This window comes from Ammospiza nelsoni, chromosome Z (genome assembly GCF_027579445.1).
Source record: "Ammospiza nelsoni isolate bAmmNel1 chromosome Z, bAmmNel1.pri, whole genome shotgun sequence".
Taxonomy (NCBI): domain Eukaryota; kingdom Metazoa; phylum Chordata; class Aves; order Passeriformes; family Passerellidae; genus Ammospiza; species Ammospiza nelsoni.
The window spans coordinates 24,653,829-24,796,404 of NC_080669.1; the positions used below are offsets into that span (position 1 = coordinate 24,653,829).

The following is a 142,576-nucleotide window of genomic DNA, read 5'->3' on the forward strand; positions in this document are numbered from 1 at the left end:
AAGCAAATAACAGATTTCTGGGACTGTCAATCTTCCCTACTATTGTTTCAGTAAATCATAATGAAGAGCTGATGATTTTAGCTCTTGCATTTGATGTTCCTGTGGTAATTCCACCAAAAACACCTATTGCTATTGCATTTCTGGCATCTGAAAATGTGTCTCCTAGTACCTCAGGTCCAGAGGTTTTCTGGGTGCAATGTCTGAACCATGACCGTCCACAATTAACTTGTAGCTTGACTCACTGTGGTAAAACAATTTATGTTACAGGAATGCCTGATACTGGTGCAGATGTTACTGTGATTTCTCACATGTTTTGGCCCAATGACTGGGTTTTAGTAGCTCCTTCAGGTTCTCTTTCAGGGATTGGAGGTGCTACTGTGTGTATGCAAAGTGCATCCATGATTGACATTACAGGTCCTGAAGGAAAAACTGCAACAGTGCGTCCTTTTGTTGTTCAGAAGCCTCTCACCGTCTGGGGGAGAGACGTCCTGTCCCAATGGGGAGCAAGATTGGAAGTGGGCCTGTAATGAAAGCTTCGTCGAAACCTGCAACTTTGAAGCTCACCTGGAAAACTGATCATCCTGTGTGGGTCGATCAATGGCCTTTGACAGAGACAAAGCTGAACATTCTTAACAAACTGGTAAAAGAACAATTACAGCAAGGTCATATCGCTCCCACGAACAGTCCCTGGAACTCTCCAGTTTTCGTCATCCACAAAAAGACATCTAATTCCTGGAGGTTGCTGCATGACCTGAGGAAAATCAATGAAGTGATTGAAGACATGGGTCCTCTTCAACCTGGACTTCCTTCTTTGCCCATGATCCCAAAGCATTGGCCTCTCATTGTAATTGATTTAAAGGACTGTTTTTTCCATATTCCACTTCACCCTGATGACGCTCCAAGATTTGCTTTTTCAGTTCCCGTCATCAACCGAAGTGAACCTGTTCAAAGATACCCCTGGAAATCACTCCTGCAAGGAATGAAAAACTCACCTGTAATTTGTCAACATTTCGTTGCCCAAGCTTTGCATCCTGCTCGTCAGAAATTTCCAAGATCCATGATTCTACACTACATGGATGACCTTCTCATCACAGCCTCTACACAGGAAGAGATGGAAGAAACTCGCGACTGTGTTGTTGCTGAAATTCAAAAAGCTGGACTTGAAATCTCTGCAACGAAAATTCAAGAAGTTTCACCTTGGAAGTACCTGGGATGGAAGATGACTGAGACAACAATAACACCACAGAAAATTCAGATCCGAACCAGAGTCAACAACCTACAAGAGTTACAACAACTTCTAGGAGAAATCAACTGGGTCAGACCGATGTTGGGAATCACCAATGATGAACTGAGTCCGCTCTTCGATTTGCTGAGAGGAAGTTGCGACATTACTTCGCCAAGAACTTTAACCCCTGAAGCTCGTGCTGCTCTCAACAAAGTCACAGAAGCTCTTCAAAAAAGACAAGCTCATCGCTGTGTTCCTGAAAATCCTTTTTTTCTTGCAATTTTAGGAGAGAAGATGCAGCTTTGTGGTCTCATTTTCCAGTGGGATGCCACAGAACAAGATCCTTTGTTAATAATGGAATGGGTTTTTCCTCCCTACAGGTTTTCAAAGACCATTTGCTCAGTTTTAGAAATGATTGCATGCATTATAATTAAGGCTAGAACCAGATTGTTAACTTTGGCAGGTCAAGAATTTTCAGTTATCTATTTGCCATTGAAAAATGATTATTTCAATTGGGCAATGCGAAATTCTGATGATTTACAATATGCGTTCTTAGGTTTTCCAGGTGTTTGTTCCATACACTATCCAGCTCACAAACTACTGCAAGCAAAATTGAGTTTCAGAGAAAAACCTAAATTAAGTGAAGAACCTTTAAATGCTGTGACTCTCTTCACTGATGGCTCTGGTAAAAGCCACAAGTCCGTTGTGACTTGGTTTAATCAAAAGACTAATGTTTGGGAATCTGATATTCAAGCAGTAGAGGGATCCCCTCAAATTGTTGAGCTTGCTGCAGTAGTTCGAGCTTTTCAGCTGTTTCCTCAGCCTTTTAATTTAGTCACAGATTCTGCTTATGTTGCTAATGTAGTCAGGAGAATAGAAGGTTCCGTTTTAAAGGATGTTAATAATGAGACTTTACATCGTTGGCTTTCATGTCTTTTTATAACTTTGCAATATAGAACTAATCCATATTTTGTTTCTCACATTAGGGCACATTCTTCACTTCCTGGATTTTTAGTGGAAGGAAATGCAAGAGCAGACAAGTTGACAATGGTCATTTCTAACACATTACCAAATATTTTTGAACAAGCAAAATTGAGTCATGCCTTTTTCCACCAAAATGCACAAGCACTCATGCGAATGTTCCAAATCACTAAAAGTCAAGCTAAAGCTATCATTCATACTTGCCCTGACTGTCAATTGGTACAACCTCCTGTTTCTACAGGAGCAATCAACCCCCGAGGCTTACAAAGCCTACAGTTGTGGCAAACAGATGTTACTAAATATCCTTCTTTTGATAAATTTAAAAATATTCATGTTTCCATAGACACGTTCTCTGGTGCAGTTTTTGCTTCCCTTCACACAGGTGAAACTGGCAGTCATGCCTGTCATCATTTCCTGCAAGCTTTTGCTTCATTGGGTGTACCCCAAGAAGTAAAAACTGACAATGGTCCCGCATACATATCTCAAAAATTGGCCACATTTTTAAATGAATGGGGTGTTCGACACATTTTTGGCATTCCCCACTCTCCCACAAGCCAAGCAATCATTGAAAGAACATATCAAACTCTAAAACGCATATTAGATCAACAGAGAGGGGGAACGGAGATCACCCCACAGATGAGACTGAATAAGGCTCTGTATGTTTTTAATTTTCTAAACCGTTCAAGTGAAGGTCCATTTTGATTAATAATTTGGGGAAAGGGTATGCTTTTGTCTCCACAGGTGTTGGAATTAAATGGGTTCCTGCCAAAAACGTCAAACCGTATCGCACTTCAGAACCTGTTGTCGAGCCCAGAACCGAGGGAGCAAGTACGCAGACGTGAACCGAATCGAAGGATCCCAGGTCTCGCCTGACGCCTCTTGTGCCTGACGTTCTTTGTGCATCGGTGGAACCCATGAACTCTGATTTTGTGCCAATGTTATTTATGAGTATGCTAATTGAATGCTGAATGGTTGTTTAACAAAGCTAATTTTTGGCTGAAAATTTAGGTTATTGTTTTGAAACCCATGAAGGGTTTCAGCAGGTATATTTTTACTCCAATTGGCTTCAGCTGTGGCATTGAGACAATTAGATCGAGTTGGATGTTGGCTGAGCAAACAAGCTAATGCCACATCCTCCGCAATCAGTGATATGTTGACCGATGTTGATAGTATTAGACATGCGACTCTTCAAAACAGAGCAGCCATTGATTTTCTTTTACTGGCAAAAGGACATGGTTGTGAGGAATTTGAAGGATTGTGTTGTATGAATTTGTCTGATCATTCTGAATCCATTCACAAAAGCATTCAAAAACTGAAGGATCTGACAGCCCAAATTAAAGAAGATGGAGGTTCCTGGTTGGATGATTTGTTTCAAAATTGGAGTTTTGCACCTTGGCTAAGACAACTTTGCGAGATAGATCTTTACGTATTAGGTGTTCTAATACTGATATTGATAGTGGTATCTTGTATACTCTGTTGTGTTCAGCGAATGATGAACAAAACAGTCTGAGAAGTTTTTGTCATTCAAGCAGGAGAATTAGGAAATAGAAGCACAGAGAGTGTACGAAATCTCACGAAAGCAGTAGATGAGGGTATTGACATGAACGAAGGTTTTGAATTAAGGCCTTGGAATCGACCAGAGTTTTTTGAACGATGACTTGTGACTGTTGCCAAACGTGATTCATATCTCTTTCAGGGATTGGGTCTTCACAGCATTAAGTTGCTGTGCCATAATATAGCAATGCTTCAGTTTAGTGAAAATAGGTTTTCAACAGATGATAAGCAGAAATTTTGCAATAGAGCTATGAAACGCAAGTAGCAAGCGACAAGAAAATGAAAGCCTCTGGGTCAAATAGAGAGGGGGAAATGTTGGAATCCTTAAGGTTAGAGGGTTTTTAGGAAATGGTTAAAAAAGTATAGGCCTCAGACTGAAGTTTTGTTAGCATTGCAAATACAGCAGAAAAGTTTCCCATGCAAGCAGAAAAGTTTCCCAAGCAGTAGACGTGACAAACCACAATAGGTCTTTGTGGAATTGGCTTTAGGATGGCAACAAGGTTATTTAATGTATATCTTTAGAAGGTTAGCATGAATAGAACTCTGTTCTTTGTCTCTTATGAACTAGTCTTTGTTTTAGCTACGATTACGTATGTTTTATAAGATTGGATAGAATGCTTGTCAATATGTGTTTTCTGTGTCTGATTGGCTGAATTATAGTCTGAGATGATTTTATGTATTGTTGTACCAGCGCTGTTGGGGGAGACATTTTTTTGGTGTGGATCAGTGAGCTGTCATGTCTCCATTTTGTATTTTGAGACTGATGTGCTGGAAATAAAAGCAAAAATCTCTTCACTGGTCTGGTTACAATGTTATCCATATTTGGATATATTGCTGCGGCCTAGTGGGTTCCTTTTTTAAGGCGTGGGTTCCTGACACCATTGGACTTATACCTGTCCCATCCCCCGCAGTAAGGCACTGGAACAGGTTGCCCAGAAGCTGTGGATGCCCCATGCCTGAAGTGTTCAAGGCCAGGTTGGATGTGGCTTTCAGCAATTGGTCTAGTGAAAGGTGCCCCTGCCCACTGCAGTGGGGTTGGAGCAGTCTATCTTTAATGTCCTTTCCAACCCAATCCATTGGGTGCAAATGCTTTGCACAAGACCATGCAGATGATGTCAGCTGTCCCCTCAATGATCACCTCTATAACCCCATTGCAGAGGGCCACAACACTTGGCAGGCATAATTTGCCCTTAATGAAGCCACACTGGCTGTCACTAACCATTTTCCATTTTCCTTATTTTCCATATGCCTTACTATAGTTTCCATGGGGATTTCACCAGGCACAGAGGTGAGACTGACTGGCCTGTAGTTCCACAGGTCCTTATTTCACAAGATCACAGAATCACAAAATGGCTAAGGTTGGAAGGAATCTCAGCAGGTCATTTTGATCCAACATCCCAGCTTAAGCAGGATTATTCTAGACCCTATGGCACAAGATAGCATCCAGATGGTTCTTGAGTATTTTCACAGAAGGAGACCCAATAATCTCACTGTTCCTCTTTGTGATCAGCCACACGGTAAAGAAGCCCTTCCCATACTGAGGTGCAGCTTTTCTGCTTGCTGTATTGCTTGGCACCACGTAGAAGAGCCTATGTCCATCGTCTCGGCACCAACTCATTAGATATTTATAGACATTCCTGAGGCTCCCTTCTCAGTTGCCTCTTCTCAAGGCTACAGGCCCACCTCCTTCAGCTCTTCCTGGTGAGAGAGATGTTCCAGTCCCCTCATCATCTTTGTTGCCCTCCACTGTACGTGCTCCGGAAGCTCCATGTCTCTCTTGTACCGAGAGGCTCAGACTGGGACACAGCACTCCAGATGTGCCTCACCAGGCCTGAGGAAAGGGACAGGATTACCTCCCTCAATTGCTGAAATTCCCATTTTAAAAAGGGAATTTGTTTGAGGAATATAAATTGCTTCTCTAAGAGCGGTGCTTTCCTTTGCCTCTTCTGTTGATGTTTCCTGACCAGTCCTATGTAGAACACACTGTCTGTGTCACTGGATTCAGGATGTTGTTATGGAAAACGGAGAGGTGAGCTGGAACGCCTTTTAAAGGCGGGGTTGCTGCTTCAGCCGCTGTGCGCCCGGCGGCGGCTCGGCCACTCAGGGACATGCACCGCATCGCTTCCGAGAGCAGCCTTCCTCCGCCCCGCAGGGGCAGCGGGCGGCTCCCGCCCCTCTGAGGGCGAGGGAAGCGCCGCCCCCGCCGCCGCCGCCGAGCTCACGGGGCCATGTCGGCTCCGCGGGCTGCGGCGCGGGAGCGCGGCCCGGGCCCGGGGCCGGAGCCGGGCGGCAGCACGCAGACATCGCACCGGCTGCTGGCCTACAGCGATGCGCTGCTGTCCATCATCGCCACCGTGATGGTGAGCGCCCGGTGGCGGGAGGCGGGGAGGGAGGCAGGGAGGGAGAAGCCTGGGGCAGCCGCGGCCGGTCCCGGCTTTCTGGGGGGCGCCCGTGCCTGCCCGGCCCGCCCGGCTCCGCGCCCGCCCCGCTGTCGCCATGTGTCGGGGCCGTCCCGGAGAGGTGTCGGCTGTGCCGCCGCGGCGGGCCGGGCCATGGCCAGGGAACGGCTGTGACTTCCAGAGCTGCTCCTGGTTACGCGATCCGCTGGCCCCTGAGGGTTGCGTGGTTTTAGGGAAGTGCTCAACAAGGAAAAGAACGTCATGTGCTAATAAACATTTTGTTATTTCAGATTTTGCCGGTGGCTCACACAAAAATACATCCTGACCAGGTATCACGTGCCGTTTGTTGTTTCTTGTGTCCTCCCAAGTAGATGTAACACCCTCGTTTAGCACGTAACATCCTCGCCATAGATTATAATTACTTTTCTATGAGACATGAATTGCCCATTTAGCCAAAACATCTTTCAAAAAGGATCTGGTCTTCTTGGTAATAAACCATCACTGAGAGAAGCTTACATAGCACAATCTGAATGCTAGTTTTAAAGTCAGGTTCATAATAAATGTAATTTGAATAAACAAAGGTGGAGAAAGAAGACTACAGGAAAGAAATTAATTCTGAGGATACCCAGGAATTTTAGGAAACAATAATTTGAGAAATTTACAGGTTTTTTCTTTTGTTGCTATTTATTTTTCTACTCTTAAATAGACATAAATCTTAGTTTAAGAAGTTCAGATAAGATTTGTATTGCAGCAAATATACTATATGAGTCTGTTTAAGCCACTGTAGTCGTATTTGGAAAATTTGCTGAGATTAAGCCCTCTCCTTACTGCTTTTTAACAATGGTCACATGAAACCTCTTCAATGCTTCTACTACAGAATTCAGTGCTGTGAAAGTAAAAGAGGCATATTGTGTCCAGTCCTCTGAAATGCATTATTATAGTAACAGTGATGAGAGAATGCATAAATGAGTAACAAGGTGAATAGAGCATTGGGAAGCCCTTTTTTTTACAGATTGATGAGATGTGTTGATACATCAAATGCCATATTTCAGCCTATTTACAAGTTCCTAATAAACTCTGTTCTCTGCAATGTACTAATGAGTTTGTTGAATGGGAACTGCATTTTTGGGAGGCATTTTTCAATAATACATTATATTGTTGTACATCTCTTTTTCAGATGTTGGTAATAATTTTGTAACATAACATTTATATTTTGTTTCCTTGGGTGTCACTTTCTGTTTCAGAAATTAGGTGAAAGTGTTCAGCAACTTCTTCTAGCAAAAATTGCCGTTTACTTGATGACCTTTTTAATAGTCACAGTGGCATGGGCAGCTCATGTAAGGTAGGAACATGATGTTTAAATCTAAAGTTAAAAGCTAGAAAGTGCAGGAGATAACCATGTCTCTGATGTATTTCTGTCTTGCTGCCAGACTTCTGAGTTGTCTTTTGTTGAATAATATTAGAAAACCATTGTAAAGAAATGCTACTCTTAGCAGTGAAAAGCTACTTTACACCACTGCCATAGTCATACAGAGTAAAACAAGCATTATGTATCTTTTAGAGTTACTTTTCTTCTTACCTTGAAGGCTAGATGGAATTAGACTTCTAATTCTGCTGAAAAGAACGTGAATTTGTAACTTGCATGCTCCACAACAAAGGAACTGTTATAGTACAGCTGGCCTAAAACTCATCTCATCTGTGCTCAGCAGTAGTTGTCGCAAAGTCAGTTGTAATGTTGCAGATTCTGTACTTCACAGAGCTGTGGACACTCCCACCTGCCATGTCTTGGTGGTTAAAAAGAAATTGGCACGCAGGCATCATGCTGGAACCAGAGCAGTTTTTGTTTGGATTTTGAAATTTACAAATGTCGCTATGCAAGTAGATTGGCTGCATTCCAATAAAGGTGTGAAACCTGTAATTGAGTATTTGAAGCTGAATCCCCACATCCATTCCTTTACTCCAGTGCTTTTCTTTGCTTGTATAAGTAAATGCTGAGGTACAGTCTCAGGGTTTTGTGGAGGGTGATGGGTCCTGTTTATTCTAAGTGATAGTTTTGTGAATGAGGAGTTTCAGTAACAAAATCCGGGGACATTTGCAAGGAAAGCTTTTTCTTTGTGCGCTGTCTCTTCAGGAGAAATTATTCTAAGCCTTAAAATTTTGAAAATACTCTGCCATTCAAATAGAAACCAGGTTCTTAATAATTGCTCCATGATTGAATTTCATTGTATCTCACTTTTAAGACTTTTCTAACAAATTACTCTCACATTTGAGCCTCATGAGTTTTGGTGGCACCTGGAATACTTGTATTAATTCTGTAGAGAAGGAAATTGGGTTTCCCCATACTACCATAAATGTACAATTTATATGTAGTGTTGTAGAATATATTTTGTGAGTTGGCATGTTCATGATACTTTGCCTTGCCTTAACAGGTTGTTTCAGGTGATAGAACATATAGATGATGTCCTGGCTCTTCTAAATCTGGTGAGTGTTGTCATAGAAGCTGGGTGGTTAACAAGCAGATACAGGTCACTTAAGTGTGTCTGTGAATATCCAAAAGTTTCTACATTAAATAGCATAACTTTGACATATTTCCAGGAAAATACAAAGATCTTTAGTTTCACTGTGACTGATTGATAAATAACTTGCTTTTAACTTGCAAATGTTTTACTGCAAACCAAAAGAAGCTCTGCAGCAGGTTAGTCTGAAGTTCATCTGGGGGAACTGAGTATTTTGCAATGTTGTTTCAAACTCTGTTCTCTGAAAGTATGCAACCACACAGTTATTCTAATTTTGTTAATAAAAGCACTGTTGGAGCTCCATGAGATAAAACTAGAGGAAATTATTTTAGAAGAATAGCCTAAGGCATCTAATTCTTACCTAATGTAGCTTTCAAAGCAATGTGTTTCTTTATACTTTTGTTTGCTGGGTTGGGTTTTTTGATTTTGCATTTTAGATGCGAAATAGTTACGATCAGCTATTAACGTTCTCGACAAATCAGAAACAACTGGTTAGAGAGTGTGGTAAATTTAGCATTTAGAAAGATGTCTCATAAAAACCATAGCAAAGTTTTACCTGGGGTATTGGTAACACAGGAAACTGTAGTGTTTTCTACAACAAGCTTGTACACTTTGCCTAGAGAACATGTAAGATGTGTACAAAAGCAGCCATTTGCTGTCAAAACTTTGCAACTTCAGAAATATGGGTATTTTTCATTATGCAGCACAAACATCTGATCTCCTTGTAAAATACAAAGCAAGCAATGCCCTCATTAAAGATGTGTTCAGAAAATACATACTGTTTCAAAATGCTTTTTTTCTGTTTTAGGCTTGTATGATGATCATAACCTTCTTGCCATATACAGTAAGTAATTTTCTAAAATCTGAAATTTGTTTAATTACATTGTTTGTTTCTTCATTTATTTGGAAAGACTCTACCAAAGTATTCAGAAACGCAGGAAAGTGTTGTTATAGTACAAATCCTCAATCCATTGTCATCATTAACTGTTGCTTCTTTAAAATTCATGAAGCTATTTTATAACCTTCAAATACTTCATGTTCTAGACCTGGCAGAAAATGGGTATTCCAGCAACAAAACTTACAGTTATGGGAAGTCATAGTATCATAGAATAGTTCAGGCTGGGAGGGGCCATTGAAGGTCCTATAGTCCAACCCCTGCAAAGATCAGGAACATCTTCAACTAGATGAAGTTTCTCAAAGCCCCATCCAACCTCACCTTGTACATCTCCAGGGATTGGGCAACTGTGCCAATGTTTTACCACCCTCCTGGTAAAAAATTTTCCATGATTTCTTTTAAAAAAGCAGCTGTATTGAAGAAGGTCCACGTTATCTGATAAGAATTTTGGTAAGATAAATAAAACTGTGTTTCAAACTCCTCCTTATATGGCAGGACATTTTCCTTTTGTAATTTAGACCAAGTTTGTGGTATCACTTCTGATTTGCTCTGCAAGGTTGATTCTAGCAGCTGAGGGTTTATGTTTAAAATCTGCACAATTTTTGGTCATATGACCTTAAAAGAATATTTGCAAATGAATACTATATTAACAGAACAAAACAGTTGATTAAAATGCATCTTGACAGTTGTAAGTGTAAGTAGGACAGGCACCTGTTTCTATGTGGGTATGTATGTCTTATATGTAGTCTGCAAAAAATGAGGCTGTGGTCACTAAGACGATGTTTATCAGCAAGAGAACATACTTTTCATTTTGCCTTGAAGCTGGAATTTTTTTTAGAAAGCTGTCCATGTTACTTTAACACTACACCCTGCTTTTCTTCTTTTCCTTTTTTTAAATTTTTTTTCCTTTTTCATCCTCCTCTAAAGAAGCTGCAAAAATTAATACAACAGGGAGCCATGGAGGTAGACAAAATAAAGGATTCAAAAAGGTATCCTAATATCAAGAATTTTCACAGCTATGATGTCATGTCAACCAAAACCAGTTAAGCTTTATGCTCAGGTACAAGCCACTCTGGAGGCTCTTTATTATGGAGGCACAGTGCCAGAATGGCTAAGGTTTAGCACTGTCAATGTCAGAGCAGAACCATCTCTCCAGATGCCTTTGGTTGGGATGCCTGCATGTATTTGTGGCTAGAAATAGCATTTAATGGAATTATGATGAAATGCAAATTATTATGTAGATTTATGAATATTTGCAATATTGAATGAAGAGTGCTTCTGTTTCTCTACTGTTATTCCTGCATTGCTTCTTAATTAAATATATGATCTTGTTGATTTTTTTCTAGTTTTCCTTAATGGCCTCCTTTCCAGGGGTACCTTTTGGCATCTTCCTGTTCAGTGTTTGTGCTGTTGTCATTGGCCTTATACAGGTATTGGAGCTCTCCATTAGCATTTTCACTTTTACATAGACTTTCTTGTGTAGAACTGAAATTAAGCTTCTTAGTGAGTCGCATAAATTGCTAAATATGTTATTTGTATAGCATTCTTTTTCAAAGTTATGCCCATTATGATAATACAGTACCTGTATGTAAAACAGAAGTTCCCTGTCCCATTAAGCTGTTTTATGCAACTAAATCAGCTGATCTCAGTGTTCACAGAATTCCTTTCCCACTCTTTGCAAAAATGCATTGAGGAAAGAACAGTTGAGTTTTCCATGCAGCAGTGGGTGACGGAACACAGGTTTTCAGTCTGAAGTCCAGCAGCATTCTTCCTCCTGTGCAGTGCTTTGTTGCTTTCAGTTCCTTGTTACAGAGGTCTTCATTCCCCTTCATCAAGGATCAAAGGAGGAGACTAAAATCTTCACATAAATCTTTGAGTGTGTTGTCAAATCTCAGAGTTTCTAGGACCAACTTTCCATATGGGAGTGAAGAATAAGCTTGCAAGTGTTTCAGAATGTGTTGATTTATAGTTCTATGTCTTATGTTTGAAATCCTTCATATATTTATATGTAATAAGTTCAGTAATGCTCTTTTCCTTGCAGGCTGTGATAGTAGCATATGGATTCTATCACCCACACTTACTGAATCAACAGATACAGGAATCTGAAAATCAGAATTTCTATAAACGTCATATCTTAAAGATTATCCTGAGAGGACCAATTTTATGCTTTTTAGCAGCCATATTTTCTTTTTTCTTTATTCCTTTGGTAAGTTCTCTCGGTTGACAGAAAACTTTGATGCAGCAGTTTGTATTAGCTGTCTTTAGGACTGCGTATGAAAATAGTGATGTCTGTGTTAACTATGCACACTTTCTTCATTGCTAGTTCTGGTATAATAAAGCCTCAATCTTGGCCTTATTATGGAGCGATGCAAGGACCTGGGAGCCCCGTCCGTCTGGGAGGCCGAGAGCCCAAATGCCCAGGCAGCTCGCAGCCATGGCTACCCTTAGCAAGCCCAGTGATTGTCAGCTCTTTAGCGATTATCAGCTCTCTTAGGATCTCAGCTCTTTGCTTGCTTGCTGGGGTGCCCTTGGCTGAGGCTTGAAGCAGACGCGAGAGAGAAGAAGTCCTGGTGTTCCACAGCAATTGTTTATTGGGGAGTCTGTGAAGGGTCCAGTGATGGCTCTTCTTCTGTCTAATGGGCTAAAACAGCCCCTTTTTATAGCATAAAGGGGGATCCAAATATGTCCAATAGTGGGGGTTAGGGAAAAGTGACCCATGGGGTTACAGAGATAAGCTTTGGGGCGCAGGGTCAGAGACAGGAACTTATTTTGCTGTCTCATCATGACTCAGGAGTTCCTACTGTTAAGCCTCAATCCTCCATGGAGCTTTCCCAACCTCTATGGAGTGTGCTACATTCTAGGGTGTTGTTTTTTGCATTGAATGTATTTAATCACATATATCAACCTGTAACTTGATCCATGAATTTGTATAGTGTAGAAAGAATGTTCTGCTAAATTATTACTTGCTGTGCCTGCTTTTTTGTTTGTTTTTAGCAGATCTTCCAAACTCTATGTTAGTATCTTGTGCATCAGAAATAGTTGAGGAAATTTATGTGAAATGAACACCACATTGCACAAACTGAAGAATGCAATTGCTGCACTAACTTAGAGTGTAAGAGCAAACAGAGAAGGGAGACCAGTTAGGCCACCTGCCTGTCAAGGACTGCTTTTACATAGCCTTTTTCTCTTCCATCTTTAGTTGATGTCAGTGAGTTGCTCCTACTTATTAATACAGCTTTAACTCTTTTCTGGAACCCCTACTCAGAACTGAAATCTAGTTTTTGAATGTACGCTGAGCTTCCATTCCTCTTGTTCTTTAGGAAAAGATGGATTTTGAGAAAGATTCCACAGGAATTGGCAGTATTTAAATAATCCCTAAGTTTGTGAGAAATCAGGTTGCTCTTGATGAAAGGGTCAGTTATAAGTCTAAACATGAAAAGGCCTAGTTTTGTCTGAAAATATGTTTTCCTCTTCTTCCTCACTCCGTTCACTGTAGTTTGGTTTTTGTTTTTAATATTAGCAATGGTGAAATTACTCTCCAAGTTGCTCCTATGCTTAGACCTGTGCAAAACCTGTGAACCAATGTGTTTTTGTGACACAAATAGTAGAATCTTAAAGTATCATGAATTGGAAGAACCCATAAAGGATTATGTGGGATAATTCTTCAACTTCCAAAGTAGTTATTCCTGCACTTTTTGTCAGCAGAATTATTTCCCTCCCTGTTTTAGTTTGCTTCATTACTGGTACTAAATTAGCTAGGAAAAAACAGTATTTGGTTCCACATACATTATTCAGGAAGTAAATGAGCATTTCAGCTGAGCCTTTTTCTTTTTGAAAGTCAAGATTTCTTTTTCTCAGTGTTATTAGTTCTAAGATTGAGAGTTATAGTTTCATACAAAATCTGGAAGGTAATTTATATTTTTGATAACTATATTTAAACTGTTCATTTTCTTCTCCAACAGTCTTATGTACTTCTTGGACTTGTAATCATTTTTCCGCATCTCAGTCGATTAATTACATGGTGTAAAAACAAAATTCTTGGTAAGTAACAAAATTCCTAGGCATATGTTCAGATTAGGTTGTCAACCTGTTATGCAGACAGCCTAGAATGAAGTAATTTCAGTTCTGCTTTCATTTTCAGTCTCGGAACATAGTGATTTTAGGGTTTATTGATGTGCTTCTAAACAGTGTCTCCCTTGCTCCCTAATTTCCCCTCATTCCCATGCGATGAGATTTGTGTAAGGCACAACACATTGTAAGATCATTTTTCCAGTGCAAAACCTTTCTTTTTTGTCCTGATAGTGCTAGTGCATACGGACACACTATATATGAATGACAGTGGCAGGCCATCTATCCCTTTTCCCTCCTCAAGAGGGAGCATGGAGATGGAAGAACATAAGGAAGAAAGCTCTGTGCCTTTACCACTTCCTTCCCCGCAATGCTGAATAGTCACACATTTTCAAACAGGCAAGAACTGCACCTGTAAATCAAACTTTCTCACAATAGTTACTGTTCAGGGTATTACTAATTACTCATTAATCTAACTGCTATAATCTAAAGATTTGCCTTCACACATGTCTCAAGTTAACCTAAACTCATGATTCCTTCCCTCATGTGCTTTCTGCCCTCCTTGTGTCAGGAGTAACAACTGCACAACCATAGCAACCTGAGCTGCCCTTAAATCCTGCTGAGAAAGAGGTTGGCATTGCTAAAATAAAAGGAGCAGGGGATATCGTGCAACCTACTTAGCTGAAAGGTGCAGTGTCCCTCTGAGAGAGAGCATAGAGCCACTGAAGAGATAATGTCTTTGTTACTGACACTCCCAAGCTGGGGCAGAAGAATAACACTTTTGTACTTCTACTGTTGCTGTTCAGACTAGTACAAGTCTGTCTGTTTCCAGTGCAAGTGTGAGCATACTCTTCAGTCCCCATGTGGCAGCAATAACAGGCAGAAATGGTCTAAAAGGATGAAGCCAGACTCAGAGCCTAGAATAAACACATACAAATATTGTCCATGCTTATTGTGATGGGGCCAGTGTGGTTTGCAGTCAGGTCACATATCCACCTCACCCTATCAGATGGCTGAAATACTGCTTTACTGAATTTCTTGTGAATACACCTGCTTTGCATTCCTGTGGAGCCTTAACCTTTTATATATATACACTGAAGCAGTGTATTTTTGCTAGGTAGGCACTTCTGAGTTCACTCTTTAGAGATGTGTTCAACATTTCCTATAAAAACTACACCTTTTGACAAAAGGCTTGAATTATTTTAAGTGTGTCCAATATCCTTGTTCAGCCCCCGTGGTTTTTTTCAAGACAGGTTTTTACTACCATGTAGTCTAAGTTCTCCAAGCTGTCGTAGCAGCCCTAAAGCTATTAGGCCTTCCTGAAGTACAGCATCTGATTTGTTCAATTACAGCTTTGAGTCATTACTAATGGCTTGCCATACAGTTTAAAGGAAAGAGCTTTTTTTTTTTTTTTTGTCCATGAAGCACTTGTCTTGAAAGAAACATAAATTTCAGGGAGAGGCACATATGCCAAAAAAAGTAGAGTGACTGACATCCTTTTGTCAGTAGAGTGACTGGCATTCTTTTGTCTAAAGAAAAGTTTAGGCAGATAGGGAAAAAAGGTGGTCACAGTAGGTTGTTGAACTACCTTATTTTATACTTGTTTTCATGATTAAGCCTCTGGATTGTTTCCAGGTCAGAGAGGTGAAGAGGAGGAACCTCATAGCTTAGAAACCTTCACTTTTTACCTCAGTGAGCCTCTGAGTAAGGAACGAGTAGAAGCATTCAGTGATGGAGTCTATGCCATTGTAGCAACCTTGCTCATTTTGGATATATGGTAAGGCTTTGTGCTGGTTCTTACACTTTGTCTTGTAAAATATATAAACTTCTGTTTGTGTGTAACATTTGAGGAAATAAAATTAATCAAACATTGTGTTTAACTTCCAAAATCTGCAGTGGTTACTTTAAAGTATGATTTTCTGGAAGGACTCAGAGCACAAACCAAAGATACTTTTTAACATCCACATTCCAGTAATGATGATCAGTGTGCATAATACATGTTGGGATGTAGAGTCTTGAAGAACAAAGCTTCCTTTTTTTGCTTAGTTATGTTTTCAGATGAAAGCTTTTTTGTGAATAAAAGCTGTTTAGTCTCTGTATAAACTTTATTAACCCAAAGGAATGCCAACCTGCATTCAGATTTCCTTATATATATATTATTTGAAACACTGTATCTAAATTACTAGAGAAGTTCAGGGTGGATTCCTGTTGTTCACTACTTTCTCAAAGTAAAGCAGCATAATTCAGTCTTGCTCCAGGTGTGTTTTTATAACAGGAATATGTGAAGTAAATTAATTTTTCTCTCCACAGTGAAGACAATGTTCCTGACCCCAGAGAAGTTGAGGAGAAGTTCCATGGCAGTCTTCTTGAAGCTTTAAGTGAATATGGGCCAAACTACCTTGCTTACTTTGGCTCATTTGTTACAATTGGTCTCCTGTGGTTTGTCCATCACTCTCTTTTCCTTTATGTAACAAAAGCTACCCGGTTAATGGGACTGCTCAACATACTTTCATTGGCTTTCATTGGTGGGCTTCCACTAGCTTACCAGCTGACCAGTGAATTTGCAGAAAAGTCTCATAATGAAATAGAAGCCATTCAGGTCAGCTGTGTGATCACTTTCTTTGCCAGCATATTTCAGTTTGCAATATGGACTACAGCCCTTCTCAATGAAGAGGAAACTTTGCATGCCTTTGCTAGATATGGTGGCAAAGAGCATGCCTTCATGTTTGCCAAGCTGGCTCTTTACCCTTGCGTAAGCCTGGGGGCCTTCTTTCTAACTTGCTTGTTAAGTGAATTTAGCACTGCAATTTTCCATCTTATGCAGATTGTAATCCCATTTGCTTTTCTTGCCTTGCGCATTTTTGTTAGAATTTCTTTAACTGCCATAAAGTTTGTGATGTCTCTCTCCAGACGGAAGGTTGTATTGTTAGAAGAGGAGGAGGCATGTTTGTCTCCAAACGAAACACTGTCCTAAATTTCTGCGCGGTGCATGTGAAGTTAAGAGATCAGCTTCAGCTCCTCTGACTTGCATTATATTTGTGTGTGGATTATATTGATGTAAACCAAAGCCTGTATTGACCATAACTGGGGCATATTTATGTTTAAGCTGACCATGCTCAAGACCCTTTCTCCAAAATCTGCTATTGAAAATATTGGATAAAGAGGGGATGCAAAGAAAAGCATGTTCCCCTTCTTTTAGTATTGCCTTATAGAAAAAAATGCTGCTTGACATGTAACTGCAGCAATGATCAATTAAGAAGTGCGCAGATACCCAGGAAAATGGCAGCCAAACACAGAGGTCGGTTGAGTTTCTATGTAAGAGAATGTGAGGCATGGAAAACACAGAGACATCTGGATTTCTGGATGGTACATCATAGGAGAACATGTGTGCATACAAGTTACTGATTTTTTTTTTTTTTCAATGTTAAATTTTTTAATGTTTTTTTTCAATGGTCTGTCCTGCGTAGTCACAAACAGGGGATAGCAGTTGGAAATCTAACTGTTTGAGTGGCTCTGTGTGAGTTTAGATGGGAGTTGCAATTGTGATAGCAGTCTTCCAAGCCATCTGAACACAAGTTCTTTGGCCATATCTATTCTTTTTTTAAAAGTGTGTAACAAATGAGGAATCATCTGGCTTTGCATCCAAGTTTCAACTAGCTTTGATATTTTCTGAGGGAAAAGAGCTCTGTGATTAGATGTAAGTTTTTTTCTGTTCTGCAGAAGCTTCTTGTCTGAAGTGTTTTAATTTCTCAGGCTTTTTGTGTCTGTTTTTTGTCTGGCAATGGAACATTCTTCTGTTACTCAGAAGGCATGGTGTCATATTCAAGGAGAGTATGAGACTGCAATATGTGAGAGTTCCACATCAGATAAAGGAGTTAAGCTTTCTCTTGAGTTGTGGACAAGTAAGGGGTCCCACAGATTTCTGAGTCTCAGGAAGACAGCAGAAGAAACTAACCCCTAGAACTTCCTGTCCATGATAATGTTGAATTTTTTTATTTTTTTTTTACACTTACATAGAGCTGGATAAGTATTGTGCTTTTCAAATCATCTAAACTCTGGCTGCCTTAGAAGCCATTACATTTCCTTCTGGCAGAGTGATTAATTTGTATCTTGAATTATCTTAGTGCCTGACAACTTTAATGCCATAATTAAAGGCATTTGGGGAATTTTGTTATTCATCATGGAAAAAAAAAAAGTGGCAAAATATGCCTGAAGAAATTACAGATGAAAAACAAATATCTCGTTTCAGTTGAGATCAGTCTTGAAAGCACTTGTGCTTTTGTTTTGAAGCACCTTGATACCGAATATGTCATTGTGAATATTACATACTTCTCATGAAGAGTATGTTCAGCTATTCAAGGGGATTTATACCTAGTTGTGGTTAAATTACTTCCATTGTGTTGTGTATAGCAGTTTTTCTGATACTTAATAAAAGCACTTTTGGTTCTGTATGGTTTTGTTTCTAATGTGCAGCAGACACATAGTAGTGAATATGTGTATTTGTAATAAATTGCAATCAGTGAAGAAACAAAACTTCAAGCCATTTATTTCTTCTCTGTAAGTGAACTTTAAGGCCAATGTCTGTAATTAAAATTACGTTAGGTGGGTTTTTCCTATAAGGTCACCAAGGTCCCTTCCAACCTCAGCAGTTTTGTGATTTTTTTTTACAAAATACCAAAATGTTTTTAATGTGATGTAAAGAAATGTTGATTCTACTTCTCCTGGTACCTGAAGAGAATGAAACCCAAAAACTAGCCAAGGAGTTTCATTTCAGTGTCTATAAGGATGCTTTGTATAAAGCCATGTATAAATATTACAAGGCACTGTACTCGCTCAATAATGGGGTTTTGGGGGGGGGGGGGGGCGTGTATGCATCATTTTGGTTGGTTTGGTTTTTCTGGGTTGGTTTGTTTCTGATTTTTTTTGTTTACCCCACTTAGAAATAAGTCATTTGTTCTGCACTTCTGCAGAAAGAACAGTTTTATTCAGTTTTATTTTTGCTTGCAGTCAAAATAGCATTATTCAACCCAAATTTGGTAATATGTCAGAACCTAAATCTAAGGACAAACATGATATGAGACTTTATATAAAGTGAGGTCATTTAGCATCATTTCAGGTTCTTTAGAAACAAACATCAATTTGAATTCTGTCACTTTCAAGTAGGAGATCATTCCCAAATATAACTGTAACTAGTTGTTCTTGATAGAATTGCTAATGACCACAGGGTATTGTATCTATGAAAATTAAACTGAAATGCAGTAATTACAATCCCAGAACCATAGAATGGATGTCATTGGAAGGGGCCTCTGAAGACCATCTAGTCCAACCCTCCAGTTTGAAGCAGGGTGGGCCAGATGGGTTGGTTGCAGAGGTCTTTGTTCAGTCGGACTGAGCATCTGCACAGAGACACCACAACCATTTAATGACAGAATCATTAAGGTTGTAAGAGACCTTAAGATCATCCAGTCCAGCTGTTCACCCAGCAGTGCCTCTGTAACCCCTAGACCACTAAACCACATCACCTGCACCCGATCCTCATGCCTCTTGCACACCTCCAGGGATGGTGACTGCACCACCTCCCTGGCCAACCTACACCAATACCTGACTACCCTGACAATGAAAAAATATTTCTAGTATATGTTTTCAAAGTGCTCAACAGGTTTTAATGTACAATTACCCCAATGAGTTTAAAAAAAAATTAAAAATTAAAAAATAAAAGAGTGGTTATCTTTTGTTCCATTTAAAAGGAATTTCCTGCCGTTCAGTCTGTAAGCATTTGTCATTGAAAAACATGGATGAGATCCCCTCGATTCTTCTCACAGGCTGCATCACCGGAGCTCCCTCAGCCCCTGCTTGTGGCGGAGACGCTGCGGTCCCTCCGCCGCCGGAGCTCTTTGAGGGAGGGACCCGCCGACGCTCGGGAAGCAGAGGGCGGTGCCGCATTTGGCTTCCCGGTCACGGCTGTTCCCACCCCTTCCTGCAGCCACGCTCAGTTCCGGCCGCCGCCGCCGCCAGGATGGTCCCGCCGGTGCAGGTGTCCCCGCTCATCAAGGTGAGAGCGCTGGGAAGATCGCCCGGGCTGTGCCGGGGGCGCGGGGAAGGCCGCCCGGGCCGGCGGGCCGGGGCGCGGGGCTGCGGGGGCCGGCCGTGCTTGTGGGCTGAGCGAAGGGCGCGTCCTTGTCTCTGTTCCCGCAGTTCACCCGGTACTCGGCGCTGCTCGTGGGGATGATCTACGGCAAGAAGCGATACGGTGAGTGCGACGTCCCGGGCGGCCGCTGCCCGCTTCCCCGCTCCCGCCCCGCAAGGGCACCTTCAAATGTCACGGCCGCCATTTGCCTCCCTCGGCCCTGCCGCGGCCCTGCCGGGCGGCCTTGCTGGTGTGAAGGCACAGATCCCTATGAAATGTGCTTTTCTGCCAGCAAAACTGGCTTCTGCTCCTTTTTGACCGAGCCCGCAAAAGCGGAGCTTTCCGCCGGGGGTTCGGGAAGTTGTGTTTTAAAGGGCTTTTTGTTGGCAGACTACCTGAAGCCGATTGCTGAAGAAGAGAGGAGAGTAGAGGCGGAGGAGAAAAAGAAACGTGAAGAACTGGAGCGAATTGCAAAAGAGCTTGCAGAAGGTAGTTCCTCGGTTTAGTGTATTCATCCCACACTGTGTTGCAGGCGCTAGGCTGCAGGACTGGTGTTCCACCGCAGTGTTCTTAAGAGAAACTGGGGCCTGCAGCTAATCCCTGGAGGCGAGGATTAGGGCCGTGTGAGGAGTAAATAGTACTGCTGTCTCATTATGCCTGCATTTTGAAAAGCTTGTCAGAGCAAAACGTAACACTTTTGCTAAATGGCTGAGTTTCCACCAAGAAAACAAACTACTAAAAGATGCTCGTTGTTCTGTGAGGAAAACTGAATCTATATATCAACTATGCTGGCTTGTCTCTTCATCTGGATGTGCAAGCCCTTTGCTCCATGAAGTGTAGGAAGCTCACAAATATGACTAAATATAGGGCATAGGCAATGGTACGTAATTGCAACTTGAGACTTTTAAGTGGCATCACACGTGTATTGCTAGAGGTCAGCTTGGTCTTTTTGTATTTTGCAGTGTTAGAGCTGCTTTTGTTGTATCTCACATGCAGAGGGTGTGCTGGAGGGCATCATTTGCAGCTAATACTGCTGCTTTTGTTCTCATTCCCTTCCACTGTAGTATTCCAGCCGCAGTATTCCTGCTGCAGCATTGTTTCCCTTGTCCTTAGGATTATTTCTTCTGTTCCTTGTATGGGTCTAACAGAGGATTCCTTCCCCTCTCCCATACAGAGGAATGTACTTTCTAGCTTTGTTTCACCTAGGGTTTTTCGGTAGACTTAAAACTAAGAATTTTAAGAAAATTGATTAACAACTCGGGCTGTTCTTGGTGCAGATACACGCTCTGTAACTCTTTCCATGCAAAAGAACATTTGCATTGTTCTAAACAAAATTATTGTTGAAAAAAACACTATAATTAAGTACACATACAGAAATTAAAATATGTTTTGTCTATGACTTACTGGAGAGAAAGCTTTTTGCCTTCTTAAATACATCATCTCTATTGGTCATGGACTAAAAAAAAAAAACGGATCTTTAAGATGTTCTCTAGGTAGATGAAACTTTCTGTATTTTTGGAGGTGGAGGCTGTGCTGTAATGTTGCCAGGCCACTTAGTAAGGAAATTTTCATGATTATTGCTTTAGAATGTTTAATCTGTTTAAAAATGGCACGTAGGTGACAGGTCTGTTGTTCTCAACAATAGGTTTGATCTGGTTTTTTTCAGAAAAGCAGTTGTTAAACTCTATGTGCAGTGCAGTTGCTCAAGATTATTCCTTAAAATGGACATACCTGCAGTGGTAGCTTTTTCTGAGTTCATTTCACTTGTTAGTTCAGAAAACTGTCTTTCACCACTGAGTAAACTTAAAAGTTTGCCATCACCCCAGAGCTGTTAATTACAATTCTGTTGAATAAACAGAAGTGGGAATCATAAATACTGGCCAAAAGGAAATTACATAAGGATAGGCTCTATGTTTGTTTTTTTTTTAATGCTTTGTATGTTTTTGTTCTGCGTGGCTAATAGCTTTAATCATCTTTGTGTTTTCTTCCCTTTTAGCAAGTGAAGATTCCATACTGAAGTAAACAACAGATTTCATCTGAATTTCGCACATGGAAGTACATGGCTAGGCTCTGAGCTGTCCAATGGTTTTTGAATTCTGTGTGATACTCTATCAATAAAGTACTTACTACACTTCAGTTGGTATTTTTTGAGTGAATTGCCCAGAACAGCAGCAAATATAGGGACAGAATGTGACAGGAAGCAACTGTCACAATGTAGGTATTGTTGCAACTGAAATACACCATTGTTTTCTCCCAGCAGTAGCCAGTTGCTCCCCCCGTTATCCACAGGTAATGATCGTGATCAGAAAATACGTAAAATTTTATGTATATGGGCAGGTGGAGGAGACTGGCAAGGCACTGACTGCCTGAATCTGTTACTTAAATGGTTTGACTGGGGAGTTTCATAGAGTCATAGAATGTCAAGGGTTGGAAGGAACCCTCAGCATCATCTAGTCCCAGCCTCACTGCCATGGGCAGAGACACCTCTCACTACATAGTTGCTCAAGGCCTTATCCAACCTGGCTTTGAACAGTGCCTGCCATGAGCACTCACAGCCCAGAAAGGCAATGGGAAAGAAAGGCAGTCCAGAAAGGCAAGCACCCACAGCTCCCTGGGCAACCTGTTCCAGTATCTTGCCACCCTCCCAGAAAAGAATTTCTTCCCAATATTTGATATAAATTTCCCTTCTTTTGGTTTGTACCTGTTACACCTTGTCCTTTCACTACAGTTGCTGATGCAGAGTCCCTCTCCAGCTTCCCTGTGGAGCCTTTCAGATACTGCAGGATTGCCAGTAGGTTTCCACACAGCCTTCTCTTTTCCAGGCTGAATAGCCCCAGCTCTCTCAGCTTGTCTGGAGGAGGTGCTCCAGCCCTCTTATCAATGTTGTGGCCTCCTCTGCACTTGATCCAACAGTTCCATGTTTATTGCTAGAGGCACCAGAGCTGTTCTCAGTACTCCAGGTGGGTCTCACCAGAGCAGAAGGGCAGAATCCCCTCCCTGGCCCTGCTGCCCACGCTGCTCTGGATACAGCCCAGGGTCCTATTGCCTTCCTGGGCTATGAGTGCTCGTGGTGCTCCACACTGCTTGGTGTTGGTGCCAAACATTCAGAGGGTGCCCTTGATCCCACTGTACATGCTGCTGACAAAAGTGTTGAAGAGTATTTTGGCCCCTGGACTGACCCCAGAGGGATATCACCTGCCACCGATCTGCATGGACAATGAGCAGTGAATCACAATTCTGCATTTATGTCATCTTTTTTTTCAGTTTTGTTATCACAGTGCTCAATTATTGCTCAATTCTTTCATGTGGCAGTCAGGTTTGATTCTGGCTTGTCAAGCTATGTTGGGACCTGAGGAATTGGTGCTGACTCATTAGTCAGATATTCTAAACAGTACAGATGGACAGATGTTCCTCAAAACTAAGTTACAGACAAATTGTAGTGTATCTCATTCATAAGGAGTGACCTGCTACACATCTTAATTATGCAAGAGAGGTCTGCCACGCTTTCCACACGCTTTCCATGAACTGGCTTTGGGCAAGAAAGCTGTCCTTGTAATTCCTCTTAGATTGGGAAGAATTCTGAAGTGGGTTGGGAAAGGTACTGTGTATCTCTTTACAGCCATTCCAGAGGGACCAAATTAGTTCTCTGCCCCCCCATTCTGGCTAGACAATAGATGACTGTCTAGGTTCGAGCAAAAAAAAAAAAAAAAAAAAAGGCCAAGAAAGGGAAAGAAGCAATGAAAATAAGTCTTTCCTCTCAAAGGGTTTGAGGGGGAAGACCTTTCATGTTTATTCTGTATTCTGGAAAACACTACATCCACATGTTCTGCTGGAACTACATTTGTGTGACTCCTGAGTACTCTGCTGCTTTGTGAAAGGGAGTGGAATGCTTTCCTACTGAATCTAATAAATGTTTTTTCTACTCCTATAGTTTTGTGGAAGGAGTAGAGGAAGAGGTACAGAGAAAAAAGATCTTCCTCTTGCAAGTTTTATGATAGAGGATGGAAACAACTCAGCCTAGACTGAGTGAATCTAAAATCTTGGATCTAGTACTCTCTGAGCTTTCCTTGTACAGGATCTGGATATGCTGGTGGGACAAAGCCCCTTTACAGAGCACCAAGACATGCAATCCATCTGCCTGAAAGATGGAGCTGGGATCCATACCCTCCCTGTGGTGTTCAATCCCATCTCTTTATTTGAAGAACTGATTGAATGTTGAGTTGTTCCTGTTCCTCCTGCCTGGGGGAAGAGGAGCACTTCCCAAGCTTAGTTCAAGTCAGGCTGTGGCCAGCTCAGAAAAGACAACGGTAAGCATTTCTTTCAGATATACAGGAGGTGGCTGAAGGCATTTTCCAATCTCCCTGTCAGTTTTTCCCTCCCTTTCCGCCAGAGCTGCGACCTTCACAGCTCTGACAGCCGCAGAGGCCTTGTATGTGCCCCCACTTCTCTTTGATGGCTTATGTTGCCTTCTAATGGCACAACTGCTGTTTGGCCCTGCTCTGGCAGCTGCATAGTTCTGCCAGTTGTGCCTTATCAGAAAGAAGGTATACCCTCAGGCGTATGTGTCAACACTCCCATGTTGTCTTAGGGGTGACTTTATAATGCTTGTATCCCCATTCATGTGTTTAGCCCAGAAATAAGTTTTGCACCTTTAAGATTGGTTCTGAGAGTGAAGGGAGAGAGAAGAAGTGCGCAGTTTGTTACCAGAAACTGCACTTGCTCCCCCACGTCCTTCTCCTAGACTGTGCTGTCTGCAGCACAGACAGCGGGACAGAGCTCTCCTTTGCTTTTAGTTAGTTTTAGCTAGCTGAGGCAGAGAAGTTCCCTGGCCTGTGGTTTTTTGCCTTTTTCTTGGACCTGTTCAAACCTGCTCTGGACTGAACACCCAGGGGAGCACCGGCAGCTGCACCTGTGGCCCACCGGGCCGGGCCTGGGCCGCGGCACTTCCAGCACCTGAGGGACTGATCAGAAACTGAGTGAGCTGAGCTACAGCCCACCAAGGGACTTTCTGAGTTTGTCATCTCTTCAGAGTGGCAAGAGATTTTATTGTTTAATACGGGATTTTTTTTAATAATTTCTTGTTTGTTTGTTTGTTTGTTTTTGTGCTGGTGAATACTTTGCCTGTTAAATAAACGGTTTTTTCCACTTTTCCCCAAGTAAATATTTTCCTGAACCAGCTGGGGGAGGGGCCACTTGAATCTGCTTTCTAGAGGAACCCCTTTAGAGGTTTGCTCCCAGATTTGCCCTGGAGGGAGAGTTTTGCATTGTTAGATACAGTTGTGCCTCACCAGAAGGAAGGAGATTGGCATGATAAAAAGTATTACCCTACCTCTGCAGGATCTGCTTCTGATGTGCCTTTTTTCCCTATCTGATGTGAAAACACTTTGTTTAAGACATCAATCCCAGGTTATCGTGGAAACTGGCTCAACCAGCCCACCCAAGCAAAGTTCAGTCCACCACACCTGAGAAAACAGTGGACAAATCTGTTTCTTGGCCCTCACTCACTGCTCCCATGGCAAAGGTCCACCCCTAAGAAACAGCCTCCTCCACTGGCACCCCACACTTGAGTGTCCATGGACATCCCCTGCATGCATGCATGCATATTCCCATTTGGAAATACCTGGCAGCATGCCCACCCTGAGGCTGTGAGGACCAGCTGTGCTCCCAAGTGTATGTGGGCAGCCAGGGCACAGTCCCCCACAGCTCACAGGGTGTGATGGGCAGGCACACCGTGCTCCTTGTGTGAGCAGCCCTGCTGGAGCACCCTGCAGTGCTCTGAGTGCCTCACACTGGTTACGGGGAGCAGGAAGGTCAGCCTCCAGGTTTTATTTCCCAGAAAACATTTGAGAACATAAGGAGCTTTTCTCAGTATTTAAGTGTATGGTGTCTTGTGGTGATCATCAAAATCCCACTACTTACCACTGTGCATTACAATAACCTGTGGCATTTTTCCCGCTTAAAAAAGAAAAGAAAGAACAGAATTTATTTGACAACTTCTGCTGTATGATAAAACCTCCCACATGGTCCTCTGCTCTTGTGAGACCCCACCTGGAGTCTGAGACTATTTCCAGTGCCCCAAACATAAGCAATAAATATGGAACGGTTGGATCAAGTGCAGAGGAGACCACAACACTGATAAGAGGGCTGGAGCACCTCCTCCAGTCAAGCTGAGAGAGCTGGGGCTATTCAGCCTGGAAAAGAAAAGGCTGTGTGGGAACCTACTGGCAATCCTTCAGTATCTGAAGGGTCCTGAAGGGAAGCTGGAGAGGGACTCTTCATCATCAACTGTAGTGAAAGGACAAGGTGTAACAGGTACAAACTGAAAGAAGGGAAGTTTACATCAAATGTCTTTCCTGTGGGGTTAGTGAGACACTGGAACAGGTTGCCCAGGGAGCAGTGGGTGCCCCGACCCTGGCACCGTTCAAAGCCAAGCTGGATAAGGCCTTGAGAAATCTGGTCTAGTGAGAGTTGTCCCTGCCCATGGAGTGAGGCTGGGGCTAGATGATGCTGAAGGTCCCTCCCAGCCTTTGACATTCTATGATAAAATGATACAGACAACATGGAGTCACTACCTGTTGTGTTTTAACTTTCATGCAAGTGGACAAGTTTGTGTATTTTCCTGAAAGACACATAGCTTCTCACAGAATTGCTGCATAATGATTGAGGATTACATCTTGCTAACTACATTGAGACAGGTAAATGATCACAGGTACCAACACAGCTCTAGTTTTCCTTTTACTTGCAGTATTTTTGTAATGCAAAACAATATACTGAAGGGTAAGAATCCTGAAGGTAACAGGAGTAATAGAAGAAGAAAATCCCCAGCAAAACAGATCTGCAAACAATTTTAAAAAAGAAAGAAGGGGGGTGGGAGGAGGGAGCAGGACATGGGGTTGTGTCTATTACTACAAGAGTGTAATCGAATGTTCTATTTTTGCATGAATAAACGTGAAAAGTTACTTTCATCTGAAATAAGAGTTACAAGTCTGGCATGTTATCTAAAAACAAAACAGAGCAGGAGGCGGAAAGGAAGGACTGTTAGTTCTGATCCATTGTGTTAAGTAACAGCATTATGAGGCAAAACAGAACAAATTTATGAGATCTCACAACTCAGGTTGCTTAGTTAATTGTAAGAGGAACTGTGATGGGCAATGATAACACTGTCTTCTTAAAATTATTAATGAAGGAATAAAGCTTCAATTAGTATACAATGTGGGTCCTGCTCCTAGAGAAGGCAGCTACTGTGTGTTGCATGAATAGCTCCATGCTTTGGGATAGCAACCTATCCAGATTCTTGAAGTGAATGCAGATGCATTATCTATCAGAGCGTTTCTTGGATTTAAGTGGAATCATAATCTTTTAGAGCAGTTCAAATGTTTACTGTGGTCAGTTTTCATGCTTTATCCTTACCCTCAGGCGTCCTTCTGATGTCCAGACAGATACAGACTTAGATATGATAACTTTATCTTTTTTTCGTTTTTCCCACTGTGAAGGCTATGGTTGCATTCACTGTCAGTCTCAGGAGGTTGTACGGAGCAGGATTATCCCCATCAGTTTTGGGATAAGAAGTTTTTCAGTTCAGGAAAAATGCTGTTCCATAATCTTACAACCTGATTTATTGGGCCAAATGTTGTCTTGACTTGTCACATGCCATCTGACATCAGATACATTAAATGGAGGACAGGAGACAGGACAGAACTGGCTCCCTACCATCAGGAAGAGTTGCAATTAAGGCAAACAAGATCTAGCCCTTCCCTGGTTGGTCACAAGCCTAATAAATTATCAGAATAGTCCAATCAGGAATGTATTTGTACTTTTTTTTTAGGTTTTTTGTTGTTGGTGGTTTTTTGGGTTTTTTTTTTTTTTTTTTCTTTTGGGGGGTTTGGGGGGTTTTGGGTTTTTATTTTTGTTGTTGTTGCTGTTTAGTTTTGGTTTGTTGTTGTTGTTTTTATAGGGTGTTCTCCTTTTGTGTGGCATATATTTCAGTGAGAATAGGTCTAAAGTATGCTACAGGTTTTGGAAGCTGGAGCTGTTCCTCCATTACAGGTTATTTCACCTGTCATATAAAAAGAAACAGAATTAGACACACAGTCATAATTTCCTTCTCAGTCATTTGCAGAAGTTTTTTAGAACTTTTCTCCAATGATCAGCTTAGGTCATATACCTATAGCACCCTATATAGAGCTGTCTGCTGCACAAAGTGATTGTACATGTAAGGCTGCTTGGAAAGAGCATTGCAGAGCTAGTGGAAATTTTCCTTGCTTGAATATCAATTACTTATTCAGTAAATAATTCTTCAGAGATTTTCTAGATCATAGTTAAAACACTTCCTTTTGCTATTTTAAGTTTACTACTGTGAATCAAACTGAGATAAAACATCTAGACAGCTCTAATAATTTCTAAATTGCGTCATTTGAGCAATGTCCACACCACAGGCTGCTAGAATTTTGGTCCAGTTTAGAACAAAAGAAGAGTTCAGACACAGTCTCTGTGGAGTGAAGGCACCCAGTTGTGGCAGGTATTTGATCAGACATTTGGAATAGGCCAGGAGAACCTTCTGCTTCTGCCCCTTTGAGAGTCAAACAAATCCTCAGGCTTTCAGAAAAACTTTCAACCAGTACCCACCACTGCTGGTGGTCTTAAGTACTGCCCAGGCTGGGCCCACAGAAGAAGAAAACCATGTTCAACCAAAATAAAATGCTACTGGGCACTGCCACTACTCTTTGCAACTAGGAAGTACCTAATCTGGGCTAGAAATGCGATGTGATGAACAATTATTTCTCAAATGTTCTTCAAGGAATATTTAGGACCTTTTTAACTTTTTTTAACTTTTCATAAAGCTTTTCTTAGCTTCTGCTTTATAACCTGTGGGACAGCAGGTCAGCCAAAGGGCTGTTTACCTGCTATTTTCCAGGGACAGTACGTGACATTTTGCTTTCCCCAGCTGCATGGGAATTCATGCTGAATGTGTTCTCAGTAGTTTCTCAGATAATAGTGTTTGGGATTTTAAACTGGTGGCCTTCTTGACAACCTGTCATCATGTCAGGTTTGAAGGCAAGTTGCCTTCAGCCTTGCCAGTGGAGCCAATCTTACTCTGCTGTGTCAGCAAAACTTGCTGTAATCTGTGAGTGTTTCATAAGCATGTTTTTGAGTTAGAAATGAAAAGCTAATTACTTTTTCTGACCTCTCTTTGCAGCCATTCTCTCTTCCTCTTTTTTCTTCTCTTCCTCCAGTGCTTTAACTTTTGCATCATACTCATCAGCACGGGTCTTCCACTCATTTCTGTTGTTCAGCAGCCCATCAAGCATAGGCTGAATTTCCTCATGGAAACGGGAAAACTCCTAATCAAAACACATCTTTCAGTGCAATGCAGTGCAGAGGGAATGCATGTCCATCATACCCCAAGATAGACCCTGACACCTCGCATCCAAAGCTGATGCTTTGCAGAAAGCATCAATGGCAGAAACAGGCAGCCCGTTGCAATGCCTCAGAAAAGGGCAGATTTTCACTTGTGTGCCTGTCCCTCTCCCCGTGGTGCTGCTGCCCCAGGACTCAGCTGGGATTTGAACCCCTGTTGATAAGGGTGGGGTGTGTGAGGCTGCACTTTGCTTACCTTATAGACAAATGTACACACAAAGTCAATGAAACCCACTTGAAGCTTCGGAAGCTCAGCAGCTTTCCTTCGGTCCATCATCGGCTGTGGGAAGACACAAATTCATCGTGGTTTATGAGAACACTTAATTGAAAAACACAACTCTATTTTCTCCCCAAAACTGCCCTCTTGTGTCAGCCTGGCAGTTCTGTCATGCTGTCCTAAAGACCACCCATCACAGCCCTCCTCCTCAACTGCAGAGGAAGAAAGAGGGCTCATTTCCATAGCCATTTTAGCAGAAATTTTAGACTGCAATTCAAGTGTCCATGGATGGGGAGGAGAACAAGTTTTTCCCTTGTGGAAATTATATTTTTACAAGATCTTGTTGATTACTATATAATTTGTGATGCCACTGTGGGTAGAGGGGGTGCATGAAAGTCTACTTTAAAAATCCCCAAACCACACAGGTGGAGAACACTTACAGGAATGACTCCTGGCTCTTTCAATGTTGAATTTATTCATTTAAAAAATGTTAGAAATGCCCTTCCATTTATCAATAATTCTATGACTCTGTGAAGTCTGTGTTTGCAGTTTTCCTCCTTATTAGAAACTCTTCTTTCTTCTGTGACTTGTCTATTTAGTTATTAATTTTTTCTGTAGGGGACCTACACAAAAATCTCCAGGGTGAATCACCCCTTGATGCTTCACAGCCACTGAACCCACCTAACTATTTGGACAGCTGGACAAGAGGCACTTGTCACTGTCAGGGATGCTCTTCACTATCTCAAAACATACTTTTCTAAAGGATTTTGGCAAGCACTGTGATTTCAGGCAGACACAGAGCACTCAGGGCAGCACTGCTTGTGCTGAGACTTGCTGTCTGAACTGAACTGCCTGGTTCTTACATGTTACTTACAATGGGCTGTTGCTGAAGGACGCTTATTTCCAAATCTCCTTGCTCCCAGAACTCAGCTGCTACCAGGAGAGCTACCTACATTGACACAGAGGGAAAAGGAAAAGTTAGTACCAACTTCAGCCCCATAACTTGATGCACTTCATTTCTCCATTCTGAATCAAATCTCACTTCTTATCCTTTTGTTTCTTCTTGTGCAACCATAGCCTCATTCCTCTTCCTGAGAAGGGCAGCTGTGGCAGCAGGATTTCACCTGTCTAGGGACAGCTCAACAGTCATATTGCACTGCATCTCATTAGGCCACTGCTCATCTATTGAGAAATATTTCGAATGTATTCCCCATGAGGATTTGCCTACTGGTCACCTTGTGGGTGTCTATTTTTCTTTTTTTCCTGTTGTCCTTTCTTCATGCTGAACAGGACGTAGGTTTTATTTCTTTTACCCTCCTTCAAAATCTAGTGTTTATTATTTAGCAATGGCTCAAGTACAGTTCAGGAATGAACTCTTAAAGGAAATCAAACAACTGAGCAAACTGCAGGTAGGTATTGCTATAATAAAGCTGATGCATATGTTACATGTAAAAAGTCTTACTGTGACCTAAAAATCTATGTAACTGAGGGATTTGTTTTGTTTTTTGTTTTGTTGGGATTTTTTTTGTAAACATGAATTTTGTACAGAATTCACAACTACAGTCTGAAAGATTGGTTAATACGTCAAAACCACAGCTATTCCTTTTTTGGTAGGAGATTTTGATTTATCTTCTAGGCAGCTTAGAAATTGCATTACTTTGAAGTGTAAGCTACAGAATTCCATCAGGATATCAAGCACCTTACCTTACTCTGGACTTCCCAAGGCTTTGTGATAGCTGACAAGTCACAGGCAGTCATCATCATGGCCCTAAAAACAGGAAAGAAATTAATTTATTCCCTATTTTTTCAGGTTCAGGACCCTCATACCCCAGTATGTGGGAACTCAGCACATCACTCCTGATGTCCAGAGTTGCCGAGGTAACCCTTGGGGGGGGCTCAGAAATCCTGGAATGTTGCCAGAAGTGCTTGGTGGTTGGATTTTGACCCTGCACGGGTTGTGCCACCTAAATGAGGACGAGAGGATCACTTGGGAATAAGTGGTGGAGGAATGGATTATTTACAGGGTGAAAACACAGGTTTTGGGATCTTGGTACAGGGGGGTTGTTTGGAGACAAGATGGAGGAATTAGGGCATGCCCTGTCCTTCTCCTCTTCTTCTTGTCATCCATCTTTGGTGGTGATGCTGGCACTTTGGGATTGGTTCACATTAAATCTGCACTTGTTAATAAGAGTAAAAGGTATTGGAAGGTAAAGGTAAATATCTTATGCGTAATTTTTAGTATAAAAATAGACGACTGCCCAGTGGGAGGTCAGTGTGCCCATGGCTGCCTTGCTGGGCAGACCTCTGTCAGGCTGGCAGACAACTTTGTAGATAAGAATTAATAAACAATGTTGAAGACCGAAAAATCTGAGGAGTGCTTTCGTCCTTTGGAGTGCAGGCTGCCTCAAGGCCATCCTAAGCCTAACCAGGCAGAAACAACAGGCCGAGCACAGAGACCAGTACTGTATCAGGTATCCCATGGCCCCTTCCAAACTGATAGATGTGTTGCTGTGACAGCCTTGGTTCTGATTGGGACACTCATCAAAGGCTGCTCTCTTGATTAAAATGGAATTATGATGGAGAACTACTTGCTTCTGGAGCTAAAATGTTTGCTGCTTTAGTGATTGCTGGGCTGAACTCCTTGACTTTGGAGTAACACCTTTGGCTCCCCCACGGGTGTGTAGCAGCGCAGTCTGCAGTGAGGTGGTGAGAGCACTTCACCACCAGTGCAGGGCATCCTGCAAAGTTTCTGTCTGGTTACAGCAGCAGCATCATGAAACTCAGGCTAGTTGCCACTGGGAAGAACAGCTAATGGATTGGATGCCCCTGTTTGTGGCCTACAGGGTGATGTGGTAGGAGTGTATAGCCAGAAGGGATCCTGCATCTCCATGGGAGTATATGACCAACAGGACACTTACTTGGATGAAGAACCACTCTAAGCTTTTTTTCCCCTGTATTTTTCCCTGCTTCTCCAGAAGATCAAATCTGAGTAGCCAGTAATGTATCATTTGCTGACTTTGCAGCACAAAGCATATCCTGGAGCTCTCACCTGGTGTCCACATCACTAACCTTTCCCCAGAGCTAGTTACTCACATGACAACCTCTTTCTTTGTTGTCTCTAGAGACAGATACTCAGTCCAGGCAGTCACGCTGTCATACGTCTTAGACTCATCAACGATCTTTTGAAACATCGTTCGCTTTCTTCGGGGGGTAGGGAGGAAGGGTTAAAAAAAAAAGAGGAGAAGAAAAATCTATGAAAATCTATGAAACAAGGAAACAAATATGTCAAAAACAGGTGGCTGATTCTGGTATTGCTAACTCCACCAGAAGGGTTCCCATTAGTTGCTGTCCTGACTCTTATGTCCTAACAAAACCAAGCACCATCATCTGCTCCCTTAACTGTTGTAAATGCCTTTAGGATGAGTATAGTGGTGAGGTATGAGCAGATCTTCGAAAGTACGAGCTACTGCAAGTTATGCTGAGAAATGCTTACACCTTTGTTTGCAGTAAAAGAAATCTTTTTCCTTACATGTGAAGCTAACTGCAGAAGCCTCGAGCTAGCTGGAGTATTTTTAAAGCAACCTGGCTTTATGTACTTAGTGAGGCATTGTTAACTTTATTTATATAATCTAAATGTATATAGGGAATTCTGAGTAATGGTTTATACACAATACACCCTTGTCTGGAGTGGCATGAGATCTGGAGAAATCAGAGGTTTCAATATTAGCAGAGAAAAGAGTTAGGCTATACCACAAAGAGACTTGTGTGTGTGTCCTATCATCAGTAATCCTGTGTCTTAGCTCAGCCAAGCCTCTGCTTGCAGTTCATGGACCAAGGAGGGCAAGGACCAGTTTGTTCCCAAGTGGTGAGGAAGAGGTGATGTATAGACAGATGATGGTACCATACAGATATTGGATCTCCACACTAAGTGTTCTGGGTATTCTAGCTTCCCTCAAATTCTTCTTTTTTGGACTGTTTAAATTTTGTGTAATTATACTGCAGTGCAAAACACAGAAGCAGTCTCTGGTCTTGACACTGTATTTTGAAAGCACATTTTGAAAGCTCCTTGCTAATTAGGAAGTTATATGTCATTGACTTTCAGCCTCATGTCCCAGAAAGCAAGCACTGCTCCAAGATTTTGGCTTTTTAGGCCCTTGTGTGTGGAATAGACTATGAGCTGGACATTCACCTACAATGAACTACTTGTTACTTGTGTCATTCTGCTGTCACAGAGAAGTTAGTACAGTCCTGGCCAGTCCATTTGTCATTTATGAGTATTTTCAGATCTGAAATGCTAGGTAAGTAAACCAAACCAAATCCTGACATTTCTTCCTATAGGGGATCAAATAGCCCTGCCTTGTTGGCAATAGAGGGTTAAAAAGTAATGTATGTGATTTAATTGAGTAGAAGTTCAAAATTCTTTTGAATTATTTGAGTTCTCCCCTCAGGTCTGAGGTGAGTATTAAAGGCAGCCTCCCAGAGCCAGTGCTTGTGAAGAGAACAGCTGCACTGGTGGGGGCTTTCAGAGTAAAGGATCACATCTGGCCTTTGTAAAGTGCCAGCTGCTTTCTGCCTTTCACACAAGGTGTGTGTGACTGACTTACTTGAAGTAGAGTGCCAGGTCTGTGGCTATAATGGCAATTTCCATCAGGTGAATCACATGCTCATGCTGCCTGCGGTTGAGGTTCTGACATATATTCAGTGACTGAAAAGCAAAGGACAGGGCATTGAAAAATCCAAGCTCTATGTTATGAGTTCCTGGCCACCTCCCTTTCCCAAATATGGTCACTTTTTTTTATTTCAGTAGTTCAGTTTGCTCCTCTGGTGTCCAAGGGGTGTGAGCCCATACACCACATTTAGTGCTGTTTCCCTTTAATTCACTGAGCAGGGGAAGGTTGTTACACAGTGCCTACCCAAACCCCATCTCCTGACTCAAATGCAAATTTGCCTGAAATGAAAAGTTAGCTGTGGGAATATTTCAGCCTTGGCCCTATCAGAGGGGATACAGGAGAGCAACGCTGTATTTAACCTGTTCCTATAGGGATAAAAATGTGGCCGCTGAAGAAACCAAGACATGCATTTAGGAAGCCTATGTGCTTTAGTCCTGGGTGGGCTTAGAGCCCTTTGGAAATGAGGCATCCAAGGATGGAAAGGATGCAGTTTCTCGGCATCCAATCCAGAGAAAGGTCTTGTACTGACAACTCTGTTGTTAACGAAAAACTTCAGTCAAAGGAAATTATTCGTGCCCTTATACTGCAGTTCATTACCAACCTCCTCAGAGAGCAAGAATTTTCCGAATTCCAAGTGATGTCTCTCTAAAATAGAGGATCCATGAAGTTTAGCTAAAGGATTTTGAGATCTGTTTGCATAAAGGAAAAATTGAAGACATTAGTGCAGCACTTAAAAATGAAAAGAAATGTCTAATTTTGTATTTAATTTCTGTCACACATATAAGTTCCATTTTTTAAAAAAGGCTTATGAGTTGAACTTTTTAATAAGTAATGACTTCAGTCTAATAAAAGACAGTTGTGACATTGCTTATAACTCTTTAGACACTGTGAAAAAATAGTATTCCAACTACAAATTTCACTCCAAATATTGTTTATGACTGCAGTGTAATTACTCAGCTTAGTAAGTTTGTTTAAGTCCTGAATAACTACATATTGATATCTGGTAATAGGAACAGAAAAAACTGCAATCCTTGGACACCTTCTAAAAAGCAAGGACATCTGCAATCCTTGGACACCTTGCTGAAAAGCAAGGCCCTCTTCTATCGAAAACTTTATTTAATGTTTTTCCAAAGCTTCAGGATATATAAGAAGATTTAGGCAGCAAGCATTGCAGAAGAGCTGTGATCTGTCTCCTTTAAGTGAGCAACAGAGCCTTGACAAGGAAACAAAATTATGCAATTGTTTATCTGTAGCTAATGACTACCTACTGAGAGCAATATTCTCATAGGTGCTTTGTTTCTGTAGGTTGTGAGGGCAATGCCAAACATGGTGCTTTCTCCATAGATACAGTAAAAATTCATCATCTTATGTCCAGGATGGTTCTGTTGGCATCCTAAGTCTCCTGTAATGCTCAGGATACTGAGTGCCTGCTCTGCACCTGCTCCCACTGTAATGGTAATGTAGAGTTCTGCTTTAACTCAGGGAAGTTTGCTAGGAGGTAAAGAAAGCCCCAGGGAGCATGGCAAATTGTCCCCACTGGCCAAAGCATAATCCCAAACACTGCAGCAAGCTGAAAAGCAAGGCTTTTTTCTTGTACAAGAAGGTTGTCACCCTTGTGTGTCAAACAGAGCTGCACTGGAGTTGGGTGTGATCACAGCCTGATTCCACTCCAAGCAGGAGCAAAAAAAAAATGGTTTGAAGTGGTAAGAAAATGCTTACTTCATTTGGTAGAGGTTGTTGGTTCCCCTGTGATCAATATCATGGCACAGAGCCGCAGTTACCATTGCAAGGGCTTCGAGGTCAGTGTAGTAACGCTTCAGTTTGCCAGTCTGAGGGAGAGAATTTATATTCCATATGTTAACATCTCTGACAGGAAAAGGTACTGAGCGATGACTGCTCTGTGCTGGGGATGTCCTGGGACAGTCCAGGAGAACTGAAAATATTTGTGAACTCAAACGCAGTACACAGCTGACTTAGACTAAAATGGGGAATCAGCTGGAAACAAAATATTTCAGACCAGGCAGGTGCATCTGTGCTGTTTATGTGTTTGATGCATATGTGCGGGGTTGGCTACCCATATAGTGGGTTGGCTACCCACTGCTATAGAAGCCTTGGCCCCAGGATTCACCCAGGCTTTCAGAAGCGCCCCTCCCAGTCACTGGACACAAAGTACTCTGTGAAAGGGCTCTGCATCTTTCTGGGCAATGGGGTTGTCAAGCTGAACCATCCAAAAGATTGTCCACACCTGTGTTTGTTCTGGATGGAAATGGAAAGCATGAGTTTGTGTCCATCCCAACCAGCTGACTTCAGTCTGGCTCTTACTGTCAGAATCTACTGGAAGAGTGGAAATCCTGTAGTCTCTCCTCTACTCTGCAGAAGGATTTAATCTGGAATCTATTCAACACCATGCATATCTGTATCTATGAGAATTAAAGCTCTCTGTTCATTGCCCAGTATTGACCAAAGCTTCCTTCATGTGCCATGCAGTGACTGACCCTTCAGGCTAATGGAGACCTCATTTAGCAGGACCTGTGCCAGGAGCGACAAAACATTTTCCTGCACCAGGGTTCGAAGGGAGCCCTGCATATTTCTCAGGTGTGACAGAAGACCTGCTGTAAATGAAGCTGTGCTGCAGAACTAACCAGGGTGGTGCTACCTTACCATCAGGAGCGTGAACATGGTCTGTGCCACATTGAAGCCATGACGCCAGTTGTGGTAAGTTATCTTCCGGTAGCCTTTGCTGACAGAGTACACAAACCTTACCAGAACCTGCCGGTGGGGAAGAGGATGTTAGTGTGGGTAATGAAGCTGCTGCCCGCCCATCTTGGATTACGGGTCATGTACAGAAATCATGGATGAAGTTCAAACCCGCTCTGCAGAGGTAGGCCCAGAAAGGGATCAGAAGGTTCATATATCATCAGGCTACCCTGGCAATGCTGACAGAGTAAAGCCTAGTAGAGAGCAAAAGTGGACACTAAAATGTAGCTGGTTTCTAATATTTCCCCCTCTCTCTCTCTCTCTCTTTTTTTTTTTTTTTTTTTTTTTTTTTTTTTTTTTTTTTTTAATTTAATCTCACAGACATGCCTCTGGGGTAAACAAGAATCAGCACCACCCGGAGGAAAAGAGATTTCATCTTACTGTTTGTGAATGTATTGATTTTATTCTGTTTATCTAGGTTATCACTTATAAGATTTGTCCCTTTTTCTTGTGATTTATTAATATTCATGTCTCTCTTCAACAGATATGGATCCATAGATGTAGAGGAGAATTACATTTATATCACCTAAAGAACTACAATATAGGGCATTAAATATAAAACTGTTCTTTCCGCTGCAGTCTACTTCTCCGTGTGTACTCTCTCTTGTAGCTATGTAGTTTTCTCATTAAAGAGCCAATTATGTATTAATGAGTATTCATTTCTTAAAATCTCAAATATAAGAATCACTAAGAGGTGCTATTCACACCTCTTCCAGAGGTTAGTTGTTCCAGAGTAGGTATATTTAATATTTTTGACGCTGACATTCTGCGTGTAAGAAGAACAGAGGTAATTCGCATTTACTTCCCTCCCGACCGTCATCCTGCCTTTCCAGGGCGAAAACTCTTCCTGCAGTTACCCCCAGATCCCAGTAGAGGGAAATCGACTTCTCACCATGAGCAGGGAAATCCCTTCGGGAGCAGCAGGGCTGCTGAAATGCCCGTTTCGCAATTCCTAGAGGGTTTTGAACTGCAAAAGTCGTGAGCTGGCAAGTCAGGGTTTGTGGGGTCCTTATTTCCAGGGGGTCACACCATTCCTGTCGACAGGTTGGTGCCAGCTGCGCCAAATGAAGGCACATCCGTGTTTGCATGGGGATGAGAAACAAAGGGGCTTGCCAGAGTGTGTTTCAGCGTGTCTTGGCCGAAAGCTGCAGATTGCATGCTCTGTCAAAGGAAAGGGGCGGACAGGAAGGCACTCCCGTGTCGTGCCCGGGAGCTGTGTTTCCACACTGCGGCTGAGCGGCATTGGATACACAACGTGCAAGAAGAGTTTTGCAGAGTCCGCCACTCATGGCAAACCACATCTGTGGCAGGCAGTGAGGAGCAGGAGAGGGCAGAAGATACGCTCCAATGCCATGTGAGAGGCTGTTCCCTGCCCTCGGCGGGGTGAGGGGCTCAGGAGGCCGATCCCTCCCTGCGAGGCCCGTGAGCCCGGGCCTGTGCTGCTCCGTGCCGGGCACTACGGGGCCCGCAGTGCCAGCCGCGGCATGGGCGAGCACATCCGAGATGGGAGATGTGCTGGCTTCTGCCATCTCATACCTCCTGCGGGATCTGGAACTTTTTCACCACGCCAAGCTCGTAGTACATCTGAATGCCACACTTCACCAGCTCCAGCTCGGTGCAGTCAAAATCAGAGAACCTGAACTCATAGATTTCGAACTTAGTGGGCCCCGGGAGTTCTTCTTTCTGTAAGAGAGATGGGCTGGTTTGTTGCTGTGCTGCTTATGTCATTCCTAAGCTTTGCTGAATAAAAATGTATCAGTCTGACACTGCTTTTCTTTTGGAATACAGCACATAAATAGAACCAAAATGAAGCTTTTCATGATAACCCCTTAGTGGAGGAAGAGGGAGGGCAGTTTTGTGCAGGAAACATCGCTTGTTTCCTGTTAAGCATTTGATTTTATATAGTTTGAAGACTTAAAATGGAGGAAGAATTACAGCCCTCCTTAATTACTCTGAAAAACAAGCCAGATGGACTTTGAAGTCCTTGAGATAAAGAGGCAGAGAGCAGGGACGCCCCAGGAGCTGTGGGAGGCACGTGCTGACACATACTGATGATAATCTCAAACTCAGTCAGCAAAGGAGGGCAGGGTATGCTGTGCCTTCACCCTTTGCCAGGTAACAGCATGCCAACACTGGGAATTCTTCCCTACATCTAGGCAGGCAGAATTTGCTTGCCAGGGCTGTTGTTTCCAGCAGTGCATTGTTCTTACCAGAATGCTTGCCAGCTCCTCTTCGTCACACTCACATGGCTCCTTCCCCAGCTTTTCTCGTGTTGGCTGCAAAAAGCATGGGTGTGTTAAGGAGGCAACCGAACCCCCCTGGATTTCTCACTGGGCAGCTTTGGGGCAATCTAGGGCAACTCTCATATCCAAATTGTGCTTCTTTCCTGGACCTTACTTCAATTTCTTGTCTTTCAACACATTTTTCCTGGTAGTGTTCTCCCCCTCCTAGATTTTGTTTTGTGTTTCCCTCACTTGCAAATGTCCCCCTAGACCCAACGTCACAGCTGGGTCCTCTGACTTCACATCCTCAGCACAGAGGAGGTTTTGAGGAATAAATCAGTTTCTGTTCCACTCCTACAGCCCTGCCCTGAGTAGCACCTCCAGGGCTGGCTTTGTTGAGGAAGTTAGAAAGAGCACAGTGGCACAGTGTGCCAAGGAGGAGGGCAGACCACAGAACAAAAAGAAAGACTCATTCTGTCCCTGTGCAGTTACTAGGGCCCAGGTGCTGCCCCCACATCGTGGTGGCTAAGTGTCTCTGTGAAACGGGAGACCTGTGTCTGTGCCACGGGTCATGGGCCAGGCCAGTACACTTGGGTGTGAGCTCCACATCATGAGGCATTACCAGAATTTCCTGGATTTCATCCTTGTCACATTTCACGTGGTAGAGCACCATGTCCTGAGCAATGTCCTTACGGTTCTCCAACTTGTTCATCTTATCATACGTGTCTGTGTTGAGTACAGACCAGCCCAGGAACTGTGTCAAGGACTTGGTAAGGGGAAGAGAAGGAAACAGAGATATAGCCATAACATCTGCTCCTCAAAGAAACACAGAAGTATGACATTGTGTGATACCTTTTTAAAGAAACACAAGCTGGACTTTGTCCAAAATTCTAGCAATGAGCAATCACATCTTTGCTTCCAATTGTGACATGCTCCTCAGCAAAGCAGTTCCCCTCATGTTAAATCTGCCCAGGCCTTGACAGCATCGATTCTGTGCAGGTTGAAGGACCCTCTGTCCAGTTCAGAGTACAGAAAATTATTTCTGTGTTTCTGCAGGTGTTTGTGGAAATGTTTCTGTCACAGTGGTGATAGCAGATCAGGAGCTCTCACATCAAAGGAGAGCAAAGGGCCCTCATCACCCTTCACATGTATTTCCTCACATCCTGTGCTCGCTTTCAACTTGTTTGCTGTCCAGTGGCCAATTCAAACTGATTTTTTCCCCCATGGTCTTTTTGTTTGATAAGAAAAGTCGATTTCAGGAAATGTCCTGATTGATAACAGGTGCCAAGAGCTAAATATTTATATTTCATTGAAACTAGCCTAGGAACATTTCTAAGGAGCAAGGTCTTTAATCACAGCCACTGTTGGTAGATTTAATAGCTGGCCTCTCTTTTTGTCCTAGCTGTATAGACAATTTCTGTGTCATTTTTCGTGGGACTTGCCCAGCCAGTGAGAGCCAGCTGGTAATTATGTGAATACAGGTGAGAATGGTTGTTTTGGCACACAGTAGATGCTTATGGCTAGGAGTACAATCCAAGAATGCTGAAAAAAATCACAAGAATATAGTCAGGTTTCTCATACCAAACTCCCCCAGTATGTCAAACCGTTGCCTTCACAATGTTCAAGCTGATGTATAACACCCCTCTAAGCAACAAAGATACACATTTAGCTGCATAACACTCCGGATGCTTTGCAGATGTACATGGAAAAATAGTGACCTCTTCAATTATATTAATTTCTTTCAGCAAGAAACTATACCTCCATGAGGGTTTCATCCTGCTCATCAAATGGTTTCCCATCTTTTCTGTTATAAAATGTGACAACACCAACAATTTCTTCCCTTTTATTCACAATTGGCATGGAGAGAACGTTTTTGATAGTCCATCCTGATTCATCTAGAGGACCTTCCTTGAAGCAACAGCAAGCAGAGAGACATCATGAACTTAATATGTTTTACGTATTATGCTCATGTAAATACACGAGCACTCCAATTTTACATTCAGACTACAAGCAAAAGAAGTATTTATATGCCCAAAATTGACTCTACATTACACTTTTTGCAAAAAAATAAAGTTGAATCCTTGATAGAATTGGAAGTTTTCACAATACCTGAAAGTTAAACATCTCATCTGCAGCAGCATTCATAATGTTGCAAATCTAGGGGATCACAAAGAAAAGGTATTACAGTATGGGCAATGAGAAGTTAAACTGCCAAAACAAAGCACTGAATTGCTGAGAAAGCTGCATGAGTATTATTCGTGTCAGAAAGACTTGAGGAATCCCAGATTAAGTACTTACAAATCCACTTTCAGCCACATAGGTTGGCAGTCCAGTAACTAGTGCCCAGTGATCCGGGGTAGGATTTCTAATGAAAGAAAAATGTATAAGGGAAATTAAAGGTATATATTTACTGAAAACAGATCATGGAGCTGAAGTGCGTTCCATTGATTGTATAATCAAGGTTTAGACCTGGAACGCCCAGTTCATAACTTGTTCTATTACTTTCAAAGGATCCACACGCACAAGCAAAAATTTTCCACATAAGTAAATACTTTCGCTTCAAGGATTCAAAACGAAACAACTGATAAAATATCGGTTTGCAGATATTTTATAAAAATTCATTCCTAGAAGTGAAGGCCATGCCTCAGACCTTCAACACAAAGAAGGATAAAAGGAGATTCCTGGCTAAGGATGCCTGCCAGCCTGAACTTTGAACACTGCTGTACCCAAGAAATGGGGACCTTTTCTGCAGCACAAACCCCAGAGTAAAGTGGTGTTAACAGAACTCGGAAAACCTCTCTTATGTCAGATTTGCCTAAGCTGCCCAAGGCTCCACTGAAAAATTCAGTGGCAAGAAGAGAGAGCAATTTTTAGAAAGAGGGAGTCCCAATGTGTCAGGATGGGAGAAAAGGCCAGAGGTAGCCTTAAGTTGGGGTCAGTGATATAAGGAGTGGAGAAAAGCAAGGAAACCTCAGCACAAGAGCATCCTGGATAAATCCCAGATACAGGGAAGGCATGGAGGAGAGTGATGCCTCTACCTGGCAAGGACAGCAGAAAACTGCAGGCAATCAAGGCAGCTCATTTCTCCACCTGAAAAGAATCACTGGTTGTAGTGAATTTTGGAGCCTAACTTCCGAGTCAGGATCCCAATGTCCTTGAGGAAATCTTTATCCTGCAGAAATGTGAGTTGAGGCACCAACTTACATTCTGACTCTCGATCCTCTATCAGTCCTTTACATTTCTCCTCATGGATGTCTTTAAAACATGGGAAACCTTGTTTTCAGCTACACCCCGTGTCAGTACCTAGCATTCAGGGACTGGGCACTTACGGGATGACTTTAATGTCTTCTTTTCCATGTAATATGTAATCGATGACCTTGTAAAAGACTATTTCCTACAAGTGAGAAAAGAGTGGTGTTAAAATGAGCGGTGAGGCAATCCATCTGGAGAAGGGAGAGTAAAAGAAATCTTGTCTTCACATACCCTGCCATCCGGGGTTCGAGGTCCTGAGTAGGGAGGTACTTCTCCCAACAGGACTGGCCACAGGTCAAAAAACTCCTGGTTTTAAAATTAAAAACGTATGTTTAGAGTAGAAAAGTGCATTTTGTCTTAAGCTTCAATGCAAGCATCGCTCTACCATGCTGGTTTTGGTGTTGTGTAAACAAGGCATGAAATAATAAAACTAATTCAATACTAGGCAGCAGAATGATAGCCAGATATCCAAATCTGGACGTGTCAGGTGCATTTCTATGGCTGCATATTACCATATACTGCCTATACACAGAGTGCTGATTCATTCAGTGAACAGTGAGCACTGTACTCAGAGCAAACAGCTTCAACCATGTTTTTGTGTTCTTAATTTTCCAAAGTGTGACTATTGCCTGACCTACTACTTGCCAGTTTGAAGAAGATAAATACTTATTTTGGGTTTTTTTTCTTATGCTACATTATAATATTGATCAAAGAGCCTTTAGCTTACACGGGATCTTTTAACATACCTCTTCACAAGACAATGTGCTGCAAGAGCTCTGTCAACAAGACAGCCTGGCCATGGGACAAAGAGGGTTCCACTGGCAAGGATGCTGTGTAACCCCCACATAAAGTTTGCCAAAGGTGCAAACCATCAGACCAAATCAGAGGTAACTTCAATTCCGTCAGCTTGTTTTCATGAAGCCAAATTTCATCTGAAAACTTGGATATCATGAGCATGAATGAGTCCTTGAGGAAGGTGGCTGTTTGGTCACAAGTCACCTTGTCATATGGCCTAGCTCTTTTCTCTGCTAATATTGGAACTTCAGATTTCTGCAGATCTCATGCCACTCCAGGCAAGGGTGTACTGTGTATAAATAGGCCCTTGTTTGCTTATGGTTCCACGGGTGTCTCACTATACTTCTGATACCCACGGACTTCGTGAGGTTTTGTTTGTGCTGCAGACTTTGACCAGGATTGCCAAAGTCAGACACCTCTTCCCCTCCTCTGTCTTCTCAGCCTCCAACTCTCCCATTTCAGTGATAAGCTCTTCCCCTTTCCTCTGATTTCGTTAACCCATTATCTTAATCTTTGCACAGTAAAAAAGTGCCGAGCAAAGTAGGAACAGTGGCTGAAGGTTAGCTAGCACTTTTACTGCCTCAGTAAATCTTATCTGCCTGCATCACCCCTCGGTGGATAGCAGCAAGCAGAAGGATGCGCAGCACACATGTGAACACTCACCTTCTGCTTGGTCATGTCCAGGAGACCGACTGAGTATCGGTCACAGTTCAAGTATGCCCTCACTGTGTAAAAAGCCTTGTGGAACTGCCTCTCAATGTCCGTCAGCTCCTCAAAAACCTTGTTGGCTGACCACAACAGCACCTGCAGGATATAATGAAAATGTAAGCACAGCCTTTTTTGGAGAGATGGGCTTGTTGGGTTATGGTTTCTGAAAGGTGCAGGAAACCTACCCGCTTGTTCCCACTGGGAATTACTAGGGAGAAAGAGTCAGGTCACCACAGTGTTGTGTAGGAGTCAAATGTCACCAATATAGCATAAAAAAAGTAGCAGTGTCAGGCAAAGAGCTGTCCCCACTTAAATTTTATATCTATTAATAAAATGTTGCATCCAAAACCCATTGCAAATTCCAGAGGCTGGTGTTTGAAATATCTGAGTTAACACTTCCCTGGAAGTGTTTGAGCAGCTGTTTCATGTGTGCAACAGCCTATGATGCTTTTCCCCATCTTCTGGTACATTCTACAGAATGTAACATCCTCAAGAAAGCTGTTGCTATTAGGCTTTTTCATTTGTAAAAGCAGAGGTTACACAAATACTGCTCTGAAATGGTAAGGAAGTAATTTACACTCTTGCTTAGCTTAGTTAATGCATGTGTGCCTGTATCCCAGATGTGTGTCTGGCTCTCTGATCCCAGGACATATGAGGAGCCATGCTTCTGAAGCACTGAAGCTGCAACTTGAAGCAGACTGGGCTTTGAACAAGAAATACTGTTACATGGCCACAACTGGAAAAAGTGCATCTCACCTCTTCACTGGGCACTAGTAGATTTTTTTTAACAATTCTGAGCTGCACTGGTCCATAAACTGGGACAACTCTGCCACTTGTAAGAAGTCGGAGTTCAGTGTCAGTATCCCTCAAACAGGAGAGTCATGTTGTCATGCCAACCATTGGATAAACATGAGCAGCAGTTTAGCGTTTTGGCACTTTACAGCATGCAATAAGTACTGAAAGCCACAAGCCCCATAAGAAGATCTGAGAGAAACAGCTGAAATATATCTGACTGATATAAAGAAGTTGGTAAAAAATTATTATATGGTGTTCTAATAGGACTTTTGCACAGTATCTGAGCACAAGCAGACTGACCTGTCTTTGCACAAGCCATTTTACCCACAGTATCACCCAGTCTTTGCTGTTGGGATTTGCAATATTAAAATCCTAGACCACTTTTGAGAATGTAATTTGCTCACTCTGTACTTCAGTACTTTAAAATCTAGCACAATGAACTATAATAATTTCACACAGCCCTGAAGGCCTGTATTAGTCAGAGGCTGGACAATTGAGCTATTGGCAGAACTAAAGCAGTGTGTCCTGCATCTCCTTCTTGCTTTCCTCCCTTTGTCCCTCAGACAGCAGTAATATATGAACACAGGACTCCTGGGTCCAGTCCCATACCAGAAGCACTAGGCTTTCACCTTATGGGCCTCCACTTTCTCTTCTAGCCCATTTCTTACCCTGACTAGTCCTACTGCTAAGCTGTCCAGAGAAAAAGCCTTTGCTAGGTCTACCTTAGTTAAGGGTTCTTCATTGCTGATATTACTGGGCCATCATTCTTGTTTTTGATAAATGAAAAAATTAGGCAAAGCATAATAAATTAATTAGAAAGTATAAGTGCCACCCAGAGCTCCAAAATCAACTTTCATTCTGCATCCATTTTGCTGAGACAGGCATTTATTCTCTCTCCATGGCAATCTCATTGGAGAATAGAGCGTGGCTGCCATGAAGCACAGATGCAATTCCACGTCCTCCTGAGTGACATCTACAGCCTGCTGCAGAAAGTTATTGCAAGGATTCACATCCATGCCAATAAATCCGACAGTCCTACTGTAACCCAACTAATAGGAAAGTATGGTGCCAGAATTTCAATCCAGAATGTCCTAAACCCCTAATATATGTTCTTTTCTACTGATGAAGGCCAATACAACATGGATATGACAATAATTTTACTGGTTCTAAGAGGAAATTCAGTGGCACTTTTAATGAGCAGATGGGGGAAAAATACCACATTCTTAAGTGTTTCAGAAAGTCCCTTGTTGCTGCTCTCTGCAATGATCCAAGAGTGCTTCACAGGCTCAAATAAACAAAACACCTTGAGGTCAGTCCTGCTGAAGCTGGTGCCACTGCCTGAGGTCCTGCAGTTTTGCCAATAGCAGAAGAGAGAGAGAGTAATGCAGGACTCTGGGAAAGAAGCAGTGTCTGAAAGCAGTTGAGGGCATCTCTTTATTTCTGCTCATCAGGGACAAATCTCTGAAGAAAATAAGATTCACCATTTAAATCAGAAGAATGAAATAATTTGATTTTGAGATAGCCAAACTGCATTTTCACTCTTACCTGGCCTCTTCGAGTCTCACAGTTGTGAAGATAACTCAAGTGATAAATTTTCAAGTTCAAGGATGCAAAATTCAGATACTTCAGAAAAAGCTGAAAAGGCAAATTGTGAGATTGAATTGAATGCAGTAGCAACTTCATGTGTACTGTATTTCATAGCACTGCTTTACAAGCATCAGGGTAATTTCTCAGGATAAATGCTTTGCTTTGCACTGCCATGACATGAGACTTATCCCACTGTTCCTTCCCTGAAAGATCTGAGATAAACATTCTCAATATAAGCCTCTTCTATAAGTGTGTGAGTGCCCTTAAGGGAAACTCACACCAGTGGAGCTTCACTAAAGCAGGCATCACTAGGGTAAAAGGATTTCTATCACACGACAAAAGTAAAACTTTTTGATAGGAATTCAGCTACTGACCACTTACTGTTTCATCATAGCTGGTGAAGTGTGGGCCATTCAGCTTATTTATAGCCACGATGACAGCAACCAAGTCTTTGCCATTCAAGATGGGTGTCGCAAGGATGTTTTTTGTGGTGTAGTCGGTGAGCTCATCAACAAATGGGCTGAACTGGGCACACTGTTTAATAGAGAATTTACAAATAAGCATTTTTCACAATGCGTCTTGAAACCAAGTCCAAGCGCAGCCCCTTAAAGTAAGCTGCCTAAAGAAAGTTTTGCTTAAAAATTACTGAGGAAAAGAAATGAGTTAGCAGAAAACCACATACAGATCATAAAGCTAATACCAAGAGCAGAGGATGTGGCTTTTAACTGCAACACGTGCACTTTTAACTTTCTGCGAAGATCTTGCCAATCATAAGCTTTAACATGTCAAACTCTCTCAGAACAAGGGGGCTCTCCACTGGTTATTCCCAGATCAATGGCATTCTTCATGGTGCTGCCTCCATCCTTTCCTCTGACTTCTTGCTGGCACTGCGGAGTGGGTAGAGCCAGGTAGCACTGCATAGCAACAGGGTATAAACTAGTGCACTCAATGGCAAGTTCACACACTCTCATTTTTCTTCTACTTTTACCATGAAGTTTGTTGTCAGCCTGCAGCCTCTACCCCTAGTTTCTCTTTAAAAGTGGAGAAAGAGTAGTCCAGGGCAAGCAGATGGCCAGTCACTTTGCCTACACAGGGCCTCGTTGGTGCCATCATCACCTGCCATGGGGAAGTGCAGGGATGGCCTTGCTACCAAAGATATTCTCCCAGCTCAGGTGAATAAATTGTCATCTGTAAGTCATTCTGTTTGGGTTAGAAAAAGCCACACAACTCTGATTATATTCAGAAGGTTGCACCAGAAAAAATTATCACTCCCTAATGAATCTTCTCCCCATACATTCCCCATTGTTGGCCTTTTCTGCCAAATGGGCTAGACCAAGCATTTAGTCTCTGGATCTTCTTCAAAGGAATTGTATTATGACAATGTCTAAAAGCACCAGAATTGGAGCACAGCATTTGGCTCACAGACCTGAAATCCTCCCCTGTATTTGGAGAAACGTCAGAAATTAAAAAACTTTAAGATTTAAGTCACATTCTGATGCTTCCCCCAACATCAACAGTATGCCCAGCAAAAAAGAACCCAGGCTGCAGAACCAAAACAGTGTCTCAGTGTGTTCTGTGGAAGACAAGGAAAGATTTGCTGAAGGGCTGAGATATGCCTGCACTGAGCAACAAGTGAATGAATAAACAGATGGTCTCTTTGTAACTAGCAAACAATAGATGGAGTAATCCCAAATGCCATATTTGGGTCACATGGATTTTAGTTTTATACCTATGATTAGAGCAAGCAGATTGTTATTCCTGCCATCCAGGTTTACATGATTGAACCAGAAGTATGGGGAATAAATACTGTCATGAAAGCATAAACACAAAATATTAAAATCCCTCAGGTCCTTCTTGATATTGCAGATTGCAATTTTTGCTGGAAGAGTTTTTTTAGTCTAAGATTGTCTCTTGCTGCTTCTGATGAAGATCACCCGTACACAGCTTGCAGTTAACTGCTCTGGGGTCCACTCCCTCTGTTTGATAGTGGTGCCTCTAAATGCCCTCAGCTGAGCCTTCATCAAGCAAATATCTTCCAAGTTCTTTTGTCGTGGAAAACCCTCTTTGGATTCACTGTAAAGAATTTCTGTCTCTGCCACTTACTCATAGAATATAAAATTGCATGGAAAATTCTGTGTGCATTCATTTCAGATCTGACAACTTCACTCTCCTCTGCTGGACTAGATCTGATTTTTTTTTTTTTTTTTTTTTTTTTTTTTTTTTTTTTAGTTAGACAGGCAAGGTGAAGCAATGCACTGTTTGCAAGCATTACGACCTAGTGTAATCAATGTTCTTAGTTTCACCTCACCCCATAAATGAAATTGGAAGGAACTTTCAGACTTGTTGCTCGTTTCCAGTTACACCACAAGGGCTTTCACCAAGCCCTTGTGCTGCTGCCTCTTGACCCCTGCGAGCCTCTCTTCTCCCCAGATAACAAATAAATCAAACATACCTCACGGACATCCTTGATGTTCATGGTTTTCTTGGTCTGAGCAACATGGCCCACAATGCCTATGTCCAGTGGATAGACAATCTCACAGTCTGGGGCAACCAAGCATTCCTCCAGAGTACTTCCTTCCTGGATGTTGAAAAGCCGTGTTGCCAGTTCAGGAGTGCCATTTCTCTGCCTGTACATGAAGAGACTACAGCGGTCAGCGTGAATAAGGGACCTGATTCTTCTCAGGGTCTTGAAAACCACTTTCTCCATGTTGATGCTTTCTTGCATGTCTTGGATCAACTCAAAAAGTATTTCACTCTCATTGTTATCCCAGGACTCCATTTTTAGTTTCTTCTCAAAATACTGCTTGGCAAAAGCAGGGTTGCCATCAAGAAACTTCTCCACGTCGTCTTCACTAATGCTCATTGTGAATGCCCTAGACCTTGTGGGTAGGTGGAAGTCAAAAGATGTGCAAACAGCACTCTAATTTCTCATCTGTCTCTTAAAATTTTGTAACTGAAGATGCTGCTTCTGGATTAACCAAGTTTGAGGTATCCCTGCAAAGAGAGCTTGTCATCAGGAAGATGTATTCCTTTATAATGCTGAAGGTGAGTCTGTAGGAGGACAGATCTTCTCAACCAAAGAGATTAGATGAGCTCTTCAAGAGCTTTGGGTCAACTTTCCTCTTCTTAATCTAACTGCAAACAAAAACTGAGTGCTCACAATGTCTGAAAACACTCTCCTGTCTCTTGATAAACAGAAGACTTACTGAAACAATTCCGTTGAGGCAGCAGCAACAGGGAAGGAGTGCATCTCCTAACATTGAAATAAGCTCTTTAAAGTCTAATTAAATATATACTGCTTGGGCCTAATCCTTGGCTAACAAGGTGACCATCTTATTATTTCTGCTCTCCCAGCTCCCAGCAATAGTAGGAAGTGCATTCTTCACAAAAGTCAGTGGCCAAAATAAAAATAGTAAATTAACGCTGCTTTTTTAGGACCCTCTCTACTATTGCCTAGCTCTATAGCAGCTCCTGTAAGGTTGTTCTCTAAGGGAAGCACCAATCCTGAATGCTTTAGTCCAGCGTTTATACTGAACTGGCAAGGTCTATGGTCTTTGCTTCTTGCTAGTGAGAGCCACGACAGGGAACATGCATGGCATCCATGTGGGAAGGAACCTGGAGAGCTTCTGTTTGGGGTTGCTGAATTGAAGCACTCTGAGGAAATGTGAGCAGCCCTGCAGACAAAATGAAAACCAAACACCAAACAAAACCCAAGCAATCTGGGAAGGTAGAAAAATTTCCCTCATTATTATCTGCGGAGAAAGGGGGAGAATTATGATTGTGAGGAGAAGGAGTTGTTTCACATCAATGAAGCCACAACACTGCAAACAGCAGTTTGGATCAGTGTGATGCTGGGAATTTAGAAGAATTCAACAACACAGAGGAGGTTTCATTACTGGAGAACAGGGATGAATCCCATCTACTACATTGCTGGAAAATAAGCAACCCTCACCTGCTCAAGGAGTGAGGGTCTAAGGGCCCAGGCTGCCTGTGTCTGTGAATATTGTCACTTCTCCCAGGAGTGGTCCAATCCAGCCTGGGGAAAGGTGGCTTGTTGTGGTAATTCTCAGCCAGGATATTAGAACAGAATTCTTGCCCAAGAAGGCTCGGAGGAGGTGATGTGGCCACACTGCCTTCCCCAGCAATGTTCCAGCAGAGGAACAAGGGCCTGCTCAGGCCTGGCGTGGTGGGGCCTGCTCCAGGCCTCCAGCATAGGGTGCATGGAGCCTTTTTGGGACAGGCAGGACTCTCCCAAGCACAGGGCTTGGTGGCAATGGGGAATTTCAGCAGGGACGGCTGAAATTCAGGTTTCAGGCAGCTCAGCAAAGTTTCACATGTGGCAGCAGTTTTCTGTGTACTGAGTGGCAGAAAGAGCAAGAGGCAATTTTCTTTGATTTTGACTGGAGACAACAGCAAGAACTAGCAGAGAAATGAAGGTGGAAGACAGCTCAGGTAAATGAGACCATGAAATGAAAGTTTCAAACTGGAAAAAACAGGCCATTTTGTAAATTATGTCTTCCTGTTAATCTTAAACAAGAGAAAAACACACAGAAAATGTGTAAATTATTGAAGATGTGTATAAAAATACCATGAACAAGTAAAAATAAAAAGTCAGAAAACTCAAGATCAAACATGAGGTTAAATTTAGGAACACAAAAAGCAATGGATATTTTCTGTTTTATCTTATAAGGAAGGGCAAGACTATCAAGAAAAGTACTGAAGAAATGGAGTTTTTAGAGGATTGTGTCTAAACTCTTGATGACTTTTTCTGACAACTAATGGAGGATCTTCTGAGGTTTTGGAAGTCTGGGGAAAAGTAGATGCAATGATGCTTTCAGCAAAATAGGAAAAAATAAAGAACTGGAGAATTCTACAATAGATTATTTTGAAAGTTTGATTTCTAAGAAAATACAAAAGCAAACCTGTTTATCTACATAACTAGAGGAGACAAATAACAGCCAGTGTGACTTTGTCAAGAGCAAACTGTGTCATACAGCATAGTTTCCTCTGTGGCAGAGTCAGGAGTGTCTGGACAGAAGGAAAGTAATGGCTGTCACAACTCTTGACTGATGTGGAAATAACATAATAGATATTTTATGTCTTACAGTGAGGGCTTAGACAAGACAGTGAGAAAGGGGTGGCAAATGAATCTGAAAGACAAATAGTTTGTTTTAGAAGCTCACTAATGAAATGTATAATTTCTTGGGGAGGATGCTCTATGGAGGCTTTAACAGATGTAGAACACATCAGTATTTCCAGTGATAGGTGTAAAAATATTAAGCCAGTGAGTAAGCCCTGGTCAGGTGTCTGTAAATGTGTTCGAGCACCATCTCAAAACTAAAGACATTTGTATTCAGGATGAGAGGACTAGAATTCAGCAAGGAGGCATGGAAACTCCTACTTACATGGAGAGCAGACACCTGGTGAATTCCTGGGGATGAGCCACTACCTCAGCTTAACAAAGGCTGCACAATGTGTCGAGACTTCCAGGCAGAAGGAGGTGTACATCCATTAGGATGAGCCCTCTCTTGCATAACAGATTATGCCATGGTGTTCTAACAGATGTCTCACCTGAAATACACTGGGAAAATGTGACCTTTGAGGAAAGACAGGTTTCTCATGTCTATTTTTGAGTCATCTCTTTTCTAACAAAACAGTCCCCAACTGTATAAAAGGCTACGGCTAAGAAAAAAGGAACAGTCAGTTCTCCACAATCTTATAGGACAGTAGATTTTAGACCTGCAGACAACAGCCTTCCAAAACAGTTGGGAGAGATTGTTCTCACCTTGTGCAAGATAACCTTAGAAACAGGAGTATCATCCTTTTTCTCAAGAAGCGTTTCTAGTCAGAAGTGATGCAGGCCAGCCAGCTGGAACTGATGTAGACAAACAACTTCTTAGAGCTGGAGGGAAACATATTTTTCTGTGGGTCCAGCCTTCCTGCCCATGGCCTGTCAGGCCAGTTATATGTAAGGAAACCATTGCTTGTACACCAGTAAAAACTCATTTGCAGTGGTGCAAACCTCCAATTTGGGAGTAATTTTATTTATGACTAACAAAGGAAAGCTGGAGGCTGCCTTCTGCCTTTCAATGTCTCTCCTCCAGTAGCAATCTGGGCCCTTCCAATACTTGGTAAAATACAAGACTTGTTTCATCCCACGGTGTCAGGGAGGAAAAAGGTTGAAGTAAAACCAATTTAATATCTTTCAAGGGAACTAACATATTTTGGATCCCAAAGAAATGAAGTTTCCTCTCACCAGGTCTTTGACGGAAGTCTGAAGTGAAGTTTAGCTCTTCTTAAAGTCCAGCATACTGTTGCCTGACAGTTTTTATGATCTGTTGGATCCTCCTTGTGCCAGGTCAAATTTGTCAAAGGAGAGAAAGTCTCCTGGGAGCTCATAGTCTCCTTTCTCAGAAATTATTAGAAGTCCAGGAACCATAGGAATGATCAAATGTCCAAGGATGATATGAAGTGGATATCACAGGACAGAGCTATACAGTAAGAGGATGTACTCAGGATGCCCTGTGTCTGAACAGAAGGTCCTTTGTGCTTGATAATATGTGGTGTTTCCCTGACAAAAAAAAAAAGGGTTTTGTGGATGCACTAAAGGTTATGAAAATTGTTGTATGTGCTTTTTGGCTGTGATTTGGGAGCTGAAAAATTGCAAAAGCATGAATTATTCATATTGAATCAAAATTGGCACTCTTTTGGATCCAAACCTTCCAGATATTTATACTTCATTTGGTATGAAAGTTTATGTTCAGTTCAAGATAAGTGCTTTTGTTTCAAAACATTCATAAGAAAAACAGTGTCCAACAGTGATACTCTGGGCTCCAAAAATGAAAGATCCAAGATCATTTCCTGCTTCTGCACCCAGGGTTTGAAATTTAGCAAGAAAATTCTTCTTAACAAGGAGGAAGAATGAAGGTCCTAACATACTGATATTCATAACTGCAGAGTTGGAGAAACTGAGGCAGGACTTCTTGAGGCAAGCCAGGGCCATGTAATTGCTATGCAATTGAAACCATGGAGGAATGGCAGGTGGAAATCTAAATGAGCTTTGCAAATGGAGCCAGCAGGGCCAGGGCAACCCTGTGGTGGGCTCATGTACTCTGAATTAAAAGCATGACTCAAACAGGTATAAGTGTTCCCTAGGCTTTTAGGGATATTCGAGGAGCACCATGACAGCCATTGCTGGCACAACAATGATAACTGAAGTAGATACAGTCTAAGCTTGCAATAGGATAATGTTCTTTGAATAGCCTTAGGCAGACAATGGAGGATTTTGGAGGAGGATGAGGCTGCTATTTTAGGAAACCTGCACTAGACTGTCACACAGCATAACAACATCTGAACACGTGTGGTTGCACAGACTTTTTTTCCAATAGCTTTAAACACAAATTGCAAAATTGGCATAAAACCCCTGCTATTCACATGCTGGTAGATGTCATTGAAACAGTGTTCCAATTAGAAATATCAAGTATTTAAGCTGTACCAAAGGCTTGCCTGATAGCTCAGAAAACAAGGTGGAGTTTCTGGGACTAAAATTCCTCCCCTCCCAACAACTCATATGACAGTCTCTCCCTAGCATGAAAACTACTCAAAATTCGTGGAGTAAAATCATCTGGCTGATGTGCTGCAAAACATACTGCCCAGGAAAAGCAGCAAGGTTAGGGCCATTTATGGGACTGTGTCCAAAGCAGTGGGGGCAAACACTGCCTGGAAAGCAAAAAGAGGCATGGGACATGCTGAGGGTGCTCAGGCTGCTGAGATGCTTTGTGTTCCTTCTACATGGGAACAGTGTTTTTCCCCCTAAACAAGGAGCTGTGGGGATGGGAGCTGCAAGTGTCTAATCTAATTTGATTAAACATTATCCTTACAGGATGCTCTATTGACAGCTATACTCAAACCTTTCTGACTCACTCATCTGTTGGCATAACGAGATTGCAGCTTATCTGATTTACCACATAATATTCTCAAGCCACCTGTTTCTGTACAAGAATAAGCTTTCCTGCCTGCAGCCATGGAAGCCCAGTGAGGATCAGAGCCATTTCCCTTGCCCCTCCTGGGCCAGGGTCTTCTTCTGTCCCCTAAAGTCTGACCCCCTGCTTCAGCTGCACATGGATTGTCACTCGTCACATGGAAGACTGGCATGCAAAACCTTATGGCTCTTGCTCATCATCCTCCCCCTGTCCTTCTCCCCTGTGGCTCTCCAGGGACCTTTAGATGCCACAACAGCCCAACCTTGCCATCTGGGATCTCACCCTGGACTCTGCTGGGCCCCAGTCCTGGTCTGTGGCCCCAGCAGCGCAGCCACCAGCGGGTGGGTTACTGCCTCAGCTTCCCTGCCCACACACATGGCCAAGCTGGCTGGGGCCAGACCGGGACAGAGTGCACCTGGGCCGTGGGGGTGGCACCAGGCTGGGGATGGCACCAGGCTGGGGCTGCAGAGATTGGGGCCACTCTTCATCACAGGAACCTCCTCCAGCCTGGGCAGGCACCAAGTGCTGCCCCCGGAGCCACTTGGAGCCCGCCAGAGGTGCAGGTTGCCAGCCATGGGAACAAGTGTCAGCTGGGGCACATGCATGAGCATAGCTTGAGATGTACTTGTAGTGCAATCTGACTATCACACAGAAACACAGCAGCCTGACTCACACACAGAAGCACAGCAGCAGACCCTAGCTCTGCAGAAAATGCAGTTCAGCAGTAGCTGGTTTTGCTAGAGCTGTATTTCCCTGCTTGCAGGACAGTGGACAGTTGAGTTGTAGCCAGAGCATGAAATGTTTGCAATAATGTTGACTCCACCTTGTCATGACAAAAGAACATCAGGCCTCAATTTATTAATTACTTTGGAGAATTCTTTTAAAAGTGGCATACAACTTTTCGTATTACATTGGTGGATTGCAGGAATTAGGGATTTCCATCTGGAGGTTCTTGTAGAAGGGACGGGAGAGCATACAGGTCAGTTTGGTGTTTGTCAAGTCTGATTGTTACTATTGTGAGAGATATTTATGAGGAAATGTATCTCTGCCAGAAGACTGGAAATGTTACTGAGCCTGTAAGTCACCACAGCCTGCATGTGCCTTCATGCCTTCCTCCTCCTTCTACATGCTGTAAATATGCACAGATTATCTTATTCTTAATTTGATGGAGAGGTGGCTCTGTTAAAAAATATAACCATACCGTAGCAGTGGCAATTTCTGCCCTAAGTGTACATGAGTTTATTGTGTTTCTATTGACAGATTGTATCCAAAGCTCTTAGCACAAATCGCTGGACCTTGAATAAGAAGATTACTTCATTCATCAAATGTACTATGAAGATGAAGGACTAAAATCATCTTTAAACCCTTGTCAAACTAAGCCATGTGCACAAAATACTTCCTTCTTAAGTTTCTTCCCAAAATGATCTGGGCATGGAATTAAGGAAAGCACAGTGGTGTAGGACATATGAAAACTCTTATGAGGAACACAAATGACACAAAATATGTGCTCAGATGTACCCAGAAGTAAGTTTGCTTATGCAGTCTCATGAGGAAGCAATGAAAAAAGGAGAAGACACTCTAAGGAAAGATTTGCAGAAGTTCGCAGAACAAGAAGACAGCATGACAGATGAGAGAAATTATTTGTGGGAAACAAGGCCACAACTGGGGGGAAAAGACAGACAGCACGATGGTCAGGAGACAAGGAAGGAAGTGCAGAAAATTACTCTAACTTCAAGAGTAATGGAAGAGCAAGTAATGAGGAATTAAAAAAGGCTACTGAGTCTATAAAAAGCTGTGAAACCAGAAGGGTGGGAACAAGCATAGCCACCATGAGTAAGAAGAATTCAAACCAAAAAATCACAAGAAGAAGCTGGAAGAGTCTGTGTAATATCCGTGCACCTGTCAGAACAGTATAAAGAGGTTTTCAGCACTGGCAGACACAAGGCTGCAGCAGAGAGGTCATTCCAGTGACCAGCAGCAGGAATGGTCCTACAGGAACTTCGCTGGCCCTCACAGGAGCAGCCGTGGCTCCCCATGCTAGGCTGCCAGGCACAGGATTGCAGGGAGTCCTGCAGAGATTTTGGCGATGTTAGGCCACACTGTGGTCTGCCCCCTCTTCCTTCTCTTCTTGTGGGCAGAGGGATGCTTAGTGTCCAGTCACTATGGCAGAGGCGGCTGCTGTGGTGGTATTTTTAATGGGCCTCTCTCTTTGAGGCAGCCCTGAAATTTTCAGTGTTTCCGGTTTGTGGCTCTGTCTTGTCGCAGACATGTTTTATGAAAAATCCTTTCCTTAGGATTTTTTCTCCCGAGAAGCTGAGAGGCCTCAGAAGCAAAATGTAAACAACGATTATCTGCTGCTGTGGAATGCAACAGGTGCATCTGTGATTGGTCTCATGTGGTTGTTTCTAATTAACGGCCAATCGCAGTCCAGCTGTCCAGACTGTCTCAGTCATTCACAAGCCTTTGTTATCATTCCTTTTCTATTCTTAGCTAGCCTTCTGATGAAATCCTTCCTTCTATTCTTTTAGTATAGTTTTAATATAATATATATCATAAAATAATAAATCAAGACTTCTGAAACATGAAGTCAAGATTCTCATCTCTTCCCTCTTCCTGGGAGCCCTGTGAACACCACCACCCTGTCTGAAGCAGATGTAAGCTTGGTCTTCAGGCTGAGTACTCCAGTTGCAAATTTACAGAGGTGGTAACACCATGGGACTCTGAGATTTGACTGGAACTTCTGGGCTTGTCTGTAAAATAAATATTTTTTGTGTGTAAGTGATGAGAAGTGTGCCGTGGTGAAAACATGTCCATGGAAGGCTTAGGCTCTCTGAGGTCTTTCAGCTTTAAAGACCAGCTGCTGAAAACATAAAGCAAACAAATCCTCCATGAAAAAAGTCATTCTATCATTTTTGACAGTTTAGAGAACTCCTCTCTTTCCCCTTGCTCCATATTTCCATCCGTTTCTCCTGCAGAAGAAGCAGATGTAGAAATCTGAAGTGCAGTTGTATGTGAAAGCCTTTGCTTATTCTCTTTGCTCTGTGCCTCACTAATCAGCCTTGTGTTCACAGCTGCCCTCCCTTTGGAGTGCAGAAAGGTGCTCTGACCTAAACTTTCCCTCCTTGCACCTTCTGTGGCACAAGGAAACTGTGTCCTCTAACACCCACTAAGGCCAGGTGCCCGGCCAATGGCTTTTGACTGCGTGCCCATACAGATTTCCTTGGCTTTTGTAATTTGTGCTTCTGGTTTTAGCTTTTAAATCCATCATCAGGGCTGGCATGGACATCCTGGCTTACCCATAACTACTCAAGCTCTGTGCCAGGAGTATCACTTTTGTAACACACCTTGAGGTGCGTGCTACAAAAGAGCTGTATATATCCCATTGGAGTAATCTGATGCAATAATCTGAAGGCAGAATTTACTGTCTGAAACATGTGGACACGTGGTCTCTTGTTACATCATGCTTTGCAACCAGTTAGAGCCTACAGATTTATTCCTGCATTTTTTTGTGTTACACTGTTTCTGTTGCAGGAACAGAAAAGGAAAGAAAATACTACACACATGGCTTATACCTTCAGGGATATTCACATGATCTCTGTTCCTCCTTCTTTTTGGCAGGCATCCTGGGAATAACACCAGGAATTAAATTAACTTGGGTCTGTTAGCTCATTTAGAAATGTGGGAGAGGCTAGTCCTGTCTGAAGGAAACAATCTCCTTCCTCTCGCCTTCCCCTTGCCTTCCCCCAAGAGAAGAATAGGATCAGGCCATAGAGATATATCAGAGATCTTTTCAAGTGTAAAGACCTTATCTCCAGAGAAGTGAGCTCCTTTCCTCTTTGCAGATGCCTCCCTGTGATGACCACACCTGCCTCCTTGTCCACGATGAAATGGCAAGCTCTACAGTCCTCTTGGGCTGAAAAAGCTGGTCTTTGCCCTCCAGGGCCTGGCAGCCAGGCATGAAAAAGGCAAACATTGTATCTTTAAACAAATGCTGCAGTTAAAGAGAATAAACCTGCCAATGTCTGGAAATGGATCAGTTCAGCAGTAGTAAATATTAGGTATATATAGGTATAGAGATAGGTATATATATAGGTATAGAGATATGTCAACAGTATACCTCATAGTAAGTACTAGAAAATTACAAACAAAAAGTTCATATTTTTATCTGAGGGCCCCAAATAGACTCTTTTTCATGAGGTTGCCTTAGGCCTGAGCTGTCTTTTGGTAGAGATTAGCAGCAGGCCATTTGGGGAACTGCCACAACTTGGGAGGAAATCCAGCAGCTCACTGATCAAGCTGCAACCACCATCTGCACAGTTGTGCAGAAACCAGCAGATGGCACAAAACCTTAAATTGCTTCTTTGGCCAGCAGATCACTGCGTGGTAAAATCCCACTGAAGGAGAGATTTTAGCCAGCTCTGCATTCACCCTGTTCTACCAAGGCAGCAAGATATGGAAGGGTTTGGAAGAGAGGCTGGAACTTAATTTTTCTTGCACGCTCTTGTCAAGGCTCTGAGAAAACCATTCCCTCCGGGCTGACTGCCCATCATGGCAGAGAAGCTGAGGCTTCTTGACTTCTCTTGTTTTGAGCAGCCCCCCTGTTTCACTTAGAAACATAGTGAAAAGTGTGTGCCTTTTTCTGAGATGTGTTGTGTGCACAGGCGCATGTGAGGCCCTGCTCTGCCAATTGTCAGTCAATACATTCAGCAAGAATTACACTATCATTTTTCAGAAGGGAAACGTGTATCTCAGTTCCTGTCATTTAAAACTGTGAGGTATTTGAATATTGACTTGAAAGTCCTAATGCAGTGATTTATGATGCCTTTTTAACCTAATTATATAACACACCCACAAATCTTACCCTTGAACCATAGAAGAACAAACTTCAAACAATTTCCTCTTCACCTTTATTGCACCACTCACTTCCTTGGAAAAGGTCCACATTTCTGAGCAGAAGTCACAGAAACTGAAAACCTCTGTGTCCGCAGCCTTGACGTGGTGTCCCACTGCAGGGAAGCCTTATTTCTCCTGTGTCCTGCCCCAACGAAGGAGTGGAGCAGACTACCACTGCCCTCCCAGCCCCTGGAAAACCTGGGACTGGGATGTGTGTTCTCAGCAATGCAGGCACTGCCATGCGACACCCCTGAAAAAAAGCCCGGCATCAGCAGCATTAATTAAATGGAAAACGGGAGGATGAAGTTCCCACAGGTCATGGGGCAATAACCACTGCAGAAGCTGTCAGGGGCAACTCAGAATGCACCTGCTGTTCTCCAGTGCCTTGGCAAACAAACCCACAATTTGATCACCTGCTGGACAGCAGGGAACTTAGCGCCTGATGCAGGAGCATGTTCAGAGCTCTCATCCTGTGGCATCGGCTGCTGAGCTAGCAGCACAAATTACTAAATCTGAGATTGCAGTGCAATTGCAGCAATTCCCAGAGCAGTTTACCCAATGCTTATTCCAATAATAAGGCAAAAGGAGGATCTGCTAGGTGCAGGAAATCTGAAACTGCTGGTGACGTATTTCACAGGATAGGGAAGAAGATAAGATTAATCATCTCATTTGCATACCTGTTTTGCTACATGTCATTAAAACTAGCATTAAAAGCTATCCTTGTGCTGAGTTCAGTACACTGAACAGTCAGGCCATCTCTTCTACTAAAAACCAGCTGGTTTTGGTGAGCAAGTCTGTAACAGGCTCTTGGGTATCTTCTTTGACAGCCAAACACATCTTTGTTTTATAAAATCTGTTTCATGTTACATCAAATTCAACAAACCCAGGAATATGTTTCAATGTTTTGATTCCTCCTTTTTTTTTCCCCTATGCCCAGTACAAATGGCCATAATACTGCAGAAATGAAGGTAAATTTCATTTTGTTTTCTTCTTGCTCTAAACAGCAAGTAATGTAGTGACAGATGTTATGCTCACCAACCAAAATCTTGTGCTGTGATTAGCTATTATTAGCATGTGTCTAATCCCCAGGGGATTAAGAGGTCCATCTAAGCATGGCTTCAGGTGTCACCTATGTCTCACATGGACATAAACTAATCTCTTTTGTTGGAAACAGATGAACTGATAAGTGTTTGGAAGGCTCCTAATTTACAGAAAACACTGCAGTTTGTTCTCTGTCAAATCCCCATGTCAGGGTGAAAGAGTGTATTTTATATTCAGTGTCAGTCCCTTTAAAACCTACCGGGCATCTAGCCCTGAGGTGCAGTTTAAGACATTACTTTTTATGCAACTCTTTAAGTGGCCAAGCAGTCCCAGGTGCCATGAGCTCATTCCTGTGTGGGCTTGCCCAGGCTGCCTCTGAGGACAGTGAACAGGATAGGTTCAGTCACTGCTCTACATGCAAAGTACCACTGCCTCCCTCTGAAGTGTAAATGGAAGCTGCACAGAGGCCAAATCAAAGTTGCCCCTGGCAGCAAGCAAGGACAGCTTTTTCCAGGCAATGGGCAGCCCTAGACAAGCTGCCTGGAAAGCAACAGAGTTCACAGAACCTACAGGGCAAAGTTGTGCACTTCTGCTCAAGAAGTCCTGGGCAAGAGGCAGTAAGTGGTCACTGGAGCAAGCCCAAAACATCCAGCAGGCTTTGGTCTCACTCTAGAAGTCCAGGCTGTTGGATCAGAATCAAAAGCTTCAGGACTTCCTGGGCTGACTCCATAGGAATTATAGGGTTGTCCCTAGTGGTTATGCCCAAGGCTCCCCAGCACTTAGCACGCAGTGTGAGGAATAGCTGCTAGTACCATCAACTCCTACTTGAATGTCTGAAGTCTTAGACCTCCCAGGTGAGCCTGGGAGAAAGAGTTCAGGAGCAACCTTTGCAGTTAAAGAAGTTATGTGGGCACTTGAGAATGGTAGGCATGATTTGCTGTCAAAAGTACTCTTCTAGTGATCTCTGCCTTCTTGTCTTTTTCTGATGTATTGTATTCCCATGAGAGGCTACTAGAAGGAACATTTTGGGAAGGAGAGAGCTGTAATATTTCTGTAACTGGAAATGTTGACAAAATTAGCTAGGAAGAATTTACATAAAAATGTTTCACTGCACAGGAGAACGGAGGAGTCTCAAGATTCAAATATGAACATGAAGGCTAAACTGTATTTTTGCACTTTTTTGTCCCCTCCCCCATGTAGGTAATGCATAATGTCTTCCTGCTCTTGAAAGGATCACCTTGATTTGATGATGCAGGTATGAGAAAAGCTAATTATGTACCTGCTCCATGCAAGCTGTTAAAACACGTGCCTATGCAGATGCATGTGTGTAGGCCAAGTGTTTCTCTAATTAATGCTCTGTTCTTATTCTCCTAACATGTGTTAGAGGCAGAAAGACTTCAATGAGACAAAGCAGTGGCACAATCAAATCCTGAGATTTATTAGCTTTCTGGGCAGCTTTTCCCATTATGTAAAAGCTGTGTTTGTATTAGTATAGCAGTCAGACCCACCAGTGTGAGGATTACAGTTGGTTTTTACATAATGGATTATCCAAGATTAAGTGTTTTATTCAGGCACACGAGCAAAAATAACCAATTAGTGACTTTGTAGATTCCTTATTTAAAGGGAGCTGGAGGGCAATTGACACAAAACCCTCCTGCTACCTGCAGTCCAAAGACTGAAGCAGAGTAGTCTCAAGGATCTCCAACATCTCCACTCAGCAGGTAGGTCTCTCTTCAGCAGAGGTGGATGAGACTGGCATATCTTGCAGCAGGGAAATGCAGCTTGCATGGCAGCAGCTAGGAACAACCTAGTGTTTCTGCATGGGTGTTTGGGCTCTGGGTTGGGAGCTCAGCTTGAATGGTGCTGACAAGTGTTAGATAACTGTTTTATCTTGGCATTAGGACAGGTATTCAGTGTCAAATACTCTGCAAGAATGTGTAATGAAGGTTCTCTCTTCCTGAAGTCTGAGAAACAAATATGCTGGCATATGGATGAGGTGGGATACCCCAGGAGAAAAACAGCCATGATCACCTAGTGGTTGTGGTGCAATGACAGATCAAGCCTCTAGAAAATTAATATTATTTGTCATGTTTGTTGAAGGAATGGTCAGAGGGCAGCCAATACCAAGATGTGTTATGCCATTAGAGTGGGCACCCAGGAGAGGCCTGTTTTGGTGAGCAGAACTGGAGATAAGGAACATGGCTTTGCTGGCTTGAAAGCAAAGTGGACACTCACTGTGAAATAATTAGAAACAACATCTTTACAATGTACAGTGCTTTACCAGAGCTCATCAGAACATTTTTCTTGCTGTGAAAACAAAATTCAAAACATTTCAATTTTTTACCAAATCTTACTGACCTTATCCATAGTCTGGCTTGATTTATAATGCAAAAATACAATGAATTGCATTACTACTTCTGGCAAGCAAAATACTTCTCCAAAGTAATTGCCATCGATGTTCGGTTTTGGCTGAATTTAGGCACCACAATTACTCGGTATCAATGGAAGAGCTGGTTGTCAGTATCAATGGATAGTAGTATGGAAAAAAACTAGTCTTAAATGGTGGAAATGCATCTGTAGCACTATCTACCTCCATCTACTGCATGAAATAAACCCCCATGTTTGCTTTTGTCTTGCAGAATGAAATACGCACAGTATGTTTTCCTGGCCTCGGTCTTCTACACTGTTGAATATAGCCTAGCTCAGACCTGTGCAGTGGATTCTTTCTCTGTGAAAGACAATTTTGATCCAAAAAGGGTAATTATGGTTACTTCATAGTACATGTGCAGAAGCTTTACATATACACTGCTTTTCCAGATTATGAGCTTTGTTCATCTAAAGGGGTTCTTCACCAAAAAGCTAACTTCTTTCATATTCCGTGTTGCCGATGCTGTTCCTGTAGTTATCTCAGTACTGTTTAACCTTCTGAACACTACAGTAAAACTGGCCTTGAAAGCCAGGGATGTTACTAGAGCTTATATTCTGTTAGCTTGGCACAATTTTGAGCTTCAGGCAGTTCCATGAAAGGAACAATTTAGATCTACATCAGAGAGGAAGCTCAAGCACAAGCCCTAGGGTACTTGCACCCATCACCAGTCATTCTTGGGAGTCACAGCAAATGGAAATCTTACCTAGTCTGCTATGCTGAGCACTGACTCCTGTTTAAACACATCATTTGTGCTTCTGAGGAGAAAATGATGGCTAATCTGCTGTTGGAAAAGTCCAGACATGTGTCAGTACGTATGTTAATTAATGGTCAGCAAACACCACAGCTGTAGGGGCATCTGGGATGTGGCAAGCCTTTTGTCTATACAAGATTGGCTTTGCTTTGGTAACAAATCATGTCCAGGGAGAGCTTTGGGAATATCCCAGTTTAAAAAGTCAAAGTTTTTGCTCGGGCTCCTGTATTAGGAATCGCGGCCTTGCAGGCTTAAGCACATAACTTGCCTAACAGATGTTATTAGCTTCACTGCAGAATCAATTTTAACACCTAGCCAGCTCCTGCTCTTCTCAGCATTTCTACTGATAATGTTAACTTTTAAGGGTCTCCCTCTCTGTCAGTCACCTGTTAAGATCTTGTTTTCTTTTAACTAGATACTTCTTATACATTTTCAGGATCCATTTTTTGCATGAACATATTCTTTCTCTTAATCTGAGTCCATTTGTCTCTGCCATTACTCTCCCTAAAACACCCTCTCCATGTTCTGAGCATATAGTAATCATTTTCTGCTTTGCTGGGTAGGCCCTTTTCCCCATCAGAGATCAACTGTGGCCCGTGGCAGCCACAGAGATTGTCTCTTGCCAGCTTGCTACAGTCCTTGTACCTGCAATTTGATATTGTTGAACTTGGTATGGTATTCCATGGAAGAGAAGGGGCTTGAACAGGGAAGAACCAGTCTGACTCTCAGAAGATGTGTTCGGATGGGAGATGCTTTTGGTGTGGGGTCACTGTGACAGGAATGTCTCACTTCACAAGGACTACACACACAGTGCAGAGCTGCCAGACCCACTTCTTCTGGCACAGAGGCAAGGGTTCATCAGGCAGCGCGGCAGATCTGTGTGCTACATTCCCTCCTGACTCAGACTGGCTTTTATCATGCAGTGGGGAGTTAGAAAGGCACTTTGATTCACAAAATTGTTTTTGTGCTAATCTTGCCATGGTGGCTATTGCAGATATTAATGCACTTTCATGACAGTATGCAGGGAAATGGTATGCCCTGGCCAAGAAGGATCCAGAAGGCCTTTTCCTTCAGGACAACATCTCTGCTGAATACACTGTGGAGGAAGACGGCACAATGACAGCATCCTCCAAAGGCCGAGTGAAGCTTTTTGGGTGAGCTCTCTTGACTTTCAACTCTAGCTGCTGGCATGAGGCACTGGATGAGGGGGACATGGATGATGATCAACCCTGAGCACACAACATGGCTGAGTTTTCATCATCAAAATGGGAAGTTTAGCTAAAATATCAGATTAGAAGATAGAGGTTAGACACTTTTGAGATTGTTCACAGCCTGTCACAAAACTACTGCATAAAGTTAATTATTAAGTCAAGTCTTGATTGATGGAATGGTTAGATAAATTAATTGCAATCAAGTAAAGGACCTAATGAAGGCTGCCAAGATGCAAGATTTCTGAGAAAAACTTGTGGTTAACTCTTAGATGTAATTGCAATGCCTGAATGGACAGATGGCAGGAAGCTTAGAGTTTTGCCTGTTGGTCATGATTACTACAAGGAATTACGGCATGTAAAGAGATTAAATAGCTTTCTGAGTGCAAAAGAGAAAATCTGTGGCTTCCAATATGCTAGCACTAGCAGGTGGCTATGAACATTGTACATCTTAACAGTGCAGCACTCCAAGATATTTTGGGAATGGGCAAATGAGGTTTTGCAGGCATGCCATACTGTGCAAGGGGGAAGATGCATGAAAGGACTCTTCAAAAAACAAATGGGGTCTCAAGGATGCTGCAAATTTTATTTCTGTAAAGGTAGGATAAGAGAAAGCCCAGCCTGAGCAAGGAAGGGAATGAAGACCCTTCCACTGTTTCACTAATCCAGGTAAGGCTTGACAAAGAGTGTTGAAATGCGGATGGCATTCAAAGCAAAGAGATACCAAACAGAGAAGGGCATTGTAACAATGGACACCCACAGGGTTCTCAAAGGCTCTGTGACAGCTTTTCACCAGCTTGGCAGAGGAGCTGTAACTATTACTGTGCTTGTAACAGACATTGCTGTGCCCATACTGCCAGGAAGGGATAGACAGGGCAGAGCCAAGTCCCTGCCTCTTCCTGGGGCACATCTACTGAGCCCAAAACATCCCAAATGCAGGTGAGCTCACCCTGCAGACTGCTAGCAGGAAGCCAAGAAACAATGTTCATTATTGTGCTTGGTGTCTGTCTGCTTGTACAAAAATGGGTGGCAAAAATCTTACTGAACTGAAGGAGGGTACTGCCCCAGCCACAGCATAGCCTTACAGCAGTTGGGGACCAGAGGGCAGCAGCAATCACTGGCTGTGATTGATGTGTGTTTGGGGGGTGTCACAGATCTCCATCACTTAATGACATTAATTAGTGACTTTGCATTTAGAAAGGCCATGCCCCATGCCTGAGGGACTTGTACCCAAGCCCTGAGAGGACACCCATTTGAAGTTCTCATGCTGCCAGGTTTTACCTTGAATGTTATGGATCTCGTTGCAGTTTCTGGGTGATCTGCGCTGACATGGCTGCTCAGTACACGGTACCTGACCCAACCACTCCAGCAAAAATGTATATGACCTACCAGGGACTGGCCAGCTACCTCTCCAGTGGTGGTAAGTTAAATTCTCCAGCCCCCTGACACTTTTCAATTGCTGAGGATTTTGTCAATTACAGCTGTCCAGATGTGCATTTCCACATATAAGCAGGAAAAACAGTTCAGCTGGGATTGCTCCAAGCTCCCCTGAAACATCCTTTTAGGGAGAGCATGCTTTATCCAAGCAGTGCATTTTATCTCCACAGAACAGGCAGCATCCAGAGGCTCCCCACACATCCTTCTCATACACTATATATGTTAACAAGGAGGCTTACAGGCTTTGGGCCACACACAGTGGGTTCTGTACAGCCAATTGTGGTGTTCAGCCTAGGGAAGCCATTCTTCCTGGGGCCCACTGTGGGCATTATGGAAGTGCTGAGGTCAGTTGCCCCTGTACTACCCATAGCTAAACAGAGGAGACACGTAGACCCACAGCTGCACCCCAGCAACAGGACTCATTTCAGAGAGACACAGCTGGACTCAAAGAAATGGAGCTGTTAACTCAAGTGTACCTTTAGAAATGGCTCATGCTGAACCTTACATGCCCTTCAAAGCCCATCCTTCATGCCCAAGCCTCCCACAGCTGCAGTTCCTCAGCTGTGGAAGTTGGGGAGGACTTCTAAGGTGTAAGAAAGAAGTACATTACCTTAGTACTGGCAGATAAGCCACACCAAAAAGAACTAAGTAGAGAAAGGCTAGGAAACAGAAGGAATGTTTTACTGAGGCTTCCTGCATAGGAAATGTATGTCCTTCCTTCCACCATGCTTGATCAAGCAACATAAAGAAGTATGTTTTCATTGAAAACCTAGAAAATCCTAGTCCTCCTAATACCTTTAGCCTAAGAAACAAAAGGTGAAAATGCACCGAGCATCGTGGGGAAAATCATGGTCTCAAGATGCCCTGTGCTTGTCCCCGTTCTTCCCCTCATGGTGTGGAGATAAGCTGGATGTGTGACGTGATTATAGATCCTTTGGAAAGCTATCCCTAACACGAGTTTGCCACCTCCCTGCTGAAGGATCCACCTCTGCTCTGTTGTGCCCACTGTGACAAAGCTGTGTGTTGTTGTTTCAGGGGACAACTACTGGGTGATTGACACTGACTATGATAACTATGCCATCACCTATGCCTGCCGCAGCCTGAAGGAGGACGGCTCCTGTGACGATGGCTACTCCCTGATCTTCTCGCGCAACCCCCGTGGCCTCCCCCCAGCCATCCAGCGCATTGTGCGTCAAAAGCAGGAGGAAATCTGCATGTCTGGCCAGTTCCAGCCTGTGCTCCAGTCAGGTACTTCAGCCTAATTAGCAAACTCACTGAGTTGCACACATGATTGTATTTTCTGTTAATGTGACAGAACTACAGCAAACACAGCTGTTCTTTTTTTGTAACCTTTTCCTCATGTTAGATCTAGTAGGAAAAGAGCTACAAAGGGAAATCCATAACAGAACAAGAGCCTGCTACAGGCTGGTTCTGCAGCCTTAAGATTGCTACTTACCGGAATCCTGTGTGTTGAATCTGGTACACTACCAAATGAAGATCAGCCTTGTTACTGTAGTAGACAGTACAGGGATGGATGCAACAAGCCAGGGTCTCTGCACCTGGAAATCCTTGTCCTGGCCACTTGCATAATAGCATCTTACCATGGGTCCATGCAGTGTCCTCCAGGAAAAGATGAAAAGGTGCCTCCAGGAAGGAGGGGCTCTGAGCAGCATTTCTGACTGAGTCAGCTGGCAGTGGGAGTCAGCAGCTGCTCCACATATATGTAAACAGACCATGTTTAAAGCCCATTTTGGGAACATTTTTCTGGAGGTACAGAAATTGATCTTCTAGTTCAAATGCTGCCCATGAAATAAGTGGACACATTTTTAGGGCTCTGCAGAAGGCAGAAATTCTTCTTTGCTGGCCGTTGAGCACTCACACTCTTCACAACCTCACCTACCTGGCCTGGAAGTTGACCCTTTACCAAGCCACATAGCACATGTGCTCTGCACTGTGGCACATGGAATGGCAGCTAAAACCTCCTGAACAGCACATTGTTGTGTCAGCCAGTCCTCCACTACAGAGCAGGTACTGGCATCACCCAAGGCCATGGCCTGGGCATCCCTGCCCCACAGTGCTCTGTACTGCTCCCTGTAGCAGAGGGAAGGCAGCTGGTTTGCAGGGTCATGGATTGGTCCTCAGGAAAGCTAAAACTCCATGGCTAGCTAGGAAAGGCTGCCTGTGTCTGTGCCAATAGACAGAGAGAAATGCAAACTTTTGCACCCTGCCTCCTAGTCTTGTACTGTGATTCAGAAGTACCCCAGGAGGGTTGTAGTTACAGTTTCAGTGGAGATTTAATGGCTATTAAAGCCCTTTGCAAATTTACTTACACAGACTAAAGTTCACTTTTCTTTCTTTCCAGGGGCCTGCTAAAAGTACGCTTCTGATCCTATCCTTAAGCACAGAAACCAGACCTCTTGGTCTTGAAGTTGCCACTCAACTAATAATTTTAAAAAATCATAGTATGGAATAGTGTGTTTTTCCTGAAAAACACATGAAAATATTGGGGGATCTTTAAACAGTGTGCAATATAATAGTGATATTTGAATTTTCAAGGGAATACCTAATGTGGCATTTGTCAATAAATGTTTTGGAAAAAAAGGCACGTCTGAAACTGGTTTTTATTGCCTGTTGTCCTGTCTGTTGGGGAGCAGAAGCACTGAGGATGCTCACTGAGGAGCAGTGAGACAGCAGCAAGGGTGCTCCCAGCACAGGTGGGGCAGTGTCACTCCCCAGCTCTGAACAGGGCAGGCAGGGCAAGGATGGTGAGAGGGGCACGTCCCCTGACAGGGCTGATTGTCGGACACCAGCATGGTGACAGGGTAAACTCTAGTATTCACCCAGAAAGTCCAGCCAGTGAGGGCAGCAAGGCACAGGACAGTATGCAGGCACATCACTGAGACAGCTCCAGCCAAAAACAGGACTTAAGAGCACATCTGAGGCAGAGCTACCTGCAGCAAAGTTCCCAAGGGGAGAACCACAAATGCAATAAAACAGATGCTACTTTCAATGACAGTGGACAATGCTTTAAATGAGCAGGTGTGTGCATTTCTAATGGCATTAACAGTAATTTGCTCCTCTCTGTCTTGATTATCCAGTTTTCAGTATCTGAAAGGTATAGAACTGAAAGATATAGCATGGACTGGATTTATGGCAAAGAATTTCACAGATAGAGAAAGCCAAAGAAGAGCACCTGGAAATCTCCACGTAGAAAAAGGGTAACCTGAGTCAGTGTTATTGACGTGCATTTTCCACTGCTTTTAGTAAAACCACATTCACCTTGTGTTTCCTAATAATAAAAATCCAGTCTAGAACACCCCAGTATCCTGCAGTTTATCAACTACACAAATTTTTACAAGTTATAATTACCAAGCACTGAGGTAAGACCAAGCTGAACAGCCCCTGCCCCTGAGGCTTCAAAAAGGTGTGTGGAACAAGGCTGATATTGACTGAAGACCCTCAGAGCACTACAGTGTTAAACAGCTGCAAGATTCTTGCACAATCTTATCCACAGTAACCAGAAAGAGTATGGAAAGTAGAGACACTCTCCAGGACCACAGACATTATCCCAGGGATGCAGTGAAGTCTCTCAAACTTGTATTTCCCAGGATTTCCTGGCAATACTCATAAGGCTCTCAACCCGCTTGAACAAACATGTCCTTGCTCCTCAGGTCTAGAGAAAGTTACCCTCACAGACAACAAGATTGGGAGCTACCACCTAAGGCTAAGGACAGAAACAGAGGAGCACTAGCAGGAGCACTAGCTAACAAAACCCCATACAGACAGAGAACTACTCAGTGTTGAAAAAATATCAGCCTTTTCTGCTGGACTAAGTGCAAGGTCAGTGCATTGATTGAATGTTCTCCACTTCCACCTTTCTCCCAGCAGGAAGTATTGGGGTGGAATCTGTGACCTTAGGACTTGTATAACAACTGATTAGACAGCACTAGCCCTTAGCTGAAGAAGCATGGCCTTTGGCCAAAACTGTCAGACCAACACTACCAGTCTTAGAGAAGTGGGATTTTTTAATGTCTATGGTTATACTAATTGTATGACCAGAGCAGATGAGAGTTGTAGCAACAAGATACAAACAATATGCAGGACCCAGTGCATCTGCTTGGTGTAGTCTGTCCAGACAAGATAGGTAGTACAATTCCTCTTTAGCCACACGAGGCAAAGCCTGCAGGATCATAGAAATATAGAGGTGATTCTGGTTGAATACACCATGGTTGAGTTCACGTGCCCCAATAATTGTACTTGGGGGGGAGTATGTCTCCATCAGGACCACAAGCAAGTCCTCAATGTATGATGTGGTAAGTTAATGAACAGATGGGAGCTACATCATATCCATTTGTCTCTAATGACTGCAGGAAATGTGAAAGACAAGGAAGGATAGGCAGGCAGTCATGAGTGTATGCTGATGAGACTTACACTACTCTTGAAATTCTGTTGAGTTCAACATGAAACACCTCAGGTACATCTACAGGCAGACATCTGTCTGCTGTTTGAGCTGGTTGATGAAAAGCAGTGTATTATTCCTGGGTTTTAAGTGCGTGTATAGGTCCCAAGTCATAATCTCTATCCTGCACAAACTTTCCACTAACAAGACAAAATAAAAAAATTGTTTATACATTAAAAGGACTGTTGTTTTGTCCTCAGAAGGTCCTTTAGTGCTGGCAGAAAGACTATGACTGCGCAACAGCAGGAGGGACTCTGCAAGGATATTGTCCTTCAAACACCAGTGAACCTCCTCCAGCAAGGACACTGTGAATGCTGAGATCAGAGACTATGACACCATCTTGAGTTAGACCAGTTTTCCCTGGGCTGTGGTAACTGAGACAATCTATGCATTTAGGTTTCTACTTCAGCCTTGACATTTTTTATGTTTCAGTTACATGTAATGTTGGAATTTCCCCAAGTCGAGCTATTTTACCCCTTGTGCTGGTAGTCACAGTGAGCAGCTGCATGGTACTTGGTCGCTGGCTGGAGTTCAAATATGACAGTCCTTGAGAATAGTCTTTACTTTAAAGATTAAGTTGAAAGTAGAGTTGTAAGCAGTTTCTACAACACAATGATCAGATCTTGTTTTTACATGGTTCATGTGAAAGATTAATAACCAGTTTTATTTGCTCTCACAAAAGATGGTAACAAATGTAGGATATACACAATTAGACAATGTAAAATACTCAGCTGAAAGGTTCTTTCAGTTGCAAAATGGTTATATAGCCTCACAAGCTTTTGTTTCAAGCACAGGCAAATAATTCCATGTTGCAGTTACATATTCTTATTTGGATTAATGAACAGCAAAAGACATACATGAGCGCTCTGCAGCCTTGCTTTGGTTATGATACTACAGAACTACTAAGCACCTGCTATTCACACCTGGTTCTATAGATACTTGGCACTTCTGAAAACTCAAACAGTAATGGGGGGCTGATCACTACATATAACAGAGGAGATTAGTTAAACATGCAATTTTGGAAACACTATCAGAGTCAGCAACAGATGGTTACAGAAATCTTAAGTTTCAAGTACTAAATAGCGTTTTTCTGTAGACATTAAATGATGAAAAAAGAAAACGCCATTTCAAAAACTTTTATAATTTGTTAGAAATAAACTCATACCTGGAAATACCAACTTCTCTTCTCTCTCTTGTTAATACATGCTCATTTCTTAAAGGAATGAGTTTATATCATAGCAGCAAAGAAGATTTTCAGAAGAAATCTTCTATTTTTCATGGTTTGCACATCTATATATTTTCATCCCTGCATAACAAAATCAATACTATTCACTACAGCTATGTTTCTTTTTTTTTTTTTTTTTCTTTTTTTCTTTTTTTTCCTTTTTTTTTTTTTAATACACCTGTAACTAGTACACAGTCCTTGGTTTGATAAAGACTGCTATATTCTGATTGCCAGGGTGGGAAAATTTTAAAGCAGAAGGGCTACTCAGGTAGGACATCTTAACACACTAAACTGTCCACTCAAGCTCCTACATCTTCCCCTGCTCCAGACACACTAAAATCTCTCAAGACCCTACACTTAGTATTTCTCTAAATAATTTCATTTGTTGTTCCACCTCATGCTAGCAAAACAACATGTGTTAACCGCTAGATTTTACTTAACTCTGTACAATGGTTCTTCACTCAGGGGCAATTATCACAAGTTTAAAATGTATTTTTACTATCTCTATGCAAGTAGAATGTCTCAATAACTTTTCTTAAATTTAGAGGATGCAATTCAGTAGGATCCATGGCCGCTTCCTGTTCTGCCTGTACAGACAAGGAATTGGAGGACTAGGATGCGGTAAGTGCCCCTTATTAAAACTCAAATGAGGCAAGAAATATTTCATCTGAATTCTGTGACAGAGTAAGTCTTTTAAAGCTAATTTTCAGTAAAAGCACTTGAACAAATAATCAGCAAGTAAGGAGATACAAGGCCACTTTCACATGCACTGACTTTTTGCATGTTTCTTTTCTGTGCTGTAAGAGTTGAGGGTATTTGAGGTAGTTCAGCTCTCTCCTACTGTGCAAACTTGGGCACTTCTCTTTTTCTGAGACCTGAATGTTTCATCAAATATGCAGTTTTTGTTGTTATGTTGGTGAGGTGGCTGATGTCAGCAAAGAGAGCAGTAGGGGATTTGTTTGTGTGACAAAGGCACTCCTCTTATGGAAAACACTCCAGCTGTTTTCACTGGCATTATCCTTCTCTCTGCAAGCCTGTTAAAGGCACAGCTCAAACTGTGCCAGTTGTGAAAAGACAAGAATAAAGCAGCACCCCTGCAATTTCAGGGAACTTTGCTGTTTACATAAAGTGTTTGGCACCTGCAAGCACAGCCAGTGGTGATCTGTAGCCCGTGATCTTGGGCTATCACACGCTCACGCACATGCTTTGCAAAGCACGGGAGCTCAAACTGTTCTTTGTTAATTTCCTAAGTGTCCTAAGTAGTAGCCCTGCTACATTCAAGAGTGTGCTGTCCCGTTATACGAAGACACAAAGGCTCTAACTAGTGTTTCAGCTTTCTCCTGGCTATGCAGAGCTGAGTGACCACTTACTGAGGGGAGGTGTTAGCTGTAAGGGCTGAAGGACACCAGGCTAGGTGACAGCAATGGAGAGAAAGAGGGACTTTCAGGCTTAGAGCCTCTACCACAAATGGGCAGCAGCTGGTGGCCAAAGTGCAAACAGGTGACTTGGACAAAAGCACAAAAGAGAAAAGGCAGGAGGCTAGGGCTTTCTGTGCCTTCTCCCCTCTGTGAATGAGCTGATACCCCTGCCTCTGCCTACAGGAAACAGCTCTGGCACCCATGTAATGGTCACAAATACAGAGAGAGCTGGGTGGAAACACCTTTGTGAGAGAGTGAAAAACCTCATACACCTGAAGACGTGGCAAGCATTCTGAAATAACCCACTGTGACTAACCAGCCAAAGGAACTAAGGGATCCTTTACTTCATGTTCTGAATGTGTCTTGTCACTGTGCACTTTTCCATCAAACCATTAAGTCAAGACTGGCTAGCAGCTCAGGCAGCCAGTTCACTCTCAGACAGGTCCTCCATGTGCCTTTGCTACCATCCTCACCCACACAGTGAAGCCAGCGTTCTGTTCCTGCTACAGTTTGTGACCTTTAAAAATCTTAGCTTGTCCTGGCTGTTAGCTCAGTGAAAAAGGGAGAATAATAAATATGTATTCCCATAATTCCTAGTTATCCAGGCTGAATCCCTGTCCTACGGTAGCCTCTTACCAGTTGCAGTTGTAGCTGTTTGATAATGCTGTCTTTTGTGCTGTGAAGAGTTAACAGGGGCAGTTGCTTGTAACTTGCGTTCCTAACTTCATCAGGTCGTTACCATACACCCTCCTCAGCCTGGGAGGAGTTTATTTTTCTGGGAAGTTGTCATTAGCAAGGAACATACACCACTCTGACACCAAGCCAGGCACCACTCTTCAGCATCACTTGAAAGCTTCAATGTACCCCACGGGAAAAGAGGGCAGGCCTGCCTTCCCCCAGTAGTCAACGGCACGCACTCTGTAAAAGCCGGAGACTGAGCTTCCTGCAAATGAAAAGGTTAGAAATGGTCACTGGGAAACGCTGGCACCTGTGGGACTGGGAGGATGTGAAGCAGGCACTACTCCTGTAAAATGTAGGTTCGTGGAACAGGCTGGGGAAATCAGTTCTGCATCCTACGTAAGTGTGTCTGTGTCTGTCTGATTAAAAATGATAACAAATTCCTTGTGGCCAAGTACTGACTTTTTTATCTTGTTTCACCAAGGAATTCCTCTCTACTTACTAGGATTAGCAAGTACAGCTACAGGACTGCTATCCTAGCAGCTCCTTTGGAAGAAGGCTGTGACATTTGCAACACACAATTACTAATTTCCTTTTTTTCCAACTTACTTTTCTGCCTGAATTTTGCCTTTGGAACAGGTTATGTGGGGACAGTTTCAAAAAAGAAGAAGAACAAGAAGCACACCGGCTGACTGAAAACCCTCTGCTCTACTCAGGAAGCAGCACCACTTACTTTAAAGGTATGTGAACTGATCTTCTGTTTTGCTGCTTTTTATCCTCAATCCAGTTCAAAGAATACAGCTTTCCCCAGCAGAATCTTTGAACACACAAGTAATATAAATTTGGGGGTATTTTATCTAATTAATTTATTTTTATATATGTTTTAGTGTTTTTATTTTAGGAAAAAAAGAATGCCAGAAATAATGGGTGAGGAGGAAGTTCCTAGCAATAAGGACTACTGAGACATGATATTTTTTCAAGTAGTCTTTTTTGTTGCTGTTTGTTTTGAAACAAACTATTAAAACTGGTATATAATATTATAGTATAATAATGAATAATAACTTCAGAGATTTGTCATAGCCAAGATTTAAAGTCTTTGCTTGCTAACATTGCATAAATAGCTCTGAACTTTTATTATGCCATCACTGCTGATGTTAAGGCTTTCTCAGGGTAAGATAAGCCCTTGTTTCTGGTAAAAAACATCTCTCAACTGCTTTTTAATAGTATCACTATAAGGCAAGGTTTGTCTGTGGTTCACTCAGCTCTCATCAGTGCTTATCATCAATATTTGTTGGATGGTCATGTTGCAGACTACACAGCATTTGCTTAAAAAAGAAAAAAACAAAACAAACAAAAAACCAACAACCACCACCCTCCACCTGCAGATAAACAAAAAAATACCCAAATAAAACATCTGTATCTTCCTTCACTTGGATGTTTCATCTGAGTAAACTTCTATTGCAAGGTCTGGTCATGGTTTTTTGTGGGGTGCTTTGCTATAATTTTGCATATTTTTACATCGGCTACAAATTGTTACTTAACTTCTCAGGGACCTTGCCAAGCCTGCAGTTCAGTAACTGGCTTTTGTGACAAGGAATTACCCATGACATACCACTAATAATGTCCTCATGACTACTTGTTGATCTCTGTTTGTCCTTGAAAATAAGTCTCTTACTGAGAATACAATCCTAAAGGAGGGGATGCGCTCTTATCTGTGAGGGACTGTGTGTTACTTGCAAGTTACCTACCTTCAGTAGTTACTAAACAATGGTTCACAAACTCATGATGGCAATATCACATGATAGATTACCTAACGTGAGTATTCTTGCCATACCTGGACTGTAGACCCAGAGAGTGAATATTGTGTCTTTGGTATTAATCCGCTGGTACACTTTTCCATCTGATGAGAATTCCACTTCAAATGTCTTTATACACCTAGAAAAGAGAACCAGAGAGGTTTGTAATTACAACTGACAATACATGAACTCTCAAATACTATGAAAAATCAGGGTTATATCAACAAGAAGGACAAAAATAAGAAATGTTCAGTTGATTCATTCCTACCAAATGTAGGATGGAATTAATTGGCACTATTAGGAAGAACCAGGGCTCCAACAGCCTCAGAAACACCTAGACTGACTTGCTGCTTTGGGTATACGCAGCATCACAAAATGTCACGCATCTTTCACTCAGACACCAGGGTTATCAAGAATGAAGAATCTAGAGATACTGGCTTGAAAAGGACCTAAGTCCTTTCCTGAGGTAATCTATTGGTAACTGGATCACCTTTCATAGTTCACATATAGAGGGTTTCCAGTTAAGTTGAGCTTGCTGAAGAAAGCAACTGGAGGTTTTCTCTTCCAGTTCACATCCCTTACAGAGATGTCTAAGATCCCACTTAGGCATCTGCTGATAATGTAACCTCTACCATGAATCTTCCTGTCTGCTATGCTGAATAGAATCCCCTCAGAAAAGCCACTGAATGCTGGTGACCAACAGGCAGATTCCTTTGATCAGGCCACAGATTAGGCAGGGTTGCTTTTCACAGTTTGTGCACACAGGTCCTACAGTTCACTTTTCAGACAAATGCACTGTATCATCTATCAAGGAGCAACAATTCATTAATTTTTGACCTTGTTTTACTCTGTAGAGCTTGTGGAAAGTTAGGGACTAGTATGTTGGTAACTCATTTGTATCAATTTTATTTTAAAGCCACTTACTTTGACTTAACACAGTCGTCATCCCACAGCACAATGACCTGCCCCTTTGTGAGAGGGATCAAATGAACACCAGTCACCTGTCCAAAGACACAAGCCCATGTAAAAAAACTGTACAAACTAATCAGCCAGGTCAAATTTCTGTGTTCATCCTTCCATACTAATTATTTGCTTTGATTTTTTTCCATTGAGATCAGGTGTAAAAACAAAATTCTTCGCTCTGTAGCTTTTTGCAGTCCGTGTCTCCCACTCATCAACCCTGCAGAGGACCGTCAGAGGCTCTGGGTACCACTATGAACATGGGTGAGACTGAATGAGCAGAAACAGATGTCTAATATGGAGGCCATGATTCCATTTTAGCTTTAGCTCTCAATTAACTTGTCAATCCTTGTAGCATACTATGTGATTTTTAAAGAGATACTGCACTTTTCAGTACTGTTTTACTAATTTCTCACCATGGGAATTTTCATTCATCTTAGTGATGGCTCCTATCACTTGCTATGTAGTACTTTATCTTGAATTACATCTTTGAGAGCCTTCTCATCAAAAGAGAGAAGAATTGTTTATTTACTAATTCTTACACTTTTAACAATAAATTAATTTGATGGTCTTCTTCTAAGATTTAAGGCAGGAAGCAGTTTCAGTTTTGATGTGTCTAATGGTAGAATACAACACATACTTGATCAGGAGCTGATCTGGGTCTTGCACAGATGTGGATAAGAAAGACTGAGGGAATGGGAAAGTCTTGCTTCAGTGTCAGGATGCCAGCTTCAGGAAATGGAAATGGACCTGTTACCAGTGGGTCCTGCAGAGCCAAAGAGTAGTGTTGTGAAAAGTCTTTCATTACAGCACCTAAAGACCAACTGTTAAACCAGTGTAAAGTGCTTGTGTATTAACTTTAGGACTCTAAATTTCCAATAGAGTTGGTACTGCTAATGCTTACAGGCATCAAAGTTCTCCACACTCGGAGAACTTGTTTTCCAGCTCCTCCGGAAAAAGAGGGTCGGCCGAGCTCACAAGTTGGGTTGACCACAAATGCCCTTAGGCGCATTCTGTCACTTCTGTAACCTCCCACGGACGCCTTTCAGGCTAGAGGTCTTTACAAACCATGGCCCCATCTCTTCCCAGTGTGCAGAACAAGCTACTGCTAGCTACAACAGCTACACGGCTGGTCTCTGGGGATGAGGCTGTACCAGACAGCCAAGAGCATGTACAATCTTGCTGCTGCCCTTTTTAAGGAAGAGCTGATGTCTCCTACAATGTCCCACAGGCCTTAGCAATAGTCAGTTGTGGTGACTGGGAAGAGAAGACACAGTACTCTGTACTGAAGTCAGAAAGTGAGTACTGTCTGTGGGCCCTGAAGGGGATGAAGATGACCTCTGTTTTTAACCTGGGAGTCTGAATGCATTGGGGAAACTATGGGAGGGGGAGCTGAAGCGACAGGCTGCTCTCATATGCTCACATACAGTAAGTAATCTCTGCATGGCTTTCATCCATAGGGAGGAGAGGACTTCTCAGAGAAGACTGACTCCTTAACTATCTCTATGGTGCATTCAGCACTAGTGAGGATGAGGGAAAATTGTCAATCTCCATGTGAGCCCCTCAGTTTTCTGAACTTGCACTGGGCAGTTTTCACCTCAGGGAGGTGTTTGTTTTCTACTATTAATGGGGTTCATTTCAACCTTCTAATGCAGCAATTTGGCCATTCTGTCATATACACAGGGCCATGTGACTTACCTGAGCAGATGGAACAGAAAGAGCCTCAAAGCCCACTGAATATTCAGAGAGAAGGCAGAACTTCCCCAGGAGCAACTGTGCTTCCTTATTTTATGGGTAGTCCCAGAGTGAAGAGGTTGTATAACACAAACACCAAGGCATAAGCTGTGTGTGAGCTACACTTTTCTGCAGGACTGCAAGTGAATTTTTGTGTGTATATAAAAAGTGAATGACTGTGGGCTAAGGAAATTTTTGTTAGAGGCCTGATTTGTTGTATTTTTCACAAGCACTTTACTCGTACAACACTTCAAGCAAACACATAATCATACCTCAGCATCCCTTATTTGCTGGAACTGCTCTGAAGAAGGAAAGTCAGGGCTTCCTAGGCTCTTCCACTTCAGATAGGGATTGGTTTCGTTGTTATCCATGTAATATGTCACATACACCATCTCTGTAGGAGATGAGACAAACAAAAGAAGTAAACTCTTTACTTGGATTTAAAGATTAACAAGAATAAATTTAGCAGGTGTGTAAGTCTACCTTTTCAAAACTGATTTCAGCACTTTGGAGCCTAACTTCCACTGGAAAGTCCCACAGCTAGGACTCTCATGAGGCTGTACAATTTACATTTGCCAAGTTTACCTTTCAAACTATTACTTCCACAACCAGAACCAAAATTCTCTTTTTGCATGCATTTGTTGGGTAACTCAATCAGCTGTGCAATTGTGTGTTTGTGTTGGCTGTCTTGGAGGCATCTCATAAAGGGAATTGTTACTTGGCAATATCCAGCCAAGTACACTGAGATCAGTAGTTTTCCAGAAAGGTAGCACTTGGCAGTTGCTATTAAAGGTGGGATCAAAGTGTAGGCATTAGGAACCTTTCAAAGAAGGACACCATTATATCTCAGAAAATCTAGGAGTGCACAAAAGATGACAGAGGAAGCTAGAAAATTAAATTCACTCTTCCAATGAAAGGCAGTTCAGTAGAAGTTTTCCAGCTGATATTCCCTGTTAAAGATCACTCAATATGAGCTGTCTACATGGTATTTGTTTACCTCTATGTTTGGGGAAGTGGGTGGCATTCACTGTGACCGTGCTGATGTTAGATGAAGTCCTGTTATCCTCACTTGAATACATCAGTACTGTAGCTTGCCAGCTATCTGAGGGCTGTGTCCCACTTGGGGTGTGCACAGATGCCAGCACTCCAACTGTGCTATTTTGAGCGCTTTCATCTCCACTGATCTTCACTTCAGCAAAAATCTGCTTTTCTCCTTTAAAAAACATGACAACTGTTAGCATCACTGTTAGTCAGTCCTGTGTCAGAAGCTGCAGGGTCAAAGCATGCAAATAGACTGAGCATAAGTGAGCTATGTTCTGCCTTATTTTACCAGTTACAGTCTTCAGTCAGATTTATTTCACAACAGTAGAGTGTTGTGAAATACATATTACAGCAGTTCTTATGCTTAGCATTTTAGCTAACAACATGCAAACAGGTGACAGTGAATGAAGTTCTCCCTGTAACATGCTGCATGAATCTTCCAGCTACAGGGATTTCTTAAAGACAGTTGCAGCCTGATGGTGTGTACCCCTTGCATCACAAGAGGGAAGTACCAGTCAACAAAAAGTGAGTGGTTGGCACACAGAGAATATAAACAAAGCAGTAAGTTAAATCAGATAACAGACTCTCAGAAATATTTTCTGAGCTATCAATCTGTCTGAGGAAATGAAGTTTCATTTTCTTAACACAGCTAGTAAACAGTGAGGGAAGCTCTTGCTTTTATGAATAGCAAGACGGCTGGAACTATCTTTCTTAGGCTGGAGACTTCTAGGTGGGAGGGGTTATCGACATGCTCTTTACTATACCTAGCAGCGCCAGCAAGCCCATGGCAGTCAGCACTGGTTTCCGCACCATCTGGACATGAGGTGGCTTTGTGTTGTTCATCTGAAAACGTGCTGTCAGAGTCCGCTGGGTGAAGTAATGAGGGTAGTAGCTCAAGAAGGCATTGTCATTACTCAGCAACGAGTAGTTGATAGTGTTGTTGGCTTTGGAAATGAGCAGGTTTTGGTGCTGGATGATTACCTGCAAAGTCACAGAGAAAACGAACCTTCACCTTGGAGAAAAACTAATAAACATGCAGTAGTCCTTGTATTTTTTTAAAAATCTTTACAGAATTCTCTAAAGAACTGTCCCTCTTCCTTTTAGAAAAGACTGAAGAAAATAACTGTTTATCATAAGTCTTGGAAAACCTGCACTTTAGGTACTATATTAGTCACTGTAAAATATTAAGCACCTGCATAGTTTTACAAGTAGTAAGTCTCTGAAATAATTAATAATAGAACTCTTCACAGATAATGAACACATCTCCTTGTCTATTGCACTACAAATTATGCCCCTCTGTCTTGAATACTTAATTAGCAATCAGGATTTACCATCTGAATTAAATCTAAATAGTTCTCCAAATCTGGAGTTACTTTGTACCCACTACATCAGTGTCTGTGAGCTGGTCCTGGATTCTGTTTCTCAATTAGCCATTTTTCCCATTTGGTGCTAACTTGGAATTAATTCTCCTGGTACTTCACTGGTTGCTGTGCTGCTCTCCCAAAAAACATCCAAGTTCCCAAGTTCTCAGCATATTAGATTGTGCCTGAATATAAGAATTAAGCAGAACTTAAGAATTAAGTCAGAAGGCTGGCAACTGACAGTCTCACAATTGTGTCTCTGAAGAAACACAGTGCTTCCATTTTCTATACAACCAAGTGTTAATTTTCCACTGGATGTGTCTTTCTTTCGCCCTTCATATCACCACATCATTATAAACACTGCTACTTTGTCCTGCAAACTGTCTGCGATGCAGTCACTGACTTGTTGCCTTAGCAAAGACAGCTTGTATATGCAGTCTCAGGGAACTGGGAGCCTTTGTCTCCTCAGGAGCAGCTGATAAGATGCATCTTTTTTCTGGGTGACATACATACTCTCGCATTTGGGAATTATTCCTTTGCACAGGAGCACTTGGACTCTATGTGCTGTTTAAGGTAGTGGCTCACAAAGCACTCGGTCTGCAGTAGAAATTATTGCTTTGCAGGGGAAGGGCTGAGCTTGCTCTGGGGCCAAGGTGCAATTACTGCAGAGCTGGGAATGTTGACCGCTCTCTTCTGCTTTTCTGGCCAACATCAGTAATTATTAGCAGTAATTAATAAGATCATGTGTACAGCCAGTATCCCAAACCAAAGAATGGACTATGCTAAGAGCTCAAGGCACTTCTTTATTATACCTGATGTCTCTTGATGAGATAAAATTCTGAAGGAGCTGGGAAATAATTCTTACATATAGAGGTGACAGCCAGCAGTACAGACACCACAGCAGCAGTATTACATGGAGAGGGCATGTGTGGGAGTGATCTTATCAGATGGATCTAACTGGGAGACTGTATACCTTCTCAGTTCTCTAGCACTTCTCTGTGAAGTTCTCAGTTTGGTTCTGGGTTGGACTTTTTTTTTTTAAGAAAGATGAAGAAAACTAAAGTTAAATTAAATTTACAAATTAAATCAAGCTACTAAAACTAGACTACTCAGGGAAACCCCCACTGTACCAGTAGGGAGATCTCCTTTTTTAGGATCTATTAGTCTGAGTAACTGCTTAAAAATTAATTGTTAAGCCTACTTTTTCAACTGCAAAAACACATCAGGGGACACTACTGTGCCAAAACTACCAATGACCTGTTACCTTTACAACCATCGCTGCATACGTCACATCAGCTCGCCAGAGCTGTGGAATGGACCATCCAACCATTGGATCTGCTTCATCATTATATATTGCAACAGAAGAAAAACCTGGAAACAGCTTCTGAATTTGCTGAACTGCTTCTACTTCTTGTTGCAAGATGTAGAGAGAATTCCCACCTCCCTGCAACAATATTTCATATGTACTTAATGGTAATGAGAAAAAGGTGGTAAACATACAGACATAACCTAAATTCATAAACATAAAACATATTTCTTGGTCACCAAGCTGCTGTGGACCAACAAAACTAGTATTTTTCCTTCATCTACTACAGCACGTGCTACTTGCATGAGCTCTTCCTAGAATATAAAATGGAAAAGAAGTAGAGGAATTTTTTCCCTTTGGGAATTGGGCAAAGACAAATTTGCTTTGAGTTAAAGTCTTGTAACTGAACATCTTCAAAATTTTGCAAGAATAGGTAGCTGTGCTTCCTGCTATAGGCTGGACAATCATCATTGTCATCAACTTTGTAAATCAGAATAAAACATAACTTTGATTGAACTGATTGAAAAAAATGGCTTTAAACTGAAATCTGGGACTAACCTTCTTATGGAGAGAGATGTAATCCAGCCTTACACCAGTCTCCCCTGTGAAGAAGTTGGTCCCATTGTAGCAATGACACAGAAGACTCCAGCACATGGGTGACTTCGGTAAGGGATGGAAGGAATCCCCAGGCCCTCCAAATTTTAGTAAAGGACTGGCTGCTCTTAATCCTTCTGAACAAGCATCATAATAGTTGAGAAACCCTGAAGTCCAAGCAGATTAATATATCAAAGATGATAACTCAAAACAGAAACTGGATCTAAAACTACAAGGAGATGTTATAACCTTGTTATTTTATTTATTTGCAAGGCTTCACAAATTGGGACTACCATTTCCTATGCACTGACAACACAAGAAGACATCAAAACTTCACCTGCCTCCGCAACGTTCTTCTAAAGGTCCTGTAGGAGCATGTTCCCAAAGCATGCAGCTTCAGTGAGGAGTTTTCCTCTTATTCCACCCTTCTCCCCCTTAGTGCTACTAATTGTACTTTATATACAACTAATGAACTGCTTCTTCTTAATGTAACTCCTGTTTTGTTTTTTCTGTGTCACAACCCTTGATACCCAAGTAGGGAATAAAGTGTGACCAGTAAAATGACCTTAGCAAAACAGATTTGATGTATCTGTCACATTCCTTATCACTGCTGTCTACCTTACTTCTTTGTCAGTACACCTTACATCTCACTGTCACCCCTCTGCTCACCCCATACACCTGTCTCACTTCACCACACTCAGAAATGCTCCAAAACATGCTCACCTTTTACTGTCATAGACACATTGTCAAAGTCATGGTGGTCTGGTTCATTCCAGGTCTCAAAATTCCATTTAGCAACATGCTCCAATCCATACCTATCTGTAGGAGAGGCCTCATTTATCAGTGAGCTGCATATCCAGACAATACTATCAATAAGTGACTTAAAAAGACAATACTATTAGTTCAGGCTGCAGGTGAGGCTCAGGACCCAGAACTATCAGTAGATCATTTCCCTCATTATTTTTAATAATGAGGTAAATGTAATTTGTGAGTTTCAAAATAAACTCTCATTTTTGATTAAATGCAGCAATATTTGAAAAAGATGCAAGGTGAGAGGGAGACTTACAGCTTTGTGATTAGGGCACCCACCTACCCTTAATTCAGGTTGAGCCTTCTGCCTTGTTAGAAATATTTGAAGCTGGCATATGAGAAGTGTTTAGGTTATCATGCTCCAGTGAAAGCTGGTATTTTACAATCACAACAATATAACAAGGTTAAAGATCAGTCCTTTGAGGCAGGCCAAATGTGCTACCCAGAACACTCTATTCATTCCGGATGTTGGCCAAGGATCAGTAAAAAGAGAGACTATTATTCCATGGTCTCCATGGTCTGTTTTGGCATGTTTGTTTTCCGGTTTTGTGTTGAAATCCTGGGTCTTGAAATTGATCACAACACACAGAACTTTCTGCAGTAGCTAGAAAGGACTACAACAAAACAAATAACAATGCTTTTCTTTCTTTAACTTACCTATGTATCTCCTTGCCAGAACAGTAATTAAGTTTCTCCACTGTACCACATGTTCTTTATCTTCAAAATCTAAAAAATATCCTGATGGATTTCCCATCAATTCAAATCCTAAAAGAGACATAAGAAATAGGTCTCCTTTTTTTGTGAATGCTATCTCATTTTTATTAATGAAGGGTTATCACATCATCTGAAACAAACTTGTTAATGAAGAAGCATCATTAAATAGTTTCTCTTTGGTTTCCACATATTCCCACCAGAAATATTTCAGATTTGAGGTTGTTTACTTGTAACTTGTCAGTGACTATAGTAGTCAAAGCTATTAGCTGTCAACATAAATGCAGGGCTCAGAGGAAACTTAAAACAGTGGATGTTTGCATAGATTTATGGGAAGTTATACCTGGAGTATCTGCTTCTCTGGCCCTTTTAGGTATATGTCAATGGGTACAATATTGTCTTCATGAGATCTCATTTACAAGTACAACCATCTGAAATTGCCTTCAAAGGCAATGTAAAACCAATTTTGTTGTTTTAATGCTATAATATCATTTTGCTCACACTGGGACATGATGTAAAGGCAAATAGGGAAACAATGAAATCTTTTATCAAAACCAGCTTTGGAAAAGCTTTCTAAGAATATTCTAATGCTTGTACAATGTGGATGAACAGATATACCAAACTGTGCAGGTAGGGAACTGCCCTTACCTGGAATCAGCTTATTTTCCCACAGCCGGTCCATAAGTTTATCCAAGGCAGTAAAATCGTAGTTAAGTTTGCCATTCGCCACTCTGAAGAAAAAAGGCAATAAAAAACACAAGTGTAAATATTATAGCAAAGACAGGACTTAGATAAGTAGATAATGAGTCAGATGGCTTTCTTCTCAAAATCTGCGTAAGACTGGGGTTCTTGGAATTGTACACAAACTTCCTTCCTCTAAAGTGATCACAGGTGTTCACCAAAAGCATGTCTCTTGACTTATCCATGCCCTTTACCTATTTCAGCAGCAATAGAAACAATATAATATACAGGTCTGCTTGCTGAATTATGTTTTTTTAAAGAATATTAGATTTTTAACTCTCTGCTGAAGCAAATTTTACATCAGTTTCCATTGGATTACCCACTGCTAGGCCAGCTCTTTTCACATAGCCTCATATGCAGTCTGTCTTAAGGTACTCCTAATATGCAGTATATAATATAGATTACTTAGTAGCACTCCTTATGGATTTAGGTCCAGATGAAAAATAACTTTGCATCTTTCAAAGAATGCTGAATTTATGCACAAGATGTCTGTAATTTTTACCTCATTGTAAGCATTTGCTTAATATTTCTCCTGTACTCCCAGGATCTTGGGCTGCAAATCTTTCATCCAGCTTTGAATAAATGCATTCAAAGACTCAGCACCTTTGTGTCAAGGAGTCTTGCAGGAACACAGGTACCAAAATGTGGACATGCACATGGACGGGAACACTGGACCAGGGGATGAAAAATGGCATTTGCAATTTATATGTGATAAACTAGAAGATTTGCTTTAAATTCCTGAAGGGCTTTTCTTGCCTGGCATCCAGTAGAAACAAATACAAGGTACTATGCAGGTCAATTTTCCACAATTTCTGAACTTATGGCCTGATTTAACTGAAATCTGAAAGGGATGGAGAATTTTGCCAGTATGAAGTGCCAAATAAGAATTAACAATGAACTTCTGTTGAGAACATTCTGTTAGTGTGACTTACTGCTGCCTGGCCTAAGAAACAGCCTTGGCCTGGTGGCCAAATTCTGGCCTCAGTATAACCTGAGCAAAAGGCTTTTTAGTGAAGCCTTGGCAACCCCTCTCAAAGCTGATTTCTCCAATCATGCCAAGGCACTACAACTAATTTCTCTGGTACAGTGCAGCCTAACCACCTCTTTCCTGCTCTTTCCTAGGCACTTTGCCTTTGCTTGGGTGGAAAGCTATACAAGTGAACTATAGATGCAATGCTGCTGGTATGATGGAAGGCGGAGAGACAATCACACTTCTTGCAAGTGATCAGTGCTAGCATAGCATGACAAGCAAATGGGATTACACATGAGAAGAAGGCCATCAGCAGAGCTCTTAAATCAGTGCTGGGCTCTGTGCTCAGTGACAACTTGCTTCTTTCTGTACTTCTCCATGCTTTCTGTACTTCTCCTGAGCCTCTTTGATGGAGGCTCTTTCTCTGTGCTTTCTTGTCGAGGAAAGGTTTTAGTGAATATGTAAATGCAGTTCCAAATTCTCAGAGAATTAAGAAGGGCTGACAGAATTGCCTAGTGGATAATTAAGGGAACTGCGCAATATGAAGACAAATCTCTGACCAGGATCTAGAAGAGGAAGACAAAGCAGAGAAAGTAAGTGTAACATAGACCATATCCACTAAGCCAGCTCCACGTGTTATGTAACATGGCACAAAATCTTAGCCCCAGCCTGGTCACACTCTTTTACCAAAGATCTTAAGCAGATTTTTTCTTTTAAAAGTATGTCCCACCCCCATGACAAAAACTGCCATGTAGGCAGTCACTGATGGGCTTAGGGCTCCTGCCCAAGTCAAATGGCACAGCTGTAAAAGAAGCAAATAGTAGAAAGAAATTTATTTGCTTTAGCATTCTTTGAAGTATTTTAAAAGTCACTGTTGAACTAAAGAACAGCCATTTGAAACCTGGGGTTTTTTTGCTTAGACAGAAGTTTTAAAAAAAAAGTCGTCTTCCAAAGTTCAAAGACTTTTTTTTTTTGCTAAAACCAGCTCTGCTCCCTCAGATCCATTAACTATTTCCAGTTGTACCCTGTGTTCTATTGAATATTTTGCTTACATGCACACTTACAGTCAGTATGCATAAGAATTATTAACTACACTGTCTTGTAAAAAGTTAATAATGCCATACAGATAAAAGCAAATAAAATAGGGTCTTCCTGGCTTCAGTCTAAGGTCTACACAATACTATTTGAAAATATAATCATAAATAAGCATATAAAATATAACCATAAATAAAACCTTCTATTTGATGCCTGTACACTTAAGATCCCAGGACATTTACAGTTTTCCAAGTGCACCATTTAAAACAGAATGCCACTGCCAAACATGACTGAGAGATGGTACACAAGATCTTTTGTTATGCATGTAGGTGTAGAGGCACCTCTTAGGTTCTTTGGCTGATCTGCCACTTTATAAGGATCTCTTCTTCCTACCAAGTGAACCAGACAACATGATCCCATTAATAAAATGATTACTTGACTGACAAGATTGACACTTGCTCAGATTTTGACCTTACCCTTACTTGTACTACATTCCTGATGTGAGATCGATGCATTTTTTTACAGCACATACAGTACTACTAGAATCTGGCTTGCAGGGTTGCCTGCATGTAGTGACTGGAAGCCATGCTGACTGTTGCACTTGGAAGCACAGAAACTGGTACTATTTACAAATGTTCTGCATGGACAAGATTGGCTCAGCTGCCAGGCCCTTGCCAGGAGTGCTCTGAAGACAATTTTAGGACACTGAAGAACAGATCAAAACTGTTTACAGGCACATGACAAGGTAAATCTGTGGTCGAGAATTAATCCGTGGCAGAGGATAAATCCATGGCCAAAGGTGTTCAAAGAATCTTTCTACATCTAAACTGTTGGTGGAACATCATGTACCTATGATTGGGCTCTTGGTTGCAAGCTCACAGAATTTCACGATCTATTTCTTGCCTTCTCTTCCAATCTTTCTGTCATGGTTTCTAGACACAACTGCCTTCATTTACAAGCACTCAGAAGGTCATGTACTCATCATCTCTTCTGAGTGCTTGCAAGACTGTGATTGTTCATTGTCTGCTGTCAGGTATTTTCAATGTCAAGCAGCAATCACTGTCCTGTCTGTGCCTGGCTTTCAACTGTTTCTCGGCTGGGATTTTTCCAGGAAGCTTGCCTGATAGACCTTCTTCACCTTCAGTCATCATAAACAACTACACTAAAGCACATTTACTGGCATCCTGGTACCAACGCCCATAGAAGCACCAGGTCTGAGGCTTCTATATTCCAGAGACTGGAATATAGTGTCCAGCTGATGAGGAACCTTTCCAGTCTGTATCATGGTCTCCATTCCAGACCCACATGCTGTCTCTTGGGAGCAACAATCACGCTGTGAATATGAAGAGCAGTGATGAGTACAGAGGGGTGTCTGCTGGCTGTCACAAAATCTGGTTGCTCCCTTCCTTGGAAAGGTCTGCTTCATGGGCAATTCTTTGCTGAATGAAAGGCTGCAGGCCTATCTTAACATCTTTCCACTATATCTTATTACTGAAATGTTTTTTCAAGTATGGAGGGAAATTCTTTTCAGATGCATAGGTAGCACTGGACAGCTTGCAAGTGTTTTTTAAGATACTCACATTGCGCTTCTTATCCATGCCACTTTTAGCCTACTCTCATTCACAAACTTAATCTCTTGGGAAGGCAGAGGTAAGACAGCTCTAGCTGTCGATACCTCGCATTAAAGTCAGATCTGCTACAGCTAGCACAGCTTCAGATACCACTCTTTAGCCTACAGCTATTGCTTCCCTTCCGTGTCCAGCATCTGTTGCTTCTCTCCTGGCCTGCATTGATCCTGTCCAGGAATATAGTTGCATGCCTTGGAAAATATGTGCACACACAGACATTGGACCAAATATCTTATCTACAGAAAAGAGAGAACAAAAACCACAGGCAGGGAGTGTTTCCATTCCAGGTGATCTTCAGTCAAGTACTGAATCTCTGATAACACGTCAAGCTAACTTTATCAGACTTTATTTTAATGTACTGAATTAAATCTCCTGGGATCGGAAGCCCTGTGGCTGACTCCTGTCAGAAGGTCACGGCCCATTTAGGAATAAAAATGTACCATGTAGGGTAACCATCAACAGAGATACTCTGTTAAAGAGAGCCTAGGATTAAGGATGGCTGGGAAATACCAGTATACTAGAATAGCACTCATCCTCGCCCTGACATTCTCATTCAGCTAAGTGTGGTCTCCCTTTTGTGTTTCTGGCAAACACAGCTACCACACACACCAAAAGCTGACATAATCTGACTTACTTTCATAAGCATCTGAGAACAGCCTTCCTTTGGGCAGACTGGCCATAGTGGCTGGCTAACACCACTCCCACAGCAGCATGGCCTGCTGACATCCTCACTGGGGGCTTCTACTTGGAAAGACTGCTCAGTTGCAAATGTAGTCAAGAAGCAGAAAACTGGCACAAGGTGTTAGCAGAGGAAAGATGCAACTCACACCTGTAAAATTTCTCAGCAGGCTATTGGCCAACCTCACACCTGGAAAGTGGACTCCATGAAGGAGTCACCTAAAAAACCCCTTTCTCCACTGAAGGTTTTCTGTGTTACAATCTTAGAAAAGCAACAGTGCAGTCTAAGAAACCGCCCTGCTATGGCAGTATCTAGTACCTCTGCTGAGATAATGATCATATTACATACCACATATTCATCTGATAAAGATCCTTAGCTGTGTGCCAGACCACCTTTGCCCACCCTTGTAAGGGGGTTCCTGCAATCATACACTCTTGTCCGCCCAGGTCCAGGATGTGGACCAAAGGTAACACCATCACCGTTGTTCTTGATGAGTGTAAATATGCATGATAATTAAATTCCCCCTCTCGAGACTAAATGAAGTGAAAACAACTCTTGAAGTAAGGTGTGTCTGTAGATAGTGTCCCAAGCAATTGCTTACCACTTTTCTAGAATCCATGATGCCATTTTAGGGATCGTAAAACTCCAGAACACACACAAGAGTCCATCTACCCTGGAAAGGACCTTAGTGTCCAAAGTCAAGCTGTTCACTGCAAGCAAACAATAAACTTCTAAGGGTTTCCACAGCAGTAACTGTTGGGGGAATGAACAACAGTAATCTATGCCATTTCAAATTCTTGCTGCTACAAGGTATTCCAGAAGGAATGGTCTTCAGAAGTACCTGTTTTGCTTTTAGCCAGAACAGGCTGTTAAATGGTCAAGGAAGCATGTAAGCTGAAGGGGAGAGCATCTACAAGATGAAGGTCAAAACCTCTGGACAGAAAATGTCAGCAAGTTTATTTTTTTTTTGGAGGGGAAACTTGTTGCCCTCCAAAATGCCTCTTACAACACAAAAGGATCCTGTCTCCTTAGTTTTGCTAATTACTTTTGCAGCTATGAGGAATGAAATGAAGCCAATTTAAAGGTCAGGTTTCTATAAAGACTTTGTTTGCTCCAAACCCACCAACAGTCATCATCAGCTTCTTGTTCTGCTGAGTACTTAAGAAACCTCTGGACCTTAAAAGCAGATCCTAAGGGACTGTGAGCACTACTGAAATGTTACCTCAGACTATACAAAGGGCTGAATAGCCCTCATTAACATTCACCTTTCCAGAGGCTGAATTCACAGCAGTTTTCCTCAGGTCTAGTCAGTGTCAACCAAAAACGCTACTAGTCTGGTATTTCAGGTTTAAGTACAAGATCGTTAATAACTAAGAAATCAGTACACTCCTGGGTTATTAAAAACACTTCCCACTCCTGAATTGAGTGGAAGCTAACAATATAGTACTCATTCACACTAAAACTGGTTCTACCCTGCTCTTGCTCAACTTGCTCTCGTGTCCTATGATCATTACAGGTAAGGTAAATTGGCTCCTGTTCACAAAATCTCCATAATCCAAAATAACCATGATAACTTGATAGTATTCAGGCTGATGAACACTGATTCTCCCTCCCTGGTGGTCCCCAAGCAAAACACAGCCTGTTCTTTTCACACACCTTGCTGACTAAAAACCTAAATCAGAGGCTTCTTCAGAGTTCAAAGACTACCACACCCACACTAAATATAACCCATATATTTTATCACTTCTGTGTCTATTTATAAGCATTAATATTTTTCTGCATTTGCTTCTCAGCTCTATGATTTGTGTAAGCAGGGTTGGAAAATCTGCCTGCTTTACAATTAAGGCACAGCCTCTGCACAGAAGCACAATGCCCAACACTTCAGTCGGTGCTGGCCCACACTTCGCACACATTCCTATATCGGGAATGAGTCAGCCCAGCAGGAACGGGAGGATGCATTACAAAATCACAGAGCCAGGCAGCATCCAGCCTTTGCTGATGTCACAGCTTGTCACAGTTAATCCATCCACACAACCAACCAGCGTGATACATGCGCAAAAAGAAGGATGGGTATGAATCCCTGTAGCTTAGGAACAAACCCCTTCAAAAATGGAGAATTCATCAGCTGTTATTTACTGGAAATCACTGCCTATTCTACAAGCCAGCCACGAAGCTGTGCATTCAGCTGAATCTATTTTTTCAAAAACATAAAAATAGAATTGACTTTGATTTATACGGCATTTTAATAAGCATCTCTGCTCTTTGAAATCAGCAGTGTTTGAGCTTCACCTTGCAAAGCAACTCAAAAAATCCTTGCTGTGATCTGGCTGAAATTCACAGGCACAGAATTGCAAGCAAACAATGGATGTTTTCAAGCTGATGCTAATCACAGCCCATGATTTTCCATTTCTTACTCAGCCTGCTTTTGTGAGCATAGTCTCAGCCTTCTTTCAGCAGTCAGCGTGCTGTGTGTGGGGGGAAGAGAGAGGCAGACAAAGCACCAAGAGCTTCCTGTGCCGAGGTGAGTTAGCCTCGGAAAATATTGTTAAGACTGTTGTGTCTCTTCTGCCCCCCCACACCCCTCTTCCCCTTTAAAACAAATTCCAGATGTAAAAGGGAAAACAGGCCGTAGAAACAATTTAGGCACAGGTATATGCTGTTTTAGTATCTGACCTCTCTACATGTGTGAACACAGCCTATCAGATCACCTAGGCATGGACAGTTCAGTGTCGTGAGACCTTGTGATGCCATGTTCAGGTTTGCTATATTCACTTTCATTTGCAAAGGGAGCTATTAAATAATGCAGTGAAATAGCAGAAAATGCTTTTCAGCTGATTCTTCACTACAAATTTAAAGGGTTTGCAAGTGACTAAAAGGTTCAGAGGTTCAGTCACTGTATGTGAGCTGACTTCTAGAGGATACCTTTCTGATTGAGTATGATGTATGAAACTGAATAATCAGTAAAATGTTCACTATGGTTTGATGCTACCCTTGATGATCAAACTCCAAATAAAGTCACCTGTAAGCAAAAGTTTTGAAATGAGGTGACAGGGAGACTAAATCAATATTGAAACCTGAAGATGCACGAGGAGGAGAAAACATGATCAAATGCTAAAACTAGCTTCCTTTAAGCAAATAATTCCTTTTGGCACTGCTTGGGAAAGTTGTCACTGAACTTTTCTTCCCAAGCAGTGACAGAATAGTTCTCTGTATGCATAAAGCATTCTAATTCAAGTACATACAATACTGCACCTTCTGAAATAAACCTCCATGGTACATATTTGACTTCCTGTTTTCCTTTCACAGCTCTGCTACTGTCATCTCTTCATCATCACATCTTTATTTGCTGTTTATGCTCCATCTATTATTTTGCCTGCTAGCTGGACAAGAAAATACAGTCCAAAAGTATGTGACTTTAATTATATCATGGAAAATAGCTCATTTACTGTTGTGTAAATCATAACATTGAGAGGGAATTATTGCCCTCCCTGCTGCCAAATATGCAACAAGAACCAAATTCAGTAGTGTTTTACTTAGTGTGCTCTTGCAAGCACTTTGCTTGGTCATGTACATACTGTAATTGGACCTGAAATTTTGCATTAATGCACAATGTACTACTTTTACCCAATATTTTAGCATTTTCCATTCTGAAAACTTTTTTCCACTTGTCAAGATGTGTACCAAGGAGCACATAAATGGACAAACAAACAGTCTAAGAAAAGAAAAACATGGAGGTAAATACTGAAGGTGTGAAGATTTGCAGCTAGATTTCTCAGCTGATGTACTTCTTTTACAATCTAAAATACAGACAGCACATAGTGTCTGATGAAGTCCCGCAGCTGCTGGATCTATTTTGCTTATCAGATGTAGTTTCAGGCATGTCTTTCTCTATCAATCCTTGATTTCCCATGGGCCACTTTATATCTAACTAGAATACATCACTTGTTTGCAATGTGATACCAAGTTTATTTTTTAACTTACTAGTGTTTAATAACTTCTGATGGTGAAAAGGCACAATGAATATGCCTTCCATGTCTCGTTCTTAATCCTGAAGAATTTTTGTGATGAGTGGTTTCTGAGTACTTCAGAACTGACAAACAACCACTGTAAGACAATCTGGAGAGTGCAGCTTTTTAAATGGCATGCCAGTGGCTGTTCCTCATTCCTGAATATATTAAACCTCTTACAATTAAGGAGGTAAAACTAGCTAGTTGCATTTATAGATAGTTTTATATGAGATACACACTTAAAAGTCTCTAAGGCTCTACAGATCTGACAACTCTATTTTGAACCTGGATTTGGCATTACAATTTAGATTAGGGGTGTATTATTAAATACAGTATGGATAGGTCTTACATTCTATGATCTTCACGTTAATGTATTACCCTTTTTCCTCCATTCCTCCCCATCCTGAAAAACTTCCACTAATACAAAAAATATCTCCCCTTTCAATATAAAGATGCATTACATTCTGTGTTTATGAAACATGAAAATTTACTTCACAATGAAGTAATAAATCATCTGTTTTCTTTGCACCCAGAAATTGGTTTTCAATATCCAGTTAAGATTACATACAATTTCAAGGAATGGGTGAACAAGCTTCAAAAGTCCAGACAATCCTTGCTACATTAAATCTGCATCTATGATATACAAATATGAGTAGTAACATTCATCTTCATCAATAGGCAGGCTCTAGTGCTACAGTTCTGGCCATCTGGGGATGAAACAACAGGAGTTTTTCTTAGAAGGCAGGAAAGCCCAGACATTTTACACTCAATGTCAGCTGATGTATGTAAATTCCTCCTATATATAGACAAGATAGTCCCCCATCATGATTTATTTCAATAAAAATGCTTTTTCAAAGGACAAATCTCGATTAGTGACCATTGACAACTAAGCACTAAGTGCAAGGACAGTTCCACATACTTCGTAATCTCATTTAACACATTAAAAGTATTTTTTTCGTCCAATTGAAGTTCGTATATAAAACTCCTGAAAACCCCAGTTAAAAAGACTGTAAAAAGCTTTATCAGGACTGCAATTCTATTTGAACTCCACACAGTGTAACCAGCTGTATTACAGCAGAATAGCAGAGATGAGTAAGAAGTCAGAGGTTACTAGCTTCTGTAATGTAATGACTTAAAGTTTATCTTTTATCTGTGATTACACTCTACAGGACAAAGATTTTTCAAGTGCTAGTGTTTATTTATATTATCTCACTGCAAGCACTATGACAACAATACCCAATTGGAAAGGCCTGCACTATATCATCATACAATTTCTAATCTATTCTTACAGAAAGCTGTGATCCTGAGGTACGGGGCTACTGGGTGCTGATAAGAACGGTTGTGGAACTACTGCAGCTGCTTTGTGCCTTTGGTAAGTGCTAATCCATTTGCTGTGTGTTTGTAGTGGGAAATAGAAAGGGGCCTGCATACTGAATGACAGACTTCCTCAATTCTGAATATACAAATCTGCATTGAATCTGGCAGATCTCAGTTTCTCCTGGAAACTGTACAACAGGAACTACAGATGTTTTCATTACAAAAAAATCAATAGCACAACTCTCCGCATATATACACCATTTTCAGCTGCACCAGGCACTTGCCACAGCTAGAGAAGGAATGTAGAGTGCAGTGCATCGTGGATTGGAAGTGACTGGATGCTTACTTTCAGTGTGCCCATCTTTCCTATTAAAAGGCAACCAAACGTGTAGGTTTTAGGCACATCACCGGCTTGCTATGATATAAAGGTAAATTACAGAGTAATTGAGGCTTGAGAGCATTTTAAACAATGCAGGCATTAGGCTTAATAGTTTTTTTCATTCACTGAATTTCTGAACTTCCAACACTTGCACAGAAGGAAAACATGGCTATTACATTTGGACTATGTACTTTTGAAGATTTTATATTATTGACCGTGACCCAGTAAACAAACACTTTTAACTATGATTCTGAGATTAACTGTCCATATGTGACTCATTTAGCATTAATTTTTTTAACCGTTAGGTTACTAGATATGAATTGTACATAGCAATGTCATGAATTTTTCTGAGATCATCTGATAATCCTCAAGTAAATGTGTCCAAAATGTCAAATATATTTTGTTTTTCCATCATTTATTTCATAAATACTTTTGTTCAATTCTGCTTTTAACCCTTTACCGTTTTTAAACCAATTGAACTGTGCATCTGTTCATAAAGATAAATAGTAAGTCACTCAAACAAAAATCACCTCAAAATTAATGCTCAGTGATCATCATTCTTTTCTAGTGTAGTCTCTATACTTGGCGATACGTGTCTCACTGTAGTACCTCTTTTGGCTGTTTTTGCCACTGTTACCACAGTTACCACTGTTTCACTACTCAGCAGCTCACAAGGAAAGACAGCACTTTTAGAACTCAGTGTTAGTGTCAGTAGAATTGAACCAGGATGCCAGGAGCAGCTCACTCAGAATTATTCCTGGACTGAAACCCTGATAATTGACTTCATGTAATGGAGTATGAACTCTCATCTCCATAATCCATTAATGAACATTCTGCTGTCAGTACTTTTGTATGGTAGGCAAAATTGTTCATTATAAAACACTGTTCTGTCAAAACTATAATTTTCAAAATTTCTACAGACAGAATGAGAGATTGCTTCATTTTGTCAGTTTTTTCTCATGTGGAACTGTCCTGTCCAAATACATTTAGCCTCACTGGCACTGTGCTATACCAAAAAAAAATGTTCAGAATTATTATTTGAAGTTTCTTTCTTTTATATTTCAAAAAGAGCTATTTTTAGGCTAGCTTGAGGCAAAACAAAGTCATAGCCAACTTTATATGGAAGGGGTCAAGTGATAATGATAGAATAATATCCTCTTTTCTCTTAGGAGCCTGATATTGGGAAAAGTGCTGTTGGAGAGAAATGCAGACGGGTCTCTGTCAAAAAAATTGTGAAATGGGCAAACCCCAATTATTCTGAATTCCAAGACTGCAAATACCAGAAGTAACAGAGATTCTAAATATTGGACAGGAGTTGAAAAGGAGAAAAAGTTTACTTAGGTACTGAAGCAGATGGCACACGTGTTTTAGGAGATCACTAGAACCAAGATAACTCTTGGTTCTAAGAATTAGATAATAAAATGGATGAAAGGATGAATATGAGAGACTTTAGTTTAAGTCACTTTATTTTTAATGAAGAAATACCTCAAGGCTAAAATTGAATTAATAGACGCAGTGAAATCTTCTATTCTGTAGAGCACAAAACCAAAGAACCACACTCTCTTTGTGACCAGTGTGCAAAATTTGTTATGCAGATAAAGTGTACTACTGCATCCCTTTTTTTCTAGGAAGTACTTTAGCAAAGGGGAAAATGATAGGAGTGGTTGACAAGACCTTCCATAACAAAGAAGCAAGCAACACAATTTTGCTAAGAGTGAAATTACCTTCTTAAAATTTTGGATTTAGAACACCACAACTACTATCACCAAGTCTAAGCTCCTGATAGTAGCCAGTAATTTTAAGAATCCATGACCAGTTTAACATCACAGAAGTTCTATTTCTACTCCTCCCTTGCCAAAGTTTTGACTTTTCATTTACATAATTTTTATGTTTCCTTCTTACTTCTAAAGAGCAGCAAGCAACTTTTTGCACAGGGATAAAAGACAATGTTGAAACTCAGCCCTCTCTAGTCATGATTGAGTGCCAACAACACAGTCTTTTCGTGACCTTTCAACTTCTATCTCAGATACTTACTGCATGCCAGCTCATGTTCTTCCTTGGCTGAGAAATAGACACATCTGCTCTTCCCTCAGCTTGTAGGCCAGCTGAATACAGTCCCTTCAGGTCATGGCCTTGTGCCCAACCTGTTAATCTGCACTGCTAGTAACCATTAAACATTACCTATCACCTTTGTCAAGGGGGGGAGATGGATGTTTATTTATCACTTGGATAGGCCTGTACTTATACAAAGATTTAAGATAACTGACAGGGAACTTGGTCATTTATATACCTCACAAGAATGAAGTCTATCTTTGTCCTTCTGCTCTGCCTACATTATGAAGTCTCTGGTTTACACAGAAGCAAAAAGTATTGTGATCTGAATGTGCTGACATGTAAAAAAAGAACTCTGACCTCCAGTTCTCCCATCCTATGCATTGAGCAGAACAGGATCTACTCCAGCCTACAAAGGACACAAATCTCAATCAAGACAGAAGTTCTATTCATATACCTTGAACATGTAAAATCAAAAGCTAATGCTACATGAGGATGCATAAACCAGATTAAATCTCAGAAGGGAAGCAGCTTCAAAGGTCAGAGATGTGCTAGCTTGAACTCAGCACAATTTTTGGATCAGTGCTAGTTAATTAATAATCTTATGCATTATTTAAACTCAAATCCTCAGCTAGGGATACATATATATCCAGCTTTACAAAGTGATACAAGTGACAACACACTACCAAACACCAAGCTCAAGATTCCATAAATACCCATTCCTACCCTGAGGAATATTTAGCTAATAATTATCCTTTATGCAAATAGAGAGATATCTGGCTGAAGACTTCCATTCATTCCAACGCGCAAAAACAGAGCTGGTACATTCCCGTCATAAAGTTATCCAGGTAAGAGATTTGTCTCCCTTCCAGTGCCTCTGAATTCACGTTAATTGGTTCTTTGCCTGTTTTCAAAGATGAAAAACTGCCTCTTTTCACTTACTTTGCTTGTGCTGTTGGATTTTGTTTTGTTTATTATTAATATTGCTTATAAGGTAGACACTGGACAAAAGTTTGTAAATCATATAGTAAGCTGTAAATGGCACAGCAATTATCTTTCCTGCAACCCTCATTCAAGAGTTCAACCATTTGGTTAGTTGTTATTTCTATTTAAGAAAATGGCATATACTAGGCTTATCTTTGTTTCTCAAAGTAGTACATTGATATTGAAACTGAGAGCATTTTCTTAGTGCTTCAGTACAATAAGTGTTTCCAAAATAATGTGCTTATTGCCTGTAGTAAACACAAGATGCCACCAAAAACAACAGGAAAAACCATGAGCATGGACTATCAATTTGGTTTTCTCTGTGACAGCTTAGTACAGCTAAACAATATACAGCAAAACCACAGGGCAGAACACAGAGCTTAGTATTTAACTTCATGAATGATGACCAGGGTCTTGAAAAGCTATCTTGAAAGACTTCTTTTATTTTAAATAACAGACTTTGACTTTGAAAGAGCTACTTTCCCAAAAGTAAGAAATCTGATTTTTAGGAATGTTTTTTGAATCCACAGGAAATGCCTTTTTAGTGGTCATTCCAGAAGAAAAATGCTGTCTTGCCTTCAAGAGCATGTCAATAGTTAGATCAGCAATTTCTGGAATTCTTGCACAAAAAGTGTCTCTGCAGAACAAGTGAAACTACTTGACCATGTATCTGCATGAATGATTATTCCCAGAGATGATCTTGATGGGCCAGCCATAACAACAGGTGCTGGCCAACTGCATGAGTTCCACTGCAGCCTTCTCATGAGCTCTGGGATTGTTACCTGTCAGCAGCTGTCACCTTACTCACTGGGATATGGAACTGAGAATTCTTGGGAAAACAAGACTTGAATCACAGCTGCTGGTCAATGCAGACATTTAACAAAGAACCTAACTTGCCTGAAAAGTCCTAAATCAATTTACAGTTGAAAACAGAAATTGTGAATTGGAGATTTTATTTAGAAATACACAAATCTGAAAGACTCTCAGAATAAACCTCCCCTTAGTATAGCAGTTTAATTTGTAGAGGACATGATCTGGCTTTCCTGACTTGTAAAGACCACTAAACTGGAATGCTATTTCCTCTTTCACGTTTAAATTAGTGTAATATTGAAACTCAAGACAAAATGCTTTGAAGCAGTAACATTTTTCCCCTATATAGTGAAAAAACTAACTAAACCTAACAAGTTTCATATGATTTTCCTACAAGGCATTGCCATGTTCTGTGCCTGTAGTCTGACAGCTTGCTGGGTCAGAGTATAAATAAATTTATTTTTCACTGCTGGCACCTTAAATTTGCTTAAGTCTGCTTCCAAGTACATCTTAGTTCTAAAGATGAAAATATAATAGCTAATGTAAGACAGAGAGAAACATTCCTCTCACTTGTTCTGTTTTAGTACCTGATGACTTCTAAAACTTTAAGGTTATGTTGACCTATCTAAGCAACCCTGTAAAACAAAACATTAATAAATCAAAGCAATAGGTGCTAAAGCAGTATTGTCTTCCATTATATGCAGCTCAGGGGACTTTATTTCAGACTAGTCAGTTCTCACAAACTAAATGTATTCCTCACATCTGTTTAAGTATGTCAAGTATGTCCAAAGCACCAATTGCTGGCTTAGGTTTTTATGCCACCATAAAGTGTCAAAGTGCACTGGGGCATAGTTTCTAGGTGCCGTCCTCTGAAAAAAAATCCAGTTTGCAAGAATAACACACCCCTGTACATTAAATCTATGCACCATAAATGAGCATAACCAAGGAGCTTTTTCAATATCATGTCATTGCTCAAAACCAGAACAGTAATGCAATCATAGCCACTAGAGCCAAGAAAGGTTTCTATGAGACAGAAAATATTTCTGATATGAAAGACGAACATTAACAACTTAACACCCGTGTTTCCAATCAAATGTTTAACTAGACTGATGTCTCTCATGTTTTTCAGTGAGTTACGCAACAAATAAATACAAAACCCACCCTAACCACATTAGTTTTCAGTGGATTTTTCATAGTTCAAACATGGAGAAAACAACAAACATCACTTGGCTAAACTCCTTAAATGGCTCTATCCTAACTTACACTTGAAATCACTATTTCAGCAAGTGAGCAATTATAATATAGAGCTGTGATACCATCTGGCTTCTGTTCCAAATAAAGCATTTAAAGCATCTCAGCATAGGGAGACAGGCTCACCGTCGCTACTCCTTCCTAGCTTTACAGAGATACAGCTTCAGATTTTTTGGTGGACAATCCAGGATGGGGAGGCAAAAGGATGCAAAATAATTAAGTTTTTAGGGGTTGTACTGTTTCACAAAGAACAACTTATCCGTTTAGAATGGTTATACATGTAGCAGGAGAAACTGCCTGCCAAAGAAGCTGCAAATAGAAATCCCACATGAACATACTGTGACAATTGTTTCTTCCCCTGCAGAGAGATTTTGTCAGGTCACAAGCATGATGAAAAGACAGGAAGAAAGGTAGGACTAAGGCCAGTTGGAAAGTTAGCAGTTTGTTTGGCTTAAATGGTTCTTTCTCTTGTTTTTATTTTTCTCAAAATAAATTGAGTCAATGCATTGAGTCAGGTTAAAACCTGAAAGAATGAGTGGGTCAGAAAAGGCTCTGTTCAATTGCTTTTTGCTCATATGGTCAAGGGAAACTTGAAAAAACTTCACTGTGAGGATTCCAAACATAAAGTACAATTAAAAATGACCAAGACTACTTTCTGTTGTAATTATATGAATGTTGCACATATACATGAATGTGCACACAAGTCAACTTTCACTTGTTTAAACAGCTGTTCCAACACCGAAGTCAAGCGCAAGGAACTAACATGTTTCATGCTACGTGCTGCTTCATCTGTGCAGCCCTGTTAAGAATGGCTTTTCCAGCAAATCATGACTTGAATAAAATGCAAACATTATGTTCTGTGGAGCTCTGGAGGAAGGAAGGGAGGAATACCGGGTTTCCATTTCTTAGTGCGGACTACGATGAAAATGGGTCATTTGGTGAACCAGTAAAGGAATCCACTTACTGCCCCCCTAGGGCTCCTGCACACTGCTCAAGTTACCACTTTGGAAGAATGGTATTGGATCTCAGTGCCAGAATCAGAAGGCTGGAGTCTGCTGATGTGCACAACAGCAGACAGATCTCCCCTTCTCCATTCTGTCTTTGGAGAGGGCCAGAACATTGGAAGCTGCAAGCTCTGCTAGGCTGCATAAGTGTAGGGTATAGCACCCATCTGTGGTGGAATCACACTTCCTTCAGGTGAAGCAATGAGTTATAGGTATCATAGCCTGACAATTACTGGATTACACAGCTGAAAAATGGGTTGCTGATAACAATGCCCCTGACCTTATTTGGTGTGGCTTTACTGCATTCTAAAAGCAACAAGGAAACTTTAAACATTAACCGTTTCTGGATACCAATCTAGGTTGAGAGCTGACTGCTTAACAGCTACTGCATCCATTTGAGATGGAATCTGAAAGCATATATAACAGAATAAACAGTTACAGGAAGGAAGCCTTTATTTTCAGAAAAAAAAATGAAGAAAATTACTTACTGTCAGCTTGAAAACAGAAGATACATAGTTTACTGTACTACCTCTTTTTTTTTTTTTTTTGCAGGTGGGGGAGGCTTGGTTGTTTTTTACAAAAAGCTATTATTCCGATTATCCAGTACAGCAGTAAAGTTAATATATATATATTAGTAAACTATCATTCAAACACATGATCTCTTAATAGATTTCCAAAGAAATTGTGTTGAAATCATCTTATGTAATAAAAATCACTACTATCCCTCAGGAAGCTGCTCAAACAATACACACCTTTGAATTGTAATGGGGCTTTTTCGTAAATATCACATTACTTCCAGGTAAATTGTATGAGATTAGAGAAAGGCAGACAGCAACTATGCAATTAAATATACGAGCCTAGTGTACAGAAGCTGATGCAATCTTTTTTATGTAGCCTATAAAAAGCACTCATTGGATATGGAACTGCCCACTAGCTTTTAAGTATGTCAATCAAGGGCACAATACTTATTTCCTGGCTGGCTGAATTCACTTGGCTGTAAGAAGTGAGTGGCATTTAAATAAGGACTTGCTGTCCTGATGCACAAGCGTGTCATTCTCCAAACTAATTTAGGTAAGACTGGAAGGAAGTATTGGGATTTTGCCTTTTAAAAATCAGCATCTTTATTACACTTGCTAGCATTCTGTATTTGGTAAACTTTATTCATATGCTCTGAAGTACTTCACCTGGTGGTGCAACTTCATTTATCTTTTCTGTCACCTTTGCATTCTAACAAAGACTAGATCCAACCTATTTTCCTGTCCAAGCAGATCTTGGCTAGCATAACTGTGCAGTACATTAGGGTCTAAAATAAAACTTAGCATTGATAAAGAATGGACACGGATCTTTATAAATAATTATATTAAATTGTAATTAGTGTTCCCTTATGATGGAAATAAACTTACAAAGAAATGTATACAATGGGAGCTAAAATAGGTTTATGTAATTGGGATGGATAAAACTCTACTAATTTTTAAACATACGTTTAGACTGCTATGCAGGTTCTTTTCAACTTGGACAATCAGTCCACACATTTCTAGCAAGAATCTCTACTCTGCCTTTTACCAAGTTATAAATTATCTATAATACCTGAAGATCCTGTTTGAATTGTGGTTAAACTTTGCATAGCCTTGGAAATCATGCTGCATCATTTATCTCTATGCTGTATCATAATACCTGGGAACTTGTTTAAAATTTCTGCTCTAGTTACAGATATATAATAATCTTATTATTTTCAATCTGATGGCAAAACATAATTATTAAAATCTTGAAAACTATTTCTAAGCAGGATAGACAAAAGACTTTTTAATAAGCCACTCTCAGTTTGGACTGCTCCAGACAAAGGCTTACAGGCTATTGCTAATCTGTTCTTTTGCTATTATGTTTCCAGTTAGACTCGTTAATGCTTTTTCTAAATTCAGAATTCTACACCTTAACAGGCTATTACCTAACATCAACAAATAATAATGTTCTTGTTAACAGCAAAAAATCCCATTAAATTTACTGAGAATTCTGTCAGTAGCATCTAAACTATGTATTAATTGTTTAAACCACTAAAATCTACCAACAGAATACTGTGCCAGTAAGTTTACTTCAAGTTTTATAAAACTGACGGGTACAGAGTCTGTCTCCAAACAGTAAAAGAGGAAAGAAACAGCTTTCACTTGTAAGTGAAGACAAGATTTGACACTATGGTAATGTCACTTCTGGCACCAAATAGCTCTGATGCAGAGATCCTGGCTGTTAATGACACTGGGAGAGGCTGAGCCTAGAGGTCTGCTTTCCTCAAAGTTCTGCATACTGTTGTATTGGGACATACTATCTTCATCTAGATCAGTACGAGGCACTCTTTATTTCCCACTACTCTTACATGGGCATCCTCACATGGAAGTCTCTTCTTTCTCTCTACTGCTAACCAGAAAAGATTTGCCACTTGGCATAGCCTGTTTAACATTTTCCATCTGTGTGTTCCTATTTCATTTTTCTAGCTATGTAAGTTAGGACACTTGCATGTTTTGCCTCTTAGCCATGTTCCCACCCACCCCAAAATTACTTATCAATGCACTAAGCTAATTTCAATTTAATTTGACAATTGAGTAAAAATGCAGAAGTCAAGATTGGTGAAAACAGTTGTGTCCATGGAGGCAAGAGACAGCAAAACCCTCCATCAGGGGAATACAAATCATTCCAGCCATCACATACTAGAAAACAATCAGGAGAACCATAGGTAACACTGCTGTGTTCTGCTGTACACATAATTATTTGTTGTATCTCATTACTAGCAAAGTTACTAAAGTTGGGTAACTATGGGTTTAAACCTGAAAATAATAACATGTAGCACTCTTCCAATGTGGTAATGTCATGGTGCTTAGTCTGTATGTTACCAATGTGATGGTATTTGTGAGGAGGCATTTATTACCAGAAGCTGCACATCGAAACAATCTACAATGCAACAAGTTAATGTTATGTAGCAGCCACAGAGTCTGTCAATTGTTTATGTACATATCTTTGGTGTTAGACTAAACGGCTGCCCTGCTCTCCAGAAAACTTTGTTTTACAGGTCCTACCAAGAATGTTTTTCTCTTCTGCACCGACGACAACTGCAGTGACAGATCATACCCCATGAGAGCTACTAATCAATGATTACAAGATGTACTCACTGTAGAGAAACACTATGACCCACCTCACTAGCACACATTTATTTCACACCATCAAGTCCCACTTCTGGTCACAAAGACCTTTATGATAGAACATTTAGAACAGATGATAGAAATCTTTGTCATAACAAAAAATGGCTTATTCAACCCCATTTTTCTTTATTAGAACAAACTGGATTCAATTCAAAGTACTCCTTAATGTGTGGAAGAAAGGGCAGATTTATTTCTTAGCCTTATGTGTCACTGGAGCCCTGTGAGAGTGGTTTTTTTGGGATGATACCTCCTTAAAAGCAAAATCGGGGACAAACTTTTAGTGTTAAGTGACTGTGTTAAAAAAACTTTCACGAATTGCAACCTTACAGAGGTTTTCTTCACTTTGCAGGAACACATTAGATGAAGTAAGCACTGGGAAAATGGAAAGACCACCTGAGGCTACCAGAATGGAAAACAACACCTCATCCTGCTTTCTCATGGAAAGAAAGACTCGTGTCAAAATTAACAGGAAAGCAATCATGGTAGCTAAGCTGAGAAAGAGCTGCTCCTGCACACCACAGAAGCTGAAGAACTTTCTTATGGACTTCTTTCCTGTTTTGCGATGGCTTCCCAAGTACCGATGCAAAGAGTACATTTGGGGGGATATTATGTCTGGGTTAGTGATTGGGATAATTTTGGTGCCTCAAGCAATTGCATACTCACTGCTGGCAGGTCTGAAGCCCATTTATAGCCTTTACACATCTTTCTTTGCCAACATCATCTACTTCTTAATGGGCACATCCCGTCACGTCTCTGTTGGCATTTTCAGCTTGATAAGCTTAATGGTGGGACAAGTTGTGGACCGAGAACTTCTCTTGGCTGGGTTTGACTTGAATGATGATGCCCCACCAGCCTCAGGTGACGGCTCTCTGCAGAATGATAATCTGTCCAACACAACTGCCTTCAACCTTACCATTGCGGGGATAAATGCCGAGTGTGGGAAAGACTGCTACGCTATTGGCATTGCTACAGCCTTGACATTCATGGCTGGAGTGTATCAGGTAAGTGGTTGCTGACACCCAGAGGCAAGGTATGAATTTCCTAAAGTTTTTTCATGACCTAAGCTTTGGCTTGACTGTCTTTCAATGAGATACATCATCAGTTCATTCAAATGTACCTTGGGCTGTTTTCTCCAAGAAGCCTAAAGGTAGGCAACTCAGAGACAGCATAAGGGAGGCAGTTTTCTTAGTTGCTAGTAAACACAGGTAAAACAAGAGTCTTCTGGAAGACCATCAACATTGTTTTGATACTCTTCTGCTTCTTGGCCCTGTTGCTTTCGTGAGACAGTGAGGCCCAGTACAGATATAGGAAATTCCCAGAGAGCTGCATACTTAAAAATGAAGAAATCACTTTTTCCCTAGATATTTTAATAGAGGTGTATACCTCTATTAAACTACTTCTGCAGGTTCAGAATGAGCAGCTCAGTTTTTTGGTAGAGCGTGCTGTGTTACGCCAAACTGGTGCCCAAAAGATAATTCAAAGTAAGAACAAGAGGAGAAATACACTGACTAACCCAATTTTCAGACAATGGCTGTGCAGGACTCCTTGACACTTGTCAACAAGGATATCAAGAGAGCACAGAAGGAAGCATCATGAACATACTTCACAATTAACTCTGTGTGTGTATGTATGTATCTGTGTATATATATGATTGCAGAAAGAACCAGCTATCTTCTGGTTGTAGTAAGAAATTTCAGGTCACATATATGAACAAAAAAATGCCCTTGTGAAGTTGTACTTTCCAAAATCATCTAAGAAGAATCAACTAGTTAAGGACAGAATCGTGGAGTTGGTGATCTGTTCTGACACTTTTGATCTTAGGCATGCAACAAGGGCCATCTGCACTCCATGTTCCCTTCTGTCCACAGGGCTAAAATTAAAAGCTGTTTAATGAAAAAGCTAAAGTAGGGATCTGATTTGTTGTCAATCATCAAGGTTTTTTTACAAGGAAAAGGCCATACATGTTAACTTTATTTGCTTTAAGACAGAAAAAAGGAAAATTGACTTTGGTATAACAGAAGTATTTTGGACCCACTGTTCTTTTGCATGGGGAATAAAAATCAGGCAAGCCACTTCAGTGGAATTATTTCAGACAAATGCTTGATTGACCAGCCTGTCTCAAACTCCTCATTCATCTCTTGTGTTTGCAGCATTCCACAACAGTAAAAGGAATCACATTTTAAAAGCAGACTGGAAACAAAAAAGGGTAATTCCTCTTTCAAGAATGAAATAGCCAAATACTATTGGCCTCCAGCTAGCTCTCCCCCATCTGTACCTAATTATTTGCAGCAATGGTTACAGCTCATGGTTTGTTTTTTCTTCTTATTCTGTTTCCTCAGGTTCTAATGGGGATCTTCCGTCTAGGTTTCGTATCTATGTACCTATCTGAATCCGTACTAGATGGCTTTGCAACTGGTGCTTCCTTAACCATTTTAACAGCTCAAGTGAAGTATCTTATTGGAATAAAAATTCCACGCAGCCAAGGGCACGGGATGCTGGTTATTACCTGGATTAACATTTTCCGGAACATTTCTCAGGCCAACATTTGTGATGTCATCACAAGTGCCATTTGTATTGTGGTGCTGGTCACTGCTAAGGAAATTGGAGATCGGTATAAGCATAAACTGAAATTTCCTCTTCCCACGGAGCTGGTAGTTATTGTTGTGGCAACACTGGTGTCACACTATGGTAAGTTAAATGAAGTGTATGCATCCAGTGTTTCTGGAGCTATTCCAACAGGATTTATCCCTCCAAAGGTACCAGAGTTCAACTTAATGCTCAGAGTTGCTCTAGATGCTTTGCCTCTTGCCATAGTCAGCTTTGTCTTCACTGTATCCCTTTCCGAAATGTTTGCAAAGAAATATGCTTACACCATCCGAGCCAATCAGGAAATGTTCGCTGTGGGGTTCTGCAACATCATTCCTTCCTTCTTCCACTCTTTTGCAACCAGTGCAGCTTTGGCAAAAACACTTGTCAAAACATCTACAGGCTGCCAAACTCAAATCTCTGGAGTAATTAGTGCAATGGTGGTTTTGCTGGTGCTGCTCTTTCTGGCACCTCTCTTCTACTCCTTGCAGAAGTGTGTCCTGGCTTGTATTATCATTGTGAGCCTTCGGGGAGCCCTGAGGAAGTTCCGAGATGTGCCAGCAAGATACTGTGTGAATAAGGTGGACACACTTGTTTGGGTAGTTACCATGTCTGCCTCTGCCTTGGTCAGCACAGAAATAGGGCTGTTGGTTGGCATTGTTTTCTCCATGTTATGCATCATTGTTCGGACCCAGCGGCCACGGACAGCCCTGCTTGGTCAGATTCAAGACACAAGCTTTTATGAGGATGACTTAGAATATGAAAATCTCTCTCCTGTTCCAAAGGTCAAAATATTTCGCTTTGAGGCCCCACTTTACTATGCAAATAGAAACTACTTCCTAAAATCCCTGTACAGATTGACCAATTTAGATCCTAACCTAGAAGCTGCACGAAGAAAGAAATATGAGAAGAAGGAAAAACAGCATCTGAAAAAGGGAAATCACAAAACTGCTAATGGACTGGGCATTGGAGAAACCACTTTGCAACTAGTTCCTAAGCAAATTGATTTCCAAGCCCTCGTTGTTGATTGCTCTTCCATCTCATTTTTGGACACCACTGGAGTTAATACTTTGAAGGAAATCCTGAAAGACTACAAGAATTTAAACATTTCTGTTCTTCTGGCTTGCTGCAATCCCTCAGTGATAGACTCTCTGAAAAGAGGGGGTTACTTCGGAAAGGATTTTGGATGCATGCAGGAAATGCTGTTCTACAGTATACATAATGCTGTACTGTTTGCAAAAGACCAAAAGCTTCCAGCAGACTGCCCAGTTTAACCCTGTGTCCTCCTTGATGATTCGCCACAAAGTGACAGAGAGGGGTAGTTTGCAACTATCGGACACACAGTTGGCTGTGTAAAGCCATTCCCCCCAAAGAGTTCCACTTTATGTCATATGCTACAAAGGGCAGCCACTGGGGACGCAGTCCAGGACAAGCATGGAAAGGTTAGACCACCACCTTCACTTTAAAATCCAGGCAATGGCTGTTTGAGATTGACTTGCATTTTACCATGATCCTTTGTGACCCAACATGGATGTCAGGGGACTGCTGTGGTGGAAGGCCTACCCAGTGCTGTTCTCCCAGTGATTAAATGGCCAGTTTGTGTTAAGAAGGCAAAGACACTTCCATCAAAAAGCAATCAATACAGCATTCTGGATACATCATTCTTTAAACAGTGACTTGCAAGGCCCTACTCCTTCCAGTCACTCCAGGTATACTCCTAGACAAGTCCCCACTGTTTGCATAAAAATAAAATGCATAAAATATTGTGGAATGTAGAATATGTCTCCTCCTTGATCACACACACTTAACAGCATAATCTGCCACAGGAGAAGAAACTATGATCCATCACAGGTTCCTCTCAAAATGACCATTTTCAAAAACTGCTGGCTTTGGAGTTACAGAAGTCATCTGTTCTATTGGATTAAATCTGTCATAATTAGTTACTGAAGGCTGTGATACCCCTAATCATGCTGGAATATGACTCCAATGTGCAAATTTCTAACTAGTAAAAGGATAAACAGAGTTAAGAAAAATGAATGGCTTTAACTGGCAGCTACCCAGCTAGTTGTACCATCCTGTAAAATAAGTTGCCTCTGGTGGGCAGATGCAACTATAATTCAGGGACACAAAAGGACCATCAAACATAAAACCTCAGAGCTGTGATGCAGCACATCCCTATCTTCCTACAAATGCCTGCCTGGGTTCAAAGAAAAACAGGAGAAAATAAGGGTAGGGTGGGAAGGTAAATCTGTGAGTTTTCTTGAAGGGGATTGATGGATCAGTCAGAACTGCCTGGCTGGTCTCTGATGCAATGCTAATGAAGTATTACAAGTAACATACATGGGTCAAGTAAACGGAGCAATGCTTTGTAACTTGTGTATCCCTCTATGTTGAAAAACTTTCACCACTGTTTGTACATACTACAGACATTGTGGGGGTTTTGTTTGCTTGGTGTTTTTTTTCCTATCATATTAATCTTTGATTTGAGGTCTACTAGATCATGTTTTCTGAGGCTGATTACTTTCTATAATAATTTGCATTAACTGTTGTTCGTTATGCTTTAGTCATCAGTTGTATTGTTGTATATGTATGCTCTCTCTTCAAAAATAAGAATAGTTTTGGATTTTGATTGTAAGACAGTATGCAGTGTTCTGGCTCATGGCACGGGCAGAATATTCTGTTTCATACTCAAGTTTATAATTACCTGCACAAGAGGTAAGACAGCTGTGCTCACTCTCTCTCCTTTTTCATGTCAGCTTCACACACCACCAAGCATGGAAGGAAATTCTATCACAGCTGTGCCTCTCAAAACTAACAGACTCTAGAAATAGGTTCCATATATACAGAAGCCATTTCTTTGCCATCCCATTTAAAAAAAAGTCAAGTCAACACATCATATGACTTATTTCAATTGTTTAGGTCACTGAATGAAAGAACAGTGAAACTGAGGTTCTCTAGGTGCTCCAGAGCCTGTCTGGCCCTCAGAAACAAGTATTTTCTTAGAGGAAAAGCAGTGCAGTTCCAAAAGACCAAAAATATCTTCACAGGGACTATGACTAGCACAGTATCAAGTTAGTCAATGCTGGCTTTTTCACACACTCATTGTGTAGGAAGCCTATCAGCTGCACACTGTTAGTACTGCTAAAGCTGCAAAACCTGACAGAAACATCTGACATGAGATTAAAGGATTGACCATTAGCAATATTTTCCTGTCACAAAACAATCCACACTATTATTTAAATAGCTGACTTGGTATGATTAGCTTCTTTCTGTTCTAAAAGGAAGTGAACAGGGCCCAAGGACAAAAAACTGCTTAGTACCTGCTCTTGTTTGTAACCATTCTTTGATCGGGGAATACCTCTTTTAAGGTCCTGTTTGGACCTTAAAGGGCAAATGGGTTGATAAGAATTACTACCAGACAGTATCAATATAGACATTCATAGGACACTGCACTAAAACAAGCTGTCATTGGAATTCAAATAAAACATCCTACCAATCTACACTTTTTCTAGCTCTCTGGATCCAGCTACCAACATAGAACACACAAAAAAAATGCAAATATACCCTTAACTCTAGATTAACCTCATTTTAAAAGATGAAAAAAAAAAAAGAAAAAGAAATTCCAGTGGAAGGTGTAACCTTGCAAGAGTCTCTGAAGAATAATGAAGAGGATAAGAAAGTAAGAGTGGGAAGTCTCTTTTTCACATTTAAGTTGGTACCAAAGGATACATAAGTAAAGAAACTTCACTACACATAAGAGGACATGTAAACTTTAGAATTTATATATGAAGAAAGAAACTATTGGTCAGAAGAAACTGTAAGAACAATTTCCTGTTCTGGTTTTACTGGCAGAGCTGGCTCACAATCAACTGTGTTGGACAAACAAAACATGGAAACAGCTTCAGTGCTATGTTGTAGGGATTCTGGCAGACTGTGAATTATTTCTAAGGAGTATGTAAAAGGTAACTAAAAAAAGCAAGCCTTTTTCTGGTACATCTATGTTTGCTATACTGAGTTATACTAAGATTAAAGATATGAAGATTGAAAATTAACAAAAACTACTGATTCTCTTCTCTCCTAATTTACCAGAAATTAGCTATCATGTCTTGGAGAGGAGCTGGGGATAGGCTGGTAATTCCAACTAGGTTAATACTAATATTGAAATAAAAACCGTTATATACCTTTTAAGAAATGTTATATGCTTCATGTAGGTTGACTGTATTTTTGTTCACTGTGATGCCTTGTGATTTACTACATATCATGTATCCAACAGACTGTAGTACTGCTACATAAAAATGGATTCTTATTGTGGACTGTGTGTGTGTCCCTTGGAACTGGGCAAAGAGACAGAGTCTTCAGCTCAAAGTGTCCTGTCTTGTTGACTAGTGAAGCATGGCCAGAATGTGTCAAAATAACTCTATTTACTGGCACTGGTAACCAACAACCTGGGAACTGTCCAGTCCATCAAAGACATCCTGGATTTCCCCACAATCATGAATATTCCTGTGTCACAAGACCAAGACCAAGAGACAAATGTGTGCTACCGGCTGGAAAATAAAACTAGGAGTTATTTGAAAACAGTTTGCCTTGTAGTACTCTTTCACAAGTGACAAAACAATGGGCTGACTCCCAATAAAGACAAATATGAAGAGGGAGAGTTTGCTGTACTAGAAAAAATTAAAATAAAGGGATGCACTTGGTATTGGGGGAGTAAAAAACATAATGAGAAAGACCATTACAGAAGTGAGAAGGGGAAGGTGGCAGTCTTTTATTTAAGTACATCTATTCCTTGGCAGAAACATTTATGGCACCTTTTTTACAGATGATGGCAGCTGTGAAGAAAAGCAAAGTCTCTATCTGCTAGAGTTCCACAGAGGCCCTCTGTTTTTCCTAAGGGCTCTTCTTCAGTCAAGTTCCCATCTACTTTCCAAGGAGTGTTCTCTACTCATCAACCCCATGACATAAGACAATTATGCACTCAGATGGTTGCATTCAAAGCCTCTATCCACCCTTCTGGAAATCACTGGCTCAGGAAAAGATTTACACATGCACAAAATTAGGCATCAGCACTGAACTTCTCTGCTCAGAATTGCATTTCTGCTCCTGTTGGTTTTTTGAGTCCCAATGTTTGTCACAGGCTCTAAGCCCCTTCCCCCTCCAAAAGTACTGACATTTAGTCCACTGGTTGTCCTCCCACAACTTACATGTCTTCTTGTCCTTGACAAATGAACATTTTTCTGTAAAATGAGACGTTTTAGCTTGGCTCTAAACAGTAGCAGTTTCTAGATTCTACATGTCAAAGGTGGGCTAAAGACTGATGCTGGTAGGGTAGAATCCTACCTTTGAGACACTAAAGCCTTTTTGGAGACTTCTTGATTGATTGCTATGTTTCCACAGTCCTAGAATTTCAATTGTGTCAAGGATTGTATCCTACTTTTTTTAAAAGGCTCAGTGGTTCAGTCCCCACAAAGGCTGAGCAGAATCCATGACAGATGCATTCCTCTCCCTCAGTCATGTGGAACACCCAATTTAACACAATGGCATAGCTAAGACAGCCTGCCAGAAGGGATTCTGAGCTCCAAGTGCAGATGTGGCTACTTTCTTTCCAAAGGTATTCATTGATTTTTCTTACGTGAATTGGTTACAGAAACCTGAAAGACTCAATCCACCTCCCAGGAGAAATCTCTAAGACAGGGACTCCTTAAGCAGTGAGCAGGGATGGTTGTCCTTTACACTGGCTCACTCCAAGAGTACATATTGTACATATTCCACAGTCCAGTAAGAGAGGGAGACACACACAGGAAAAGGTGTTTTGTGGAAACTTCAAGAGGGAAAGAAGAGAGCGAGGAGCCCTGTTACCCACTATGTTCACCGATTAATTAAAAAACAGAGGCCACTCTGGGGTACTGATGCAATGCTTACCTTTGTGCAGGACTTATGACCACCTTCATAAAAAGCAGACATACACAAGCACACTCTAATATTGAGAAAGAAAAATTCTGCTCCTAATGCACACTTTGAAACTCCCTACTCCTCTGCTCACATGCCATTTTCAGCATCTGAGCTCTCCTTCCCTGTTGCTTCCCCAAAGCAGTAAATTCCCATTCTTCTGTGTCTGGGACAGTAGATGCAACAATAATGTGGACTGTAAATGTGCTCAGCTCAGCAAGAGTCTGGGCCAGGCAGAACTTTCAAGAGCTATTACAATTTTTCATGGGGTTTTTATGGTTTGTCTTTCTTCATAGACCAATTGCTCCTGCTCTAGGCATCTGGCTATTTGGCTGTTCTCACTAGGCATCTTGATAGGAATTTGCTCAAGCTGAGTTAAAAGGGACTTGAAATGAATTCTAAGTGTTCTTCTAAAGTCTGACATATACTTCCCTAAAACTAAAAATGCCATTTTGTATATAAAATGGCATTTTGGACAGGGTATTAACTGGTATTACCCAAATCCAGCCTGTTTTAATTCTCACTACCTGTCAATTAATGCAGTGCACACATGGCTTCAGGAGGCAAAAAGTAACTTCTAAAATAGGCAGAAGGGTTAGTGGCAGCTTTCATCTGGACCTCTCAGTAAGTTAGGCTTGTATCAACCTTTGCTGGACTTTTTAACTGTATCACACTTCCTATATTAAAGGACTAAAAAGTAAACCATCTTTCTAATCCCTCAACTTCTCAAGTTTTCTACAAACTGTATCTTTCTTCGTTTCTTAAAATTCCAGAATTATTCCCATCTGTTGGAACTTAGCTGACTTCCACAGAAGCAAAGATATGCCCAGCTTGCAATTTGGCTAAGATAAACATCAAAGTGAGTGCCTGTTGGACCCTTTAATGTGTCACATTTTCCTAGACTTTGACTTAAGGTGTATACTTACCTAAGAGCAACTAATTCCAGTAACCAGTGGATCCGAACTTGTTCAATGCCACCATGTGGAACAGAGGAAATGTAGGCAAGGTTCAGCTCTTGGTCGTTGCTCAGGTCAAACAGGTCAGCACGGCTGTGAGGTAAAGGAGGGCTTCAGAAAAAGAAAAGAAACACATTGAAATATTAAATAGCAGCTCCACTGGGCATGCAAAGATTCCTATGCTACATTCCTACACCACCTCCATGTTCCTACATGGCATGAGGAGCACTGCTTAACATGAGACGAAACCAAAACGGAGTTGCAGGTTATTTGGGGCCAACTGGCTATACACATTGTTTGGCAAAGAATACAACCTGGGTGCATCTCAGCGCCATGCTGAAAGGAAAACCACCAGCAGTCACGGCTGCACAGACAGTGATCTCAGGCAACATGGCCAGAGGAAACCATACAGTAACAGTTGCCTTGTCTCTGAGGAACTAACCATAAAGGAGCTCACTGTCTTTAAGGCTTTACAGTGGAAGTCAGACAGGCTGATGTCTGATACACGAAAAATATGGGCTTGATCTTCTTGATGAAGCCCATGCAATGACATCAATTCTTTCTCTGCTGTGGATGCTACTACACTTCTTTGAAGCAGAATTAGATGCTCACAGCCTTCATATTCTTCAGCCATGTTCAGCTAACCCTTAAGCATTAGAAAGCGCAGGAGTGTGCAGTTTGAGGCTTCTATGTTTGATTCTGCAAGCAGTTTAACAGGCTCAGGGCTATACAGCAACAATCATATCAACTTGACTTTGATATCTATTTATTCCACTGAAATTAACATTACACTGTGGCAAATATCTGTTATTCCAATCTCCACAGATAAATACTGCAAGATGGAGATCTCAATCCCACCCTTCACAAATCAGCAACTCAGAATGCTGCATGGCTAACTAGGTCTGGGCATTCTTAGGGACTTTCATCAAGCCTCCTCATACTGTGCACATTCTGAATGATAAAGCATTTTTATGACAAGAAGGATAAAACAACACTTTCCCTCAGGCTTGGTAAAATACATCCATGTGTCTTCACAATGCAGCAAGAGATGACCTGTGCTCTAACTACATACTATATACGAACTGTTTAAGTCAAAAACTGTTGTAGTCTACACCTTGCCTGTTGTAGTCTGTCTCCCATGATATTTACCAGACTTGTGCTGACTGTAACTCTGCTGGGAAGAGTCATTTAAGTCATCCCTGCCTACTCTGTACCCATCCATATAATCATCCTGCCACCAAGGGCTCTGCTGAATCAATCTCCTACTGCCTAACTGTTTGTGTACAAAGGAAGAAACACCTGACCCCACCTGGACAAGAACTTGACACAACAGAGATACTGCCGATCTATCAACCCATCTCCTGCAAACTTTCAGGTAAGTTCAAGTCTTTACACAAACCACATCCATTTATAATGCTTATTACAAATCAGCCAGTATACGTGAGCCCCTCTCTGCAGTCTCACCAGCATAAAAGGCACTTAAAAACCATCTCCATAAGATAGTTTGAAGTCACACAAGTGATACTGAGAAATTACCAGTTCCATTCTTACTAAAAATGTATCAGCCATTTGGATCTTTTTAATTGTTCCAGTAAACACGGACAACATTAACTATCAGATTCTGATGGAATGCTTTACTACTACTCTGAAATTCAAACTGGCTTCCAATCAATAGTGGCAAAGACAATTATTTTTGCTTAGTCTGTGTTGAATAAACATTCTGAAATTCACACCCCGTAAGAGAGAAATTTTGCAGAAACTGTGATGGGATACAAAAGAAAGCTGGCAGAATGGTGAGTTCTGTTAGTGGTGCTTTCAGCATCTGTCCTTTCCTGTTCTGAGTGCAAAGTACCCATCTAAAAGAACTTCGAGCCTTACTCCCAGGTTTTCTCAGCTGTTGATCCACAGCTGGGCACTCGCCCAGAAAAGAAGCTTTAGCAGCTGGAACTCACTTGTGCCACTGCATGAGCTTTCAAGGGATTTGCAGAAATACTAGCGTTGGCCAGATATTATAAAAGAGTAACTGCTGACCCATGGATAGCCTCTGCCACTACTACTGGTACTCTGTCTTTCCTTCACATGTCTTTCATGTTTGCAGCTTTCCAAAGTTTTTCACACAATTAAAACCATGAGTGTTTTAACAGGCTGCAGTTTAAATGGGCTAAACATACTATTTTAAAGGCAGATTTTCATTAATGTTTCCTAAAAAAAAAAAAACAAACAAAAAAAAACAACAAATAAGAAACAAGAAAAGAAACAATGAAAGAAGAAAAAATCTTGAAAGCCCAAACGTTTCTCTTTATCAGAATGTATTTTAGGTCCAGTTCTGTTCCCCTCCCCCTTGGAAACCTAAAGAAAAATCTTTTAAGTTTTTTCTTAGGGAACCTTTATGCATTATACAAAAAAAGTGCACAAAGTCCTTTTTCCAAAGCACATACTCATTCCATCTCCATTGCAACTCTTTTCCACATAAGCATTATTTAACCCACTGCATGCCTAAATGAAGTAGATCATAATCACTTTAGAGTAAAATACAAGCACGGCAGTGGAATATACTATCTCTTACTTTCACACCTGCTAGAAGCTTTTGGTAGTCTCACTAAACTTAAAGGCTGTTCCAATCCTAGTTAGCTGAGCAAACCAGAATACTAAGCACAAGACCAGAAGCTAAGCACGACCAGAATACAGGAATTTCTGCATCGTCACCGCCTTCTTCCTAACTTGGGTCAACTTGACCCACTGGCTGCATCTGGTGGTGCATCTGGAAAACGTCTGTCAAGAAGAACAAACTCCTAGAACTATCAGTCTTTTGTTTAGTAGTACTAGAACTCTCCGAAGTTTTTCCTGGGGCCCTTTAGGGGCCCTTGGCAATGGAAACACTGAAAAGTAAAGGGAAATGAGTTCTGAGTATCAACACATGTACTGTGCTGGGGAAGAAGATGGACTTTACATGCTCGAGGGGACATGGAGGCAAGTCAGAGAAGCGGAGACAAGGCCTATTTTTTGGCCAGTTCACACTAACTGCCACATCCCACGTCCCGCCCTACACTCTGGACCTGGTCCAGCACCAGGATAAGCGATAAGGAGCAGCAAGGGCCCTCTAATCCCACAGCAGTAAGCCCGGGAGAGCCTCGTTTCCTCCTGGAAGGCAGCGTCCGCACGCCCTGGGGACCGAGAGGGCGGGATGCGGCCGGGGCGAGGGCCGAGGAGCCTCTGCCCAGCGGCTCGGGGCTGGGGCCCGGAGCCGGGCGGCGCGCTCTTACCAGAAGCCAGTGCTCCTCCAAAAGTGCTGCAGGGGCCGCTCGGCTCGCCGGGCATCCACGTACACCTCGTACGCCGTGGAGCCCGCGCCCAGCGGTACCAGCAGCAGCCACAGCAGCGGCCCCATGGCGCCGCGAGGGCCGCGGGGCCGGGGAGCGGGGCCCCACCGCCGCCCGCCGCCGACGCGCCAGGGCACGCCCAGGGGCCCCGCGGCCCCCGCCCTCCGAGCCCCGCGGCCGGGGGGCTCCTACCGGCCGCGCCGCTCCCGAGCCGCAGCGCTGTGGCCGCAGTCGCGGCGCCGCCGGTTCCCGGGGCTCTCCCGCGGGCAGCGCCGCGGGGCGGCTGCGGCTCACCCGCGCCCCACACGGGGGCGGTGCGCACCGCCACGCCCGCGCTCCCTGTGCCAGGCCCGGGAAGGCCGCGGTGACGGGAGCGGAACAGCCCTCCTTCCCCGGAAAAGCGTAGGGGCAGGGTGGGAGCTGTGTCCGCTGGCTACGTGTAAACCGATTTATTGATCTCGGTATTTCGAAGAGCAGCTTGCGCTCTCAGCCCAGAAAGCCAGCTGCATCTGGGCTGCATCCAAAGCAGCGTGGGCAGCAGAGCGAGAGGGGGGATTCTGCCCCTTTGCTCCCCTCTGGTGAGACCCCCCCCCCCCCGGAACCCTGCATCCGGCTCTGGGATGCACTACAGGAAGGACGTGGAGTTGTTGGAGCAAGTCCAGAAAAGGGCCGTGAAGTTTTCAAGGAGACTGAAGAACTTCCGGTACACAGGCTGCAAAAGTCGTGGCTGTTCAGTCGTAGAGAATATCAGATACAAACTGAAAGACGAGAAGTGTAGCTCAGTTATTAGGAAGAAATTCTTCACTGTGGAGGTGGTGAGATGCTGGAACAGGTTGCCCGGGGGGTTGTGGTGCCCCCTGGCACTGTTCAAAGCCAGGCTGGACAAGGTCTTGAGCAAACCAGTCTAGTGGGATGTGTCCCTGCCCATGGCAGAGGGATGTTTGGACTAGATGATCCTGAAGGTCACTTCCAGCCCTTAACATTCTATGATTCCATGATTCTATGAAGAGCTTTAAGTGTGATTTGTCATGCACAGCCTGCAGCTTGATTCTCTAAATGCTTGTTTGCTACCATGTATACCTGAGGAGTTTTCCATGAGGTAGTACTCTTGTCTTTAGGATCATTCTCGTTTACCTGTTGTGCCTTCAGGAATCTTACCAAGCCTTCCAGGCAAGGAATCCAGCTCTATGCTGCTAGCTGCGCCCCGAGCTGAGACAACAGCTGCCTTTGGGTGAGTGCTGCTGTCTGGGCTTCAGTGAGGGCTGGTGGCATTTTGCCTGCCAGAGAGGGTGATCCATGAGAGGAGGGCACACACCCAAGCTGGCTCTGTGGTTAGCCTTCCCTTCAGAGGGATAGATTGGAGGAGATTAACAGCTTACAACCAGACACCATACAGTGATTTTTTGCTTATTAACACTAACCCTTCCCCTCTCTCTCTGAAAGTGGGGAAGGTTCATTGTGGGGCCAGCACAAGATGCCAAAGATGCCAGCAGTTTGAGCATCTAGTTGTGATGGACATGGCGAGGAACCAACAGCTCCATCCCCAGTCAAAGACTTGGACAAAAATTTTAGCAAAAAGCCGTTTTCAAGGGAGAAATGCCCTGAAGCCCATAGGTTCTACCACAGACCAGTCCTTTTGACATAAGGAAGGCTTGACCCTTGGAGACCAAGCTGACTTTTCCTCAGAGACTGCTAAAACAGAACTGTTGCATTCAGTTTGGCTGATTTCAAAGTCCAATCTGGAAGACAAGGTGTCAAACCAACGCTATGCTCTTTTTGGCCAGGAAACTTTGGCTGTCCTCAGGCATGTTGTATAAAGTCCTGAAACACCACAAAGCCATGCATGTAAAAATGGTGCTGTGTTGACCTTTTAGAGAAGTCTCTCTCACAGCTCCAGGAAAGTCTGTTCCCTGGGAGTCTGACAAGAACATGACCTCCAGAGCTTTCCAGGAAGGTCCTTCTCAGAGATTGGGCTAGGGGCCAAAGGGAATGTCCCCCTTGTTTTCTACAACTTATCCCAAGGCATGGGCAAGTGCTACATGTAGCACACTGGCCACACACCAGGCCTGAATTTGCGTGGCAGAAGCGAAGTAAAACCCCTGCTAAAGGCTCCATCACCCACAGGTTTCTCTTCCATGTCCAACAAAGCAGCTAATAAGATTTTGTAAGGTACTTTTGAAGAACTGTAGTTGCCCACAAGAAATCTTTTCTGCTCACCACAGCTGCTCTGGTGCCTCCTGCCAGGGAAAGAAAATCCATCAGAATTATCTGTACCCTGTGAAGGAGCCCAGTACACCTCTGTTCCTAAAACATATGAGGGCTGCTACAGGGAGAGCAGCTGGGAGCATATGGCTTGTGTTTTCCCAATCACAGTAGTCAACTGAATCAACATGTTCTGGCAGCATTTGCAGGTCAGATGCCAGGTTACACTGTGAAACTCCCTTGCCTGCTCTGCAATCCTTTCAGTCCTCTTCCAGGGGCAGCACAAATGCCAAGATTACCTCAGATTACCTCCAACACACAGTTTGCCAGGTTTAAAAATCTGATTCATAGCTAAACCCATATGCTTAGGTTTCTGTGAGCATGGTTCTAGAGACAATCAGGCAGAGCCATGATAAAAACCTTTGTCAGGGTGACCAAGTGAAAAAGGTTCCCCTTTTTGCTTTGACTTTCTGCTCCTCGAGGGCTGGGAAGTACCCAGCAGCAGTTTTCTATGTATCATTTTACCAGTGAGATTCCCCACAGCTGTCACTCCCATCCAAAGTACACTTGTGGGGATTTTACCACAGCCTTCTCCCATCTCCCTGCAAAGACTGAGTGAGAACTCTTCCTGTGCTGAGGCATTCCTGAGGAGGCACAAAGGCATGAGGAATGGAGAGCAGCACTGTTCACTGGCCCTTTCCAGTATATTGAGGCTGACCCTTCCCAGCTGTCTGGCCAGCTTAAAATCCTCCAGTGTCTCAGACTGGGGAGATGAGAGATGTACAGCCTCTTACTCCTAAACTGAATCATTCTTCTGAGAAAGAGTGCTTAAGGCATTTAACCCCAACAGTTCTCCCGGCAGCATCCCTGCAGATGTTCTGAGAGCATTCTGGGCTCCTTCAGACACATGAAAGAGCTGGTAAATCCTGCTGCATTTTCTTTCTTTGTGAAGAGGTACCTGCACAATGCACGGGAAATTTGGTTGTATGTGTTGAGGGTGTCTGTGTGTCTGTGTGTCTGTGTGAGCTGTGAATGTGTGTGCTTTTCTGTTCAGATGCCTCCAGCTAATTTAGTACTTAATTGAATTATAAACTTGGCTTCAAAGAGCATCCATGGAAATGTCAAGATGGCTTTGTCACACAGCCATCTCATGCCACATGGCAGGAAAAAGACTTTTGCTATAGCATATGGAACTTGAAGCCTAGAAAATCATCTGGAGTTATCTGGATATTTTTGTAATAACTAACTACTGTTGTAATTCACTAATTCTTGGTGAGGCTTTCCAAGGTTTATGACAGCTTTTGCTTCTTGGATAACTTCACATTCCCACATGGTGGCAGCTGGTGTTTGGACAGAGAGATTTGGCTGAATAGTCTCAAGTTTCATATTATATCTAATCCAGTCTAACCAAGACTTCTGTCCTGCTCTTCTTCCCTGCCACTGTTTGCCTGTTGCTGCTGTTTCCCATGTGTCAGGTCCAACATCAAGGAAGGTAAAAGGGGGACAATTCATCTAGCTCACTGCCTGGGAAGCATCTCCTTTTTTGATTCAGCTTGTTTTCTTTTGCAGAGACATGACACTGTGTAGCATGGTGGTACACAACAGAAGAAGCGCAGGGACAGAGGTAGGAGGGAATGAGACCGGCCCTGACTGAACTGCCTGCTGGTAGACTGGAGAAGGCATAGCATGAAATTGTGCTCCAGCTCATGCATCTTCATGGCTTCCATAGCATGGTCAGCCTTGTAAAATCCAACTCTGAACTGATTCTGTTTCTTACAGGACTGTGGCAACTCTATACGCCCATGTCAATCACCAAACTGCCACTGCACTCATAATATCTCTGCAACATACTAAAGGTATCAGACATCCATATCTCACATCAGAAGTCTTATCAGCAGCACAGGATGGATCTTAGTTCTGCTTTTCTTGTCGGCGGCTTGTTTACAAAGCTCAGCTCTGACAATGTTGCAGCTTTTACCCATGACCTGGTGGGTTTTGTGAGCCCTAGCTTTCTTTCTTCCTCAATTTATCTCCAGCTTTTGGGATGCATAGTTGTAGTTGAACTGGATGTGGCCTGCAGCTGTCTGTTGTCTTTTCTCTCAGTGGGACAGTTCTATGCTGCCTCCAGATGTACAGTACCTGTAGCACTAAGTTTCTGCCACAGGATGTGCAGGTTGCAGACAGTTGTAATACCTGCTCCCTGGTGGTGATTGCCTGTGCTAAACTTGCTTTTCTTGCAGTGATCAGCCCCAGACAAGCTGCGCGTGATGCAGAAACATGGATGCATTCCTGAGGGAGCCTGGAAGCTGGAAGGTGCCTGGAACATATCATGCTAGAGTTGTACGGGATTTTGAGGGTTGGTGATTTGTATAGGAGAGAAGAGGGTGCATTACTCTGCTGTAGGGTGTAATGTGCTCTTTCCTTCCAAGGGCTTCACATTTTCAGTTTCTGCTTATTTCCTGGTGGGATGCTATAATTTTTTTTCCATCTCCCACTTTTGGTCTAGATACAATTCTGACAAGTTTCAGAAGTGTTTTGTGGCTTTTCCAGTAGAGTTTCTGGACTTCATGGCTAAGGTGGAGTTGTTCTGTGCCCTTAGGAGACCAACTGCTGGTATACAATGTCTCGGTTGATGCAAACATACTCAGAGTGATGGAAATACTTCTCAGCCCTTTACAAGTGCTTTTCTCATCATTATGTAGTTTACCCAAGAGGTGGGCAGGAAGTCTTGATATCACCTCTGCTCATTACAGCAAATTTAACAAGTATTATGTGAATGCTTGAAATTTTATCCATGTGCATATCTCTAATATCCCAAAGCTGACTACATTCAAGGCCAGGATTTGACATCTTCCTGCCTTTGTGATACCTCAGTATATTTCATTCAGTGCATATAGCCTAGGGTTATTTCTTAAATACTCTCTCATTTTTCCAAGGACATGGACCTTATCATCCAGATGTCACCTTCCATTCCACCACGATTGAATGTGACTCAAGGGGATTGTTTTGCTGCAGTTCACTACTGTAAAACTATTATGTCATCAGATGAAACCTGGTACATCTAATTCTGTCATTATGACTCTTAGGCTGAGGGCTTCACATCAGCCTGACAGTGTGTTGTCTCAGGGCTTGTCTTGGCCTGAGATTGTTTTAGCTGTGGTAGCAGCAGTTTGATAGTTGTGTGACTGCTTTCTACATTTTTTTTAGCTTAGCTCTGTGAATAGCATCCAGGGTAAAATGTGACAGGCGTCAGCAAGGGCTAGCTTATCCCTGAGGAAACTGGCACCTCATCACCAGCCCTGTTCACTTAGCAGTGCTCCTCAGTTCAGAGGAGCGAGGTGGGTGCTGAGCGACAAATGCGGTCAGCCTAGAGTCCAGGTCATTAAATTGTACCAGGCAAGTATCATGACAGGACAACTCTGGGGCCAAACTGGGAAGTCAGACTATGAATCAGAGTGTAGATCAAAGATCTACACTCTGGCCAGATGTAGGCAGTGCTGAGATCAACACTCATGCAAGATAGCTTGGGTAAGTCGAAGCCCCTCTGAAATGGGGCTCCTGGGCTGAAAGGAGAAAGTTGTGTTGCAAACAGTGACATTATTTAGTTCTCATAGATAGAAGGGACTGCTGTAAAGATGCTCTTCTTCTACTGGGTTAAGTACCAGTTCCTCCACTTCAGGAGGATTGGGATGTTGGGCCTGAGGCTAGTATGTATTCCATCTGCACTTAACTTGGTGCAGAAATAAATCTGAAATATTTTACTGCCAGTTATAAAATTCTGGATTTGCTCCACTGTCCCTGAGGAAAGAGGAACACTATGGCTGAGTGTCAAAGTTTAGATGGGAACTACTGAAAGCAAAACAGATTTTATTAACAAATGATCCAAAATAGCCCCAAATGGCAAGCACACTACAGTGACCAAGAGCCTACATTTGATGAAGAAATTAGCATGCCAAGGACTCAGTGTGATACCCACTTACTGCCTGGGGAGAGCTTGTGTCCTCCCTGACCCTTAGGACTTGGAAGGACAATGGCAGGCTAAACTTAGAGACAAGGGATAGATAGTAGGAATTTAATATGTATCAGTCTCACTCTTATTTTCAGAGTGTTGATTTTACCATAACTGAACCGAAGCTATTGACCTTCTGTATTTTAGTTAGACTGTGGAGACCCTAATTAGACTAACAATAAATTCTGAGCTCCACTTGTATTCCCTTTTGCCCATACCAAAATTTATTTTAGAATGTAGGAAGAGTGTTGTAGAGCTACCAGAGAGAAAGGCATTGATGTTAATGGCAGTCACATCTGTTATGGCTGGAGTCAGGTAGAAGAGAAGCAGCACTATGTTGGTTAGCTGAGGATGATAAACTGCCTCGCATCCTTCTAAGAAGCCGCCTTTTCTCCTCAGTTCCCTTTTTGGCTGCAACAGCTCCTCAAGGTAAAAATTACCATGTATTTGTGTGGCACCCCGCATTTCTTTTACAACTCCTTTAGGACCCCTTGGTGGAATGAGGATTTACATATATTTACCTATGGCCAGAGCATGTTCCGCCACTTGCTTTGAGGAAGGGAGGCTGAGTGTGGAGGAAAGAACAGATTTATCCCTCAAGTCCCAACAGTCTTTGATACTGTCTTTGCTCCTAGAACTGGCATCAGTACACAGAGGGGACAGAGCATGAGGAGTTGATTTCCACAGCTTGTTCTGCCAAGATAATTTGAAAATAAATCAGGGTAGACAACATCAACTGTTCTTCCCTTGTTTATCCAGGTCTTTGTTTCATTGTTGAAGGCGGTCAGGTTGGTCAAGCATGGCTTCCCTTTAGTGAATCCAGGCTGACTGCTCCTGACCACCCTCTTGTCATCCATGTGGATGGCCTTATTTCAGAATGAGGTGTTCCATCACCTTTCCAGAGACTGAGGTAAGGCTGACTGGCTAGTAGTTCCCTGGGTCCTTATTCTTGCTCTTTTTGAAGACTGGGTGAGATTTTCTGTCCTCAGGCAACTCTCCTGACCACTGTGGCTTCTCAAAGATATAGGGTATAGTTGTAGGAGAAGATCACACTGCAACTCTTTGATACCTTATGCATTGGGTCTGGATGAGAAGGGGTGGTGGATATTTTATCCACTGTCAGCACTTTTCTTCTGCATGTTTCGGGATAGCTGAAGACCAAAAGGGAAAGTTTCAAATTCTGTTGTTCAGCAGCGGCAGTGCTGTGTGCTACCATGCAAAGAACATTAACAAGTGGACCTTTCTCAGCACTGGATTACACTTCACAGTACTAAACAAGTGGTAGCTGGGCATCTATGGTTACAGTTTCCACATACTCCCAAATGCTACAAGTCATGCAGCTTTTATTTTGCAGCTGATCGAGATGGAATATTTATTATTTATATAGCTAGTTTTAATTAATCAGTTAACTTACCATTTGCCATACTGCTCTGTAAACAGAATCCAAGAAACTTTTTTTTTTTTTTGTGAATTAGAATTAAAATCCTGTGTATTAAGTGTGATAGCAAGTTTTGGAAATCTGTGATGCTGGTTGTGCTAGTACAAAAGATGACTTACAGATGGAACTTCAGGTTCATGTTAGATGAAGTCAACAATTAATAAATACATATTTGGAAGTCTGCCCCCAAAATGGAAAGGCAAGGATATACACATCCTCACTTGTTTGTTCCACAGGACATGGATTGTAACTGATGGTTTGTGTGGGCTGTGGAGAGGCAGAGGCAAAAATAATAACAAATCAAAGAGTCCTCTAGAAAAATCAGAATAGCCACTCTGTGAGTCCTCTGAAAAGCTTACACTGGCACTTTTGTCTAAACAAGTCAACCCAGATGTACTCAGTTAAAAATATATCTCCTTTATAAAGCTATTTGCTACCTCGACACCAAGTGTAGCTGTAATTTCTGTGTTAGATTCCTGTGGCTATCACGTGAGCTTGTGAGTCAACCCATTAGAAGCTTTTCCGGTTATTAACCATGCCAATAACTGAGAACATAAGTACTCTCACAGCACTGTGCTTGTGAAGCAAGTTAAGAAAGCTAAAGGCACTGAGCCACTACCGCTTTCAAAACAAGGAATAAAGATGTTTTCCTCTGCTTTCTCAGCTTCATTGCTTTTAACCAGTTAACCAAAGTTAAAAAAGAAATGTTCTTTCATTCTACTGGTGCTACAGCAAACCTATGGTTTGTCTCTAATCCCTTTTATGGCTATCTCATATAAGTCCTAATAAATGTTTAATTCCTTACTAAAGTCTTCCATTAAAGATTCACTTAATTTCTGGGAGGCACAGGGCCATCACAACTAACACGTATCATTTGTTTGACAGTTTTATGGTTCAGCTGGAACAATTTGCTGAGCTGTCCATCAGTATCTTCCCTGTAGCTTTGCAGCCTTTCTATTTTAGTCATGAACTGTAGAACAGAGCAGAGTAACGGGCCACTGAGTGATACTTAGAAACTGAAGGAATAAAGCTCAGAAAAGCCACTGGAAATACTTTGCCTAATAATTTATTATGTTGTTTTAGTTGTTTTGCAAGGTTTAATGCTAGTACATTAGAAGAGGAGCTGTGCTTCAGAGACATCTTCTCAGTAGTGCAGGACTTGCAATATTTTTGTTTCATGGGTTTACACAGTTCTCTCCATCAAGAAGTCACACTAATTGTCAGTTCTCTGAAGCTGTAGGGAGGGGTGACAGATACCACTGCTGTGTTAGCATGGCCTTGGCAGTGCACTGTGAAAGGCTGGTGAAAGCCTTTCTGTGCTCTCCCAGTGTTTGGGCATCATCTGATAAGGCACAGAAGGAGGAAGGAAGATATGTCAACACCTTCAGCTGCTGGGAAACTCTGCAGGTGCATTGCCTTGCAGGACCAGAACAAACCTATGCCTTAAGCCCTCCAGAGCTGGGCAGTCGCAAACTGTCTGTGATATGGCTGTGCATCTGCGTTAGGTACTTACATATAAGTCTTTGACATATATCCTCCCCTGTCTTAGACTCATAACAGACCTTGTGTCTTGATAGATTTACCTGTGGTCACAGGTGTACACGAGCCATTAATAAATGGTGACAGTTTGTGATAACATTCCCATTTCAGTGTGATTACAAATGATAGTGAAGAATATTAATGGATAGCTTTTCATACAGCTTCTCCATGAAGCCCGTTCTTCCACAGGAGCAATGACCAGTCTCAGGGAAACAGCCTCTTCCCAGCTGCTTCACCATTTGATAGAGTGCTCTCTACAGGCTTTTTGCAATGGCAGGAATCTGCTAAAATGCACAGCACTCTCATGTGAAAACACCAGGGTTTGCACCTCAGGCTTATGGCCATGCTTAGCCTGATGCACAGTGAGAAAACAAGTAATCCTGAAATTATGTGAGCACAGTGGTACCCAAGCTAAAGTAAGATGGACTTGTTGCATAGCTTGAAAGATTGTTGCTGTGCTTGCCCACGGGTTTCCATTCAAAGAGTAGGTGTCAGTTACAATTGTGGGTAGAAATGAATGGGAAATCTTGTGATGTAAGGTTTTCTCATTTGCACAGTGCAGGAGTGGGTGTGCTCAAGTTAACTGAGTACTCTTTTTCAGGGAAAAGAACACTTAAAATAATGCATGTTAAAATGGGCTGGTTTTGAAGATCACACAACATATTAAAAGAGACCACAAGGTCATTCTGCTTCAGGGGTTTGCAGCTGCTTCCCACACAGAACATGTGAATACTTCTGCACAAGTTAGAATTCCAAGTTTTACCTCCTTCTAAAAATGGACTACTAAAGTCATTGAACTGGAGCATAACTGCTTTCCTCTAGAGCCCAAAGCACATTTAGCAGCTCAGCAGATATGAGCATTGCACACTTACTTGGGATTTTATGGATATGTGCATCTGTACCATTACATTCTGATGTGCGGCCTAATCTGGGCAGAAAAGCACTATTGGAGGGATGAGATTAACACAGTGCATCCATTTCAAGTAGTCCTTGCACTCATCCTTCCCTATCCATCGACATGATTAGTAAAAATGTATATGTGTGCACAGACACAAACACACAGATAGGTACTCCTCTTACCAAGAGAGTCAACTCTCAGTTTCTTGTCAATCAGTGGTTACTGTCTGCAAATGGGTCTCCTTAGAGTGATGACATCCAAAATTATCCTTTTTCTACATGGTGGCTTAATTTTTCTTCATAGGGCATATTTTGCTGCTCCCAGATTTCCATCTGACTAAATCTTGTATTTTCCAAACCAGATCTTTTTCTTTGGCTTGTATTTTGCAAACTTCAACCATACTGATAAAAATTTCTTCACAGTTGTTGGACTTTTTTGGTTGAAGGTGGAAGGATGAAACAAACTATAGTAGCAAGAGAAACAAAATGGAACTGACAAATATCTTTGATAGCTACTTATGTAAGAAGTAACAAAGTGTTCTGTGGGTATAGCAAGGCAGTAAAATCTAGAGGTGTTTATGAGACTGACTTTGAATTTTAATAATTTACCCTTCCTAAAACTAACCATTTTCTTTTCAAGAGATCTATCTTCAAAAACTTCACAAATTAGAATTTAAACACAAATTATTTTACCTGAATAATTTCTGCTGGCCACAGAGGTGACCAAGAAAAATGAGGTGCTCTTTGCAAAAAACATGTTTCATTTAATTTTTTGCTTTCTTGCAAACTTTGACCTTTTCTGAATTACAAGGCTGCTAGCCATCTCTAATCAAGGGGATCCTGTTGGCTGAGCCAGCAACACTTTAGTTCCTGCAGATGTTAGCTGTCATTGCTTCATTGCTGCTCACTTCTCATGGGTCTGCTCAGGGAATTTCACCTTCTGCTTTTCCTTGTCAAGCTGCAGCTCATTGACAATGTAAAATACCTCAGACATTCACTGACACATTCTTGCTTGGTGCTGATGTTTGACATGGTACCAACACACTGTGTTGCCCAGTTGACACTGTGTGTCAGTTTTTCCTCTTCATCATGTCTTCCCCCTACTGTTTGCATTTGTGGCCCTGGAACCTTTTAACTGAATTTGCACCCTGAATCCAGGGGGTATCCATTCAATTTTAATTTACCTTCTTCACCTTTGATTCAAAACTGCTGCGTCTTCTGTAGTATAAATGAATGACAGTTGAAATTTGCCCTTTTATGCACATTCCATCTCCAACACATGCTCTGACTTCAATTATATCTTCATATTTACATCCCTCTTTAAGCAGGTAATGCGGAATAATTTAAGATGCTTTTAATACTGAATGCTCTGACAAAAAACAAAGCACAATACTTAGTTACAGCTCTCAGCTGCCCAACTCTATTCGTGATTGTCATCATATGTTTTGCACCAATTTTTACTTCATTAGATACTAGTATAGATGAGTTATGTCCTCAAATACCATAGATGTACAATATTACTTGTACAATGCCTTAAGGTGTTTGTCATCTAAAGTTGATATAGGACTTGCTGCACAGCCTCTGGAAGCCTGCAAAGGAATTGTCTTTTTTTTCCTCACTTCTGTCACCCAATTTTGTCCATGAAAACAAGCAATTATTCTCATTATTCATGTAAGTCTACCCTGATTATTATCTATCTGAATGTCTTCCTTGTTACTGTCTTTGTTTCAAATTTTAGAGGATGTTCAGTGGTACAAGCATACAGTGAATGGATTCTGTGCCAGTCTCAGAGCCTAGAGAAGATCTGAGATGCGAACTTTGTTATCTTATTGTGCCAGATGAAACAATGGGAGGTAAAAGGGTGGGATCTAGCTAGCCCAACCTAAACCACCCCGAAGGCAGAGTTAGCTAGTCCCTGCAGAACAAGCACTGAGATGTCTCTGTCTGAAGTCTCTGCAGTGGCCATTCTTCTACTGATGGCAGAGAAAGCCTTGCAAGGGATGCCTCATTTCTGTATAGCTAGAGCTAGATGGAATGAATCCCCATTAATCAGATTATCTACTTCTGCCCGAAGCAAAGACAGGAATATCTCAGCACTGCCTAAACCTAAAATTTCATCAAAAAGACTGTGGCACTGGCAACACATAACCAAATACTCCTGGTCTAATCCTAAGGCTATGTACAAAACTTGAAGCCTTTCCCCTTTAGACATTGCCTTTCAGAATAGCAGCCAGTGGCAATAATTTTGTAACTAAAGCAGATGATGTTTTAAATTAATGTTTCCACTTCCTCCCTCTCTCACTCACAACACCAATTATGAGGTGGCTGATACTCCTTCCAAAAGCTTTTTCAAACAGAGCACAAAAGAAAAGATGGTTTCTGACCATAATGACATCAGGCTTTCTCTTAGACTTTTTGCCCAGAGGCACAAGAGGTATTGATGGCTCAGCCTGTCCTAGAAACGTCAGAATGCATGAGGTTCACAAAGCCATGCATTAAATGAAGTGTACAGGACTCTGTAGCTGTCAGACATTAATTTAACAAAAATAAAGCTTTGCTATATAAAGAAGAGTCAGTCAATTTCGCTGATGGCCTCCTGCCTCCTGGACTAATACAAAGTTATCCATAAGGAGAGAGGGACAAGTCCACTGACCTACCCAGAACAGGATCTTGCCACTTAGTTCTTGTTCACCTAAATGCTTCCATTTGTGCCTTCAGTTACAAAATGGCTGTTTTCTTGGCAGGATTGCTCTTCACAAAACAGAGGATAGGTGTTACCTTTTTTCTTTCTGAATTACCAGGAGATTTGGATCTTAATTCATTATCCATTTAACTGGAATGGGCTGCTAGTCTCCTATAGCAGACTTGAAGTGCTCTGCTTCCAGATGCAAACTTAAGCTAGCACCAAAAAGGTTAAAAACTCTCAGGACCTCTGTAGCTTCGGTCACTTACACTGCGGTGTCTTCGTTCTTTATGCTGCTGCCGATTTACATTCTGTCAGTCCCACAGCACTCTTTTTCTCAGCACACCTTATTTGAGAGCCATCAATTAAGTAAAGAAATAAGTTTTTAAAAGGATTAAAAGTATTCTTTGCTTAAAAAATGGATTTTTGTCTGAGTGGTTCTGCTTATAGAAGGATGGCAGCATTTTCTAAGGATAAAAGAGTCCTCTCCCTCTCCCTCATATAAATCAACTGGCAGCTGAAATATTTTGCAGAGGATATGTCATGATGAGATTTCATGAGAGATGTCACTTGGCTGCTTGCTCTTCTGAGAGTGTTGTATGTCACTGCAGTCATAGCATGTTTCCCCTTGCCAGGAGCTCTGGTAGGGAAGTTTAGGTTTGGCCAAATGTTTCTTTAGTTCATTCTTTGCAATTTGCCTAAAAGGAAATTAAAATTTCATCTGAGAATCTGCATGATTTTTTTGTAAACTGTAGGTTAATAGTTTGGGCTATTTAAAACAGCACTACTAAGCATGTCAGCACAATCTGAGTGCAAGTTCTATGGCACAGTGCAGACTTAATTTTAGCACTAAGATAACCAGTTTCTCTTTCAAAGAGATCGAAATTCTTCAGACACTTGCAGCAGTTCCTTCTGGAGTGGAAGAATGTCCTCTCTGAATAATACTGACAAAAATCTCACCTGGTGGGAAATCCAAACACATTTAATGTGCTTTATTGCATGTTAAGGACATCAGTGCTGCTCTAAATCTTTGTGTTTTGATTGGTTTTCATGGAGTCTATAGAAAAACATTTACACAATTTCTCAGTTCTGCATGGAATCATAACAGGACTATTGAGGTCTGACTAAGTTCCTGCCTGTTTCTGTTGTTGATTTTCCTCTAAAATTTTTCAAGAACTTGTATCTATAATTTTTGCCAGAAGGACTCCTCCTGACAAATTTCCAGTGAAGTCTGATGAAAAAGAGAAAAAGAGGCCTATTTTCAGATGAAATTATGATTGTGAATATGTCTCACTTTCCAGAAAGTATGTCTTAGTGGTTCATGCATTCATGAAGCCCACATTTTCATATTCAGTTTTGGCTGACTCCCTTGATTGCTCAGCACTTTGGCTGTTCCAGTTGTTCATGTGACCACTGAGCACCTCCTTTTCACAGAATCACGGAATCACAGAAGTTCAAGACTGGAAAAGACCTATAAGATCATCAAGTCCAGCCGATGTTCTAACTGTTCAACTAGATCATGGCAGCAAGTGCCACATCCAGTCTTTTTTTGAATTCTTCAAGGGATGATGACTCCACCACCTCACTGGGTAAATGATTCCAGTATCTGACCACTCTTTCTGTGAAATATTTCCTTCTTAATTCTAACTTACATCTCGCTTGACGCAGCTTGAGACTGTGTCCTCTTGTTCTATCTGTTGTCGCCCGGAGAAAGAGACCGACCCCCAGCTCACCACAGCCACCCTTCAGGAAGTTGTAGAGAGCGATGAGGTCGCCCCTGAGTCTCCTTTTCTCCAGGCTAAACAACCCCAGCTCCCTCAGTCGCTCTTCGTATGGCTTGTGTTCCAAGCCCCTTATTAGTCTCGTTGCCCTCCTCTGGACACGCTCAAGTAACTCGATGTCCCTCCTAAAGTGAGGGGCCCAGAACTGGATACAATGCTCCAAGTGAGGCCTCACCAGTGCCGAGTACAGTGGAAGAATGACCTCTCTGCTCCTGCTGGCCACTCCATTTCTGATACTGGCCAGGATGGCATTGACCCTCTTGGCTACCTGGGCACTGCTGGCTCATATTCAATCGACTGTCAACCAGCCCCCCCAGGTCCCTTTCCACCTGGGCACTGTCCAGCCACTCCGTCCCCAGCTTATATCGGTACAGGGGGTTATTGTGGCCGAAGTGCAGTACTCGGCACTTGGACTTATTGAAGCTCATCCCGTTTGATTCTGCCCATGCGTCTAACCGTTCCAAGTCTCTCTGGAGAGCCCTACACCCCTCTAGCAGATCTACACTCTTTCCCAATTTAGTGTCATCAGCGAATTTACTAATAAAAGACTCTAAGCCCTCATCCATATCGTCAATAAAAATATTGAACAGAACTGGCCCCAACACAGACCCCTGAGGGACACCACTGGTGACTGGTCGCCAGCCGGATGTGACACCATTCACCACCACTCTCTGGGCCCGGGCATCCAGCCAGTTCTGAACCCAGCAAAGGGTATTCCTATCCAGACCACGGCCAGCGAGTTTGTCTAGGAGTATGCTATGGGAAACAGTGTCGAAGGCCTTGCTGAAATCCAGAAAAACAACATCTACAGCCTTCCCTGCGTCCACTATCCGGGTTACCTGATCATAAAAGGTGACCAGGTTAGTCAGACATGATCTACCCCTCCTAAATCCATGGTGGCTGGGTCTGATACCCTGGCCGTCCTGCAAATTTTGCATGATGGCACATAATATAAACTGTTCCATTATTTTGCCAGGTGTAGAGGTCAGGCTGACTGGTCTATAATTGCCAGGATCTTCCTTTGCACCCTTTTTGTGAATGGGTATCACATTGGCCAGCTTCCAGTCATCCGGAACCTCACCAGTAATCCATGACTGTTGGTAAATGATAGAGAGTGGCTTTGCAATCTCATTTGCCAGCTCTCTCATTACCCTGGGGTGGATCCCGTCTGGTCCCATAGATTTATGAATATCCAAGGATTTCAATAGTTCTATAACAGCCTCCTCTTGGATAATGTGGGGACCATTCTGTTCCCTAAAACCAACGACCAGCCTAGACGGACGGGAGTCTTGAGGGCAAGTCATCTTCCCATTAAAAACCGAGGCAAAATAGGCATTAAACACTTCTGCCTTCTCCTCGTCTGCAAATACTAACTTCCCACCTTTGTCCAGTAAGGAACAAAGGCTGGTCCTACCTTTCTTCCTACTATTAATATATTTATAAAAACATTTTTTATTATCCTTAACAGCAGTCGCTATCCTGAGTTCAAACTGAGCTTTGGCCTCCCTAATTTTTTTCCTGCATACTCTAGCAGCCCTCTTGAATACTTCCTTGGAGACCTGACCCTTTTTCCAACTCTGATACGTCCTCTTTTTATTCCTAAGTTCACCCAAGATCTCCTTTCCCAGCCAGGCTGGACGTTTGCCCCGTTGACTGATTTTTCGGGATAGAGGAATGGTTTGTTCCTGCGCCCTCAAGATCTCTGCCTTGAAGTAAGCCCACCCTTCCTGAACTCCTTTATTTTTAAGGGCAGCTTCCCAAGGGACGCTCTGAATTAATCTCTTAAACAGGCCAAAATCCGCCCTCCGGAAGTCCAATGTACGAGTTTTACTGGTGCTCTTCCTAATATTGCCAAGTATTGAAAACTCTATTATTTCATGGTCACTCTGCCCCAAACGACCTCCAACCATCACATCTCCCACCAGCCCATCCCTATTTGTAAATAACAGATCTAATGTAGTCCCTTCCCTGGTGGGTTCATCTACCAGCTGTAACAAAAAGTTATCCTCCATAGATTCTAAGAATTTTCTGGATTGCCTCTTTACTGCTGTATTAAGTTCCCAGCAGATATCTGGTAGATTAAAATCACCAACAAGAACAAGGGTTGATGATCTAGAAACATTGCACAACTGCTTATAGAATAAATCGTCTACTTCTTCTTGATCGGGTCGATGATAACAGACTCCCAGTATGATGTCGGCATTATTGGCCTTCCCCTTGATTCTTATCCATAAACATTCAACACCTTCTTCCTTTGTTTCAATTTCAATGGCATCGAAGGTTTGCATAAAGAGCTACGCCACCTCCTCTTCTTCCTTTTCTATCTCTCCTGAAGAGTCTGCATCCAGACAATGTAGTACTCCAGTTATATGAGTCATCCCACCACGTTTCCGTGATGGCCTTGCCTCCTGTGCCAGTTTAGAAATTGACACCTCTGAAGATTGTCTGCCTGTCAGTGTGTTTGTGCAGAGCTCTTGCAAAGTAAATCTTTTTGACACTGAAATGCGACTGCCTATGCATTACATGACTGCATCCTCATTTCCCACTGGAATTAAGGAACTCCAGAAACCTTTAGTGATGGGTTGGGAAAACAGGCAGAGAGGGAAATACTGGATTCTCTCAGACAGAAACATTTTTACTACTACTTTTGTTGTTCCAGAGTGGTGATATGGTCTTTAGGAGCAAAAATGGAATAAGCTAAGTTAGCAAGAGTAACATTCTCACCTATCACAAGGGATGGATAATTGCTCACAAAACCAAGCATAGATAATCCCAAACAAGACTGTTTCTTCAAAATCTACAGGACAATAAGAATAAAAGCATCTCACAGACTCTGAAACAACCAGGATTACCTAAACTTCCAGCTCCAGTTCAGATTTTTTCCATTCATTTGCATTTAATAGGGCAAGTTCCCAGGCAAAATTTTGAGCATGTCTTGAACATATTGAGCCCTGTTTGCCATGTGCAAACATCTTTGCAGTGTCCATAAAATGTTGTAGTATCCTGGGAAATGTTGGAGAGTAGGACATGAAGAATTTTTAAGAGAAACATTGATAGACCATTTCCAAAATAAGGAATAAGGACTGAAGTCTTGAGAACTTTCAAAGCTCGCCAATCTCTTTTTGATATGTGTAGAAGCTGTGTCCTTCAACTTTTTCATCCCCTGGGAAAGTGTTTCAAATTTCAGGCCAAGGTACCATAGATATTTTCAAAGGAACATTGATTAGTTTCATTACAGGGGAAATCTGAGAAGTGAATGGCAGAGTTCCTACAGACATGGATTATTTACCTCATGTATTTACAAGTTCTCTCAAATTGCACCTTTTTTTTTTTTTTTAATTGGATGGGGTGCTTGCTCTGAGCTCAACTTTCACATTACCAGGACATTGCTAAGGCTTTCCTCCATTCCTCCAGCATCAGCAAAGTAAATTTTTAAATTTGCTTCATTATCCAACCTGACAAAACTTTTTCCCTTACCTAGCTTTTCCTAAGTTCTGTCCTCTGACAGAAGATTAGTGCCAGAGGAATGTCAAGTTGCCTGGTCTAGACATGGTGTGTTTCTGAGGTTTTTATCCCAGGTAGAATCTGACATTTAATTATATAAATGGATGCAGTGTTCACCATGCAGTCAAACATCTGTTATTTCTGCTGCACTTGGATATGTTTGGGCTCAAATAATCCAGGAGATAAACCTTGTATGAGAAGATTTATCCTTCATCTTCAAGCTGATGTTCTTTCTACTCCAGATTTTAGAGGAAAAATAGGACAAGTACTTAGTTTATTTCCCATCTGATGGTTTTGTTTTCTATATATGTTGCTAATGGTTGAAACAAGAAAAAACCTGTTCTTTATTTCACTCCTGCTTCCTGCTCAAACAATATTTTTTCATCACACATTTTTCTGTCTACTCACTGACCCTTCCAAAAAGAAATGTTTAATAAATTTTAAAGAAAATTAAGTTTTCATAAATTTGTTGTGAATCAAAAACTGCATTAAGGGAACAACTCAAATGAGATTTTTTCCATCTGAAGAAACAACAGACTATATATCTCATTTGGGAGAAGTTACACGGTTAGTCAGCACGTATATGGTAGTTCACTAATCACCATACATACATGTAGCTCCTACATAGCTTCTACACATGATGCTTTGTACCCCTCAGGGATCTAACAGTGAGCAAGAGGAGTGGTCATGGCTATTGAGGTCATGGCTATACTGGAAGTTTGGAGGGAAAAGATGCATACACAACAAATAAGATTCCATCACTCCTCCAGCTCATTGAGTAGCCCATTTCCCTAATGCCAACTTTGTTCTTCTTTTTCAATTGTTGGGGATTTTTTTCCACTGATTAATTTAAAGACTATTTCCACCCCACCTCTGCTTTTTTTTTTCTTTCCCCAACCACCAAGTTCTCCATGAATTTTATTATTTCTTTGGAACACACCCACAAATCTCAGTGGGTGAAATCCACTATACCATAGCCTCAGAGTAGTTATTCAGCCAGCATATGGCCACAACCATGAATTGCTGGATGAACAAGAGCACTCTTAGATGTGCTCTGTTCACATGGTGCTTGAGTTACTTGCTTTTTCCAATGGTCTATTATTTCATGAATTTGTGTGGGCTAAAATTGGGCATTTGCATCTTAATCCCTTTGAGGCTAGGTGATTTCAGACGTTCAGTCTGGGACTCTTTATTGCAGTCATATTCCCATCATTCACTAGCTCAATCTGGCCCTTTTGTTAAAGACCCCTACCCTTTCCACTCATCGCACTCATTGCTATTGTATTTTCCCTAACAATATTGCTTCTATATCCATTATCCCTACTGCAGGGAAAAAACATAAGGAGACCCCTACCCAGCAGTCCCTGAATCCAACATTTTCAGGAAGTTACATCATAGCATCCCTTTGAGCATTCCCATTTACACTTCTGCTTGATTTTGTTTTTTTCCTACTTAAGAAATGCTAAATTTCTCAGAAATAAAATGTTGGCCATATTAGCATCCCTGGAGGCAATCCATATGTCAATATGGAATTTGGTTGCTTCCATAAGATCCTATTCAAATTTGTGTGGTCTGCATGTTATTTCTAATAATTATCACAACTGTGTGCATAAAGCTAGTGATTTCTGCTGGCCTCTCTCTGTTACAGCTCTTTAGAGTTGCTTCAAAACATTATGTGATTTCCATTTTGGGATTGAGGAGAAATAGCATCCCTGGTGAGGAGCTCAAAAGTGGGTGTAGAAATACCCAATGCACCCTCCCTATAAGAGTCAAAGTATGCTTGCAGCAAAGAAAGGTATTTACATAAGGGAAGTGTAGAAACGTTTATATTACACATTGAAAACCTACTCCCATGAACTGTTGCTTTAGTAGAGAATTCTTAAAAAGCTGAACAGAGGTGATTGGTTTGATGTTTAGTTCCTTGAAATGGATCAGATTTTATCAGCCTATATATAAATAATCTCCATCAAGTTACAAGAAGAGTAGGTCCAAGCTGAAGGTCAGTGAAGGTAAAAAAAAGTGATGCTGTTAGTACAGTGGAAGGTGCTTTGGGGATGTTGCCATCAGTGACACTTTAGCTTGGATCTTCATGCTGTACTCTGGTTACTGCATCTCCTTAGTGGACAGGATCATGAGAATAGGCATCGATTCATGTGCTTGGCTACTCAGTGCATATTGACTGCCTGACTTACTGACTGCCCAGTTCATAGCTGGGGCAGCAGGGGCAGACTCATAGAGGTGCTGTGGTTCAATCTCTTCAATACAAAAGAGAAATTAAGAAAGGACTTTATTGTTGAAAGCGAAGGGAGCCGACCCATCTTGTTGTTGATCAGCATCAACTCCGATTTATTGATCAAATCAGTCACCCTTTATAATAGTGTTAATTAACTTCATGCATATTGCAAAATTCAAGCTCACGATAGGTTACAGAGAAAACTCTAACCCCTCCTTTTGTTTTACAATACCTGTGGTTTGTTTATTGAAAACAGGACCAGTGTTCTCACTGTGATATGAAAAGTTCTCAAAACCTTCATATCTGTTCCCAGAGCAGCAGTTATGAGAAGACTGTCTGAGAATCCTGCTGTTTATAGAAAAGGTGTCTGAGAACCTAGTTATTTACAAAATCAAGCCTGGGAACTGCTGCTTTACAGCTGCCTTTTACTTTCCCATCAGCTGGATACCTTCATGGCCTCTTTCTTTAAGCCATGCTTGAACCAGGCTCTCCATACTTCCCCCATTTTTTTGTTTTTTTGTTTTTTTTTTTTTTTTTCTTTTTGAGAAAGGAGGTTAGTTTGCCAAGTTTTCTCTATCATCCTACCAACCATATTTTGGATACAACTACAAAGACAAGGTAAAATAAGTAAAAGCATTTAAAAGCACACTCGGTATCTCTATAAGGTTCCCCAGCCACAGTCCGAGCAATGACTTTTACTCCAAAGGGTTAAAACCACCCCCAGCTGAGCCACAATGTCTGGCCTTATCAGGCATTGCACGGTAGGTGGTAATTGGACTAAGAAAAGAAGGCTGTTAGCTGTTTTCATTCATGCGAACCTGGAGAGGAGGCGAACGTCAAGCCTGAAAATGATCCTTTCTGTCCTTGAGATTTTCACATCCACCATTTTCTTGGGTTTCTCAGAAAAGTTCAAAATCAGTTTTCAGTCTGTAATCCTTTAGTCATTTGGCTGAAATGGCATCAGCTGGGCGATTCTCAGTCCTTTGTTGATTTGGAGTGGTGGGAAAGTAGTATGCACTTAAAGCACTTAAAATATTTAAACTTAACAGATTTATTTGTAAATAATGTAAAATCACTTAAATCTAATAAAACTTTAACAAAATCAACTGACTTTAAATTCTACACAACTTAAACCAAATATAATTCAAACTTAACAGAATCTAACTTAAACCTAATATAATTTAATCTTAACAGTATTTAATATTTAATGGCACTTAATAGATAATCCAACTTCAACTACTTAACAACAAATAAAACTTATAAAAATAAAATATAGCATTTACTATAACTTACTTACAGGCCTGATTCTAAAATATTAAGCTAAAATAACTTTCTTCATGTGTTTGCTATAGCATTTCTATACCAAAAAGCACACTCACAACATCTCACTCATACAATCAGTCCAACACATCTTAACATTTTTAAATTTTTCAAAATATAATTTTAGAGTCTGATGTTCCACCAACTGAGCCATCCGGGCTTCTGATGTTAAAGTCTATGTTAATGCAGGTGATTCTGACAGCATAACCAATGCCGAGCCAAATCGACCGAAATTTGACTCTCGCATTCATTTACACTGATTTCTGTTTCACAGTCTGCTGGGAAGAACAAAAGTCCCTTTGACTTAGGTGGAAAACGTCCTGATAGCCTTTGGTGTCGTTTGTTTATTATCACTGATTTCCCATTTGCAGCAGGGATCTTTTCTTTTGTTGACAGGAATCACATTTATTATGCTGTTAGGTCTAACACTGAAGCTTTTGCCGGCTGCGGAACGGAGGGAGAAGCGCTCCCGCTGTAAAAGCGCTCTGGTCCCACGGCGCTTGTGTCGGAGTGGGTGAAAAATCTCCCCCTGCGCTGGGCTTTTTGTTTCGCAAGGTTCGCCAGCGGGCTGGATCACAGCATGCGCTGCAGACACCACTGGTCGGGTCGCTCCCCCCGCGGCGGCGCGGCTCCCGCGGCGGCGGCTCCGCTCCCCTCCCGGGGCGGCGTGGCTCGGCCCCCACGCGGCGGCTCCGCTCTCCCCGCCGCTGCCTCCGCTCTCGCCACTACAGCGCAGCATTTCAGGCGGTCGCTCACCGCGGCTGCTCCCCATGGCGGAGCGCCCGTGCCGAGTTCGGAGTAGCACGGTGCCACAGATGCCACGAGCTGCGGCCGCTGTCTTGCACTCAGAGACATGCTGAAATAGTGCACCGTACATCACCCGCCATGGCTTGCTTAGCTTCTTGGCAGTTTTATCACTCTCTAAAGTAACCTCCCATAATAAATCACGGAATTCACGCCATTCCGTTAACTCGTAAACCATATGGGGTTTAAGGAAAACCTCTTTACCGTAGCCGTAAGTCCAAAGTTCTGTTAAATCCTTTTGCCAATCTACCCCTTTAATTTGCCTTTTTTGTAAAAAGACAGTCAATAATTCATATGCTGCTTGCCTTTCCATACCTAATTAATCAGCGCTGAATGCAGCCTCTTCAAGGTCCGTGCAGCACGTATCAGTCGGGCTCGTCTTTACGGTCACCTGAGGCATGACGCGTCTTCAGCTTCTTTTTGCGTTTCTGCTGTCCTGCTGCTTAGGACCTGACCCGTTTTCTTCGCTTCTTTGTGGTGCATTGCTGTATCACGTCGAGGAGGTCACCATTATGTTGAAAGTGAAGGGAGCCGACCCATCTTGTTGTTGATCAGCATCAACTCCGATTTATTGATCAAATCAGTCACCCTTTATAATAGTGTTAATTAACTTCATGCATATTGCAAAATTCAAGCTCACGATAGGTTACAGAGAAAACTCTAACCCCTCCTTTTGTTTTACAATACCTGTGGTTTGTTTATTGAAAACAGGACCAGTGTTCTCACTGTGATATGAAAAGTTCTCAAAACCTTCATATCTGTTCCCAGAGCAGCCAAGGACTGTTATGAGAAGACTGTCTGAGAATCCTGCTGTTTATAGAAAAGGTGCCTGAGTACCTAGTTATTTACAAAATCAAGCCTGGGAACTGCTGCTTTACAGCTGCCTTTTACTTTCCCATCAGCTGGATACCTTCATGGCCTCTTTCTTTAAGCCATGCTTGAACCAGGCTCTCCACACTTTATCACAAGCAAGCTACTGAACTGAAGAAATCCTGTGCTAAGTTTGTGGAAATGCCCTAATCAACGCAAGCTTCAAGGCCTCTTCCTACACATTATTTAAAATTTGACTAACAAAAAAAAAAAGGCTTTAGTATAAAAGATCATGCCTGAAGCATGAGCACATTATTCTGCATACAGTAGTCATTGAAGCTCCATCTTCACTCATGCTTCACATCTCCTGCACACAAGGATGCACACTGGAAGCCACTGGTCAGTGTCTGGTGGATCAGAGAGCAAACAGTGTTGTCATGTGAGGTTCTAGAGCATGAGAGAAGCCAAAGGGCAGGACTTACACATGGGTGAGATCCTGGCCTTGCTGCAGGGGGTGTGAATATATTGCTCAGGGTGTAACCCTTGGCAAAATGGACTGTACTAACACTTTAGCAGAGGTTAGTGTCCTGAAAGGGCTTCTATGACAGTCGAATGACTTTCAACAAGACACTGAAAGTTGGATTCCTAATATTCTTCTGATAAATGCTTTATTATTCTGTTTATTGTAGTAATACCAGAAGTTAAAACAAAACAGTGGATCCCAACAGCACGCAGGGCTTACACAGATTACTATTAATCTTTTAGCTCTATGAGACTAGAGTTGTCACATATAAGGCAGGTACAACTGCTGTCAGTATTGCTTCTATGAAGCTGTAGGAAACTATACTGTGTGAGAGAGGTGAGAGGTGGAACACAGACCAAGAGCCCACCAGGCAATCAATTGTCTATTGAAGTGGGGTAGAAGGGATAGGGCTGGGAGAATGCATTTCAGAAACAGAGCAGGAGTAACCAAGAAAAACAGCTGAGAAAGTGTCTGAGTGATGTCAGATGGGAGAACAGAGAGAGCAATGATTTTCTCTTCCTTAGTAATAGATGCACACTTACTAGTGAAGGATAAGTCTGACAACACAAAAGAATAGAATTCTGGTTTTCCCTCCAGCAGGTGTAAATCTTTGTGACCCTTTTTGCCAAAGTACTTGTGAAAAATGTCTCATGGGGAGTCCTACTTTGACCCCAGTGCTTGCTGAGATCAAATACTTTCCTCAGAGTATTGTCACAGGTGGCCTCTGCCTCCCTGCCTAATGTCTGCAAAGCCTTGAATGGTTGAAAAGTCTGCTTTATTTCTATAGTCAACTGTCTTAAAAGATCTGGAAATACGTCTTCATGGTATCCAAATGCCACAACAGAGCATTTTAAGGTAAAATATCAGTGTTCACATGCTGATGAATTGCCTATGCAGTACAGACATGGAAAAAACACTAGTCCATATAAACTTTTCAGGCTAAACAATTCCTTCATCACTCAGAACCTAAGAAGCTTCATGTTCCAGCCTTTAGAGATAGTCCTTCAATTGCCTGCTCAATTTAAGTACCTCCCTTTCTCAGAAATCTCCCCTCTGTGAGCTTTAGTGAGTTTCCCATTTACCTTAATTTAGCTAATGTAAGATATCCAAGGCTGATTACAGAACTGTCTGTCAGATGGCAGGACTTGACTGATTCTTTCATTATTCCATTAGAGTTTCCTTCTTCTGGCATCCCTTTTTGCTAGCAGTAGGTGTCCCATGCCCAAGGAAGCACTGTATGTGAATATGCAAAGAGGACCAAACCCTAGATGAGTTGGTTGAGTCCCCAAAAGCTGTCTGCTTGTGAAAGCAGTAAGTTGCAGAGTAGACATAACATTAAATGGTGCTGAGATCCCACTCAGCTGTTTCAGGGGAGGTATCACAAGCAAATGTATAGGTAGACCTGAGCAAGAAGCCAGTGAGAAGTTGTTCAGCTCCCCATAGTGCTTCCAGAGCAGCAAAGGGTGAAAAGTGCCCCTAGTACAAACTAGGCTGTACTGTTTGTACCCTAGTACTTGGCTGGTGGTACTTAGCAAAGAGTTAACAGACTGTGAACTTCTCCACTGGATGCAGGGGCTTCTCTGCAGATGATCAGGACATGAGTATCTCATGATGGAAAACACTTTTGTCACAGAGCTGTTTGTAACTGTCCCATTGCAGGTTAATCCATTGCATTGTCAAATCCTTACAAACAACTCAGATACAGCTCTCCAACAAAGGACTGCTTGGCTCTAGAGGAGGAAATCAGCCATTCAAATATGAGCCTGTCTCCAAATGGATCTGTCATTAGGACTGCAAATAGCACCAGGGAGCATGCCTTCAGCTCCTGGGTGCATAGGCAACCCTGCAAATGGGTCTTCTCATTGTTTGTTTTCTTCACTGTCAATACCATGCAGCTTTTACAATATCAAGTTCCAGTTAAGTAGTGCATCTAGGTCCTAGAAATCTTTTTGTGCAGAT

The 142,576-nt window shown here is 41.9% G+C and overlaps 6 protein-coding genes across 8 annotated transcripts; 4 read left to right on the forward strand and 2 right to left on the reverse strand.

The window, feature by feature from the left end:
• The first annotated feature begins 5,953 nt into the window (after positions 1–5,953).
• TMEM175 (transmembrane protein 175) lies at positions 5,954–18,171 on the forward strand. The gene is made up of 10 exons (XM_059492545.1): positions 5,954–6,120; positions 6,450–6,488; positions 7,404–7,501; positions 8,589–8,640; positions 9,484–9,519; positions 10,917–11,000; positions 11,612–11,776; positions 13,533–13,611; positions 15,274–15,415; positions 15,949–18,171. Exons 1-10 carry the CDS (start codon positions 5,989–5,991, stop codon positions 16,610–16,612), a joined length of 1,491 nt encoding a protein of 496 aa, XP_059348528.1. The 5' UTR covers positions 5,954–5,988; the 3' UTR covers positions 16,613–18,171.
• A 1,382-nt stretch (positions 18,172–19,553) lies between these two features.
• Positions 19,554–21,901, forward strand: ATP5ME (ATP synthase membrane subunit e). Its single transcript, XM_059492873.1, has 4 exons — positions 19,554–19,690; positions 19,834–19,888; positions 20,156–20,254; positions 21,762–21,901. The coding sequence occupies exons 1-4, from the start codon at positions 19,655–19,657 to the stop codon at positions 21,785–21,787; spliced, it is 216 nt and encodes a 71-aa protein (XP_059348856.1). The 5' UTR covers positions 19,554–19,654; the 3' UTR covers positions 21,788–21,901.
• A 4,690-nt stretch (positions 21,902–26,591) lies between these two features.
• On the reverse strand, positions 26,592–49,048 carry PDE6B (phosphodiesterase 6B). Its single transcript, XM_059492400.1, has 22 exons — positions 48,638–49,048; positions 46,567–46,719; positions 46,144–46,233; positions 43,759–43,899; positions 42,532–42,606; positions 42,378–42,442; positions 41,347–41,413; positions 41,158–41,205; positions 40,807–40,956; positions 39,671–39,814; positions 39,037–39,102; positions 38,363–38,509; positions 36,731–36,838; positions 35,789–35,898; positions 34,671–34,758; positions 34,004–34,104; positions 32,493–32,600; positions 31,104–31,167; positions 30,274–30,348; positions 29,379–29,462; positions 28,950–29,106; positions 26,592–27,821 (listed from the first exon to the last, which is right to left on the reverse strand). Exons 1-22 carry the CDS (start codon positions 49,046–49,048, stop codon positions 27,763–27,765), a joined length of 2,511 nt encoding a protein of 836 aa, XP_059348383.1. The 3' UTR covers positions 26,592–27,762.
• A 13,693-nt stretch (positions 49,049–62,741) lies between these two features.
• LOC132086855 (purpurin) lies at positions 62,742–67,187 on the forward strand. The gene is made up of 4 exons (XM_059492791.1): positions 62,742–62,858; positions 64,298–64,434; positions 65,796–65,908; positions 66,961–67,187. The coding sequence occupies exons 1-4, from the start codon at positions 62,742–62,744 to the stop codon at positions 67,185–67,187; spliced, it is 594 nt and encodes a 197-aa protein (XP_059348774.1).
• A 4,540-nt stretch (positions 67,188–71,727) lies between these two features.
• On the reverse strand, positions 71,728–117,054 carry IDUA (alpha-L-iduronidase). 2 transcript variants are annotated; one of them, XM_059492357.1, is made up of 14 exons: positions 116,818–117,054; positions 113,525–113,665; positions 84,667–84,749; positions 83,965–84,072; positions 83,221–83,316; positions 82,462–82,664; positions 81,862–82,041; positions 80,001–80,217; positions 79,193–79,408; positions 78,468–78,589; positions 77,102–77,227; positions 76,426–76,502; positions 75,540–75,640; positions 71,728–73,970 (listed from the first exon to the last, which is right to left on the reverse strand). In XM_059492357.1, the coding sequence occupies exons 1-14, from the start codon at positions 116,940–116,942 to the stop codon at positions 73,870–73,872; spliced, it is 1,896 nt and encodes a 631-aa protein (XP_059348340.1). In that variant the 5' UTR covers positions 116,943–117,054; the 3' UTR covers positions 71,728–73,869. The 2 variants fall into 2 exon arrangements, with proteins under 2 accessions (XP_059348340.1, XP_059348341.1); XM_059492358.1 differs by lacking the exon at positions 77,102–77,227.
• Positions 74,340–108,420, forward strand: SLC26A1 (solute carrier family 26 member 1). Of its 2 annotated transcripts, XM_059492355.1 has the most exons (5): positions 74,340–74,445; positions 94,370–94,450; positions 97,595–97,674; positions 104,413–105,064; positions 106,403–108,420. In XM_059492355.1, exons 4-5 carry the CDS (start codon positions 104,444–104,446, stop codon positions 107,921–107,923), a joined length of 2,142 nt encoding a protein of 713 aa, XP_059348338.1. In that variant the 5' UTR covers positions 74,340–74,445; positions 94,370–94,450; positions 97,595–97,674; positions 104,413–104,443; the 3' UTR covers positions 107,924–108,420. The 2 variants fall into 2 exon arrangements, with proteins under 2 accessions (XP_059348338.1, XP_059348339.1); XM_059492356.1 differs by lacking the exons at positions 74,340–74,445; positions 97,595–97,674 and having other exon boundaries at positions 94,369–94,450.
• Positions 117,055–142,576: the final 25,522 nt, after the last annotated feature.

Excerpts from the sequence above, each read along its gene's own strand:
- PDE6B (XM_059492400.1), bottom strand. The coding sequence starts at position 49,048 with ATGAGCATTAGTGAAGACGACGTGGAGAAGTTTCTTGATGGCAACCCT. Across the intron at positions 34,105-34,670 it reads AATTCTTGCTCTCTGAGGAG|TCACTGAATATATGTCAGAA; the intron begins GTTGGTAATGAA and ends TTTGCTTTTCAG. Across the intron at positions 30,349-31,103 it reads CTTGGGAAGTCCAGAGTAAG|GTAGCTCTCCTGGTAGCAGC; the intron begins GTAAGGTGCTTG and ends GTGTCAATGTAG.
- TMEM175 (XM_059492545.1), top strand. The coding sequence starts at position 5,989 with ATGTCGGCTCCGCGGGCTGCGGCGCGGGAGCGCGGCCCGGGCCCGGGG. Across the intron at positions 6,489-7,403 it reads CAAAAATACATCCTGACCAG|AAATTAGGTGAAAGTGTTCA; the intron begins GTATCACGTGCC and ends TTTCTGTTTCAG. Across the intron at positions 8,641-9,483 it reads TCCTGGCTCTTCTAAATCTG|GCTTGTATGATGATCATAAC; the intron begins GTGAGTGTTGTC and ends TTTCTGTTTTAG.
- LOC132086855 (XM_059492791.1), top strand. The coding sequence starts at position 62,742 with ATGAAATACGCACAGTATGTTTTCCTGGCCTCGGTCTTCTACACTGTT. Across the intron at positions 62,859-64,297 it reads ACAATTTTGATCCAAAAAGG|TATGCAGGGAAATGGTATGC; the intron begins GTAATTATGGTT and ends CTTTCATGACAG. Across the intron at positions 64,435-65,795 it reads GGCCGAGTGAAGCTTTTTGG|TTTCTGGGTGATCTGCGCTG; the intron begins GTGAGCTCTCTT and ends ATCTCGTTGCAG.
- SLC26A1 (XM_059492355.1), top strand. The coding sequence starts at position 104,444 with ATGGAAAGACCACCTGAGGCTACCAGAATGGAAAACAACACCTCATCC. Across the intron at positions 105,065-106,402 it reads TCATGGCTGGAGTGTATCAG|GTTCTAATGGGGATCTTCCG; the intron begins GTAAGTGGTTGC and ends CTGTTTCCTCAG.
- ATP5ME (XM_059492873.1), top strand. The coding sequence starts at position 19,655 with ATGGTCCCGCCGGTGCAGGTGTCCCCGCTCATCAAG. Across the intron at positions 19,691-19,833 it reads AGGTGTCCCCGCTCATCAAG|TTCACCCGGTACTCGGCGCT; the intron begins GTGAGAGCGCTG and ends CTGTTCCCGCAG. Across the intron at positions 19,889-20,155 it reads CTACGGCAAGAAGCGATACG|ACTACCTGAAGCCGATTGCT; the intron begins GTGAGTGCGACG and ends TTTTGTTGGCAG.
- IDUA (XM_059492357.1), bottom strand. The coding sequence starts at position 116,942 with ATGGGGCCGCTGCTGTGGCTGCTGCTGGTACCGCTGGGCGCGGGCTCC. Across the intron at positions 113,666-116,817 it reads TGGAGGAGCACTGGCTTCTG|CCCTCCTTTACCTCACAGCC; the intron begins GTAAGAGCGCGC and ends CTTTTTCTGAAG. Across the intron at positions 73,971-75,539 it reads TCTCTGGGTCTACAGTCCAG|GAAGCTCAGTCTCCGGCTTT; the intron begins GTATGGCAAGAA and ends TTTCATTTGCAG.